The sequence below is a fragment of the Rhodamnia argentea genome, chromosome 1 (genome assembly GCF_020921035.1).
Source record: "Rhodamnia argentea isolate NSW1041297 chromosome 1, ASM2092103v1, whole genome shotgun sequence".
Lineage (NCBI taxonomy): Eukaryota > Viridiplantae > Streptophyta > Magnoliopsida > Myrtales > Myrtaceae > Rhodamnia > Rhodamnia argentea.
In genome coordinates this window covers 23,971,835-24,096,235 of record NC_063150.1, presented here as the reverse complement: position 1 = coordinate 24,096,235, position 124,401 = coordinate 23,971,835, and the positions used below count along the sequence as shown (strand labels likewise).

The 124,401-nt window shown below is 40.6% G+C and overlaps 10 protein-coding genes across 14 annotated transcripts; 8 read left to right on the top strand and 2 right to left on the bottom strand.

The window, feature by feature from the left end:
• Positions 1-16,553: 16,553 nt before the first annotated feature.
• On the top strand, positions 16,554-47,223 carry LOC115729126. 2 transcript variants are annotated; one of them, XM_048273295.1, is made up of 5 exons: positions 16,554-16,578; positions 38,165-38,175; positions 38,279-39,267; positions 43,591-43,898; positions 46,458-47,223. In XM_048273295.1, the coding sequence occupies exons 3-5, from the start codon at positions 38,291-38,293 to the stop codon at positions 46,811-46,813; spliced, it is 1,641 nt and encodes a 546-aa protein (XP_048129252.1). In that variant the 5' UTR covers positions 16,554-16,578; positions 38,165-38,175; positions 38,279-38,290; the 3' UTR covers positions 46,814-47,223. The 2 variants fall into 2 exon arrangements, with proteins under 2 accessions (XP_048129252.1, XP_030515432.2); XM_030659572.2 differs by lacking the exons at positions 16,554-16,578; positions 38,165-38,175 and having other exon boundaries at positions 38,184-39,267.
• On the top strand, positions 21,530-24,823 carry LOC115728408 (probable serine/threonine-protein kinase WNK9). Of its 4 annotated transcripts, none has more exons than XM_048273294.1 (7): positions 21,534-21,889; positions 22,012-22,049; positions 22,158-22,385; positions 22,649-22,758; positions 22,891-23,048; positions 23,129-23,567; positions 23,666-24,823. In XM_048273294.1, exons 1-7 carry the CDS (start codon positions 21,815-21,817, stop codon positions 24,685-24,687), a joined length of 2,070 nt encoding a protein of 689 aa, XP_048129251.1. In that variant the 5' UTR covers positions 21,534-21,814; the 3' UTR covers positions 24,688-24,823. The 4 variants fall into 4 exon arrangements, with proteins under 4 accessions (XP_048129250.1, XP_030514601.2, XP_048129251.1 ...); XM_030658742.2 differs by having other exon boundaries at positions 21,536-21,889; positions 22,538-22,758; XM_048273293.1 differs by having other exon boundaries at positions 21,530-21,889; positions 22,538-23,048.
• On the top strand, positions 28,164-32,750 carry LOC115728410 (imidazoleglycerol-phosphate dehydratase 1, chloroplastic). The gene is made up of 8 exons (XM_030658743.2): positions 28,164-28,470; positions 28,560-28,684; positions 29,051-29,155; positions 29,434-29,526; positions 30,544-30,618; positions 30,771-30,833; positions 31,013-31,122; positions 32,432-32,750. Exons 1-8 carry the CDS (start codon positions 28,227-28,229, stop codon positions 32,457-32,459), a joined length of 843 nt encoding a protein of 280 aa, XP_030514603.2. The 5' UTR covers positions 28,164-28,226; the 3' UTR covers positions 32,460-32,750.
• Positions 47,224-58,865: 11,642 nt separating the features above from the next.
• On the top strand, positions 58,866-62,657 carry LOC115729128 (FRIGIDA-like protein 4a). The gene is made up of 3 exons (XM_030659576.2): positions 58,866-59,896; positions 61,142-61,317; positions 61,878-62,657. The coding sequence occupies exons 1-3, from the start codon at positions 58,996-58,998 to the stop codon at positions 62,361-62,363; spliced, it is 1,563 nt and encodes a 520-aa protein (XP_030515436.1). The 5' UTR covers positions 58,866-58,995; the 3' UTR covers positions 62,364-62,657.
• A 3,147-nt stretch (positions 62,658-65,804) lies between these two features.
• Positions 65,805-67,869, top strand: LOC115733134. The gene is made up of 2 exons (XM_048274600.1): positions 65,805-66,129; positions 66,445-67,869. Exon 2 carries the CDS (start codon positions 66,484-66,486, stop codon positions 67,516-67,518), a length of 1,035 nt encoding a protein of 344 aa, XP_048130557.1. The 5' UTR covers positions 65,805-66,129; positions 66,445-66,483; the 3' UTR covers positions 67,519-67,869.
• Positions 67,870-68,431: 562 nt separating this feature from the next.
• LOC115729137 (ferredoxin C 1, chloroplastic-like) lies at positions 68,432-69,166 on the bottom strand. The gene has a single exon (XM_030659584.2). It carries the CDS (start codon positions 69,144-69,146, stop codon positions 68,694-68,696), a length of 453 nt encoding a protein of 150 aa, XP_030515444.1. The 5' UTR covers positions 69,147-69,166; the 3' UTR covers positions 68,432-68,693.
• A 10,805-nt stretch (positions 69,167-79,971) lies between these two features.
• LOC125314754 (protein ACCELERATED CELL DEATH 6-like) lies at positions 79,972-85,672 on the top strand. The gene is made up of 5 exons (XM_048277742.1): positions 79,972-80,680; positions 80,953-81,524; positions 81,745-82,303; positions 84,753-84,902; positions 85,365-85,672. Exons 1-5 carry the CDS (start codon positions 79,972-79,974, stop codon positions 85,670-85,672), a joined length of 2,298 nt encoding a protein of 765 aa, XP_048133699.1.
• A 9,587-nt stretch (positions 85,673-95,259) lies between these two features.
• LOC115733477 (ferredoxin C 1, chloroplastic-like) lies at positions 95,260-113,796 on the bottom strand. The gene is made up of 2 exons (XM_048282189.1): positions 113,202-113,796; positions 95,260-95,270 (listed from the first exon to the last, which is right to left on the bottom strand). Exon 1 carries the CDS (start codon positions 113,685-113,687, stop codon positions 113,235-113,237), a length of 453 nt encoding a protein of 150 aa, XP_048138146.1. The 5' UTR covers positions 113,688-113,796; the 3' UTR covers positions 95,260-95,270; positions 113,202-113,234.
• On the top strand, positions 108,191-110,991 carry LOC115729136 (protein ACCELERATED CELL DEATH 6-like). The gene is made up of 4 exons (XM_048277740.1): positions 108,191-108,905; positions 109,143-109,681; positions 109,977-110,732; positions 110,917-110,991. The coding sequence occupies exons 1-4, from the start codon at positions 108,200-108,202 to the stop codon at positions 110,989-110,991; spliced, it is 2,076 nt and encodes a 691-aa protein (XP_048133697.1). The 5' UTR covers positions 108,191-108,199.
• Positions 113,797-121,162: 7,366 nt separating the features above from the next.
• LOC115733164 (protein ACCELERATED CELL DEATH 6-like) lies at positions 121,163-123,692 on the top strand. The gene is given in 3 exon segments (XM_048277732.1): positions 121,163-121,911; positions 122,184-122,764; positions 122,985-123,692. Coding segments are annotated over 3 exon segments (2,001 nt in total). The 5' UTR covers positions 121,163-121,199.
• The last annotated feature ends 709 nt before the right edge of the window (positions 123,693-124,401 follow it).

Sequence of the window (124,401 nt, the reverse complement as noted above, 5' to 3'; positions counted from 1 at the left end):
GTTTTGGCTCAGAAATTAAATGAGAAGGGGCTTGACGTTGGTGATCATCGTCGACTAGTCACCGATCTTGGTCTTCCGGAAATGTCTTCAGAAAGAATACCATCATTGAATGAGGGATGGTAGATTTCTACTGAAAATTGCACTTTGCAAACCGATTTCTTAGGGAGTCTTCTTCACAACAAGTGTCAGTCAAGGATTTGCAAGAGACACAATGCAAACATGTACATGGAATTTACAACTTAACAGGCAAAAATGTACATTCAAAATTCAGAAGTACTTTACAAATGAATGTGCATTGGCCTTACTTTTGGTAGGCACTTTGCTTTTCCTATGCTTGAAATTTTCGTATGAGATCGGCCTTTGCTTTTCTTACTCCCGACTCTCATTTTTCTTTTTTTCTTCTTTTTTTTTTTTTTCGAGAAGAGATTTCTTTTCCTTTTTCTTTGAGAGCTCTTCGACACCTCTTTATTTTACTTTTTTTTTTTGTTGTTTTTTTTTTTTCGAGAGCGGGCCATTCTCCTTTAAGCTGAGTTTGCCTCTCCTTTATTTTTTACAATCCCATGATTTTGAACCAGGAATTACAACAAACATAAACATTTACAAAGAAAAATTATGTAAACATAAAAAATCTAGCATACAAGAAATGAGTCCATTCGGGAATTGTCAGTTGACCCGACCATCTCCAATTCTAATCCTTGGGAAAATGCTATCTTCGTCTTTGGAATGAGCAAATGATCACCAACAAGGGTTTAAGAAATGAATTTGCAGGCTCAAGTGGGCTATGCAAAGAATGAAGTGTATAGGATAGAGAAGTGAATGCTCTTCATCATCCTAAGGCACTTGAATTAAAATTCGAGTATAAATGCAAAGAAACACCCGAAGATTAATGTTAGTCCCAAAGCAAGAAAATTTCTAACCATTTACCTCGTGTTGCCGCTGGAATTAACTCGTCTGGACCCCGATGTGGGGTGGTTCTTGACAGGGGTAAAGAAATGAAACCACCGCTCAAAAGGGGTAATCAATGGATCACCCGTAGTGTTTGGGATAGAGAATTGAATGCCTCTGTCATTTCGGCTAACGTACCTTTCGCGAGAAAACTCTTTACCTCGGGGAATGCGGAACTTAGCCACCGTTCAACTCGCCTTGAAAAAATGGGACGTGTTTGGAAAAAGATTGCCTTTCATCATCCTGTCTTGCCCCATTCCATACATTTGGTGTATCTTATGTAGTTCATGTTCCTTATTCGAGTTGATAAATTAAACATGAGGAACAATCATGCACAAACTATGCAATGTATGAGTGTTTTCGAGCATATAAAATGCAGCAACTTTTTATCTTGGTGGATAGAATTTGCAAGCACATAAGAAACTTCTTAGGGGCGTGGATCGTGAGTTGCCCTGCTCATGCAAATGAGTTGCAAAACTTCATTATTTGGTTCGAGACATGAGATTGTCAAAGGCTCCGGGAATTTCTCATTTCATTAATTTCTCGGGGAGAAGGGATACTTCCGTATCCGGAAAGGCAATGACCCCCGTAAAAATCAAAAGGAAAAGCATCAATGTACGTTCTCATGTTCTAAACGAGTTGAAACGATACCGCTTTACCCTTGTACGAATTTCTTGTGAACTTTGAATTGAAAGGATCAACTCATCTGGATTGGATTGTATGTCCGGGATGTTATCTCTCCGGTCTTGTAACCATCCGGGCTGAGTTTCAATCGGCATTGAATCGCGAAGCAAAAAGGTTTTTATTAATCTTTGTACATTGATGCCAAATCCCGGGATCGAACTCGGGACGCCTCGGACCACTGTCATTCCCCCAACCACTAGGTTGTGGTGATGTTGGCGTCCACGGTTGGTTCACTTTTTGCTATATTGTTCTCAAAACAGGTTGGCAATCTCACGTCGAGAATGAAATAAGCTTAAATCGAGTTTGAAATGATTGAGAGCCAATTGGGACGATACGGAGTTACCCATCTTTGAGTCCGCTTGGCCTTTTACTCGTATTCTCCCAAGTAAGGCTATTCGGAATCTCTCTTTACGGGCGTTCGGGGCGTCGTCCACAAATTGATTTTCTACGGGCCTAGCTTAACAAGGAACTCACGCATTTGATAAGGGAGGAGAAAATTCGCCCTTTAACTCTAGGCAAATTCTAGACAGCTAGAAAGTAAAAAAAATATCCCACGCAGGAACTATACATGGAATCAAAGAAGTATTCATGCGAGATTGGTTCCACCTCTCTTCTTGGCCATTCCAATGATCGATTGATTTTGTCTTGGATTATACACCAACGATCGTTGTTCAAGGATCCATAATCACTTGCTTCGGATCACAACTCGGAGGTCCTTCGACTCCGAACCGGGCTGATCAATGTGGTGAGCTCATCATCAAAGTAATCTTCGATTGATACTCGAATTGGGTAGTGTTACTTGCTAACACTAGCGACGGATTTCCCACTTTGTTTTCACCGTGAGCGATCGACCCCTTGAGCTTGAACTTCCGCCGTTGCTCGGAAACTTGTAGGGATGATCAACTGTCCTGCTTGCTAGAACCACCAGCGGAAGGTTGGTATGACATGTATTCTTGATTGGGAAGTGGCCGAGTACCTTTTGCTCGGTAGATTTTCCCGGTATTGATCTTCCAATCAACTTTGGTCCTGTCGCGTTGGTCCCAACCTGCATCGTGCTTCCTCGACTTATCTCTAACCCTTTGAAGGTGATTCGTGACACTTTGCATGGTGAGTCCGTCTATATTCATTATTACGTATGACCATTGGTCGTCTTGAATTGATTCCTAGTCACGAACCGCCTCAATGAATATAGAATGAAGCTTGGCGGACCAAAGGGGCCTTTTCTTTTGGACAAAATCGTCGTCATCAGCTTGGTCGTAATTTTTTTGTTCGAGTAATTGCTTCCTTACAAGCATGCTGCCAAATGTTTTGGAGCATTCGAACGCAGATGGCTTCGTAGGACGTCTCGAGCACCATGCAATGTGGCCCTCGTTATGAACTGGCGATCATTACTTGCTGATACTACGATGACTCGTATGTCTAACTCGGAATCAATGATCTTTAAGAGATCGAAACCGTCCATATCGATCCCTACCATCGGCTGTGACGACGATGTCAAACTCCTCTTTGTCTTGCCTCAGCACTTCTAAGGCATCCGTTGCCTTCGCATAAGCAAAAACCCCGTACATGCAACTTCTCAGCATAGCAACGAGGATTGAGAGGGAAACGGGGTTGCCATCAATGGCCATGACTCGCAGATCCTCGGGATAGGAAGGTTCCCATACTTCCGCTTGGAATGAACGTGTTTTTCTTTTAAAACCTTCCATATGTAGACCGAAATGGGTATCTCGACTAGAGACCGGGCTTTAGATGTTTTTGGACTTGCAAAAACAAATTGCCCGAAAATCACAAAAGCGACGATGGCCTTTCGTGACGAGTTCCGGAGGTCATTAGGTGCATGGAGACTTCAAGTTCTTTATAAACTTTTTTTGATCCGGTTAGTCTCGCATATAGGTTCTCGCTTTCCCTACGAAAAAGGACAGCTTTTTCTCTCCTTTCCGGTCTTGGTGCCTTGGATCCATTTCGTAATAACTCTTGTCTCTCACTCAAATGTCATCTTTTTCTTTTTCGATATGGAGGAGCCCTCAAATTTTTTCGCTTTCTCTCCGAACGAGGCAATTATTTCCCTCCTCAAATCTTTTCGCTCCCTCCTACGGTCGAGGCGATTATTTCCTTCTTCAAATCTTTCCGCTTTCTCCTACCAACGAGGCAGTTATTTCCCTCCTCAAATCTTTTCGCATTTACCTATGTGAAGGCTTTCAATGCTTTTCTTTTCGGCGTTCAGTCAAAATCTGACAAGGAATTCACACATTTAAGCATGATGATATTCGTGGATAGTACTGTTCTTTGCCCTCGAATTAACTCTAGGCGTAAAAAGAAGAATGTCTCACATGGGGACTTTGTAACAAACAGTACATTCATTCGTGCATCCCTACTTCCCTTGAGGATTCGTAAGGGCTGGCTAGTAATGCTCAAAAGAGCGATATTTTGAGAGCCCATAATAAAAAACTCAAGCTTCATGTAGGCTACTGATTCGGAGTTTCATCATCGTTGAATTGGCCGATTGTGATAAGCTCGTCATCAAGTAAACTCCCATCGTAGTGATGCATGTCCCCCCCGTCGAAGGGGTTTGCCTCCGTAAGATCGATTTTACGGGATGAATCCTCAACAAAATCTGATTGTGCCAGAAATTGCTCTGAGGAGTGAGGTGATAAATGAGCATTTTCAATGCTCAAATGTGGCTCAACGAGGAACATTTCACCAAGGGCGATGGGACCGCTACGGTCAAGGCAAGCAGCGGTGTTAAGAGCATCTCTATACCTCTTGTTCTCTGCTCGAAGTTTTTCATTTTCCTCCTTTAGAAACGCGAGTTCATGACTTTTATGTTGATCCTTCAATTGGGTTTTCAATTGGGCCCGCTTGTTTTGAAACCAAAACTTGACCTTCAAGGGTTCCATTCCTAGCTTCCGGCTCAATTCATTTCTTTGTTTCTTGTCAAGGTAAGGGCACTCCTCGAAGGAAGCTTCGAGCTCTCTTATTTGCCTCCAAGCGTGGTCTTGTTTTTCTTTTAAGGGGTTGACTACGGCTGTTGTTCTTTGTTGTTGTTGCTGTAGAGATCTTGAACTTCATCGCCAAGGGGATTGGGTTTTACGGCTTCAGCACTGGATTCGGCCTCGAAATCTTTAATGCCTCTCGCCAGTTCACTCTCGGAGATGTCTAAGTCGGTCGCCTCCAATAAGTGCTGGTAGCCTCTAAACATGTTGGATTGAAATACCTCTTACTGCCTTTTGTTCACTCTACTCTTCGCTGTATGCTTACTCTCTCCAAATTCTTTTGAGTAAACATGCATGTTCCGAGGCCTCCCTTTTAACGTGGATGAAAACCACTAAGCCAATGCTTCTCCCAAGATTTCGTGTTTCCCGCTCTGTCTTCTTCATTTCCTTCTAACATGGTGGGACCCTCAAATCTTTTCTGCAGTATGCTTGTCCCTCTTTTAATATGGCGGAACCTTTAAGTCATTTCGCAACTTTTCGAATTTCGTGAGCCTCGAGATGGTAGATCCGTGATTCACGGACGAAACGTCTGTAGTTTTACCCAGATAATTAACTCGGCCCCCACAATAATTATTGCTATGACTTTTTCTGCCCTTTAAATTAGGATTTAACGCCGAGACGATTATCGCTTCCATATCCTCATCTCCAACCTTCTAAGCACTCTTTCGCATCCACTCTTTTTCAGCAACTTCAGCAACAATGGCCTCCCTCCCTCGACGCATCTTCTCGGCTGAAGTTTTGGCCAAATGGGAGAAACTTTATAATCTCTTAGGCCAGGGCTACTCTTATATAGCCAACCATCCGGAGGTCGAAACCGAAATCCGTCTCATGTTTACGGATATGGACACCGTTTCTATTCAAGGTACCAAGTTAGAAGAGGAATATAGGATCTTCCCTACCCTCTTCACTAACTTCCCGGAGGCTTACAATCATGCTTATCAAGATGTTACTTTAGCCTATCTTGTGAGGGCACGCTATCGGGATCGGTCGGATAACTTGATGTTGGCCGATCTTGTAGCCGACAATTATAAGAAGGCCCTTGACTACGGTAATGATCAAGTCTCACTGCTGATTCGTGAGAGGGGGAACTTGGTGGAACGCTTGGCCATGTCCCGGACCATCTTCGAGCGCGATCCGCTCGATATTGTTTTGAAATTTCAATGCTCATGGCTGGAAGAAAGGCTGGACGATCGACCCTGGATATAGCCCGCGGGAGAATGCTGATCCATGACTTGGAATCTGCTGCCGAGTATCACGAGGACAGGGTGGCCAAGCTTAAAGAGAAATGTGAGCTCCTCCTCTTTAAGCTGGCGGATCTCGATTCTCGAAGCGATCGGTGTAGGCGGAGCATCAACCGTATGGAGAGTCGGTTAAACTCCTTTGTGATGCTCATTAGGGCTCGGTTTGGCTTTACGTTCCCACCCCGATGATCTGTTTGTAAGGCTCTCCGATGGATGAAATAAATGCAAGTTTTTACTCATTTGCATTTCGCTTTCGCATTATTCGATCTTCCATATGCTGACAGTTGAAGGGGCTCTTCATTTTACTCATTTCATCTTGGTCGTCATATCTTTTTTGCAAGATAAGCCTTTTACTTTGTGAATATGTAAATCTCACGCTCTCGATGGTCATTTCAATTGGGCCGGAGAGACTCCCCATTTGAAACAATCTCTCGACGAAAGATTAGTAGCGAGGAAACAAACGAATGCCCAAATGTGAACAACTCGTGAATCTGTATTAATATTATAACTCGATTATGAAAACATCAGAGTGAATCAAGTATAATATTTCTTTACTGAGTCAGAACTAATCGAGTTGGTAAAGACACGACCATCCATCTCGGCTAGAATCAAAGCACCACCAGGGAGCACCTTCTTTACTATATATGGACCACCATAGTTTGGAGCGAACTTCCCTTCCGGGAGTGGGACCATTGGCAACAATTTTCGCAAGACCAGGTCATTGATCCGAAAATATCGAGGCCGAACTTTTTTGTTGAATGAATTAGCAACCCTCTGCTGATAACACCGGCCATGACATATAACCTTAAGTCTCTTTTCATCGATCAGATTCAATTGGCTCGCCCTCTGCTGGATCCATTCGGCTTCCGTCAAGATAGCTTGAGACAAGATACGTAAGGAAGGAATTTCCACTTCAACTGGTAGAACAGCCTCCATTCCATATACAAGAGAATACGGGGTTGCCCCGGTAGATGTCCGGATCGAGGTCCGATACGCCATAAGTGCAAATGGCAACCTCTCATGCCAATCGCGATAATTTTCAGCCGTCTTCGCTAAGATTTTCTTGATGTTCTTATTGGCGGCTTCTCTTGCTCCATTCATCCGAGGACGATATAGGGAAGAGTTCGGATGCTTGATCTTGAACAATTGGTCCATTAGCTTGTTGTTTAAGTTCGAGCCATTGTCGGTGATTATAGCTTCAGGTGAACCGTATCGAGCAATGATATCCCGACGGATAAAATTCACGATATTTCGTGCCGTGACCGCTAAATAGGATGCGGCTTCGATCCATTTGGAGAAATAGTCAATCGCCACCAAGATGAATCGATGGCCATTGGATGCTTTAGGGTTGATAGGGCCGATAACATCAATGCCCCACATAGAAAATGGCCATGGTTCGGATAAGCGATGCAACTCGTTTGGAGGGACATTAATCTTGTCACCATGAATCTGACATTTGTGACAACTTCGGACATGCTGAATCGGGTTGGAAGTCCCATCATACTTCTCGAAGTCGGGCATCTTGAACTTCTCTGGCACTGTGACCTTTGAAAAGATAGATAGGTCAATCAGGGGTATGTTGTGAGTCCCCTCAACCTCTCGGACCCTCTGTTCCATTTGGGCCAACAGCTTGGCCGCATCACCATTCAATCCGGATGTCATAGGGCTGACTTGAGGGATTGGGACTACGGGTGGCGTGCTCGAGTTCATGCTTGTGATGATCACATCTTCCAGTGGCATTATCTGATAGGGAGCAACTTCCGGGGCTTTATCGGAGTTATCCGCAGGAGGAATTCGAGCAGGAATGATTAGCGGCGGGCTGGCGGCGGATGATTGAAGTTTGGCGGTGAAGGCGGCCATCATTTCTTCCATCTTTCGGGACATCATCCCTTCAAAGCGCTCGGTCAAGGAGCCAAGTTTCTCGTCTAGGGCAGCACTGACGGTAGCGTTGATGTCGGCCATCCTCTTTGCGACCGATCGAGTAATATGTGGAGGATCCGTGATAAATTACCTGTACACAGTAACAAACCCAAAATTAGTATAGGGAGCAAGAATAGCGAGCCGGCCCATGGCATCCCTCTAGACTCAAATGAACAAAGTGATTATGATCAAAGGATTGAAACATGTAATTTTCAGTTTGTCCGCTTTTACGAAAAAATTCGTATTAATTCGTACGTTGATCAAAACATGTCCAAATTTTACGAGCTTGTAGTTGAGAAGATGATGAACAACTTTTATGTTGGCCAATCGGACTAGAAATGCGCGGATCAAATCAGTTTAATGTGTCTTTCCAAAAAAATCATGTTCAAAAAACTGTTATAACCGCATGTTGTTGAAAAAACGAAGGGCCATCTTAAATTATGAATTTAATTCTGAAATTTTGCAAGATATTAGTTGAAACATAGGTCTACAACTTTTGTGTTTGGCACTTACTCAAAGCTCGATCGTAGAATTTAGTAAAAATCGCACAACAGGAACAAGCCAAATCAGAATTGAGGACAACCGATGAAATTGTAAAAGCTACGGAAGCAAAGTGCGAAATTGGAAATAAGACAATGAAACTTCTAAACAATCAACCTAAACCATGGACCGGCCCAAAATAAAAATGAGATAACAGGGTACAAGAGACAAGAAATTACCTCTCATACGAAGAAAATGCCAATCACAAAGACATGTGCATGAATCGTGAGTTTAAATCTTATTCTATCTATCCAAAAGGCTTTTGCAAAGTGAAATGATGAACGAAACGACATGTCGCAGCCTCGCGCACAGTCATCATGACTAGTCGCAACCTCGCGTACAATAGTCATGACTAGTCGGGTCCAATCACTTCGGCTTGGTTCGGTCGACAAGGGCAATTCTCATACATCGTAGCCTCACGTGTATGAGAACGATCCTTGAGCCATTTTTTTGGAAAAATTTTCGGGATCCAGATGGGATAACCTTTAGCGAAACCTTACAGCCAAGGTTAAAGAACCATCTAAATACCATCTTAAAACTATTAGTGTGACCTAGGTCCGGTCACGGGTTGTGTGCGATGTAGTGCAAATACGATAAATCATGCACAACAATTAAAGGCAAACACCGCTTCAATGATTCAAAAGTTAAATCACAATTCCAATTCACCAAGCCCGCAAAACAAAGGGTTAGCCGATCACTCCTCCCCTTATAACTCCCAATCTGCAAAAACATTTAACACCTAAGAATGAGAATTCAACCAAAGTTTACCAAATCAAGTGATTCCTTTTTCATGAAATTATCCGGCCTAAGTCCTCTTAAATTCCCAAATGAGTCGCCAAGTCTGTCGCGACCTAAAAAAATAAACAAGTTAATTTTCGGGCTAATGGATTATCAGGTTAATTAATTAACTAACCTAACTCGGACTCTCCCAAGTCCATACCAAATCGCAACTTAAGATTCAAATAATTAACATGCAACGTGTTTTGAATTGGAGTCGCCACTAATCATTTTCGGTAGGTTGATTAGAAACCTAAATAAAATAGCGGGAGAAAACTATCTTATTTCCGCGAACGCAGAGATTTTGAATTCGGGGGATTTGGTTACGTCGATTTCTCTAACGCCCTTTCGGTACCATTTTCATGAAAAATATTTGATTTGGCAATTTTGATGGATTTTGCTTGAAATTCAAAGATGCAATTTTTTTGGTTTTTTCTTCTTTTTTATGGGGATGTAAAACATTGAACTTTGTACGATATACACCATGGGTGATTTAGAAAGAAAGAAAACGCAAACGAATCACGAGTATTTACAAAAATAAATTAACATGTAATAATGCTAAAATTTGGAACACGTGGCATGTCTAAAATAAACAAACGAATGTTCACACCAAACGATTACATTTTTGTAGATCGAGATGGAAAGGATTACCTTCTATTACACAAAATCTTACTCACATACACGTTATAGTTCCCTTCAAGATCTCGGAGTTGGAAGAACGCGATGTCGTCGAAAATGGCAAGCAATGGCGTTGTTGGGTTGCGAGGGGCGAAATATGTGTCGGGACTCGTCGAAGATGATGCTCGACTAAAACACTTTTCTTCACTCTCGAATTTTCTCTTCTGATTTTTCTCAAGAACTCTCTTTTTCCTCTCTAAAAATTCCTCTCAAAAACTCTCTCAAAACTCTCTCAATTCTCTTCCACTCTTCCTAAAAAAAACTCTCTCAATTCTCTTCTACTCTCTCTCTCTCAATTCTCTTCCACTTCCCCCTTCTAAAACTCTTCTCAAGAGCTCTCTCTTTTATAGGCAAAGTTCTTCATCCTTCATTCTTCACCTTCATTTCTTCACCTTCCATCTTCATCTTCTCTTCTTCATCTTCATTTCTTCACCTTCCATTTTCATCTTCCCTTCTTCATCTTCATTTCTTCACCTTCCATTTTCATCTTCCCTTCATTATCTTCCCTTCATCATCTTCCCTTCTTCATCTTCTTTTCATTATCTTCCCTTCATCATCTTCCCTTCTTCATCTTCTTTTGGTATTTGCAATACGGTCCCCGAAGTTCCAAGTATTTGCAATACGGATCCCGAAATTTTAAGTATTTGCAATACAGTCCTTGAAGTTTCAAATCTTCTCGGTGTATTTTTCCATCCCGTGCCTAGTCTAGACGCATGCTAAATTAAGTGTTCCTCCCCCGATTATATGCCAATGCAATGTACGCTAAAAATAAATATGTGAGATGATTTTTTATAATTTTTATGCAAAAAATAGATTAATCAAAATTTAGGCGTCAACAGCTACCACGAACACCGCAAATCTTGCTAAGGCTTCGGGTAATGTGTATGCTAATTCTGCTCTTTCTCACACTCGGTTTATTGTTGATTACGGGGCCACAAATCACATGTGTCATTCTCCCCATGTATTATCTAATATTGCCTCAAGTAGTTTGCATCCTGCTGTTACTATTGCTAATGGTAAGCAAGTTCCTACTATGGGGAGTGGACAGCTCCAATTTTTTTCGAAACGATCTGATGCTTTATTGGTCCCTGCATTAGCATCTAATTTGATGTCTGTCGGTAAGTGTGCTAAACAGTGGAATTGCAATGTTATTTTCACTCCGCAAAAGGTACTCTTTCGGGATCGCACTACCAGGAAGATGATTGGTGAAGGCACACCGAAGAATGGGCTGTACATGTTGGAATCTCACCCTATAGCTTCGGTAGCAAGCAAGGCTATTGCGCACATGTCTCACTTATGGCATTGGCGCATGGGCCATCCCTCCGATCGCGTACTCCATATTCTTGACTTGTCCCTCGCTCATGATTCTAGCACATGTGATCCCTGTCACTTTGCTAAGCAGCATAGACTGCCTTTTTCTCTTAGCACAAATAAATCTACCGAATTGTTTGGTTTAGTACATTCCGATGTTTGGAGTTCTCCTATTATTTCTAAGGAAGGTTTTCACTATTTTGTTACATTTATTGATGACAAATCCCGAGCTACTTGGCTTTACGTTCTCAAGTCGAAGACCGAAGTTCTCCGTGTCTTTCAAGAATTTTGCAACGTGGTAAAAAATCAGTTTAATACTACTGTGAAAGTTCTTCGTACAGACAATGGCACCGAATATACTAATAATCAGTTTCAAAGTTTTTTACATAGCTTGGGCATCCTTCATCGGACATCATGTGTTGGCACTCCTCAACAAAATGGTATTGCCGAAAGAAAAAATCGTCATATTCTTGAAGTAACTCGGGCTTTGTTGTTCTCCGGTCACTTGCCAAAAACCTATTGGGCCGATGTTGTTCTCACGGCTTGCTACTTAATTAACCGTCTCCCTAGTAGGGTTTTGGGCTACACGACCCCAATGGAAGTGTTACATGGCCGAAAATTTGACCTTTCTCATTTGAGGATATTTGGATGCATCTGCTATGTTCATTCTCAAACCGGTGGTAAACTTGATCCTCGTGCCAGGAAATGTGTGTTTGTTGGGTATTCCTCCGTCAAGAAAGGCTACCGGTGTTATGACCCGAGTACCCACCGAGTATATATCTCTCGTGATGTGTTTTTTGATGAAGCTCACATGTTCTTCTCCGATAGGAACCAAACTCATGGGGAGTACACTGATGACTATAGAGAATTCTCTCTTGATTTTGTTCCTATCCCAATACCGCCGGAGGAAATGCCATATGTCGGGAGTCCCGCAGGTTCCGTAAGCTCATGCCCGTAAGTGGTTCATGACCACTCACGTGATTCTGACATCACCGCTAACAATGATGAAGTTGTTCCCGAGGGGAATGAAAATGTAGCAGAAGAGCTGCCAACAGTTGTTTCACTTCGAAGATCATCACGTGTTACTCGACCTTCAATACGTCTTCAGGATTTCTCCACTTATTACACTGTTCAGCATCCTATCCAGGAATTCATTGGGTATGACAAAATTTCTCATAACCACTTCAATTTTTTATCCGCTATTGATGAGCAACAGGAACCTACTAGCTTCTTGGAAGCTAAGGATAAAGGTGTATGGATTAACGCCATGAAAGAGGAACTTCAAGCCTTGGATCGTAATCACACTTGGGAGTTGGTACAATTGCCGAAGGAGAAAAAGACTGTTGGATGTCGATGGATTTATAGAATCAAGTATAATAGTGATGGTTCTATTGAGAGATATAAAGCTCGCCTTGTTGCCAAAGGATACACTCGGACGTATGGAATAGACTACAAAGAGACCTTCGCACCGGTGGTAAAAATGAACACGGTAAGAGTGTTGCTGTTCATAGCTGTTAATTGTGGATGGTCTTTGTTTCAGATGGATGTAAAAAATGCATTCCTTCATGGAGATTTAGAAGAAGAAGTGTATATGGATCTCCCTCCAGGACATCCCTTGGAAAATAAGGATGGAATAGTGTGTAGATTGAAGAAAGCATTATATGGACTTAAGCAATCGCCTAGAGCCCGGTATGGTAAGCTCGGTTCGGCACTCATCGGGTTCGGCTTCAAAAGAAGTGTTGCGGACTCATCGATGTTTACTAAAGCCGACAATCAAGGTATTGTTGTCATTTTGGTTTATGTTGATGATATTGTCATTGCTGGTAGTAACTCATCCGGAATTGAAGCACTCAAACTTCATTTGAGCAAGGAATTTGATATTAAAGATCTTGGCAAATTGAAGTATTTCTTGGGTATTGAAGTGGCAAGTTCTCAAAGAGGAATATTCTTGTCGCAAAGAAAATATGTTCTTGACTTCTTGAAAGAAACCGGCAAGCTTGGAGTCAAACCAGCCAATATCCCTATGGATTATAACAGTAAGTTTGTTGCTAATAATACACCATTAGAGGATATTGGGCAATTTCAGCGACTAGTAGGACAGCTAATTTACTTGACCATTACTAGGCCCGATATTGCTTATTCAGTCAGCTATGTGAGTCAATTTATGCAGAATCCAACACAGGGGCACATGGAATTGATAAACCACCTGCTTCGGTACTTGAAAGCTTCACCAGGAAGAGGAATATTGATGAAGAATAATGGTCACACAGAGATTGTTGGGTATACTGATGCAGACTGGGCTGGAAATCCTATGGATAGGAAGTCTACTACAGGTTTTTGCACATTTGTGGGTGGAAATATTGTTACTTGGAAGAGCAAAAAGCAAAATGTTGTTGCTCGTTCTAGTGCAGAGGCCGAGTACGGGGCCATGGCTACCACCACATCCGAAATTGTGTGGCTACGATTATTGCTTCAGGAATTGGGTCGTGTTACTACGACTAAAGCTACAAAGTTGTTTTGTGACAATCAAGCAGCTACACACATTGCCTCTAATCCTGTTTTCCATGAGAGGACTAAACACATAGAGGTGGATTGCCACTTCGTGAGGGAGAAGGTTCAAGATAAGACAATTGAGACTCCTTATATTCGTAGTGAAGATCAGCTTGCAGATGTTTTCACCAAAGCTCTTCCCAAAAGAGCATTCCAAGATATGGTGAACAAGTTGACCTTTGACAATGTCTTCGCTCCAACTTGAGGGGAAGTGTTGCGGGATTGAATCTTCTATTCTTGGAAAGGATATATTGTCAATTGTTGTATTTTGATCTTACTACCTTTTAGGAGTATTTTTTCTATTTTAGGTTGCCCGTTACCTTTGTTGTAGCAACCTAATTCTGTACATAAAAGAAAGAAAATGGCAAAAGAAAAAACAGAACAAGAAAAAGATTCTCCGAGGACGTAGGCTTATTGCCGAACCTCGTTAATTCTTGTGTATTTTTTGATTGTCTGAAACTCAACAGTTTCTCTTCGGAAGGAGAAGAGATTGAGCTCAATATTTATAATTTAACTTGAGCAGCATCGTAGCAGGGTACTTATTGAAGTTAATGTATGACAAAAATAACGGCGAAAGGTTGCACGACATGTCAGATTTTTGCTTCTCAAACGAAAGATCTACATGTGCGTCTTGGTCTTCTTTGATGAAAACGGGAAGATGATGTTCGAGATAAAATCAAATCCCAGTCTTTCCGGGGTCCCGATGGAGAATCCAAGTTGAGATGAGGTTGGTCTCTTTATTTTTAATTTTTTTTTCCCATGGCACTTGTGTACCAATTTGATAATTTTTGTGACACGAAAATTAATTAAGCTGAATGTGACACGGGCTACCAGCTTGGAATTTTTTTTTATAATTAAGCATTCCTTTTTAATTATTAAGAGGGTGAGAAAGGGACAACCAATGCACATGTTGCAAAAATCTAATTTGGACATTTTAAAAAGTAAAGAGAGCACCTGACATTGAATATTCGATTTGAGCCATAACTATTCTGTACACATAAAAATGTACGAGTCGTAGGCCCACCCATGTGCCAGAAGCTGAGAAGTCACTTTCACATAAGATAGCAAAAGCTGGCCAGATGTTCGATCGCAATATGTTTGAACTCGTGATCTCATAAAAGATGGCGCGGCCCATTTATCATCAATTGTTTGGGAATTTTTTTGACATGAAAATTAGTTTAAGCTAAATGTGACACGGATTACTAGTTTGAAATTTTTGTGATATTAACCATTCCTTTTTAATTAGTAAGATCGAGAGAAAGGGACAGCCAATGCACATGTTGTGAAAATTTGATTTGGATATGTAAAAAGTGGAGAGAACACTTGATATGAAATGTTCGATTTGAGCCACAGTTAGGCTATACACATATAGATGTACGAGTGGTAGGCCCGCCGACGCGCCAAAAGCTGAGAAGTCACTTTCACGTAAGATAGTAAATGCTCAAGTCATAGGTCGGTTAGATGTTGTGAAAATTTGATTTGGATATGTAAAAAGTGGAGAGAACACTTGATATGAAATGTTCGATTTGAGCCACAGCTAGGCTATACACATATAGATGTACGAGTGGTAGGCCCGCCGACGCGCCAAAAGCTGAGAAGTCACTTTCACGTAAGATAGTAAATGCTCAAGTCATAGGTCGGTTAGATTTTCAATCGCAATATGTTTGAACTTGAGATCTCATAAAAGATAGCACGACCTACTTATCATCAATTGTTTCCTAGTCTATGTGCGGAGCACACAGATACCTTTCCTAGCCCATGCTTAATTGGTCCATTCAAGATTTCCAGAGGACTTTCCGTCTTCCTTGTAAATTCCCTGCATAACTATTCTTTGCGTCTTGCCAATACCCTCGTTGATCTTGTCAAATCCTTGACAAAGACAAATGATGTTGCCATGCATCCTTCCAAGCCATTTTGTCCAAATACTAAGAAATTTTGTATCGTTATCATGTCAATATCCTTGGAAGAATCCAATATATGCTACGATATAAAACATATTTCCTAAATAAATAAGTTATAATAATATCACAAAAAGCTTCAAATTGATACAATCGTGATAAATTTACTCAAAAATAAATTTTTGATCACCAAAAATCACAATTGGCACGCATGTGACAAATTTACCATCTTTTAATTTCCATTGAATTTGATTAATACCACGAAAAATTTCAAACCATTCCATACGTGGCAAATGAATGGTGAAAACCCTAAACTGGTACACATTTCAACTATCATGTATCATCTACTCGTTAAATTTTACGGTAAAATTTAACAAGAATTAACAAGATAAATTTATCATAGGTATATCAGTTTAGAGTTCTTCGTGATATTAACCTAATATAATTCTATACATGCATATTTTTATCGAATACTAGTCCGATTCTAAACTGCGAAGTGTTGTTTGTACTTTATTTTTATTTTATTTTTTTGTTAAAATACTTTACTATTTCAAAGTTACTAATTTATGTATAAAACGACGGATGCAGTCTTTTTTGTTTTCTTTGGTCAAATGAGGACTGCGTTCGTTTGTATTGTCGGTTCTCATTCTCAACAATCATTTTTATTGTTTAATTTACCTAAAATAAAATAAAAAAATGAATTATGTCAAATTTGAATGACTCGACATCTCTACCTTTTGAAACAAAAACATTGTTGGTGCTCGAGAGAAATTACATTTGTATTGTCTTCTAAAATGTGCTAGGCTTTCATTCAATATTCCCATCTATGTTTTTATACTTATCTATCTTTTATAAGATTTAGAGAACAAAGTAGTAAAGACTTTCCACTTACATATTATTTGTTTATACTCGTCATCTACCGCCACCTAAACTCATTCGGGGCAGTTTTCACTCTTTGAAATAAGGCAATATAACTCCAAAAAATAATAACAGTATACATGTCTCTAATACATACACACACAAACACACACACACACACACACACACACACACACACACACACATACATACACACACCCACACACCAAAATAGCAATAATGGTAGCGCATTTAATTGATTATAAGTCAATGATTTACTTCTCAGAATCTAAATCTTGGTTTCAACTTTAGCATATCTTAGAGTAGATGTCTTTATGATAAAAATGAGAAATCTAAAATCTCATGATTATTCCATGGGTTAAGTGTAAATTTGCAAGTCGAAATCATTAGTTTTAGGTGCGATAAGGGCAAAATTGAAAATGTAAAATATCTGGAAACATACGGGTTTTTCTTTTTGGTACTTTTATACAAGGCATAAATAGATTACAGACAACGACTGGTTTCTCTTTGGAAGGAGAAGAGATTGAGCTCAATATTTGTAATTTAACTTGAGCAGTATTGTAGCAGGGTACTTATTGAAGTTAATGTGTGACAAAAATAACGGCGAAAGGTTGCACGATGTTAGGATCATTTGATACTCAAGACGACGTGTCAGATTTTTACTTCCCAAACGAAAGATCTCCATGTGCATCTTGGCCTTCTTTGACGAAAACGAGAAGATAATGTCCCGATGGAGAGTCCAAGTTGAGATGAGGTTGGGCTCTTTATTTTTATTTTTTTCCTCGTGCTATTTGTGTACTAGTTTGAGAATTTTTGTGATACGAATATTAATTTAAACTAAATGTGACATGGGCTACTAGTTTGGAATTTTTTTTTATTAAGCATTCCTTTTTAATTATTAAGAGGGTGAGAAAGGGACAACCAATGCACATGTTGCGAAAATCTAATTTGGACATGTTAAAAAGTGGAGAGAACACCTGACATAGAATGTTCGGTTTGAGCCATCACTACGCTGTACACATACATAGATATACAAGTCGTAGGCCCACCCATGTGCCTGAAGTTGGGAAGCCACTTTCATATAAGATAGCAAAAGCTGGCTAGATTTTCGATCGCGATATGTTTGAACTCGTGATCTCATAAAAGATGGTGCGGCCCATTTATCATCAATTGTTTCTTAGTCTATGTGCGGAGCACACAGACAACTTTCCTAGCCCATGCTTAATTGGTCCATTCGAGATTCCCAAAGGAGAAGCTACCTCTACTTCCTTGAGCTCAATACAGCATTTATAATTTAACTTGAGTTCAGTATTGCCTAGCAGGTTACTTAGTGAAGATTATTGCTCGATGTACAAAAATACCCCACGGTCAGAAAGGTTGCACGTATGTTAGGATCATTTGGATTTCACTCAAGATGAACGTTTCAGATTTTTGCTACCCAAACGAATAATATCTTAAGCATCTCCATATGCAAATCTTGGTCTTCTTTGATGAAAACTGAGAAGATGATGTCCCGATGGAAAGTCAATTTGAAAAGATGAGGTTGGGGGCTTTTAGCTTTATCCTTTTAGCTGTATTTAAACTTCATCCTATTTGTATACCGAATTTGAAAATTTTTGTAATTTGAATATTAATTTAAGCTAAATGTGACACGGGCTACTAGTTTGGATTTTTTATATATATATTAAGCATTCCTTTTTCGAATTGATTAAGAGGGTTAGAAAGGGAAAACCGTAATGGACCAATGTTGCGAAATCTAATTTGGACAAGTTAAAAAATGGAGATTTAGCATAAATGACATAGAATGTTTGGTTTGAGGCGTATATCATGATCGCTGTACACATATAGATAGAGTCCTAGTCGTAGGCCCACTCGACGTGCCGGGAGAAGCTGTAGGGAGGTCACTTTCACATAAGAATGGAAACCAATTAACATCAAGCTTTTATCCGATCAAGTTTGGACTTGTGATCTCACAAAAGATGATGCGGAACCCAAATTTTATCATCAATTGTTTCTTAGTCTATGTGCGGAAAGCACACGGACATCTTTCTAGCCCATGCTTAATTGGTCCATTCGAAAGATTCCCAAAATGACAAAATGTACGTTAAATTTTTTTGTCTAAAACAAAGCCTTGAAGACAACAACAGCATGGGCTTTCGGAATATAACATGTTCATTTGGACTCCAAGGGAAAACTAGCAAGTTAATAGCTGGATAACTTTTTTGCTCGATGGGCTCATCCAACCCAATCCGTTCAACAAAGTATCTTCTTTCTAGAGCAATTGACAAGCTGGATTTCTGACCATCGCAATGAACATTTCAGCATTTTCGCAAAAGAATTAATTTAAAGGTGTAAAAATCTACATATACTATAAATGGTTTTTTTCTTCATTAATATCTTGGTACATGTTTTCAATTATTAACTTTTATAGATATTGTTTGGGTGACTTTTAGCTTTAACCTTATGTCTGTATTTAAGAAGTTTTCATCTTTTACTGAAGGCGTCAATTTTCCTTTATATATGCCTGAAAGCACCTTAATTGGATATTAACATTAGGGAATTTGAATTATCAACCACAATTGTTCGACATAGATGTAGAGTTTTACATATAAAATTCGTTATTGACCAATTTAGCCTTTTTAACTAACAAAAATAATGGATTTTTCAGTCATAAATGAGCATAATAGCCCCTATTTTTATTTTAGGAGTCCTTTTCATTGTGGCCTCTTAAAGTTTTAAAAATTCAGTTATGGGACCAGATGCCTCTTCATTGAATATAATCCTGGGAGAAGTTGCTAGAATTTTCATTTTAAGCCATTTTATTGGAGAATCAACAACTCAATTAGAGTCATGACAAGAGACTTTTTATACCTTGCACAAGTTTTAGCCTCAAGTTTTGAAAAATTGCAAAATTGGACTAAAAGGACATAAATCAAACATAATTTCAAATTTTAGTCCAAGGTTCACCAAAAACAATTAAGTTTTTGACTAGGGTCCCCGTATAGAGTAATGCAAATGATTTTAACTACTTGGGAAGTTATTGTAGTACAAGTAACTAATAATTATAAGTTATCTACAGAAAATGACAAATTTGATGTTCGCGTTATCAAATTATTTTGTTTTAAGCTAAAGCAAAGTTGAAGACCCCATACAGTAATGGGCTAATCGATGCATAACATGACTTATACATATATTGGACTTGAGGTGATTAAGTAAATTGAACAAATGATGGATTTAACTTTATTTAGTAAGTTAAAAAGGCTTAAGACATCTTAGTTTTACTACCATATATAGTCCTTTCTAGATCAAATGAAAAAACTAGGAATTTTTCTGAAAATCGCAATAACATTTCAGCACATTCGCTTGTGTGTTAATTTAAAGGTGCTAAAATGGTAAATTTTGCAAAGAAAGTAAATTTCCAAAGGGAATTTGCATAAGAACCAGTGTTCTGGTGTTGAGGTCATGCTCAATTATTACAACATAGGCTTTTATGTATCACCATACAGTAATGGATTTTGAATTCGCGAATAACTTGCTAGCTCCATCTTTAATTATTAATAAGCAGTAATGTTTTCCGACGATTTAGACATTATCCTCTACCATCTAACAATGACTTTCCCACCAGAAGTTACCCTACCTGAGATTCTAGGTATAACAACTTGGCAATCATGTGTTCGGGTCAATCCGCTGTCTCTGTTTTCGTTCGATTTGTTGGCAAACCTTTGTTTTGTTCATAAATGACCTAAATTCAACACTTGGCAAAATCTACAGTAGTTTGCCATAAATGACTTTGTCGTTGGACTGCCTATCGATCAAATTTCTTTGGATTTGTCCATTGGTGAAGGCTTTTCATTGACATGACAACATATGCGCTAATCTAATCATCTCGTCAGTATTGACATTCTACATAATGCATGAGCTTATAGCTCGCTAATTGTCTTGTTTATCGATGACTTTTGCTTTGATCAAACATTTCCTCTTCTCAACCGAGCTTTCTACTTGTCGATATCAACCAATAGTTGGTCAATTTTTTTTTTTGTCATACATACATATATATATATATATATATATATATATATATCAAATTTTCATTTCTCACGCTTTTTGTTATGCTAAAATTCTATTCAAACAAGTGGGGTGTCGCATATTAGGAATACTTTCGTTTTCCATAGTAGAAAAGAACATGGTAACAAGATTAATACATTACATATCTTTTCACCATACTCTATAGATATTTCCATTGAAGTTAACATGGACAAAATGCATACAGAATATATTGTTAATTCATCTATCATTTTTTTCCTTTTTAGTTGGACAATCAAAATATTTAGTTTGACGTAAATCAATTTCCAAGCAAAAATAGTATATTGGAAATAGTTGAACGTGGTATGTCATTAGTTTGACACGAAACCTAGAACCCTAATCTAAAGAGAATCCTTTACCAAGTAATCAAAAAGTTCTTTTAAGTAAATGAAATTCCTTAAACTCTCAATAACGCTGTATGCGTCCATGTCATCATCATGTGGAAATGATGAGCAATCAATCCCACAAACAAGAATATGAAAATCGAATTTTTTACTTCAGATCTCACTGTTGTTTCACATTTTCAGTATCTTTCTTTACTTTTGCCAAGCTCCCTTTTTTTTTTTTTTGGTCTATTGTATTCCCGAGATTCCACCAGACCCACCATATTCAACACATAAAGAAATGAGAACAACATACACATCTCATCCCCAGCAATGCCACTTGCTCAATATTATCCAAGGCAGCAATTGTAAATTTGGTTGGTCCTTTTGCTTGCAAGATGTCGCACGCTCATGAACAGAGAGATAGAGAAAGAGAAGAGAGAGAGGAGGAGGAGGAGGAGGAGCTTCTGTGTCTTTGCATGTTTCGTGATTTTCGAGCTTTTGTTATTTCCTCACAGCTCGTGATGAGATAGAAAGCAAAGCACAGAGCGAACGAGTGACAGAGAAAGCTGTTTTGTCGGGTTGTGTTCCTTTGTGGTGTTGGGACACCGGGCAGTGCAGGCCTTGCGAAATCTTTGCCCGTTTCTTTATTATTTTTTCCGTATTTTTTTGTTTTGATTCTCCTTTTTGCTTGCTTAAAATTTGTGAAATCCTCGGCCTCCTTGTCTCTGGGTAGTTGGCAAATAGCCTTGCCCTCTTTAGATGAACTAACCGAGGCCTCTCTCTCTCTCTCTCTCTCTCCTTCCTTGCATCTCTCTCTCTCTCAAAATTCCCCTTCACAAATTTGTGAAAAATCATTTTTTTTCAGTTTGAGCTTTCTGGGTACTGTTAATATCGTGGGAGACCTACGTTGGTTGTCTCTTTTGGCTCTCACTCACATCGAAGAGGAAGACAGTATCTATCCCAGTGCCAAGAATTCTGAAAAAGAAGGAATGAGCGGTTTTTCAGATGTTGAACCAGACTTCTCTGAGTTCGTGGAGGTCGATCCTACCGGAAGATATGGAAGAGTAATCTTCATGCCCTCATGCCTAAATCTCTTTACATTATGAATCTTTCTCTAATTTTTGTTTAAAAATATGATCTTGTCTAGTACACGTTTAATTCACGGTTGCTTGTCTTTCTGTTGCAGTACAATGAAATTCTTGGCAAAGGAGCTTCCAAGACAGTGTATGAGATTCTCTTCTCTGTTTCAAGTCTTTTTTTTATGCCCTTTGTTTGGGAAATGATTACAAGATTGATCCATTTTCTCCTTTGTGATTTTTGTTGTTGTTATAGTTACAGAGCATTTGATGAGTATGAAGGGATTGAAGTGGCGTGGAATCAAGTGAAGCTCTATGATTTCCTGCGCAGACCTGAAGATCTTGAGAGGCTGTACTGTGAAATCCACCTCCTCAAGACATTGAAGCATGAGAACATAATGAAGTTCTACACTTCTTGGGTTGATACCACCAACAGGAACATCAATTTTGTCACTGAAATGTTCACCTCTGGCACTCTCAGACAGTAAGCATCCCCAAAATCATAGTCCACTTCAATTTTCTTTACTTGTGTCATTCATTGATGCGTTTTTACATGGCCTTTTGAGTTGAATGATTGTTAATTAGCTGATTAGTACTCTTTTTTTTTAACTTCATGTTCTTGTTGTTTCTATGTAGATATAGGTTAAAACATAGGAGGGTCAACATTAGAGCAGTGAAACATTGGTGTAGGCAGATTTTGAAAGGGTTGCTTTACCTCCATAGCCGTGACCCGCCTGTGATCCATAGAGATCTCAAGTGCGACAACATCTTCATCAATGGGAACCAAGGAGAGGTCAAGATTGGTGATCTCGGGCTCGCCGCAATTCTGAGGAAATCCCATGCTGCTCGCTGTGTCGGTAAATTCACGACCTCTAGAAGTTTAACATACAGTCAGTCAGTCTCTTGTTTGATGTTTGAATTTGATAGTTGCAAATTGTTATGCGATGTAATGAGTTCCAAAATTCTTTTCTTTCAATGTTATGGATCAGGAACACCGGAGTTCATGGCTCCAGAGGTTTATGAGGAGGAATATAATGAGTTAGTCGATATTTATTCCTTCGGAATGTGCATATTAGAGATGGTGACTTTCGATTATCCATACAGCGAGTGCACACATCCTGCTCAGATCTACAAGAAAGTTATTTCTGTATGGATTTTGCTCTTTTCTTTCAGAGTACATGAAAGTTAATTTCTGCACTTCTTCTCGTGACCGTATCTTTGTTATAGGGCAAAAAACCAGAGGCTTTGTACAAAGTCAAAGATCCCGAGGTTCGAGAATTTGTGGAGAAATGCTTGGCTACTGTGTCTCTTAGGCTGCCAGCTAAAGAGCTATTACAGGACCCATTTCTTCAAATTGACGGTTATGGTTATGATTTGAGGCCATTGGATTACCTGGGCGACTGCGATGAAGCAGGTCCTCCCGTAAGACAATCGCTTTATAAAAATTGTCAGAGTACCAGTTCACTGATCGATGCATGCTCTAATTATCTTGGTTATGAACACGAACACAAGTTGGAGTACCATGAGCTCGAGTTTGAATCTAGCGAGATCGATCTATTCACCTGTCAAGAGGATGAGTATCCGCCTGACTTCGACATTACCATCAAGGGGAGGAGACGAGAAGATGACGGAATTTTCTTGAGGCTCCGAATTGCAGATAAGGAAGGTCAGCAGTTTCGAATAAATCTTGCTTTCACTCAATTTGTCCTAAGATCAAACCTGATTCCTGAGTCTGAACTTTGAGTGGTAAATTCTTCGATGCAGGACTCATTCGAAACATATACTTTCCATTCGATTTGGAGACTGACACTGCATGGAGTGTGGCGAGCGAAATGGTTGCTGAACTCGACATTACTGACCAAGATGTCAATAGAATAGCCGACATGATCGATGGGGAAATCGCAACATTAGTCCCCGAGTGGAAGAGGGAAATTGTGGTGGAGGAAAGTTCTCAACACCAGATTGCAAGTATGTGTCGAACTTGTGCTTCTAGTGGCTTGCTGTTGGATTATGCGTCTTCAACCCAGAACTTGCAAGTTCTTCAGTGTTCCAAGCATGGAGGTGCTGCTGTGCACGGTCGTTTTGAAGAAATTACCTACCAAGTTGAAGGTTCGAAAGCCGGGCCTGACCCATCGAGCCAGTGCTATGGAGTCCACCACACTGATATCTGGGCTCAGCGCGAAGTTCCGGAATCAAATTCGCAAGAATCGAGGGATATCGATTGCGACGAAGCACATGAGGCTTTTACTGGATTGGAATCTCCAAACGAAGAGAGGATCATCCCTGTGGACAATGAGAGTAAGGTAAATGAAAGGAGCTCGTATTCGGCGAATCCTTTGGGAGCTCTTTCAGATGATTATGAGAATGAGATAAGGCAAGAACTGAGATGGCTCAAGGCCAAGTACCAAATGCAGTTGAGGGGGCTCAGAGACCAACAGTTAGGTGTCAAATCTAAGTGCTCGAGTCCTAGAGCAAATTACAATAGCACAGTCCCAATGAAAGATAGACTCAATGGGGTTCTTACCCCGTTTCCATCACCCGAGTCCGATACCGAAACATACGGACATCTCCTAGAGGAATTTTCATCTAAAAACAGTCTCACTCGCCTTGCTTCAGTTAATTCTGAGAGGAGATGTGCCAATGTAGCAGACAAGTGCCGTGGGGCTGCGAGTGGATCATACAGCCCCGAGCAGATAATCACTGCTAAGAGTTTCTATTCAGGCGCATTGCTTCCGCAACCACTTCACAGGGCGACGTCTCTTCCGGTTGATGCCATCGATTTCTGAGGGGTCTGCAGATCATATCTACAGGTTCAGAGTCGAGGGTGGAACGGACATTAGAGATGTGTATGTTTATTAGGAGCGCAACACGGGTTCTAATTATCTCGATCATCAGATGTATATTACAAGGCTTTTTCTCTCCAAGTGGGATATCTAACTTGGATGAATGCTAAACCCTGAGTTAATCCGCATCACCCACTGATGTTTACCCTGAAAGACATTTTGCAAAATTTTCCCTCCAACCTAATCCACTGAAAGAGTGCTGAAGCAGCATTTTTGCCAAACTGCTGCCTAAACTTTCACATTCTGTGGACTGTATTACTGCTCTCTTGCTTTTCTTTGTCAATCTCTTTTGTCCTCCCCAATGAGAAAGAAGACGACCCACATGAATGCCAACCAGATTGTCACAGAAAAGCAAATGTGGGGTCACAGCTTGGACAGAAACGTCCCATCTCTCCCTGACCTTTCCTTAAAGTCCTCACAGTGAGTTGACACTTTTGTGTCCAGCGTCTCTCCTGCTTTTTCCCTAAGGGCCACAGACTTCTCCTTCAGTTTATCTTCTCTCCTCTTCTCTTCGCTGTGCTTTAGAAGATGAAATCAATGTCTGTGTACACCAGTTAGGCCTGAGATTGGTCCCAGAAAAGCCAGCACCATAAAAAAAATAAGCAACAATTCGGTGTGCTCATTGTGGCGATAACCTAAAAAAACATGCGACTGTCTGCTCTCCCCCAAGCAGCCAAGTTGGTTTAGATACTATAATGGGGTACAGGATATGCATGGTAGTTTGAATAAAGAGAAGGGTCTTTCTTGATTCACACTTTTCACACGTGTGCCGCCTGACCTCAGTCCTAGCTCTTGCTTACTGAGATAATACTGTTGCTTGCCCCAAATGTAAGAACATGAATGCGGAAATTTATCAAAAAAGTCTTAAATTTATTGTAATTGTACCAATTTAGTCTTGAACTTTTTTTTTCTTTTTTGGGCCAATTGAGTTTTAAATCTTTTACATTTATGTCAATTCGGTCTATTTAGGCGACGGGCGATGACTTGGTGCCTCCATTGCTAATACGGGCAAATTTTAATAATATTTTATTATCTTTTTTCTTCTCTCTTTTTTTTTTCTTCTCACTGGGACCGGCGGGGGTCACCGGAGCTTGCAAGGCCATGGCCGCCTTCGCCCTCAACCGGCGAGATTCTTGCGAATAAACCGAATTGATACAAATACAGAAGGTTTAGGATTCAATTAGCGTAAAAAAAATTATGACTGAATTGATATAATTGTAATAAATTTAAAAAAAATTTGATAATTTTCGGATAAAACTGACTAGGCCCGGGAAAATCGTCACGGGGAGTGAGATAGTTCGAGCAAAATTGAAAGTGCTGAAAGGCGCAACTTTCGCTAGCCGCGGCAACTCACGCTCGCCTCGTAGCCGCGCAGAGGACACGGAAAATGGTGGGTCACGGCAATCGGACACTCCCGAACTCCCACGACATGACCAGAGGACCCGCACGTAGACGGTAGGGTGGGCCACACACGCGCCTTTATTGCACGATAATCGATCCGTCTTTTCTTCCTTTTTTTCTCTTTTGGTTCTTTCCATCGCGTGATCTTTGACAAATCCACCACCCGCGTTGAAATTCAACGCTCTGGCAATCAAGAAAAAGCAGGCACGGCTCCGTACGAAGTACAAACACTAGGGCGAGCAGAACAATCATGTCGTCGTGTCATCGGCTCATGGATGACTTTGAACTTTGAGGGAGAAAAGGCACAAACTTAGATCAACGTTCATAAATTTTGATCTAATATTTAATTTGCTCTTTAAACTTTTGAATATTTTCATAAAAGTAAGGAATTACATTGAATATTCACTCATAATTTAAGAATTACATCAAAAAAATTAAAAATTTAAAAATGACGTTTCGCGTTAGTCCAAAGTTCATAAACGACATTATGCATTACATATTGATCCAAAATGGCAAATATTATCTAAATTTCACAAGACATTAGAAAAAAAAAAAGTGTTGATATTCATATGCCGTTAGGCTAAAAATGAATCTCCCACTATGTTTGACTTGATTACTGTCTAATGCCGCCCTAGATTGAAAAGACGACACATAGCCCAATCTTTGCTTTAAGAAAGGCAAAATAATAATAATAATAATTATTATTAAACCACTTTATTAAAGCAATCTCTAAAGTTTTTAGCTAACCCCATGAGAGCCCACACGTGTGGGACGGGGCACGCGATGAATGGGAAAAAGGCCAAAAACGACGGTGGATGTCATTGTATCGCCGACCCCCACGTACGGAAGTCGCACGTTGGCGATATAAGGATACCGCCTTTCAATTAGAGCCAAAGACGAATCTTTCCTGCACACGCCAACAGATCTTTTAGATGAAATGACTTCGTGCAATAAGATCCTATTTTAACTTTTAAAAAAAACCCCCCAAAAAAAAAAAAAACTGAGGCTAATGATTATAAAAGTAATCACAAAGTAGATAGCGCTGGAATCGGACCCTATTCGCTGGAACGAGATTGGCATGGATCGGACCATAACTTTTGATTGGTCTTGTAGTCACTCGAAAAAGTATCGGAATCTCGTAATTAAATTTGTGGTAAAAGTACAAGTGTTTTTTTTTTTCCAGAAACACAAAGAGTGCTTTTAAAGTGTTTTAAAAAATTGTGAAAAGAATTTTATGCTTTCAAACCTTAATTTTTGTTTTTTTTTTAATCTTTGTAATGATTTTGGGATGTTTACTATTATAAAAAGATGTAGGCTATATATATATATATTGTTCTTGCATGATTTACTTTAAAAAGAATGTCATTATCTTTTCGACAATACCCATCCTCAATCTTGAATTTCCCACGTTCCACCCAAAAACATCCAAAACCAAACCGTTCAAAAGTTTAAGCAAGATGGTTAAATGAGTTTGCAAGGAGAAGTGATTTTATTTTTTCCGACGTGGGTTTTGCTTAGATGTATGTGAGTGGAGTTTGCAAAAATAGAGGTACGTAAATAGTCATTTCGCAAAAAAACTTGTACTGCTAATAAAAATGAACGAAGGGAAAATATCTTCATCGTTCACGAAAATATTTGGATATGAGTTGCTATCGATAATGAAACCATTTTTTATTAACTAATTGTGTGAAACGATCATCTTCAAAAGATGATTTTTAAATTATATATTTTTCGCAAAATAAGCGGAGCCGAAGTATAGAACTATGAAACTAGAAGCCAAGGCTGAGTTTTGAGGACGATGATGGGCTTCGCACTTTGGATGACTATTTTCATCTTTGATGGGCCGAGTCGGCCCATACTCTGCCAACACTCGGCCCATACACTTCCTTTCTGCCAAGTGTTTGCGGTGTCAAACTTCCGAGTCAACGCCACGGCCCAAGATCTCTTTCTCCGTTGCAAATGCAAATTGAGGTGGATCTCGTCTTCCACAAAAACGGCGCGTTTAGTTCAGTCCTCTGTCGTTTTACTCTTCTGGCCATCCGACGCCGATTTCTCCAGCTCCCGCAGGCGAACCAGCACAAATGGAGATCTCTCTCCCTTCTCATCTCGCCTGCAATCCCACTTCCTCAGCTCAGCTATCGAAGACCATCGCTAGGGTTTCTCCGGTAAACCTCTCCCGCAGCATCTCTCGGACCCGTCTCTTCTCCACCGGCAGGAGCCGCAGCTCCATGGAGGACTCTCACGCTCGGAGTCCGGTGGCCTCGTGTTCCGCTTCTCTCCAGAACAACGGAGCTCCTGCCCCGGCATCACCTGCGATCACCTCCGGTATGTTACGTGAAGTGTCTCGATCGTCGGGTTCGAGTTTGATTGAGTGCTTTGGTTTGATGGTATGCGTGTCTGGTGTTTGTGCTCAGGTGGTCGGATTGGGGAGGTGAAAAGGGTTACGAAGGAGACGAATGTGTCTGTGAAGGTCAATTTGGACGGGACGGGGGTTGCCGATAGCAGCACTGGCATTCCCTTTCTCGATCACATGTTGGATGTGAGTAGTATATGTCGTAGGCTTTAGCTTTGTTGTGCTTTCGGGATTGATCAGTTCTTGCGTGCTATATGCAAATTTATACTGTTCATGGCAAGATTAGGGAGTAACAGCTTAAATTGTAATAGCTTCTACGGGCGCTTGATTTGTTATCTTATTGATTCATCTCGCGCTTGCTTCAATAATTCGGCTTGGTGAAAGAGAGTTAGTCATGCACTGGCTGGTACTACAGTGCTATCGTCATAGCTGTGGTAGCCTTCCCAGTTGGATTGGTTAAGCTAAGTCTTACAGTTGATTTCGGTCCTGAAATGCCCCATGTCTGTTTGCTAGAACTTATTTACACTGAATATGCATGTCTGTTTGTATCAGCAACTTGCTTCGCATGGGCTGTTCGATGTACATGTAAGGGCAACTGGTGACATTCACATTGATGATCATCACACAAATGAAGATGTTGCTCTTGCCATTGGAACAGTGAGTAATTGCTTCTCTCCAGAGTTTCATCCCATGGTTAGCTCTATTGTTGCTGAAGAAGAATCTTCTAATGGAGGTGGTACTTTATTAATAGAGGATGTGATTGTGAGAGATTTCCCTCTGACTATCCCCTTTTATACAGCAACACTGGTGACTGATCCTTTTTATGGCTATATTGACTTGTAGAAACTGGAACGTCATTTTCAGTGCAAAATCCAACTACTCCCATGTTTCCTCTAATCCTGCTAAAGCTCTTTTTTTTTCCCTCTGGTCTGTAGGCCTTGCTGCAAGCACTCGGTGACAGAAAAGGGATACACCGGTTCGGTGACTTTTCAGCTCCTCTAGATGAAGCACTCGTTCATGTTGCACTGGTATTAGTGCAATCACTTTTGAGTCTTTTAAGCGATTTTTTGGCGACAACTAATCACACCATTCGACTTAGGAAGGAAATTCGCTTATGAAGCTAGTTCACTATCAACTGATTGTTAGACCGTTAAGTTACTTCAGTAGATGCAGCTGAAATATTTCTTTTTAGTAATGAGCATTACTAAGAAAGACATGAGAAACAAGCAGATTCCGAATCAGATGGAGCAAGGATGGGTTCGAAATGTGAAGCTGTACTAATCAGTCCCAAAAACCCGAGGCCTTTTTTTTTTTTCCTTGGAAGAATGATGACCTAGAGAAACTTTATATTCAAGCCACCTACACCGAAATTGCTTCTCAACTAAGTAGTTTGTATAATCATTGGCAAATCACCCCATAAGACCTTTTCACGGGGCCTTGTAGGTGTGCCTTCTTATGTGTTGTGTCAAAGGAAGAGCTCAATCTACAATTGATAGTGTTATTTGTGCTTGGGCTAGATCATCTTGGCTCAATAATTGAAAGAGAAATATCATAAACTCAAAGTTAAGATCAAACTCGATCTTTCAAAGATTGATAAATTAAAAACTATATTGCTATTACATTTGGAGTAGATCATATAACAGAAACACACAGTCTCAACTGTCTGATTTCATTCATGAGGAGCTTGAGTAAATTTCTCTTGCGCTTTATTTAATCAGGTCAAAAACCTCCAAAGATCCTAACCAATGGTGCTACTCAAGATTCAATCCTTTCTTAGGTTTTAGATTCTAGGAGATTATAGATCTAAAATATGGGACTGGGGTTTCAAGTTCAACAACCATGGATTCTCTACACTACACTAATTCATATGCTGACTGCTTTCTCGCTATCTCTAAAACTTTCCTAGATAATATAGCTTGGCTGGCTGTAAGGTCGAGCCTAGAATCTCACATCTCTAGATGTCTATCCATTTTCTCTTTCTCATTTTAGTGACGTACTCATCTTTCATGCTGAATATGTGTCTAATCTATGTCATCTTGGTTCAGGATTTATCTGGCCGGCCGCATCTAAGTTTTGATTTGCAAATACCAACACAGAGGGTTGGAACATATGACACTCAGGTATTCTAGTACTTTATTTGCTGGAATTTTGTATGCGGTATGCATGTATCCCTGATTTTACATTATTTCTGCTTCCTACTCTCTTTGTTATGCATATAGGATGTTTAGTGCTGAATGTCAATCAGTGCTGATCGAATTTTCTTTTGTATTAGCTGGTGGAGCACTTTTTCCAGTCTCTGGTGAATACTTCTGGCATGACACTTCACGTAAGGCAGGTAAATATTATTTTTCCTCATTGTGACCCTTTATTTACTGTCCTAGTGTGTAAAGCAGAGTTGAACCAGCATTTTCTCTAGCTATGTCTACTTCCTCATGATAGTCAAGACGGTTCTACAATTTTTTTTTTTTTTTTTGCTTGCTCATTCTGAAATATTGTTTCAATGTGTGAGGACAGCTAGCTGGAAAAAACTCACACCATATTATAGAGGCAACGTTTAAAGCCTTTGCAAGAGCTCTTCGACAAGCTACAGAATATGACTTACGGCGCCAAGGGACTATTCCAAGGTATCATGGTTTGGTTCCTATATCTTTGTGCCTTTCCACATTCTTTGTGTTATTCGATGCAAGTTTTGTTTGTAGGAATTGTTTTGAAGCTATCGCAGAAAAGGGAGAGCGTTTGAGTGTTTTGTAGAAATTCTCTGTTTTATGAGAATTAGTTTACAACTTCTGCATCCTGTTTGAAAAGTCTTCTTTCCACACTATCTTTGGCGCCACCCACTTAGCCATTTTGATGAGTCAATCAAGTAGACTCCAGCCTTCTGTAGACTCATTTGACCTTTTGCATTGAATGTTAATGATATATTAGCATTTAGCAGAAGAGTTTCTTAGTATAACACTACCTGTGGGTTCTGGAAATGGATATAATGAAAATTTGCTGGAGTTGTGACTACTTTGTGCTAGAAGTTGGCTTCTCCCTATAGAACTTATAATTCTAGTAGCTTTTCCATGAATCTTAGTTGTTCTTTCCAACATTGAATGACTAGCTTGACATTTCTCTATTATATTTAGTCCTGTGAGAAGCTTCTGTTTTCTAGGAAGTTCATTTTTTTTTCAATAATACCGTTTGCTACCTGCTTTTCACTCAAAGTGACTTATAGCTTTGCAAAGTGCGGTCTCTGTTTGTACATTCAACAGAGTTATCATTCATCGCATGAGGCTTAAGTTGCTCTCTGAAACACACAGAATTTTAATGTATGTGAAGAACATCCTTGAAAATTATCCAAACATATAGCATATTGTGTAGGTTTTTTTGGAAGTCTGGAAAATCTTCCTGGGACATATGACACAAATGAAATCAGTAGATTTAGCAAACTGGATGGGTGAAGCATTCCCATCTACCACAGAAACAACCTTACACGACCATTTCTTTCACTTCTGTCCAGCATCATCTTCTTTTGGTCCCTTTTTGCCCCGAAAAAAATCCTTTCTGGAAAGGACCAGAAATTTCCATTAGGTCATAGTGAGAGTTTGATATTAATCCCTAGTCAGCTAGCTAGGTGATGTATGATAGACTTGAAAGCTTGGACCAGTCTCCGTGCACATATCCAATTTTTGCATCCCTTTCAGCCGGGTCCTCATATCCCCAATTTTGAGTTTATACAAGTTAGACACTCAGATGCGTGTCCATATCTGATGCTGGTGTGTAAGTCCAGGCAATATAGGCTAGTTGTGCCGCTCAGGGAGATTTTGTGATCTGCACGATGAGTTGCCTCCGTACATGTTGCATAGAGATGGTTAAATTATGTAATCTGGTGAATTGATAGGTCCCATGACTTGTGTGATGCTCATAGCTACTTTCTATCCAATCTTGCAGCTCAAAAGGGGTGCTATCACGTACTTGATGAAGTCAATACTTTCATTGAACTGAAGCTGGATTCAGGTAGCCCTTAAAGAAGCAAACATTGTTTGATCGATTGGCATTGTCAAGAGTTCTCAATGTACTGCTGAAGCAACAGATACGTGAAGCAAGAACGAGACGTCTGTGGTCGTTATTGTCGGCTTTTGAGTGCCCTCCAGTAAAAAGCCATAGAGAAACGCAGTTGGTCTCTGTCTGTAATGCTAATTGCATGAGTCGTGGAGGATCTGGTGTGCAAAGTGTATGCCATTTATGAGCTAATTATTCACCTAATGTTTTCTTTTTTTGAGAAGAGAAAAATATTTTCCTCATCTTTGCATGCATGAAAAAAAAAACTTTCAAAAGTGAGGAAAATATTTTCCTCATCTTTCCTTCATTCTCTCTTTTTATTTTTTGGTTTCTTTTTATTTTTTATTTCTTTTTATTTTGTTCTTTTTTCATCCTGCTTCCTCCTTTCTCTACCGACCGAGGACCTCGGCGACAACTGGCAGCCCAGCAATCGATCATGACACGGGCCGGTGAACTTGAGACTCGGCCCTTCCTGGCAATCTCGACCTCATCGACAACCGCATTTGCACAAATGCCGCAATCGCCAAAGAAGAAGTTAATTTACCTCTCGTCACATTGTGTGCATTCGAAAGCTGGCAGCAAGACTCGCGAGAATGGGAAGAATTCAGTTGAAAAACCGATGATTGTTCGCAATCGAAGCAAAACATAGACGGAACTTTGTGAAGTGAGGAATCAACATAAGCAGAAATCTCATCACTCCCAGTGGACCAAACAAATGATCATTCAGCGAAAGCCTCGAGACCGAGGATAGCAATTCGACATCCAACGCCAGTTTGTATCTAATCTCGCAAAACAGTCGCAATCGCCAATGACACATCGCGTCAAAGAGAGAGGGGGTACGTTTTCGTGGCAGCGCATGCAGAGGCTCTTGACCAGCAGAGAGAGGCAACAGAGTCCGCGTCGACGTTGTTGGTGGGCGGGCTCGAGCTCGTCGACCACAGGCAAGCCCGAGGTCGTTAGGACAGTTCGAGCCTCGAGCTCGCCAGCCGTCAGCCATTAGAAGAAAAAAAAAAGATTAAAAAAAAAAGATAAAAAATTAAGAAAGTTGATTTTTTTAAAAAAATTGAAAAGGAAAACAAAAAAAATTATTAAAAGAAGTCCACGGAGGAAAATCAAATCCGATTTTCCACATCACGAGACGAAAAATATTTTCCTGTTCATTTTCAAATTTCAGCCATACAACGGGAAACATCATCATTTTCCTAGAAAATGACTTTCCAAAAAATAATTTCCGAAAATCTAGCATTTTTCATGAAACAAACGGAGTCTAAATTTTTCTCTCCTTTTCTTCCCCTTCCCTCTCCCAAACAAAGCTGATTGCATTCGAATATGATCTTTTGGAAGAAGCTTTGCGGGGTTTCTTGAACTAACGAAAAAGAGTCATTCTCTTCTATCCGTTTTGTGCTCCAGAGGAGATTATCTTCTTCCGAGTTCGCAAGCTCGGAGCGTTCTTGCGTGAAAAATAGCGAATAATTAGAATTCCATTTATTTCATAAAAAACTGAATAACATGGAAATATTTTTTTGAAATTAATAACTTAAAATAATTAATCAACGAATGATAATTTTTATTATCGTCAACAATTTACAACTTAGTATTTTCGTGAATAAGAAAAAATATTTCGTTAATTCACTTTTGTAAACAATATAAATGATTAGAAAATATTTTTTAAATCATTAATTTTTTTTTGAAATAAAAGCATTCTAGACATACTTTTGGCTAATTGCGTAGTTTTTACTGCCTCAAATGAGCTAGGACGGCATATAGAATCGTGCAAAGTGGAATCCCAGCTGCGTCGACCTCTATGAGCTGACATTCTTTCCTGGACATCCTAATCTCAATGAGCCAACATGTCCACATAGTTTGACCCAAAAAAAAAAAAAAAATTCCAGCGTAGTTGTCTACATATATATATTTTTTTTAATGACCCAGGGAATCCCCGTTTGCAAAACCTAGAGAGCAAAAGTGCTACAGCACACACGTGCAGGCATGATAATGACGCCCTCGGATTCGAACACTCGACCTTTTGGGAGAGGAAGAGTGTGCGAAACAGCGGCGTCAACCCGTTAGGTGGTTATTAGAAGTTAATTTTTCAATTTTTACTTTTGAGCATAATTTGATTTTTCTATTTTTACAGAAAAGTAATTTTTCTTTTTACTTTTTTAAGTGATTTAAAAAATTTGACCCAAAAAAAAAGCGGCTCCAAAATTATTCTAGAACAAAAAAATACTCTAGAAGTAGAAAAATAAAATTGCGTAACGAAACGGATTTCTACTTAAAAATTACGTCACTAAACAGATTTTTACTTTAGAAGCATTTTGAAGTAGAAATTCTATTTGAGAAGTGTTGTCGTGCGCATCCAAAATATATAATCCAATACAAGCGAATAGTGCAATAAAAGATTGTCAGGAGGGCAACTAGAGCACCTTTCAATTTATGAACTCCATCAGAATGTTTGACGTGTGGGAAATGAAAATTCAACTTCATGACTATCATCATACCAACACATCAGATATTATGGTACGTTCCCTTTCTTTTTTTTTTGGCGGCACATGATAAACGGAATAATTATAATAAAAAAGAAAAATTTTATTATAATTGTGACATTTCAATCCTAATTTTTTTTGGTCAATTTGGTTCTAAACATTTGGTATTTGTGCAAATTCAATCCACTTGATTGGCCCATGCTGGCGTGGCTCTATCGGCGCCGACGTAGACTTTTTTAAACAATATTTTGATAATATTTTGAGTTTTTCTTTTCTTTTCTTTAGTTTTTTTTTCAAACCATTAGGACCGGGATTCCCTCACCAATCCGGGCGAGGGTTAGGCACCCTTGCCCAAGGTCGGCGATGGCCGGTACGACCTTGCTCGCCCGGATCGAGCGAGGGGCCACACGCCCTCGACCAGGCCGGCAAGGGCTATGGGGAAAGAGAAATATAAAAAAAAATAAAAGAAAAAGCATAACAAATTATTTGAAAAAGTCCATGTCAACATTGGTAGTAAGGGTGATCGATTTCAGAATGGGTGGTTCCCATCCTAGAATCGAGGACCGCCCGCTAAGGACCGGTTCCGCAAAATGCGAACCGTGAATCACTTGCTCGTTCTATGGATCTATCCGAGAACCGAACCACAGGTCCGGTCCGGTTCTCAATTGGATCCCGACCCCTGTCCTATCGAGCTCAACGTCAACTTTTTTTTCAAAAAAAGGAAACTAGTTTTGGAGAAATTAGCCCTAGATTGAACCCTCCGTCCTTGATGGGAAGGTTCGACGTAATGCTTCAAATGGAAGAACGGTAAACCGCATCAAGCTTATACTTTGGACACTTGAAGTTTTATACTGGAATAGTAAGTTTTTAGCTAGAATGAAAGGATTGAATGTCATAGCAGTGAGTATGTTCTACTTGATGGTAAGATATAACCTTCCGGTGCAGCACAAACACAAATAGGTTATTGCAACCAACAATGTAAAAGAACAACCGAGAGTGCATTAAATTGAAACAACAGAAATAAACCAACTTCCCAAGCTTTGAATCTAGAACCAAGTCTACAAAATACAAATGATCCACAAGTCATCTCCAACTTGGAACGTCAATTTATCCATAAAAGAAAAGACTGCTCCAAGACTTCAAGTTGTAACCGCCTTTGAGGGAGATGCTTCAATTAAAAGACTATACATCTATATTATATAAAAAGACCGGTCCGGTTTGGCCGATTGGATGATTCCCACCCAAATCGGGAATCGAATAGCTACTCGCCGGTTCTAGAAAATTGAAATCGGGAACCAGACTGTTACCCACCGGTTCCATTCAAAATCGACCGGTTGGGTATGGTCCGGTTTGATTGTGATGGATCATGATTTTTTTGCTCACTACTAATTGGTAGTGTCACATCGGCGCCAGCGATCAAGTAGATTGAATTAACACAAATGCAAAAAGTTTAAGACTGAATTGGTTAAAAAAAAAAGTTTAATGCTGAATTGGCACGATTATAATAGATTTATGATTTTTTTGATAATTTTTTTCAAAATGAATTCTTTCATATATTATCAACCTCTTCTATCATTTCAGTAGAAGGAAAACAAAACATTGGTAATTGAATAACACACCTTGAGGTTAATTAGGGTATGCATGGCAACAATTCTAGTTCTCTAATTATGTTTCCGAAACAAAAAAAGGATGAGAATCGAAGAACAAGAAAAAAAGTTGGTTTTGAGAAAAAGAATCAATTTTGAGAATCACAAAATAAAATAAACTCCCACATTTCTCATTTTTTTCTTTTAGTTTTCTTATCATTTTTCCGTGGACCTAAACAGGATGAGATTTCATTTTCAAAGAAAAATATATAAGATAATTAATAATAAATAGATAAATTTTAAAAAATTGGAAAAAAAATTCTAAAAATTTCAGAAAATTCCTCAAAAATAGAATAAGCTTAGATTATGCTAGTTTGAACTCATTTTCATAAATTTGGGCATAGATTTCCTAGATTTTATTCTTTTTTAGGAAAATCATAAACACTTTTGAAATTAAACCCAAACTATATTTCTCTAAGCCTTGAGGGCTTCATTAGGATTTTATGATGCTATTTATCAATGCCATGATTTCTTAGTTATGCACTTCATTTCATTAGTCGTGATTTGCCTAGGCCTAGATACTTTAGACTTAGTAGTCTAGTTTTAAAAAAATTGGAAAAAGATAAAAATAACATGCGTGAACATTTAGCATTAACTTACCTCATATGTTAAAAAATGAATTAAAATTTGCATGAAACACGTTTTGAAGACACTCATCTTTGATATCGAAAGGGTGTCGGTGAAAACACCGACGTAATCAAGATCCCAAACCTTAGATTTTTCTGGTTGCGTAGAATCGAACGGGTTCTCTCAATCACTCAATAAAGTTTTCGATCTACCTTTTTTCAAAGAGTGGTGGCGATTCCATTTGCATATATACATACACATGCCACTAATCACACTAAGATCGAGTCTAATATTCCATTGTTGCGATTTTGGTATAAGCCTAGGAGGAATCGAGCCGATATGAAATCACACACTAACCCAACATGATTTTTCCTTTTTTAAGTTTAAAATGACTCGTTATGACGCAACAATTAAACGGAATAGCGTGAAAAAATGTTATATGCAATATATTATATGAGAGAATCAATATGAATTAATCTTCAATTAATTCAAAATATGATGAAATTTGACAAAATAACTACGTAATTATTTGACTTAAATGACTAAAATTAAAAAAAGAAATTATTTTTGGGAACAAAAATTTTATGCAGCTAACAAACGTGTTCCTGTTCCAGGAATAGAATTTTGTGTAATTACTAAACACGTTCAGATTTTCTAAAACTCATCTAGAAAACAGAATAAAAAAAATAATTATAATCAAAATCACTCTTTCGGAATAAAATCATTGTCGCCTTTTACTAATAAAAGTATCCGGTCACTTCTTAATCATGCTTTTAGTGTTATTTTTTTTTTTTGTCAAAACTTATTAAACGTGCTTTACGAAGGCAGCAGTCCTTGTACTCAAAATTGCATTATAAAATTAAAATCCTCGTCTTCCCCACTGAAGCCTCGGGCCGAGCTGCTATTCGTTCCCCAACCTTCGTCCTCTCTCTCGTACACTCTCTCGCTCCCTGTCTCTCGGTCAATTCACCGTTACTCCAGACAGCATGTCCTCTCTCTTCTAACACCCCGCCCATAATCTGCACATCTCTCAATCAATTTGAGCTCCGATGGCCGGTGGCCGGAACCACCCGAAATATCACCACAAGCCATCTAACGCCACCGCTTCCACCGCATCGTCATACCGCACCAACACCACCACCACCCCCACCACCAACAAATCTCGGTTCGAATCCTCCTCCGCCCCTCATCGCTCCTCCGACCCCAAACCCAGCCCGAAGACGGCCACCACCAAACCCTCCCCCAAATCCGGCCCCTACCCAAGCCCCGCCCGCCCGCGACCCCCTCCCGTCCCGAACAGCCCCGCCCCTCCCCGTGGCACTCCGTCCCACCCGTTCCCCGACCCCACTGCCCTCGGCCCACCCCCTCCCCCGTCCTACGGCTTCCATATGCTGGATCGCCGCACCATCGTGCTTGCCGATGGCAGCGTCCGGTCCTACTTCGCGCTGCCCCCGGATTACCAGGACTTCGTTCCGCCCCTGCCACCGCGGCCGCTGGACCCTGCGGCTGCCCCCTCAGGGCGGTTCTTCCCTGGAGCGCCAAGGCCGGAGTTGGGCGGGCTTCCGGGCCCTGATGCGTTCCGGGGTGGCAGAGAGGAGTTGTTCGTCCGTGGGAGGCAGCCGCAGGATTACTGGAACTCGCTCGGGCTGGACTTGTTCGGGCCCGGCCCTGGAGAGGGGCCCTCGAAGAGGAAGTTTGGGGGAGAAGGAGAGGATAGAGACCGGGTAGATGATGAGCAAGACAAGGCGAGAAAGAGGCAGCAAGTTTTGCAATATGGGAACCCAGACAGGCATCCGAATCCGGGTCCTGGTGGGTCCTTCGCTGGTCCGAGCGGAGAGGTATTCAGGGGTTCAATGTATGGGCGTGCTATTGAGAGTGCGCGCTTGGAGCATCAAGAAGTCGATCATGCCAAGCTAAAGAAGGCATTTTTGCGTTTCATGAAGATCATTAATGAGAATGGCTTTCATAGAAAGAACTATCTCGAGAATGGGAAGAATGGACCCCTTAAATGTGTTGCTTGTGGCAGGTTTGCTATGCTTGCGCTCTATGGCTTTCTTTATTTTGTTGTGTATTATTTGAAGTTGAATGCCTTAGGGAATCTGTGGTTCTTTTAAGTACTGTTGATTGTTCATTGTTATTCTTCAAGGTGCCATGTTGTGTGGGTTTATAATGCAGTCTACATTCTTGTCAGTTTATGGTTTATCTTAGCAGAGGATCAGAAGAAGCGGACATCTTGACATATTTAAATTTGAGAGCAAAAACCCACTATAGAGGGTTAAACTCTTTTAGCCCTCTCAATGGATTATAGATGTGCCTTAGCATCTCTTTCGTAGAAATAATCGTAGTGCGTGCTTTGCCATTTGACAATGCTGCTTTAAATTGTCCCACATAGGTCTTGCTTTGAATTTTTTGATCAGATCAAATATGTTACTTCAGCAAATAAATGGGGGACTTAGATTGAGAAGTGAAGCTGACCTGAATTGCACGCATTGGGTCATATCACTGGATATATGTGTATATATGAAGTGGTTTATTGAGAAGTTGACCAACCTGACCTGAACGTTGTGTGTTTGGATGGTTGATATCATTAGAGGTCAAGCTGAATGTGTTTGGATGGTTGAAAATACTTTGAGGCTTGAAAATACTTTCAAGAGTATATCAGGCTTGAAAATGCTTTGCGGCTGATACTTGCATGGAAAGGGGAATAAAATTATGTTTTATAAGCATGAGAAGAAGGACCAGGGTGTCATGTAATTGTATTTCTATATCGAAACTCTACCGAGCTTGAGAGTGAGCTGTATCAGCTTGACCTCTAATGATAGTCTCTGACGGCTCGACAGAGTCTGTTTTGCCCATGTTGCTACATATTTATTGGCTAAAGTAAGGACAATTCAGAAACTTGACTGTTCTGTTTGTAATGCAGAAGCTTGATCCAGTCTTTTCTCTGCTGAGATAATACAGAGAAAAGTACTTTTGATTGTGTGGAGTGAGATTAGGGCACAGCCACAGACTAAATAGGTTCAGTAGTTTCCTTCAGAATTACATTAGCTTCTTGAAATCTGACATTTTTCCGGTAATCTTCTTCTGGAGCAACGTTAGTTTGGCCAGGCGGATGCCAATGTAGATACACGTTACTGCTTCATTATTCTTGATTTGCTTTATGGTCTCATTTGGTGGGATAAAATATCTGGAGGGGTCTGAGTGCTACTGATGTTCTCATATTCCCATATTTTCTTTCTTGTTAGTACAAGAATATATGATGGTTTCTATTTTGATATTAGCAGGCGCTTTTAAGTTGTAATATTATAACTTATGGTTGATGAAATTAGGTGTGAATCACCTTTTTATTTGCTAAAGTCACTTTTGCTCTTTGAACGGTAATATGATAGTGTCTTTGATAAATTTACCGCAAACAGAAGAGTACATGTGGCTATTTAGAAATTGTTTCTTTATTAGTTGTTGGTTGTAATAATGCAGAGGGTTGCTGCTCTAGATATAAGAATGAGCTCTGGATATGTGTTTGCCTATTTTAGTATGCGTTGTTTCTGAGTTATTCATCTAGTTGAAAGACCGTTTGGAATTTGTTCTTCTGCCGAGATATGAGTGCTTCTTTTGCAGCAGTGTGAAGATTCATGAATTTTTTTGTGCAAGATGAATGATTCTCTCTTTTGGCCCCGCAGTGGGGTTCAGGGTTGGGCTTTTTGTTGTGTGTGTTGTGTGTGGGTGGGGGGGGTGGGGGGGTGGAAGAGGGGAGAGGAGGAGGAGGGGAAGGATTGGTTTTGTTTTCTCAGTAATCATTCTTATGAGACTCCTCTGTTTGAGTAACATGCTTATCATCCATTAGTCTATTTCTTTCCAGCCTTTCTAGAAATATTGGCTTTCTTTGTCAAGTTTGTAATTGTTGAATGGGTGCTAATTAGGATAAGATGAGGGAGAACCATCTGAGATTGTGGTCACATGAAACAGTTCCATTAAGATGTTCTTGTAATTTGGTGGAGATACACCCTAAACAGGTCAAGTGAAGTGATAGAATATCTAATGATAAACGAAATTGACTTAATGAAGGATATAGGGTATTTCAGTTTCACTATGACTGTGCGTTTCGAATGTAAAACAAGTGACATTAAGTTGTGCAGTCTTTCTACTTATGACCTATTCATTAGCTACAACAGAAACAAAATGTCTTTTATTTTAGCTTTTTACTTGTTTCAAATATGAGGTTGTCCTTGCAACGATTTTTTCGACTTATCTGGTTCGTGGGTCTTTCAAGAGGTGAGTACACCTTTCTGCATGGAATTTGTCAAGTAATAGTGACTATCTAACTTTTTACCCTTGATTGGTTGGCATTATTTTGTGCATGCCATGAGGATTTGACTATGTCGGTAGCTTTGTTCTTGACTGCCTATGTGCCATTACATGATCATTTGTTAGCATGGCGATTCTTGTTAGTTTTAAGTCTGTTATTTATTGCTTTTTAGTTTTGGCATTTTGTCCAAATGGATAGATGTGCAAATGGGCTGCGTTGTCTTCGTAGTCATGAAAAGAGGGTGGTGGGATGTGAAAGACAGAATAACAAGATATAGATCACTAAAACCATTAGCTGCCTTTAGAAGTGCCTCTTTAATTATAGGTTTCGGACTAGGACTAGGACTAGGAACTGCTTTAGTAAATTTCTATACTTTCTGGAGATGGATTGGTAATGGGACCTTGGAGGTCTTGATTTTGGCCTTAGCATTTTCTTCATGTTTGGAGTTGCTAGGAACATTCACAATCAGAGTTCTTTCATGAGGAGAAGTGATTTTATAGGCCGGAAGGGTGGAGGGACGCTAAGAATGATGTTTAGGTCATGGATCTTATCTAGTATTTGTACTATATGGATACAATGGGGGATGTTATGAGAGGATCCATGTAAGCATGTGATTGATTGTTTCCCGCTGACAGATTGGTGTCCAAAACATCTGACACAACTGAAAAGTCAAATTGACGTGATCGAAGCTGATGATTTGCTGTTGACTCTGTTTGAGGACAAACATCTGGTCATTCTAATCCTGCGATTCTGTTTTTAGTTTGTTTCAAGCCACAGTGGCAAAACCAACTGAGTAGGCTTGAAGAGGATTTGTTCTTTATTAATATTATGTGGTTTATAAGCTTACAACAACATCAAGACCTTTTAAGATATGCAAAAAAGTGCATTGTTACTATAAATATTTATGAAAGTACCAAGGGGTTACTTACCTCCCCTACATGGCGGCTTCATGATGAAAGACAACCCTATACAAAATTAAACGCAAAAGATTGCTTCTGCATTTCAAACAAACTAGAAATATGAAACTGTACTGCCCACAATACACAATGTGGAGGGGGTATGACCAAGCACCTCTAAAGATGTCGCAGGCGGATTCAATCTGTCTCTTTAATGAGCCAAAAGACAAGTAGAGAAATTATCGTACTATCTTTCTTCTTCCCAACACACAAGCTAATGGGCCTTCTCCAAGCTTAAAGTTCGTGTTGCATCGCGCCTGAAGTGACCCTCTTTACTTTTAAAACTGCAAATACGTAGTCCAAATTTGTCTAGCTCGATTACAATGTAAAGTGATTCACATTCTCCCCCTCATTCTTACACAAAATTCCATGTGTTTTCATTTCTTTTGATGATTGTCCAATGTTACTATTCAATGTGATACAATTGTAATAAAAACTATATGTGAGTCATTCTTCAACTAATTAATTTGCAAAAAGTAACTCCTCACTTAATTACTTGAAACCTGAAAACCATATTTGGAGTGGGACTGGTTTCAATCCAGTTCTTTTTTAACTTTAATCTCAGGTCAGTTCAGATCTGGTTGCCTACAAGAATTTCAAGTAATTTGAGGGTGGATTTTTGCACATAACCTGACTGGTCTGGCCTCTGTTTGCACTTGCATTGCTGAATTGCATTTGTTAGATGTATTCTAGAGCTAAAAAATGGGCCTTTTGAGAAATTCTTCTCTGAGTCCTTCGTAACTGATGTGCCCTATAGTAGATTATGTTTACCTATCTAAAAGAAGAGCCCTATCATAGCACATAAAATCTTCTTGATTTGATTTTGTGGTAGATAAGTAATGGCCCTTTACTGCTTTTCAACGTTGGTGAGGCAAAAAAGGGAATGGACGAGGCAGTTCTTCTGATTGCCAAATTGTTATAGTACATTAATTTGCGTAATGGCACCGATTACTGGCCTTGATGCGTCAGATTTCCTTTCCATATCGGAATTCATTTTGTAAGTCTTCTGCATTCATAGCTTGTGGGTGCCCAACAATATTAGGATATAGTTGAGAAGTTCTTCATTTCATTTGATATGCAAATACAGGTCGTCTAAAGAGTTTCAAGATGTGCATGGTCTCATCATGCATGCTTACAACTCAGAAAATGCTGACTTGCGTGTGGATCACTTGGGCTTACACAAAGCTCTATGTGCTTTAATGAGTTGGAACTATGCAAAGCCTCCCGATAATTCAAAGGCTTACCAATCCTTACCCGCTGAAGAAGCAGCGGCTAACCTGGAGGATCTGATCATGTGGCCGCCAATGGTTATCATTCATAACACAATTACTGGAAAGAGTAAAGAAGGGCGCATGGAGGGGTTGGGAATCAAAGCCATGGATAATTATGTCAGAGGTATAATCCACCTCCATGCTTTATTGTTCTTCAAGGCTCTTGCAACTGGTGTGATCCATTTATGGTCTACTCTATTCCATCTACCCAACTTTCTTCTGCAGCCTGACCTTTTAAACCCCCTTATGCTATGAGTGTTAGGTCTGATCTGGTATAGTCATTCCCCCACAAGTCTTGACCAAGTTTACTGGTGAGGTCTTGCCTAATAAATGACTACATATTTGAGGTTCAGCCCGTAAAGTGAGATTCTTCTATTTGATCTTTACTGTGCTATATCAGTACTACCTCAGAATCCCCATCTTGAAGCAAAAAAATGGTTGGACTAGTTCTGAAAATTTCCACTTGACAGAGCTGAATAGTTCCAGGAATACCATGCTAGTCACTTAGTAATTGAAATAATTCGCTGTTGAGTTTGTATTTTGTTGAGCTTGTGAAAGTACTACACTATAGCATTTTGTTTTCTTAGAACCAGAATACCACTTGTTCTTCATACGAGGACATGAAGACTGTTTCAGTTAAATCATCAGTTAAATTCAATGCTGTATTCCTGACTCGAGGTTCCTTAATTATTGAACAATTAGAAATTCTGCTTATCATTTGAAATATCAGAGAGACTGCCAATCGTGCTCCTTTTTCTATAAGTTTGAGGCTTACCAAAGTAAGTGATAAGTTTCAAATTTTGGTATGCTTCACACTGATGTTGTTCTACACTCGCAGTGGGTCATCTGAGTAAGTCTTTGTTAATTGGGATTACATCGAGACAGACGATGCATCCTAGATCTAACTACTGAGAATTCTATAGGCATCGGGTGCCTAAATGCTTTTGAATCTTTTAACGTCCAATAGGTTTGGTCTGTGCGTGTCTGAGGGTAGGGTTAGGGTGGGTAATGTACCAGGGACCAAAACATGTTAACCAATTTCAATAGGGTATATTACAATGGAGTTGCATAACGTTTTTATGACAGATAATATGATAGTACTAGCTGTTAGTCGTTAATCTATTTATTTTTTACTAAGTATGGAAAGGGCCTCATATGACGATTGGTTTAGCTGCAGGTTTAAAGCCTTGGGGACTTTTCTCTGATTTTTATTTTTTACTTAATTTATTGATCAGCATCAAAAGTCGGTCAAAATTCAACCTGTAAAAGTTAGAAGGAGGTGCTACAAGTAGATGTTGCTCCTCTAGCTTTTGGGTATGAGTGAAGGTGAATAAATTTCTTATAAAGATATCTTATTTGATGACGCTGCAACTTCTAGTATCTCTTCAGCAAAAGTAAAATGGTAGACATATTATAAGTTTCTTAAGTTGCTCTTCCCAATTGCTAAATCCAATAATAGTCTCAGCTAGATCTGAAATACCAAGCTCTAAGCTTAAGCTTCTTGAGGCATGCTTTCAAACGGCATACCTTGGAGTTCAATCTGTTTGATCTTGTCAAGGATCGGATATTGTTTCATCTGTTCAACAGCCTGATAGATGTACTTGAGGTCATGTAGCACTGAATCTCGGTGTTTCTACTAAGTTTTGATTCAAGGTAATGTTGGTCTAGTAGGTGCCTGTTTCACCTTTACTTTTTTGTTTGTACAAGTTCATAGAATTTCGTTGAATGAGTACCGGTCAATATCTTCGGTGTATTAGTTGAAGGCCTTATGTTCAATGCTTTCCTCTTCTCCCAAGCTGCGGCAGATAGTATGTAGTGACAACAATATAGGAAATACTATACGCCTGTATGATTGAGTCGATATTTAGAGCTGATCAGGGTAGAATAGTAGCATCTTCTTTTCCTTGTGATGCTGTTTAGTTTTTCAGTGGGGAAGATGTTTTTTGTACTTTGCCTTTTTTCTCTTGTATACCACATGTTTAGTGATGGTGTCCAGCTTTACTCGACATATTTGCTTTGCAAATATGAACTGTAAATCCATTTAGAAGTTTCAACTATCTTCTACATTATGTATCATTTCTCCCTGTTATTCGGGCTTGGGACTGTGTGCAGAATACATTAAACTGGCTGCTTTACATGAAAATTACTCTTGCTAGACTAGTTTAGATCACTGAATTGTGTGAAATCAATTAGTCAGATTGGTTCAATGTCCTTTTGAATGGTTGATTCATACATTTTGGTAATCATGGCCACTGGGTCATGATAATTGATTGATCTGGAAATGAAATAAGGCTAGCTGATATTTTCTTCTCGTTTTTTTTTTTTTGTTTTGGCCTGGATGGGGGTTTTTGGTTTGGGGGGGGGGGGGATAGAATGGTAGATTCTGTATTCGATAAGCGGTTGAGCTGCAGTATTGATCAACCTTTGTTAGGGTGAAGATATATGTACACTTGTAGTTTTTTTTTTTTTTTTGTTATTTTGATTGGCATTATCTGGTGAAAATAATTCTAGTGTCTATTCTGCAGTCTAATTTTCTTCAAACAAGAGTAACCAATTGGATTAGATAGTGACCTAATTAGAACCTTTGCGAATGACATCCATATGGGTTTATTGCTGCTCGGTATATGAGATACTGTAGTTCTTTTTGACTTGTTGTGTTCTCTTATTCTTTTGTGGTTTTCAGAGCTTGGATTTGTGGGTGGCAAGTCAAAGTCCTTATATGGCAGAGAGGGTCATCTAGGGATAACCCTGATTAAGTTTTCTGCAGACCAATCAGGCCTTAAACAGGCCTTGCAGCTAGCTGAACACTTTGAGAAGGACAATCATGGACGCAAGAGTTGGGCTCGTTTACAGCCCTTGACATTGGGGAAGGATGATGAAAACAATCCAAACCTTGTCAGGGTGGATGGGAGGACAGGGGAGAAAAGGAGGACTTTCTATGGTTATCTTGGAACAGCCTTGGATATAGATAAGTTGGACTTTGACACACGGAAGAAGGTGGTATTTGAGAGTAGGAGGGAAGGCTTATCATCCAGTTAGAATTTGGCTATCACAACTCAATGTGCTTATGACATAGATCTTCTTAGCTAAAGTATGTTGAGTGTGAATTTCACCTTTAGTGGCTGTGAGAAGGGATGAATACCTATGTGTTAATTGCTGACAATGCTAGATTATCAAGAGGTGAATAGCCTTTGAGTATGGTTTTTTATACTTTGATATAGTAATGATGATTTACAAGCATAATATTTTTCCAGCGTTAAGTTGGATATGCCCAACTAATATATCCTTCAAGGTGTGTTCTTTGGAGTCTATATCAAGTGTGGAAAGCTGCGGGAAGTCCACACTTACATGCGCTGTTTTTCTCATACAGTGAGAGATGTGCGTGATTTCTTCTAGTAAAACAGATCTAAAACGAGATTGATCCTATTGTAGTTTCTTCTTTGTTCTTTTGTGCTCTGTTTTGCATCGTTTTCTTTTGGGCCCCTTTTCTTCTTTGTGGTGTAGGTATGTGTTTGTTGGTTCTGTTGGTCAATTGACTGCGTGGTTTGCAGTCCCTTCTTTATTTTAAGGAGCACCACAAATGCACCTACTAGTTGAAAGATTTGACGTCTGAAGAGTTGCTCCTAAAAGATTGAAGGCTAGGAGTAGAGGGTCCATGGACAGGTTTTATAAGTTGTAACCTGGGTCAGTGTTCTCTATTTAAAGGGCAGCATCTTGTCTTCCAGCCATTAGAATATAAAATAGCCTGAAGATTGTGCTTAATTTTGAGTGCTAGATGCTTTTATTGTCAAGTTCCCATGCCATCTTCTCTGCCTGAAATCCCACTGGTTCCTGTTGTTACTCGTGGTTTTGTTTTGGTGCTGGTTCCATGGATTCCTGTAAGAACCAGGAAGCTAATCATTCGATTCTTGCTCATTGCCGTGCTGGATTTGTGGCTACCTGCAGAAAATCGACTATCATTGCTCTGCCTTGCTCTTCTTTTTCAAGTTTGTTACTTGAGGACATTTTGATTTGTGCTGCCTGCAGAACATAAATAAACACGTCTCTCTCTCTCTCTCTCTCTCTCTCTCTCTCTCTCGGTGGACAATTTTTTGTATAGTTTATCTAGATTCTTGTCGGTAAAATTTGACGATCATAGCAGAGGCTGCAAACGATTGCTCTCGGCAGTATGATTGGAAAATACCACTTCATCAGGTAGAATTAACCTTGTTGTTTCACTGGAGGCAGCATTTACTTGCTACATGTGAAGTGAAAAGGAAGTGAATGGAGGTGGGTTAAGGAGTCAAGTAAGGGCTGAAAGGGGTTGAAAAGTGGAAAAATGTATGGCTAGATACTTCCTCTTCATGTTAGTGCTGTTGCAAGGAAAGCATGCACCTATAGATCGCTTCACGCATTTCTTTTCTGCTGTTTTCTGGATAATTTGCCCCTTTTTAAGTTCTGGGATGCATCTGAGGTTGTGCTTTTGTAGGTTATCTATGTTTTAGACAACCTTAAACCCATGAACTGGGTGCATAAGTGGGTTCAATCCCTAATAAAGGGCAGTTAAATACTGGTCCAGCAGCATAATCAGTGGATTGAGGTTTCTAAGACCTTTCCTGAATTGTGGAGTTTGTGATTCGATCCTTCATAGCTATGCACATACTGAAATATTTCAGGATAGCTCTTGAACAAGGCTATCTCCAGGTTGTCGCAAACTGCCTTTGGTGATGAAACGGTAGAAAGGCAGGGCTTAGAATAGTCAAATGGTGCCTAATTTTGTCGACTGAGTTTGGTAGGCGACTTCATTTTATTTAGCTGTCTGAATTTTATATTACTGGGTGATTATGGTCAGGTGCAAGATTCCCACACGCTTCAGATTCCTAAGGATTAACTATGATTCCATGGTCCTTACAACTATTGACTTAGCATTGCTTGATTAGACCAACTCACTCGGCAACTTTAGTTAATTGCTCGAGTTCTTTACGGGGTTACTCGAATTTTAGAGTTCAGTTTCGTCATCGTAGAAGAGAATTTGCTGAACGTTCTCATGCATGAACATATCCGAATCGGATCTAATGTTGTTTTGAGTAGTTAGGTAAAACATGCTCGTGCACATGCTCAGTAAGTACCTTCTTCTTTCCCCTTCCATCGTCGAGTCGTGATGGGTCAGGTTTTGTAATCTCTCTCTCTCTCTCAAGTGAAAAGGAAAATGTGATTGTTCCATGTGCTAACATTGGTTTAGCCTATTCACTTTGCTTGATCATTGGTTAAACCCTGTTTCGAGCCATCGGTTACAATCATTGCTCACGGCGTACCAGCACCCCCCAACGTGGACCCATCATGATACTTGGTGTCCAAGTGACAAACATGATAAGAGCGATTTCATAAGATAAAAGAACCCAGCAAGGATTGGGACACGTTAGCTACTCTCTAATCTCGAATCTCCCTTAAATTTCTTGTCGCCTTCCTTTGCAAACGAAAGCAGTGACGACGCACAACGCATGCATGCATGGATGGACTCCGGCCCAATCGCCATCATTATCGCGAATGCTCGAAATCTAGTTCACGGTCCGATGAATTGCATCGAATTGAATCAAATCGATGAATCTTTTCGCCATTGGTTTTTTGGTTTTTTTTTTTTTTGGGTGGGGACGATGTGCAATTCGCGTCTCGAGAATGAATTTTGCTTCCCATGCATTATTGAGCTCCTCTCTCTGGTTTCTCCTCCTCGCCCACCAAATTGGACCCACGGTCTCTTCTTGTGTGCCTGACTGCTTCCGGTTTGTCATGTCAACAGCAGATTCATCAATTTATGCATCTATAAAGTTTATTTTATTTCTTTTTATCCTTGGGATGATTTTTAAATTGTTCTATTTTAGATTTGTTTTATTTCTTGCATGATGTCACGTCTGGCTTAGTGGGGAGCTTTGAAAAATCTCCCACTGATGGGTAAGTTTGAAATCCGCGCTTATCCTTCATTCGTCCAACAACCCGAAATTTGGGATCGAGATCGACCATGGTTAGGGAATAATATTAAAAAATGTTTCCAACTAGTCTTAAATAATTTAATTAAGCTAATTTAGTTTTTACCTTTTTCGCATTCATATCAGTACAGTCCATTCATCCAATTAGATACCGACGTGGATGTTGGTGATCCACATGACACGGTTGGCGTTGACGTGTAACTTTTTCTATACCTTTTTAATTAGTCTTTTTTTTTCTTTTCTTGCCTTCTTTTTCTTTCCCTTCTCTTTCTACCGGTGGCTGGTCACTGGCAGTCAGCCACAGGCCATGGCCGACAAGGGTTAGACTCGCTTGGCTTAGAGTGAGCATCGGTGAGGCCCCCTTGCTAGATCTTTTTTTTTTTTTTTTGGGGGGGGGGTCAAACCCCTCGCTAGATCTGGTGAGACTTAAAAAGAAAGGGAAAAAAAAAGAACGTCCACATGAGCCGTCAACGATTTTTGGTCTAAATTGGTCGGAGACTGAATTGCTAACAATATAAAAATGTTTAGAACTAAATTAGTACCAACACAATATGTTTATGACTTTTGTTTTATACTCTTACCATTATTTTGAGCTTATTAGGTCGGCTCATTTTTTTTTTTTGGTGATCGTGGCAGACATAACAAGAAAATAGCTCAGTCGACCTTTCTATTCCAAATATCTGGATCGTACGACCATAACTGGTAAGATTGTCTTCTTGGACAATGCAATCGATACTTAAATAACACGATTTTCACTATTTCAATTCCTTTTTTGAGTACTAATACTCTCCTTTTGCGTTTCACCACCATCACCATCACCATCGTTGTCGGTAAGAATTCCGTGGCTGGTCGGTTTTTACTCAGACTTAATACTCTCTGAGTATCCGATCAGGTTTTGCCACCATTAACATCAATGGTTAAATTCTATTTAGGGTACATTATAATCTCATTGTTAATATTGCTGTATTTCGAGAGAGAATCCGTTCATGTTAGGCACAAATTATGGAAATTATTGTTCCGTAAATTCGTCAAGGAAAAGTTTTTGAAACAAAGAAACGAGTTTTGTTTTTGGGCCAGCACACCCAGAACACAGTTTAGTGATTACTTAGGATATTCTACTGTAAACGAAACAGATACTTTGTTTCTTTTTTCCCTTTTGGGACAGAAACAGATTCTTTGTTCGGGGACAAATAATAGGAGCAAACATGCTTTTGCCAAGTCAACAAAACGCCTACTTTTCTGCAACTTGTTGAAATTGATGTGAAGTTATTTCAAAATTCTGCCAAGAGAGGAAAAAAAAAAATTAATGGCATTATAATTTGTTAGTATGTCCAGTAATTTTTTTAAGTATATATGTCTGTAAAGGAGCATGCAAACTCTGTACACAAACGGTGTGTGATACTTAAATATCTTAATATGCAAGTCGAATTCGAGACGACACGTGTAATTTGGCCGATGAAGCGCGGGGTATAATCAGTTTATAGATAAAAAGAGATCACATTGATATAAAAAAATGACATGTCCGTAGGCGGATCCGTTTCTTGTTCTGTTTTTTTAGAATAAAATCGATTCCTTTCGCCTCCATCTCGACTATCGTCCCGTCCTTAATACCCTTATCAACCGGCGGATAATGCATTGACATACTAAGCATGGATCATGAGAACTGAACATAAATTGACTTTTTCTAAATACTCATTTGCAATTTTATCAAATGCATATTCAGTATATTCCAATTTCTAGTTTAGAATACTCCATTCTCTGTAGCTGCTCATTCCTCTGTCTCTCGAGAAGCAATACGGGATCACTTTTTTTTTTCTGCAATGGCTGAAGCGCGTGCCTGGGAATTTGGCAGGGAATGTGCACAGGCCACATGCATCTGATCCGACTGTCTACTTGTACAAAATAATAACCAAAAAAACAAAATAATTACGGGAATAAAATTTAAAAATAGACAAAAAATTATAAAAAATAAATAAAATAAAAAAAGAGGAGAAGGAGGAGCAGTGTCCGGCAATGGCTTTACTTTATCTGACTCAACCCATGTGGGGGTCAGTGGCCCCTGCCCCCACCACCCCCCACCCACTCTCTCACATTCATTCTTCGATTTCTGGGAAAGTTGCTCTCTCTCTCTCTCACCTTCTTCTTCTTCTTCTTCTTCGTCTACTGTTTCCCTCTACAACCAAACAGGGGGCTCTTCAAAAATCCCAAAAAGCTTTTTGCCCAGTTCTCTTATCCTGCGCACCTTCCCCGATTTCAAAGGTGGAACTACGTATGAACGTGGTATTTCCCAAGGGTTATTTATTGCTTCGAATTGCGTCTCTGAGTTGACATTAAAGCACGTCCAACGAATTGCGTAATGGCGCGCTGCGTTTTAATGATAGGCTTCTAAGGTTTTTTTTTTTTTAAAAATTTTTTTTTCTCAACACTTTATCAAAGCTTAACACATTTTAAACGCAAGAAACACTTTTGCAACCCTCTGTTCCCGGACTACTCTTCAACATTTTAACAACCTAAAATGCGCATCCTTACTATCAAAATTAAGTGATAACGGAAATAAAATATTCTCAAAATATAACTCAAAAAATTGGTGTGGAAATGATATATATATCTATAAAAGAGTCGTATAGAAGATGACATTCCAAATAAAAAGGAGTTACTAGCGGATACGTTAAGCTTATTGATTTGCATCGCCAAATAACACTGTTGTATATAGAGTTGGGTTGAGCAACGGTCTAGGGTCAATCCGGGAGCCGGAACCGAATTGGTCATACCCGGCAAGTTCTAATTTGCTTTCATCGATCCCCTTTTAGGTTTAGGGTGTTGGATTGGACCGATTGGGGTATCGGTGTCGTTCAACGAAGAAGAACAAGCTAAATCAAAGGGTTTCTTTTTCGGATGAAAAAAAGCTACAACAAGCTTTGTCTTCTTCGTCACTAAGGTGAGCCATGCTTGTCGATAATTTGCTGGTAAAACAAACAACGAGGTGCCATGTCCCTCAACGAAAATATTTGAATGTGTGTTCCAATATATAAGTGGAAGGCTTCTAGCCTTACAATTGAAGAGCATGGGCTAAGCTGATTAGACACTACGGTACTCGTATGCTGTTGTCCGAATAATTGAATGATTTGGCGCCGTTATAGGCGCACTTAGCACTTTGTATGCTTGTGAATCAGAATTTTCACTAATTAATAATCATTTTTAAGAAAAAAAGTTTTGAATTTATAGTTTTTAATACATGAAAAGTTGTGCCCTTTTTGAAATGGTATGTTTATTTTCAATATACTCTCAAAAGGATGCAACCTTTCAGAGGGTTTGAGGTTGTATATGTTCAAACATAATTTTTTACTATTACAAATTCCACGTTTTTGGTTCAATAATTTTCATTTTTTTAAAATTTTCTTTTCGTTCTTGAAATATAATTTTTTCTCCAAATTCACTTTTTGCAAGTTGATGGAGAAATACCAGAATTACTATATGGTATTCTCATTTGAAGAATTTGTTGTATCCTGGAGGATTTTCGTCAATAACCATTAGCAATTTTATGGGTAACCAATTCCTTGAAGATAGTGTTTTTCATGCCTCAAAATTCGATTCCATTCTTCCCAATTAATTTTTAAAATTTTTTTTAAGGAATTGTTTTAGTAAAAATGGAGTCAGAGTCAATCAAAGTCATGAGTCAAGACATGGTGAAACTGGATTATTTGATGGCAACAATTTTGCTCATTGGAAAGACAAGATAATGTTACTTCTCATTGTTTTGAAGATTTCTTACATTCCGAATCTCAATCTGATACTTATAGAGGATCCAAAGACTGCTCTGCTACTAAAGGAGGACATCCAAGTGCAGAAGCCATTGAAAGGGTCAACAAGGAGAAAATAAAACATAAAGAGGATGAATTGCTTTGCCCTGATCATTTATACAATTTATTTACTAAGATGCAATAATTTTATTTATTTATATATATTTTTTTATTTTATATAATTAATTCTTTTCCCTCAATAGGTCTTGCTTTTATTTTATTTATTTTTGGGTTCATCGACCGCTAACCCCAACTAATTTGGGATAAAGGTGATGTTAGTGTTGATGTTGATATTGATTTACTAAGATGAAATATCTCAGAGACATAAGGAATGCACTTGAGTTCAAATACAATATAGAGGAGCAAGGTACCAATAAATATTTGATTGCAAAATATTTTAATTTTAAATTTATGGATACAAAATCAATAGGAAAAGAAAATTAAAGTTCAATATCTAGATAGAGGTGGAGAATATTTTTTGATTGAATTTTCATCTTTTTGTGAAGAACATGCTCCACAACAAAATGGTTTGGCTAAAAGAAAGAATAGGTTTTTAGAAGAAATAACTAATTGTATACTTTCAAATTTAAAGCTACCAATTAATATATGGAAAGAGGCATTGCAGACTGCTTGTTATATTCACAATCAAGAGAAATAACATTAGCCTTTTATGAATCGTGGAAAGGTGAAAAACCAAACTTGTCAAATATTAAAGTGTGGGTTGTTTAGCATATGATAGAGTAGCCAATCCTAAGAGAACAAAACTTAGTCCTAGGGTTATCAAAAATTTCTTTTTTAGATATGCTGAAAATAGAAACTTATAGACTATTGATTTAGAGTCCAATGTCATTATAGAATCAAGAGATGTTTGAATTTTCTAGGAATATATTTTACGTGTTAACTATGCAAGGCGGTCAGTTAGAGTGTGTTTAGGGATTCCTATTCCCATAGAAAAGCCCTTATAGAGGTTATACTCAGACTAAATTTGAATTTCTTTATCACTATGATGTGATTTCTATGAGGCATTCCAGTTGTCTCTTCCTAAGGATCAGTGCTAATGCTTTGTTTGGGAAGGAGGGGAGGGGAAGGAAAATTGGGGGTGGTGTGGAAAATGTGGTAAGAGTTCAAAACTTTAGTGAGAGGAGGAGGAAATTTTAGATTTTCTTTCCATTTTCATCCCCTCCTCACCTTCAAAACGAAGCATAAGAGTAATAGACGGGAAGAATAAAGCAGGGCAGGTAAGGTTATCAATTTGGAACGGAAGGTAACATATGCTCAATGATATTTGCTCCTCTCCAGGGGTCTCACGTGTTTATGCTTGGAGTAGCTGTAAATTTAGGGTAGCAGAAGCAACTCCTGGTATAGATTGTCTCAAAACTACATTGACGTGCAGTAGCTTTCCCTGGATTCTAGTCATGCAATCTAGTCCTAAAAGATCTACTTTCCAAATCAAATGCCTGAGACTCTGAGTAGGTTGATATAATGGTATTTCTGGTCTGAGTGATTGGAAGGAGAGACGAATTAAATAAACAACTTTTGCATTTAGCTTAATCTCAAGGCCAGGTTTCAAGCATTAGTAGAATGAATTTGGGTCTGCAGGATTCTGGTTTAAATGACATTTTCACTGAGGTGCCATACTCTATTGGCTTGCCATAGTCTTCGCAACTCAGCCAGGGAAAAGTTGTACCATGTTGATTTGTCTCGTGTGTTCTTCTCACTCATGTATCTTGGCATATAATGATCATACTAGACAATTGCATGCTGTCTTCCCTTGTCTTCCTGCAGTTATGCGTTTTGAATTCGTTCCCATCCATAATCGTGTCATTTGACTGGAAAATTTTTGTTTGATGCATCTTGCAGGACAATACTTTTCTTTCTGTTCAGAGAACATTTTCCTTCTTTGCATCAGCACTTGTAACCTATCTTATTCTTTTGGATACTGCAAAGATGAGTTGCTGGCCTTTCAATGCTTTAGACTGGCTCAGAGCATCATCTTACTTTCCTTGAGGAATTATATGCAAATGCTCTGTGGGATGTTTCTTTATCGGTACTGGTTCTTGAGTTAATGAAAACTGACAAGATGGTATATAGCAAAAATTGTCTTGAGGTCCTCATCGAAGTACTTGAATGTTCCTACGGCTGTGCACAACTTTTGATTGTTGTAGTGTTCTTCTCTCATATGTGCATTGTGCTATACCTAGATATTGCTTTTTCCATGGATAAAGTGAAGCAGGTATACTAGTAATCCTTTAACAAAAAACACCAGTAATGGTAACACATCCAAATACTAGTATATTAATAGTTATAAGGTATAACGGGTAACAACAAGTTATTGAAAGTAGTTGTTTGATATTGACATTAGCCTAGACATGAAAAGTCAATATCGTTTATTACGTTTTTGTAGGCTGAGTTATATTCTTAAAGAAGTATAGAAAAAATTATTAATGTGTTCATTAGTAACAAGAACACATGGTAGATAATTCACCTATATGAGCTTAGAAGTGGTGCCTCTTCTTATGAAAGTTAAAGTCACTTTCTAGAGAGCTAATGAAATATGAACAAGCACAAGTCTGTATTAGTGCTAATTAAATTATAGAACTTTTCGATGGAACAAGAGATTAGTATAATTTGATTCGATTGTTAAAGTAACAAGTTTAAAGCTACATCTTCTTATAACTTTTATAGAATTTTGAGATACTTGCTCTAAATAAAGGTTTAGCTCAAAAGAGACATGGATGTTTATGTATCAAAAGATTGGCTTATATCTTATAAAATTATTTTTGTGACTTTGCCTTACAAACAAAGTGAGGGATTATTGATAGTTTGTGGTGCCTTGTACCTCAAGGAAAAGATATGAGTGTGTAGACTAGTATGCAAGTGGAAGGCTTCTAACCTATTGAACACATGGGATAGTGGACTAGAATCTACAATACTAGTGCGCAGGTGCATGAGTAATTGCACGATTTTGGCATGATTATTAGACACACTTAACATTTTGCACGCTCGTGGACCAGAAGTGACACTAATTAATGGTTAATTTCATTATTAGAAAAATTGAATATATAGTTTTTAAGACATGAAAAGTTGTGCCCTTTTGAAACATAATGTCCATTCATAATGTACTTTAAAAAATTTTGTACATGATCAAACACAATTTTTCACTATTATAAATTCAACGTTTCCGGTCCAATAATTTTCACTTTTGCAAATTTTATTTTCGTTCTTAAAAATCAACATTTATTCTCCAATCGTTTCTTTTTTAGAGTTCTTGAAGAAATACCAGATAAATTTAGTATTATTATTTGAGACTTTGTTGTATTTCATGGGATTTTTGCGGTGACCATTAACAACTTTGCGGGTAGACAATTTCTTAAGAATATTATTTTCATCCTCAAAGTCTAATTCCATTCTTCCAAGCATTTCCATGTAGAAACTTAACCATATTTATTCGAAAAAAAAATTAATCATATTTATCTCCAAATGAGGCAATTTTTTTAATATTCATTGACCATAAGTTTAACCATATTTATAATATTGGTAATATTTATGATCTGTTGCGTTCAAGTACCAACTTGAAGTCGCATTATTCTTTCGACTTGATTATAAATAAATATTTTATTCTGTTTCGTCGAAAATAAATGATTTAAAAAGTATATTTTTCTAAAACCGATCGCTTTTATAGCTAATAAAAATGAATAATGAAATTTTTTTTATCGTTTATGAAAATATTTAGGCATAAATTATTGGCGATAAGGAAAATAGTTTTTATTAGCTAATTATTTCAAGTGATATAAGTGCATATTCGTAAAAAAATATTTTTATAAATTATTTATTTTTCGCAAAACAAACGAAATCGAAATTTGCTCGGTCTTCCTCTCTCATATCATTCGATATCTCTGCTATAAACTCTTTTTTTTTTAATGGTTTTGGTTGGGGTGGGGGGTGGTGGGGGTGGGTTTGGGGGTGATCTTTCTAGGTTCTCTAACCTACTAAAAGGGACCTTACGATACTCGCTGAGTGTCAACCTTTTATCAAAAACGCAATGATGAAAAGTCTTAAGCCTAGGTTTAGACTCAAAATCAAACCATCAATATGCGTCTTGGATGCTTTTCCAAGCGGAAAAATTGCATACATAGACACGTGGTGCAAAGTGGAGTGGTCTAGAAAGGGTGGAGGGGATTACATTTTTCACTGAAGGCTACCGAACATTCCACAATTTCAGTTTAGTCAAAAGGAATTTGGAAAAAATTTCAAATAAGTACTTGAAGCTCGTATAAAGTGAGTTTTATTTCGGATAAGAGTTTGGAGTGCCATCTTTGATTTAAAGAAAGATCCGAGCAAACACGTATTCGTGATTTTTTTTTTCAATTTTTTATTTTTTGGCTTGCCGGGTCGCCTTACCTCGAGTGCTAGAGGTGAGGCGACCTTTACCCGGATAGCGCGAGGCTACCCTTGCCAGATTGGGAGAGAGCTAGGGCTCGCCGCGCCCATGCGAAGGCCGTACTCCCAGCCAATGAGGGCGGCCTCGCCTCGCCTATTGCCGTCGAGGTGAGGGCTTGGCCGAGGGTTGCTACTCTCACCGGTCACAAAAAAAAAAAAAAAAAAAAAAAGAAAGGAAATGAGAAAAAAGAAAAAAATCAAGAAAAAAATGATGAAAATATCTTTGGTTAGATTATTCTTTGAAATAAAGAGAGCATTTTAGGTTCTTATTTAAAATAAGATTCACTTAAAGCCTTTATTTAAAATTTTTTTAATAAATTTTAACTACTATTTTACTTTTACGTGAAAAATATTAAAAAAAAGGAGGAAATGTCAACCGTCAAGCCAAAGGAAAGATATTTTGAAGGGTGTATTTATGTTTAGGTTGACAAAATTGAAAACTTGTTTTTGTTTTTCCATAAACTTAAGCGGTATCGAAATTTGAGGATTTTTTTTTTTTTGGTCAAAAATTTTTAGGAGAGCACGAAAAGATTTTACTTGTTTCTTAAATCAAAGAAAAAGTTATAATGCCGGAGTTGCAAAAATTAGAATTTCGGCAGATTTTTTTTTTTTATCATAATTTCGGCAGAATTGAAAAGTTGGAAATCATCATCATCAATCCTTCCCTTTCTCAAGCCTTAACCTGCGCACCTTCAGGCAACTGTTAACTTTAGCACCCTCTCCATATCTAAGCTGCGCAACCCCGGCGCACTCTAGACCCGCTTCGCCACTGACTTTTTTTCTCGGACAGTGCCTACGCGTGTCGCCGTCGCAATCTTCCACGTATCTCTGTCCTCTTCCTTCCCTCTCTCGGATCTTTTATCTCCCTCTCTTTCTACGTCTCTAGGGTTCCTTCTCTCCCCCCCCCCCCCCTCTCTCTCTCCCCTCCCCTCTCGGGCTTTCTCTCTCCTCCAACAGTTCGTTCCTTGTCGCTTACTCACTCACTGAGTCGCCAACAGCGACGACTCACCGGCTCAGCATGGGGTCGATCCCCGATCCAGGCGGCGAGTCGGCTCAGCCGCCTAGCTTCGAGGACTTCCAGAAGCAGACCTCGCTGATGACCAGCTGCACTCTCCTCTGGAAGGAGCTCTCCGACCACTTCACCTCTCTGGAGCAGAACCTCATGAAGAAATCGGAGGCTCTGAAGCAGAAGCTCCGGGCCCTAGACGACCAGACGAAGAAAACCCTAACCGGCCTCGACGAGCGCGAGACAACGATCGACGGCAGCGTCGAGATCGCTCTGAAGAAGGTCGAGAAGAGCAAGGACGCCGCGCTCGGAGCTCTCGAGCAGAATTGTCACGAGCTCGAGCCGAATTCGCCGGGCCAGGTCGACGATAGTGATGGGTTGCTGATGAAATTGAAGTCTTTCTGCTTGAGGATGGACTCCAAGGAGTTCTGGAGGTTCGTGACTGGGAAGAAGAAGGAGTTGGACGTCATGAGGGAGAAAATGCATCTCGCCTTGGTCAACTGCGTTGATCCGGCGAAGTTCGTGCTCGAGGCGATATCTGAGGTCTTTCCTGTGGATAAGCGAGGAGGAGATAGGGGGAATGACCTGGGTTGGGCTTGCGTTTTGATCCTGGAGTCACTGATTCCGGTCGTGGTTGATCCAGTGATAGGGAGGTCGCGGGTGCTGGTGACGCCGAGCGTGAAGGAGAGGGCGAAGGACATCGCGGAGACGTGGAAGGCGAGCTTGGAGGAGAGAGGCGGCATCGAGAACGTGAAGACGCCCGACGTGCATACTTTCTTGCAGCATTTGGTGACGTTCGGGATTGTGAAGAAGGAGGATGTGGATTTCTATAGGAAGCTCGTGGTTGGGTCCGCCTGGCGCAAGCAGATGCCCAAGCTTGCGGTTTCGCTTGGTCTGGGAGCTAAAATGCCTGGTATGTTACTGACGTATTGTGCTTCTTTGTGTCGTAGTGCGTGGGAATCGTTTGTGTGATACGCAAGTTGGGTTCTTTGCTGCGGTAATTGTGTCATTTTACTTCTTGAGATTGTTCATTTGTGCTCATTATTGTTCGTAGTGAACCTCGGTTGTAATTTGCTGATATCTCTGGGAAATTTCTCCGCAGAACGAAAAGAACCGAAGTGTCTGGGTTGCAATATATGAGGCTAGGATTTTTCGTTCACTTTCAGTGGATATTGCGAGTTCATAGTAGTAGGAAAGGGAAGATGGGTTTGTACTTTCCACAAGGATCTGGGTTTTTCTGGGGAAATGCTGTGGTGATCATGTCTTTTCAATAGATTTTGTGGTGGATTAGGACAGTAATCTAATTTAGTTGACTTAAATAGGTGTTTTTTGATATCCATTACAGGATGACCTTGGGAGGGGATTTTGTTACATTGAGTTTGGAAACTAGAATAGAGAGATAAGATTGAAGTTCTACCAGCCAGTCAAACTAGCTTTTGACGAGATGTGGGAATTCTTCTAAGAAGATCAATGAAGCGTGCATCTTATGTTGATAAAAGACTCTGGCAGTGGATAAAAAATGTTTCCCTTGTGCTGGATTTAGTGTAGACAAAGAAGGCCAATGGTTGTTTTGTAGGTGCCATAATTTACTTGATCTGACAACTTAGTGACCTTCGTTTTGGGAGAAGCCACTGGTACTTGTTTGATCTCTAGTGAGAGTATGCTATTAAATTGACAATGGTGCAATTAAGCATCCAGTTATTCTCTTGTCTTTTAGATTATTTCCACTGGCAATATGTTCCTTTGATTTCTTTTTTATGTGACAAGCTGGCTCTCATAATGATGGGTGATGATGCATTGTCTGAAGATTGCAATGTCTCTCTTTGACCTTGATATGTGAATCCCTCCCTCATCTGTCATTATTATCAGGGATGAAAATATTCATCGTAAGCCTATCCTGATGTGGAATGTGGCACCTCAGCCGTTACCTGTGAGAGTTTTAGTAATCAAGTGATGAGTTTTTTTTTTTTTTTTGGTGATGGATCCTAAGAGTGATTAGAACTTCCTTTTAGCTTTGATGGACTTGGTAAAGTTCTGCAGAGAGGGTAGGATGTGTTGAAGAGTTCTGTAGTATGCTTTGTCCTGAACTTGTCAGTTTTTTCCCTCTCTAAAGCAGGTGAATGCTAAGTGATTTGTTTCTTGGCTGTTTTATCTGCAGATATTATCAAGGAACTGATCAGCAGGGGACAGCAGCTAGATGCTGTGCATTTTACTTATGAAGTTGGTCTTGTAGACATGTTCCCCCCTGTGCCTTTGTTGAAGGCTTTTCTGAAAGATGCACGCAAAGCTGCAGCTACTATGTTGGAGGACCCTAACAATGCTGGCCGAGCTGCGGTATTCTTCATCTTTTGCCTTTTCTCTGCATGTGGGAAGGATTTTAGTACAAAAGGCACTACAAAGTGCATAACTGCTAGGGAAATCATTCTTAGCCTTATGTGGTTGTAATCCTTCGTCTTCAATATAGTCTTGCAAGAGTTTCTGTCGTTTGATGGATGTCCGAGGTATCTCCATCTAATGTATGGATTTTGTTTCTTTCGCTTTCCTGCCTTCAGCTCACATATAGTAACTAGAATGACAAAGTCGGTCGTCATTGAGTTCATATCATGGTAATGTTCATCTGAAACATGTTTTAGCTTAATGCCGTGCAGCGCAGCAACACAAGCTTTATGCATGCGCCTCGACAGGAACAATGTGTCCCCATGCATGCTTCAAGCTCTGTCTTGCTGAAGCTTTTTGTGTTTAATTCTTCTGCCGAGCAATATGTGCAGAATGAGCTCATTTGGAACCACCTCATTGCTGAGTTTTCTGCCTGATGCACAATTACAATCTATGTTAAGATGTACTTTATGTAGATGGAATTAGACAGTCACCTGTGGAATGTTCTTTTATGACAGAACCTGGCTTCACGCAAAGAGCAGTCAGCATTGCGGGCTGTTCTAAAGTGCATTGAGGAGTACAAGCTCGAAGCTCAGTTCCCCCCAGAAAATCTCAAGAAGCGCCTTGAGCAGCTAGAAAAGGTCAAGATCGATAAGAAAAGGCAACCAGCTGCTGTTCCAGCCAACAAAAGAACACGAGCCAACAATGGTGGACCTATGCCTCCCGCAAAAGCTGGTCGTCTGGCCAATGCATACGTCTCCTCTTTCCCTGCAGCTCCTGCATATGTGCGGTCGCCCTCACATGGTCAATACCCAGCTGGAGTCCCGACATACCATTCGCCACAGCCCATGTACGGTGGCTTGAGTCCGCCAGCAAACCCCTATGCTTACTCACCTGAAGCACCTCTTGCCGGATCATATCCCGCTCCTCCCATGAACTATCCTCCCTATGGCGGCTATGGAAATGGCGTGGCACCGGCTTATCAGCAGGCTTACTACCGATAGAGAGAATTGACAAAACCTGAAGATGGTAACCACTGATATGATGACCATAATCTGTTTCAATTCCCACTTGCCTTGTTATTGTAATCACTAACCTTCTCAACGGTAGCAGTATCTGTGTGTTAATTTCCTTTTCTCATGTTCTTGCCAAGTCGGCGGTAAGAATCTGTATTTCTGATGTCGATGGAAACCTGTAGCGCTAGGTGATTGTGGAAAAGTAATTATGATGGCATCGTGACAGACTTTTGGAGAACTCTGTTGATGGTAATAGATAGTAGAAAAAGACTTATTAACATACCCCTGCCACTTGGGTCATCTTCCCCTTCCCTGTTATACATTTTGGGTTTTCCTTTGAGGTTCGATCTTGCTATCTTTAATTTGATTTGTGGAGATAAACCATGGTTGTCTTTACAACAGAGTGTGATTCTTGTTGGCACCTAGGCGGATTATGGTATCTTCAAACTCTTGTGGGTCAGAACTGTGTTGTTTTTCCCCACCAATGGTGAGTTTGGTCGGGAGAGAGAGACTTGAATCATGTGTCGTCTAATCGTGTCCTCTGTCAAACAAGTTCGTCATTATTGGTGTCCGACCTTCTCTGGACCAGATTGGATTTCGATTGAGCCTATCAGGAGCGAGGCATTATTGGTGCCCTCTCATCAAGTGCCCATGCTCCACGAGGGTGCTTTCCGTTACATGTTCGACACTTGGAACAAAACATGTAGCGTGCAAAACTCTGGAAGGGAGCATAATGCGACTTAGAAAAGATGTCGAGACGACGACACGAGCGGCTCAGGATAAGGGAGAAAACCATGACGAGGATGCAGACACCGTGGGGACAGATTTTGTGAGCTGTACGTGTGGTGGATTCTGGAGAAACATCGCTATTGGGCACCGGTGCTGGGCTCCAGTTGGGAACTCATAAGCCGCCGCTCTACCTCGACTCACTGATTATTGGCGTCGATCGAGTTTTGCTATTACGTCGGATCGGCTCAAAGAAAGTCGGGCGTCGAACTTCGGCGACGCTTCACCATAGCAGTTCAAGAATCTAATCAAGAAACAAAGGAAGCGGGAGCAAGAAGGCGTATTTGGTTCAAGGTTTCTTTTGTGAATTTTCTTTTGCCGCGTACTACTTTTTGGCTCGAAAATTTCTAGGAACGATATAGTGAGACAAGTTTGGAGCTGACTAATCCTATTCCAGCTCACATTTGATTAATTTCAAACTCGGGACTAGGGATGAGCATGGCTTCAGGTAGAATCAAGAACCAGAGAATCGAATCACCGGTTGTTGGTTCTAATGAGCCAATGTCTGTTTCCCGGTTTCATTTTTTCAAGAACCGCTGGTTTTGGTTTGCGGTTTTCGGTGGAACCAAATCGGAACCGAAGGTGGAACTGGAACCGGGTTTTCAACGTTTGCTAGTAAAAAAAAAAAAAAACGCGTCAAAGTTGATGGGAACAACCTCGGGATGCTTCTCCGGACCATCACATGGCAAAAGATGGCAAGCTTGAATATTGGATGGTGCTACCTCCACTATTACGATGGTCTTTTTAAGTTGGTGCGCACCCAAAGTCAGATCAATTAGCAAGTCTCACTCATGTTTGTGAAGGACGCGAAACTTTACGCTGGAGAGATCTCACTACAACTACAAGGACAACGATCCTTAAACAGAACATGTCAGGCTTATCAACCAGCAAACGTTAAGCATCAAGTTTGAGGTTTGAATTTAGTGAAGCCAGAGAGGGGCAAATCAAGGCATGCTGCCGTATTTTCTGCGGTGATGGATGGTGTATGAAGAAGCATTTCCCACATTAAAAGGCTAAGACATTTGCTCTTTGGGGTCAAGACTGGAGTAGAAAATGTACACAGCGTAGGATGAGGTTTGTTTTCAACTAACGCGGAGATGGAAAATGAAATCTCTTAAGAACGGGGTCGGCTGCGATAGAATGCTTCGGCGGAATTTTAAGGTCTACTTTTCCTAGCCAGAACAACCTCACGCGAGACTCGAGTAACATTCAAGGTCAAAGTGCTTCGCTTGTGTTAACACCTAAGGTTATCCCTTGGGAGAGGACTACGTGACGAGTAACAGCTTTGATCGCCTACGGGTAAGAGCACTAAAGACAGACTCAGAAGAGCCTCGGAAATGCCACTTATCAGAGAAAATTTTGGCGGCATCTCCCTTGAAAGATGGAAGAGGAAGTGTGCGAAAAAGAGCCATGATCGGGGCGGTTAATGAAAGATTGGCGGTAATCCCCACGAGGCAAAAATGAAAGAGCGCGGAAACTAAGAAACCGCCAAGGGGCCACTCGCGTGGCTTATTGAAAAAGGATGAAACGTGGAGCCAAAGAAAATAACCGCTCGACGGTTACCAGACTTGGCCTATAAATACCTCGCGGCCACAACAAGCAGAAAAAACCCAACAACAAAAACACACAAACACTCGTCTCTATAATTAACTTTAGCCTTTAGCTTAGTTATAGCTCTCAGATTCCCATCGTTGATTCAATTCCGATGAGACTCACATCTAGGGCTAAGTGTCGTTGATTGAATTCCGACGTCTGCTCATTAGGTTCGATACCGTCGATTTAATTCCGGTGTTGTACCCATCGCCCATCCCGTCCAATATCGTTGATTAAATTCCGGTATTGTGTCCTACCTCCACCGTCCAGTGTCGTCGATTAAATTCCGGCATTGTGTCCTACAATTTGGATCGGCCTCATTGATTAAATTCCGGAGTTGAATCTTGGATACTCTTGTATCAAAGTTCGTTTCATTGTCGAAAGAGTGGGTTGTCGAATTGTCAAAAATCCGTGTTACGCTTCTTGCTTCAACATAAATACTCTTCGCATTTGACACTTTCTGTTCAAAACCGACCCAGAACTCCTTATTGGAAAACGAACGGATTAAATCCGATAAAGATTCCCGCGTAGATAATCCTTTTGGGTCTTAACCTTTCTTGGGCTAAGGCCCGAGAATCTGTTTGAGCTTAGTTGAAGGACTTTTAACGTGCAACAGCTTGCTTAAGATTTTTTTTTTTTTTTTATGATGAGAAGAGATGTGACTAAATTATACATGAGCTCTCCATTTAGAAGCGTGAAACCAAGTCTCACTCATGTTTCTCGTCACCATCTTCTTCTATCTTTATGTCAAAGATATTAACGTGAAGAAACTGAACTCTCTTCATTCATGCTTCCTTCCTTATGCGTCCTTACCCTACTCTCCTCTTTATTTTCATATGGGAAGAGTAGCCATTGGGACAATTTCCCAGTGATTTGGCAAGGATTTTGTCTAAGAGTCTTTTTAAATCAACCTTTTTTTTTCAATCAACCTTTTCTGCACTAATAAGTAAATATTCAAATTTTATTTATTTGTCTAAACTCTCGATTATGTCCGGAGACTCCGAAAATGGGACGTGAAACATTAATTTGTCTCTTTCCGAGCGAAAAAACACTTGGGTCTCCACCAAGACTGACAGGGAGTAGAGATCCAGAGAACTACCATAGACACTATACACTAGGTCACGTTAACCCTGTAAAGTACCAATTTTGACCATCTTCACATCTTGTTTGCTTGCGAGGTGCTCACAAGAACGCGATATGGTCTTCGTCTTTTCCTCGACCTCTGTGACAATCAAGTCATTCGGTCGATCCACGAATCGGGAGATAAGGGATCAATTTGTTTCGCACTTGTAAAGCCCAGCAATCACCAGGATCAGCACGTCGAGCTAAGCCCACTACTTCTGCCGCCGTGATGGCGTGAAACGAACGAGTAACGGTAACGTGCATATGAGGTGTTCGATGGATTGCTCCATTGAAGATTTTTCCAGCTCATGCGCCACAACTAAGGGATCAACACTTTTTGCACTTGTCAAGCCCAGCAATCACCAGAATCAGCACGTCGAGCTAAGCCCACTACTTCTGTCGCTGTGCTGACGTGAAACGAACGAGTAAAAAAGTAACCTGCATATGAGGTGTTAGACGAATTGCTCCATTGAAGATTTTTCAGCTCATGCGCCACAATTAATGGGTTCATACGTGGAGCTCCTTGTGATCATCTTACGTTTCTGATTTCAATGATTTGTTGAGGCAGGTCTAACTCTACGACTCCGCGACATCTCCAAGGTACACAATGGCACTTACTTTCTTAAGAAGAGGCGTTGCAGTAACATCGGGGGTCAACTCTCGCTTTCTTCCAAGGTTGGTCAGTATTTGGTCGAGTGCCTCTGAAGTTCCTGATAAGGGAATCGAAAAAGGTTGGTCCGAGTTGGTGGATAATGGGCCGAAAACAACTGCTCTCTGTTCAAACAGAATTCAGCTTTCTCCATTGTTTGCTGATAGCAGCCCTTCATTAGATGGTTGTGCTATTGAACTTGTGGATGACGACCAGTGGCGGGTCTCAGCTGGGTTGGCACAGGCATGGCAGGGATCAAGGAGGTCCTTGGGAACAGAAAATTTCGCCGATACGACATATGAATGTGAGGATCATTCTTCATCTGTCGAAGAAGAGTCCGACTCCAATGAGATTGATAACATGAGGATTAGAGGCAATCTCTTTTACAAAATTGACAAGGCATCGAAGGAGTTCGAAGAATACAATTTGGAATTTCATAGGAAGAAATCCCCGAAGCGGCGAGAAGATCCAAAGGAAAGCAAAAAGAAGGTCGACCGAGGTGTAGTCACCCGAGATGAAAAACTTCCCAAAGCTGCAAAGAAGAAGAATGTGCCTTCTCTGCTGGATGAAGCCGAAGTTGACTGCGCTACCAATGGAAAGAGGCTGAGGACTCCAACATTCAATCAACTCACGGGTCCATACCATGAACCATTTTGCCTGGATATCTACATATCGAAGGCCTCTGTCCGTGCTTGTATCATTCACAGGGCGACAAGCAAAGTCGTTGCTGTGGCACATTCTATCTCAAAAGACATGAAGTTCGATTTGACTTCGACTAGAAACGCAGCGGCTTGTGCTGCTGTTGGCGAAATTCTGGCTCAGCGAGCATTGGCTGATGACATCCATGACATCATTTATATGCCGAGGAAAGGGGAGAAAATGGAGGGAAAGCTTATGATTGTGCTTCAGGCTGTTATTGACAATGGGGTTAAAGTAAAGGTGAAACTTAAGCAACGAAAACTGAAGAAAGCCAACCATCAAGCTACAATTTAGAAGCAGAGTTATCAGCACTATAATCTCGTGTGTTAGAATGGAATTCTGCTGGGCTGATTGGGACTGTTTGTGGGAAGATGCAACTTCTGCTTATATGATCTAGAATATGTTGCGTGACATTGTAAGTTATCGCTGTTCTCCTGGATATGAGTGTTTGCAGAGAGAGCGAAAGTAGTATCTGCCCATTTTTTCCGAGAAGACGGACTACTGATCAAGGATATCCTTTGAAAGCTGTAACAAACCCAAGTTGCACAAACCTCTTGTACAAGTACAAGATTTATTGTCCTTCTGTTGACAGACAAGGATTTCTTTTTTATTGGTTTCTTTTATCAATGAAGGTTTTTGTTCATACGCCAAGAAATTTCTGAGAGAAGTTTTTAGTCGATCATAACCGTCTGCAAATCAGTACATCCATCTCATGACATTATGTTTTTTGCGGGTAAGTGTCAATTATCTCATGATTCCTGCAAACACCAATTTCAAATAAGCAAGAAATTTCCTCCCAACACTTCAACTTTGACTTGCTAAAAAAATTAATGTAACTAAGATAAGTTCATTCCCTCCACCACCAAGGAGGCAAGGCAACCATAATCCCGTTTGCAACCACAGACTGAATTCAAGCTTTTCAATGCACAGGTTAACTTAATCCACCATAAATTACCTTCCCCAGGTTTGTCTAGTGTTACATTTACAATAAGAAGATTCATACTTGCATCTCTGCTTGAAACTCCTAGTCCTCAGATTTCAAATGCTAAGGGAGCCCATTCAATGTCTAATAAATTTCTTACATTCCAGGATTGAACTAAGATGCTCTTCTGTCATCTCCTCAAATCAGCCACGGCCGAATCATGACTGCACTCCTTTTTAGCTATCTTCATCCCTCAACAGTAGAATGACCAACCTACAGGATTGATTTGCGAAATGATGCGACGGACTGTTGAATAGACATTGAATGCCTGCTTTTGAATCAGCACATCAATTCAGTAACGAGATCGCAACATCACTCTTTAGCCACCACTACAGCTATGCAGTCCATGAATGCTGGCCCGCGAACATTCTCAGAACAAGAAGATAGTTTCGTAATAGTTTCGTGATCTCTGGCCATAAAAATTAACCAACACCTAGTCCAGTCAAAAGAGAACGAAACACTTTTGAGGCACAAAAAGAATTCATTTTTAGTCATTAGCAGTTGCGAGCTGCAGAGACAAGAGCTCCTCCTCGGGGATAGTCTTGATCGTGCAATCCGACGTCGGGTACGACACGCATAGGAGGGCGTAGCCACGCTCCACGACGTCGTCGCTGAGCATGCCCTCGCTCTGGTCGACGGACCCACTGACGAGCCGGGCCGGGCAGGTCATGCACACGCCGAGCTTGCAGTCGTGGGGGACGGGCAGGCCCGACTCGATGGCCTTGGACAGGATGGTCTCGTCCGGCTCCACCTCCAGCTCCGTGGCCTGGCCCTCGTGCTCGATCACCACCTTGTGGGCTCTGATGGGGCCGGCGCGGCTGAGGAGAGCCGGGCGGAGGGCGGGCCGGGAAGGGGAGAGGAGGGAGGAGAGGGCGGCGGAGGTGGGCGGCTGGTGTTTGAGGAGAGTGGAGGGAGGAGTGAAGTGGAGGAGAGTGGACATGGCTGAGTGTGGTGAGCAAGAGAGAGCGGAGTGTCCGCTGGGCGCTGGTCCTTGGGAGCGGAAGGCAATGTGTGGCGCTTGTGAGTTGTGAGCTTTGAGGAGATAACAAGTCCGCAGGACAAATCCTGTGGGGATGTTGTAGAAAATCTTTGTTAAACGCAACGGGTCAATCAATAGGCACGTGACCTTACTTTTATTTTACCTTTGTGCGTTATGTAAAAATTCGAGGGAAAATTCCAAATAAAAGCCTCAAGTGCCTTTATTTTTTTCAAATAAGGGTCTCAGTCACGATTTGTTTTAAATAAGGCGCAAGTCTTTCTTTTGTTTCGAAAAGGGGCCTAACTCAAGGGCATTTTCGTCTTTTTAGTTTTTTAGAATTTTTTTTCCTTTTTTTCAGTTTTCCTCTCTTACTTTTCTTTTCTTTTTTTCATCCTTTTGCTGCTAAGCCAAGCTTCGATCTGTTCTTTCCTCCAAAAGCTGTTGCTCCCCTTCCTCTCCCTCCTTTTCCATCTCCTTCACCACCCCGCGCGCCCTCCTCTCTTCTCCAACCGCAAGCTTTATTTTCCTCCCGGCCTCACCCCACGAAGTCCTCGTCGGTCTGCTCTAGCTCACTCACGAGCTTTTTAGGCTTTCTTTCTCGGTTTAACCCCCGAGCCCCCCAAAGACGAGTTCCTCTAGTGCGAAAGCATGTCGGCCGAAGGTCATCGGACAGTATCAATAGAGACGACTGGTCAGGCGTGGGAAGCACGAGCGAGAATGAAGAGTCTCTTGTTTCGGCGTTTTCCTTTTGCGACCCAGACCCCCTCTCTTTTCTGCTTTGCGTTGCTCTCCTTTCTCCGATTTTTCTGTCAAGACCGAGAGAGCTTCTATCGCGAGCCTCCCTCTGCCCAGAGCTCTGCTTTCTGTTCTCGCTCGTTTCTTGGCCCGGTTCTACTCTCTTGGTCTTTCTCTGCTATGTTTTCAGCCGAGATGAGAATGTTTGTGCCAGCAAGCACGAGCTGAGCGGAGAGGTCGAGAGAGATGTTCTGGTTGGCCTTGCGCTCGGTGTGGAAGGTACGATCGACGATCGGGAGTATAGAGAACTCAAGTCGTGGGGAAGGACGCCGTCAGAGACAAACCGGATGAGTTTGGTTGCTGCAACCGAATAGACGACCGCGAGGAGGAGGAAGGAACCGAAGCTTAGACTACTTTTCCGTACATCACTCGCAAAGGATCGAGAGATAATGACTCGATTGTCATAACCAAATCCCCCAAATCCTCAAGAAGTGATCCGCAATGCCCAGAATCACTGTGCTTGACGTCAATAATTTGCGCAGTCTTCTTTAGTTGCGAGCCATGCAATCCAACCCACACGCTCGGCATGAAGCTGGCTTACACCGCAACCCCTCCGCACACCGCAGTTCATCTCCAACTGGTTTACACTCGCCCCATCTGGAACCCCCTTCTAGACGGATTGCGCGTGAATCTTCGAGTGATTGCCCTAATTTATGCTTATGACGATGGCCTCAACGTAGTCCCCCACAGCCACGAAGCAGCCTCCGCTAGCCCCCCTCCTACGTTTGACGGTGGCGACACCGTGTTCGTTGGTCAGGAGAGCTTTCCTCTCGAGGGCAGCCCTTGCCCAAGCCTGAGGCCGGCGATGGGCGGGGGAGGGGAGAGGGTCTTTAGAGATCGCTGCAAACGTGAAGTACTCAAAACTGAAATGACCAAACGGAGGAGGGGGAGCTAGCTAAGGCTGCTTCCGGGTTGGGTGGGACTGCATCGAGGTTGTCGTCAGCTCCAGCGAGGGCGAGTCTGGAGGGTTCGAGGGGTGAGTCCGGGAGGAAAATAAGGCTTGCGGTCGGAGAAAAGAAGAGGGCGCGGGGTGGCGAAGGCGATGGAAGAGGAGGGAGAGGAAGTGGAACAGCGGCTTTTGGAGGAAAGAACAGATCGAAGCTTGGCTTAGCAGCAAAAGGACAAAAAAAGAAAAGAAAAGTAAGAGAGGAAAACTGAAAAAATGGAAAAAAATTCAAAAAAACTAAAAAGACGGAAAACGTCCTTGAGTTAGGCTCTTCTTTGAAATAAGAAGAGCACTTCAAACCCTTATTTGAAACAATGTGTACTTGAGGCCCTTATTTGAGAAAACGAAGGCACTTCAAACCCTTATTTGAAATTTTCCCAAAAAACGAGCTATGCACTTATGATATTAGTATCCTCACCATCTACCGTTAAATCTACCGTTATTACCCAAAGTAAGATTCTCTTGTGCAACAAATTCATATATTGATCGTGTATAGAAGATAAACCCAACTACAAAATTGTAATTAATTTCATAAGTTAACTCTATTCAATTTGACTTCCACATATGTCTTCAATATTCTAGGAGACGTGCCCATTGATTTGGTGTTGGATGTAGGGGTGAGCATGGTTCCTAATCAACCCTTGGTCTGATTCTCAGCTCCAAATTTCTCATCGCTTTGATCCAATTTCTAGTTCAAAATTTATTGGAATTGGTATCACGGGATCCGGTTCTCGGTTCTCGGGTAGTAATATCTCCCCTGTCATCGGGTTACCAACTTCCTTGACCTTCCGACACCGGGCGGGCGTAAGCCCTCATACATGGTCTTACGACTTTGTGGAGACCTCTGTTTTTGGTAAACAATCGCCGGGCCCGGGTCACTGCGACCCCCTTTGTGAGGAGGTACCCCTTCTCTCGAAGTTACGGGGCTATTTTGCCGAGTTCCTTAGAGAGAGTTGTCTTGCGTCAGCAGTAGCATATTGTTCCGTGGAGCTAAGGTCCAAAATAGGGAAGAAAGAGGTATTTCCACGACTTTACCACTCAGTTAATTCTATTCCACTTAATCCCTATTTCATGGCCACATATTTTTCCGGCTAAGTAATGGGAAACCTTTCTACTATTACATGAATCCGATTTTCATTTTATCGGGAAAAAGCCATCTTTTTCTCAACAATGTCTTTGTCATTTGATCCAATAGCCTTCCGTTAGATAGGAACATATTTGATATGGAGTGGATAAAAAAAAAAGTTGATGTAAAGGAAGATTTAGACCCTTTTTCTTTCATTTCATATTGAAAAAGCGACACGTACAATCTTCGGTAGAAGAAAAGGTTCCATCGGAACAATTATTTGAATTAAAGTAGTAGATCTTTTAGCCCCTTATCGGCGTGGGTCCGGCCCGAGGAAACCTTTGCATGCCTCCATTACCTTTTGGAAGGCCTACGCCCCATAGAAACTATCTACTTGAGACTGTCCCTTGGCCCATTCTTTCTCTTCTCTTTTGTATTCTTCTCTTTTTTCTTCCTCTTTTTTTTTTTCTCACTTTCCTTTGTCCTTTCCTCGGTATAATCTGGAATCCTCTTTTCGACTCTCACTCTCCCACTTCAGTCGTTGCTTTTCTTTCTATTAGTTCGAAAGTGGCTGTTTCAAGATAGGCAGTGGCTTAGTTAAGGGAACCAACCGGAGCCATAGTAAAAACGAGTCTTCATAGGGAAATTGTCACCGCTTATGGACCCGAACCTAGGTGATCTATCCATGACTAGGATGAAGCTTGAGTGAAACTAAGTGGAGGTCCGAATCGACCGATGTTGAAGATATAGCTTAATTGGTAGAGCTTCGCTCTTGCAATTGGGTCGATGTACTTTTATCTTCAACGAATAGCCCATCATTTATTGCAGGTCGAAGCATATGGCTGCTCGCATCGGGTGAATTCAATACTAGATGCCTGTTGGCATTCCAGCATTCCTTCTTCTTTCATGGCCTATCCAAAAGAGAATACAGTACTTCTTGAGATATTCCCGGCTATTCATGGAATGTGAGAAGGAGATGAAGAATCATCCGCTTTCAGAAGAAATCAGAATCAAATTGAATTGGACCGGAACCGGAGAATTGAAGAAACGGATCGGGAACCGGAGAACCGTAGCTATGTTTGCTCATACTTGGTGCTGTAGCATAATTTGGGGAAAATTAGTCCTAAAATTATTTCACTTGTACCAATTTAGTCTTATATATTTTATCTTTTTTCTATTTCAATTTTTCTTTTTTCTTTGTGTCGGCGACCCTTGCCGGCTGTGAAGGCCCTAGGTGAGGCCATCGTCGCCTCGCCGATTGCTGGCAAGGGGGCAAAGACCTTTGCTAGCGGTAGGTGGGCTGCAAAGGCCTTGGACGAGGCCTTCGTAGCCGGCAAGAGTCGTCAGTGACCCTAGCCGGCACAAAAAATAAAAATAAAAATAGAGAGAAAATGAAATATCCATATATTTTAAAAGATTGTAAAAATTATCCACGTTAATGCCGATTGTAACATGTAGGATAGAGATTTCCAATCAAAATTGATCGGGCTAACTCAATTGACAAAATACGAAAAGATTTAAGACTCAATTATTTAGTACTGAATTGGTAAAAATATAATAGATTTATGATTTTTTGGACAATTTTTTTCCATAATTTGTGCTATATGAGAAATCCTGTTTTCATTTATTTCCTCCCTGACTTGTGATAAACTATGTCTATAAATATATTTGCAGGTTGTCTTATTTGTTCTTTTCTACCTTTATAACTACCCAGAATATTATCTTTCATCTTGACTGGTGCGAGAGGTTATTCAATGAGCAGTATCGGCACTAGTTTTGTTTTGTCATCTCTTGGCTCCAGCTTGGAGCCAGTCTGTGACGTTCTTTTTTTTTTTATTCCTTTTCTAGCATCTAAGGCCCCTGCACGAGCACCTTAAGGTAGACATGGCCAAAATGAACCGTGGGCCCGGAACCGGCCCATTGACCTGCCCGTTGACCGGGCCCACGATTCCAACCTGGTTTAAAAAAAAAAAAAAGGAGGAGGCCCGCTCAAAAAGAACCGTTGGGCCTAGGAACCGGCGGTTCCAAACCGGAACCGGAATCGGAACCGGCGGTTCCAAACCCGGAACTGGAACCGGCCTTTCAAGGGCTGGTTCCGGTTCCATCTTTTAGGAACCGAAGAACCGTCGGTTCTTGAACTGGAACCGGCCACGTCTACCTTAAGGTTACATTTTGTTTGACTAACATGACCCAAAAAAAAAAAGAAACAAAATGAATTGGGTTGTTTCAGAGTCTATATGGTAGGTTTCAAATTCTACAAATCGATAATTAGTTTCGACGTGATAGGTTCTAGATTTCAAGTGAAACTTGTATCAATCCTAAAACTGCTCGCCCTTAATAAATATGTCGCCGCATTGAAAAAGAAAAAGGACTCAATGGATTTAGGGAACAAGTGGCGCTGTATTAAAAAAAGACCCCATACTAAAAAAGAAATAATAAAATAAAAGCTACAGAAATCTTTCTCGTGCGCTTAGATCAATAGAAGGATTACAAGTTAGCGCCCAATGATGAACGGAAAATTTCAGCAAGACAAATAGAAATTCGTGAGCAGTAAAGATAATTTATGTTATTAAATTTATTATAATTTATCAATTCACTCATAATTTTTTTTTGGCTAATTGACTCATAAAAAGTTTGCAATATTGCCAATTCATTTTGTCAGTCGATACTGATGTAGTGCCACTGGTGGTGGCATGGAAAAATTAATAATATTTTAATATTTTTCAATATTTTTAATAGAATTTTTTTGGGTTAGGGCCGACAATCTCCTACTGGCACTAAATATATATATATATATATATATATATATATATATATAGAAAAATATTATTAAAAAGTTCGAAAGTAATATTGTTAAATATTTGCCACGTTAAAGCCAACCGCCAAATGGAATGAATTGGCACAATTATAAAATATTTACAACTCAATTGAAAAAAACATTTAGAATTGAATTGATACAATTACGATAGGTTTAGGAATTTTTTTTTTTTGTAATTTTCCCTATTAACTATGCATAGCAACGATGGCAAGGACAAACTATGCAAAACAATTTGCGAAATAAAGAAATGGTCAAAGCAGCTATGCAGTATTATATGACTAAGAAGTCAATGTATAATTAAACATTATTCTTGAACATAAAATGTCAACCAGCACTAGTTATGGCGGAAGATAAATTCAAGAAAGTTTGTGGATGCATGAGGATAATGAATTACATCCGATATATTTTTCCATCAATTTGGAGGCTATGTCCACCAAATTGAAAATGGCATCTTATGAATGTCGCTTAATAAATTCCATGTTGAGGATTTGTTTTGTCAAATAAAAAATTGCAGTTTAATTTTTCATTATTTGGTCAAGAACCGTGACTGTTTTGGTCTTCCGGTGGCCCATCTCTTACAATTTGAAATGTATCTTTGACCACATTATGTCATAGGCACCCCTTAATAATCGCATATAGCAATTACATTATTCATGCTTTGATGATTCCCAGATTTCATATGTTGTTCTGAATCGCTAATCCTTTAAATGCAAAGAATCAGTAACCATTTAGATGCATAATGATATTTCCATTAATCTCGAAAACACCATCGAAGTGTTTTTTTTCCCTATTTTGAAATTTAATGGATATTTCTAATGTTTTCGTAGATTTTGTTCAGTAACAATTGCTTTATACCGGTGACTAGCTATACTTGGTTATTTAATTTCATGCATGTATATTTCTTCTTCTTCTAAATTTAAAGAGCCCCACCTTGAGCAATTTGCATTCTGCCGGCAAATGCACCAAGCCACTAAGCATATCCCAATGTCCTGAAGTCACTAGTTAATAAAAAGCAAGACTCTCTTTTAGTTAGTTTTGGGCAACTTATGTCAATAATATAAGTGGGTTGTGTGATCTAGTTCCATCAAGTGCAAGAGTTAGGACCTAAATTGTTTGGCAAAATTTTTTTAGTGACACTTATGTGCAGAATTTGCTATCACAATTCCAACTTGTGGGCGTGCATTTAGAGAAAATATTAGGTACTCCTTGTGTGCCAGAAGAGATTTTCGCAAATCCACTCATTCTTTTTAGGGGTAAGTATACCGCAAGTGATATAACTTTTATACAACGTTTACTTAAATGTCACAATTTTTTTTTCGGTCACCTGAGTGCCATAATTTTAAAAAATTGATAACTTAAGTGTCATTGCTTACGTGGACGCTGTAAAGGTGATCGACATCGGCGAAATTTTTTTTGAATATTTTAATTTACGTGGGGAATTTTTCATAATTTTTATTTATTTATTTTTCAAATTTTCTTTTTTTTTCCCTTGTTTCTTTACTGTTTTTGCGCCTTTGGTCGGCAAGAGTCATCGATGACCCTCGCTAGCCACCATCGGGCGGCCCAAGGGCTAGGGTTGGCGAGGCCGTGACGGCCATTACGGCCGCGGGTGAGGGCGTGAAGGTCCTCGCCAGATTTGGGCAAGGGCCCTCGCCATCCTACAGGCCACATGCGAGGTTGCCCTAGCTTGGACCTGGCGACGGTTGTCGCACCTTCGCTCGCAACCACCGAGGCGTTGACGGCCATCGCGAGGTTAAGCTAGGGCCCTGTCGCCTGTGGTTGGAGGGGCTGTGGGGCCCCTCACCCGGATCCGGAGAGGGCTTTGCTCCCTTGCCCATGGCCGCCGAGGCTCGCAGGCCTAGGGCAACCGGCCCCCGACCGTTGGGCAGCTTGGTGGTCGCCGGCGAGGGTCTCCGATGACCCTTGCCGACCTAGGGGAAAAAGGCCTCAAAAATAAAATAAAAAATGAAAAATATGATAATAAATAAAAAAATAAGAAAAAATTCTAGAAAATATTTAACTTTTTTAAAAAAATCCATGTGTAATGAAAAAAAAAAAAAATAATAATAAAATGTCAACGTAGGACGATTTACTAGAAGTGGCACTCAAGTAAACGATTTTCGCCCGAAATGGTACTTAAGTGGTTGATTTTTGAAAGTTACAGAACTCAAGTGAGCAAAAAAAAGTTATGGTACTCAAGCAAGCACCGTACAAAAGTTATGACACTTGTAGTCTACTTAACCCCTCTTTTTATTTGAGATGTAAATTTCAAGTGGAAACCATTTTGCATAAAGTTACTTGAACCAGACTCACAATACATGAGTGGGTCCCACATCTGGCTTTATAAAACTCACAAACGGGGTTTTCAATTTCCTTTTCTTTTCCCTCTCACTCTAAATAATATATATGCTCCCTTTACTCTCTCTCTCTCTCTCTCTCTCTCATTTTCTTTTCTTCTTCCTTGTCTTCTTTAACATGCTGTGCAAAGGAAGAAAGGGAGAAGAAGAAAAGAATGTGAGAGAAGCAAGAAAGAGTAGAAAGAACATGTGTGTCGTATGGATAGAAAAGACAAAAAGGAAATTCAAAACTTTATTCGTGGTTTTAAACGAAGTTAGAGGTGGGACACGGTGATCTACTGTGCCAGATTTGGTGCAAGAAACTTCGGTTACGTTTGGTAGCCAGAATAAAATTTGAGATAAGATAAAATTTATTGTATCCCATGTTTTGTTCTTCCCCAAAACAGGATATAATTAGATATAAAAGGGATTTAGCCAGAAAAAAATTAATTAATATAAAATTATTTTTCTCAAATAAAAAAATTCTTAAATTAATGAAATTAGAATAATATTTGAATGTAAATAATATTTGAATTCTACTATAACAATGGAAATTCAAAAGAAAAAATAACGGCAAATTAGTAAATTTTTTTCATATCTTATGATAAATATTCAAGTTATTTATAGCATTTACACTTATTATATTTTAGGTAGTGCGGCATTATAAAACTTATAGAAAATGATGGAAGTGGAAAAGACAAATAAAAAAGAGATGAAAAATAATTGCAAAATAAACAAATAAAATGAAGTAGGCAATAGTGTCATGAACAATTCTTACCATTTTCTTCTGGGGAATTTTTAGGTTCATTTGCATTGATATGCCATTCATACCTAATAAAAACACGATAGTATGTAAAATATTTGATTTTATTATTGCAAGTAACTAAACAATAGATAGGATGTAGCAAAATCCCTAATTTCATATCCCATCCTATCCGGTCCTATCCTAACAAAAATTCCAGAAAATTATTTTATTTTATTTTTAATTTGAGATGTAAATGTCAAGTACGAACTACTTTGCATAAAGTTACTTGAATAAAACCTTGCACAATACATGCGTTGGTCCCATATCTGGCTTCATAAAACTCACAAATAGGATTTCAAATTTCCTTTTCTTTTCCTTCTCCCTCTACCTAGTATATCTGCTCCCTTTACTCTCTCTCTCTCTCTCTCTCTCTCTCTCTCTCTCTCTCTTACATGCTGCGTAAAAGGGAGAAAGGGAGAAGATGAAAAGAATGTGAGAAAAGAGAGAAAAAGTAAAAAGAGGAGATAAATACTGTATAGACACAAAAAAAACGGAAAAAGAAATTCTAAACCTTGTTCGTGGTTTTAGACGATGTTAGAGGTGGGACATAGTCATATACTATGGCAGGTTCGGTCCAAGCAACTTTGGTAACATGTGGTAGCTATGATAAAATTTGGGATATGATAAATTAATCCTATCTTATGTTTAGTTCTTGCCCACAACATGATATAGCCCGATAGAAGAGGGATATAACTCAGATAAAATTATTTTATGGGGGAGGTGGGATAAAAGTAGTTAGGTTTCCTAATATCGATGATACAAAAATTATTTTTCTCGGATAACGAACTTCTTAATTTAATAAGATTAAAATAATATTTAAATGTAAAAATTATTTGAATTCTAATATAAAAAATGAAAATTGAAATTTACAAAGGATAACTGCAATTTCTAAATATAATTTTTTTTTTATCTTATGATAAACATTCAATGTATATAGATTTGTGTATATATTTATTTTTTAGTATTTATAATCAATATATATTTTAGGTATTGCGTATTATAAAATTCTTTAGAAAATGATGGAACCGGAGAAAATAGATAAAAAAAGAAAAGAAATAAAACAGTGAGGGAAAAAAAGCAAATAAAATGAAGTAGACAACAATGACGTGGGTAATTCTCACCATATTCGTTTGGGCAATTTTTAGGTTCATTTTCACGAATATGCTGTTCGTACCAAATAATGGACATTATAGTATGTGAAATATCTAGCTTTATTGCCTTACCAAAAAAAAAATATCTGGCTTTATTACTACGATTCACCAACAGTAGTTAGGATGTCTCCAATTTCGTATCCCATCATATCTGGTTCTATCCTAAAAAGAATTTCAGATGATTAATTTATTTCATTTTTTGTTTGAGAGGTAAATGTCAAGTGAGAATCACTTTGCATAAAGTTGCTCGAACTAGACAATGCACAATACACGAGTGGCTCCAACATCTGGCTTCATGAAACTTGCAGACGGGTTACGAATCTGCTTTGTTTTTTTTTTTACTTTTCCCTCTTTCTGTGCATAGTATATATGCTCCCATTTCTCTCTCTCTCTCTCTGTCTCTCTGTCTCTCTCTTCTCTTCTTCCTCATCTTCTTTTACATGCTGCGTAAAGGGAGAAGAAGAGAAAAGGATGTGAGAGGAGATAAAGAGTTAAAAAAAGAGCATATGTATCGCACGGACAAAAAGAACAGAAAACAGAAATTGGAAACCTCGTCCGTGGCTTAGACGAAGTTAGAGGTGGGGAGCAGTCACGTAGTGTGGCAGGTCCGGTTCAAGCAACTTGTGCAGAGCAGTTTAAGACTAAAGAGAGTTGATGTCAGTGTCACGCGCAAAAAGAGAAGAAACGAAAAAGAAATTCAAGGGATTTCTGCACACCGGGGAAAGATGATTGGATTTGCGTAAACCCCATGAGGCACTCAAGGAATATTTTATCGTGTACTTAATCTTGGAGAAGAGACCGCAAAAGAGTTGTATCGGACTATCGTTTTACTTTTGGAGGAGACGAGGTTCAAGTTTCAGAGTTTTAAGATGGATAGCGATAGCGCTAGCATTGACATTGGCGATCGTGAAATCTGGGACCAGAGAAGGGCTAGATTGAAAGCACTAGAGTCGGTAAACGGAACACACCTTCAAGCAGAATTCAAACATCGCGCGTATCTCCTGCTACGCGACGCCGTTGAAGAGGGCAACGTAGACGAGTTCATCAAGGCCCTCGAGAAGTATTCGGCCGAAGAGAGGGTCCCTCTGTGCGACATTATTGACGTACATGGTCCTTCTGGGAACTCGTGGCTCCACGTCGCAGCGGGTACCGAGAAGGCCGACATTCTCCGAGTCCTCCTCGAGGTCTTCCCCAAGAAGCGGCTTGCCTCTGCCAAGGTGAACTATCGAGGGGACACTGCACTCCATGTTGCGGCAAGAGCTGGCAGGATCCACACAGCCGAGCTCCTCCTTGGCTGCGGCAGTATTGTGGACATGGCGAACGACACGGGGAACACGGCATTGCATGAAGCTGTGAAGAACCGTCACTACGATTTGACCTGTCTGCTCCTGCATGGAGGCTCAAGCTTGGTGTATAAGAAGAACAAGGAGAGCAAGTGCCCGCTGTACTTGGCAGTCGAGACGGGGGAATTGAAGATTCTCAGGCGTTTGATGATGGCGGCAAAAGAGTATGAACTCCCTCCGTCCCAGATGGAAGGCATGTCGCCGGTTCACGGAGCCGTGATGCACCGAAGATTAGGTCAGTGATTCTACTTATGGCTTCTTTCACTCGGTTAATTTTCAGTCAGACTATATACATTTAGAAATGAACGTCTCTATGCTTTTGAAGCATCTCCAACGTCTACACTGACATTATCCCCCATAAGTTTGGATTTCAATTATCTGACGTAATGTCCCTTTTTAATCATTTGATCTTTAATATATATATATATAGCTAGAGGGTAAAGTTACCATACACTTGGTAATAAGCATGACATAAATTCATCCATTTCCTGCTCTCTAATGATGTAGATATGCTGGAAGCCATATCAGAGTTGAAGAAAGAGCTCTTTGATTTAAGAGATGCTCGAGGTGGTACTCCCCTCCATCTAGCAGCATATGTGAATTACGTCGAGGGAGTCAAATTCTTGGTCAAAGAGTTCACTTGGAGCACCTACGCCGGTGACGAAGAGGGCCATCTTCCGATCCACGTCGCGTGTAAGATGGGCCATCTTGAAGCAATTAAGGAGCTCCTTCGACATTGGTTGCATCCGGAAGAGTTGCTTACTTTAAAGGAAGGGCAAAACATACTTCATGTTGCGGCAAAGTACGGAAGGCACTTGGTAGTGAACTACATACTCTACAAGCTTGCGAGCTTTTTTTATCATCGTCCAAGCTATGCCAAGTTTGAGAAACTAATAAATGCGAAAGACAAGGAAGGAAATACGCCTCTACACGTGGCCACATTGCACCGGCAAGAAGAGGCTCTGGTCTCTCTCACCTTGGACTACAGGGTCGATCTTGAGCTTGTAAACAACGACAACTTGACGGCTCTCGACATTGTAGATGAGCGAATAACAAAAGCGGATGCTCCACGTCGTGTGGTAATTTTCTCTACAACCAAACAATGGATTAACAGGTTGTCTGCTTTTGTTATCGACTGTTATTTTAGCTACAGTAAAGCTCAGAAAAGATTGCATTTGCAAGTCTGTGTGCATCACTTGAGAATGTTGCATTCTTCTAAATTCTAAATCTCTGATCGTTAGTCCATATTCACGAATAGTAACGCTCCTTTTTCGTTGTTGCCCTATCACCCTTTGTCAGTACGTAACACAGAACATCTTAGAATCTGCTGGAGCACCCAGAAGCAAAGACAAAGCAATTTGCCGGCCAAAAAGCTTAGACACGATGAGAGATATGGAGCCCCACGAAAAGAATATATTTAAGGACATTGCTAATACCCGTATGCTCGTGGCAACCCTCGTTGTCACTGTGACATTCGCCGCCGGCTTTCAAGTTCCCGGAGGATATAATAGCTCTAAACCAGATGTGGGAATAGCTGCGCTATTGGGCAAGCCCATGTACGATGTCTTCGTGATCTGCAACGCCGTCGCCTTGTACAGCTCGATAATTGCAGTTGCGATCCTTCACGGGTCGGAAAACGATGATCGGCAATTTATGGCTAGTGTCCTTCGAATTGCAAGGATACCGGTGGTCATTGCTCTCGCCGCAATGTCCGTGGCATTCGTGGCGGGTGTCTACGTGACCACAAGCAAACGCACTTGGGTCGCCAATGTAGCCTTGATCGTCGGAATCACTCCCCTCTTCGTCCTCCTGGTTATTTACACAGTCTTTCACCGTGGGGTTCTGCACAAGCTCTTCGGTATAGCAAATATGAGAAGTTGGTCCAAATGGGTCGCTAAATGGGTCCAGTGGGCGGAAAAAACAAGACGAAAAGCAGCGGCTGTCAGAGTACGCTCCTGTTTATTGACCTTCATCGTTGGCGGCTCAAGCGTGGACTGAGAGGATTGAAATTCCCTTTTATGGAGCAATATTTGGCATATATGACCCTGTTGATTATTCTCCTGTTAGTATTGGATTGCACATCTTTCGTCAGCGAACATTAATGTCGATTTCTCTAGATTTACACAAATAACTCTTGCGATATCACATGCTAGACTGTCAAATTCCCAATCCGATTTGGCTTGAGTGTTGTGAATAGTATGAGGTGTAATAACAAATTCCAATTCGATTTTAGTTTTACTTCTCCTTTTGTACACAATAATTATTATCTTAAGAAGATGAAAAAACATGCCACCTTCATTTATGTTCCTTCCATTTTAATTAATTGGGCACCTCGTGTTTTTCATAGGCATGAAATCCGACCCTTTAATTTCTTCTATTATGAGTTGGCAAGTGTATATCATAGAAGAAAACTAATTACCAACTGTAACAATTTTCCCTTTAATTTGAAAATTGAGTTGTAATATGCTCTACATTACATAAATACGAAGACTTCGACCAAACATAAAAAATAAAAAAATAAATGCAAAGGCAGTGTTAGCCCTCCAAGATTTACCCAGAAAATAAGACTATTAGAAAATTGCCGCATAAAATGTTTCAAAATAATTACTAGTTACGGTAAATATCGTAAATCTCTCGGACATTACAAAAAATCAGAATATTCTTCAAGGTACTTTGGCATAGGCAGTGAATGAGTGTGTCTACTAAGCAAAACGCTTGTTTCAATGGCAAAAGAAGAAGCATTCAATTCATATTTGAGAACTAAAGAAAACAAAAGAACCAGGATTATGGTTGCACGCTACCTCAAGCTAAGACCGATTTTCTCATGTGATTAGCAAATGATATAGAATGGCTTATAATGATTAAGCGAAAAGTCTTAATGACTAATTAACTATTGCGCTCCATATGTTTAATGAGACACGATGAACCTCATTTGCTAACTCGCAGATGGTTCTACCTAGCTCTTGGATCTGGGTTGATTGCAGATCCTATTTCAGTCAATACTAGATTTTGATGCCATGGATGATGTAAAATTCAGTACTGTCACGCTAATGTAATGATTTTTTTTTATCCTGTTGTGATAATCCATAGTCAATTAGAACGTTTGGTTTTCATTCTAATTAGTAGTCGATCGTAAAATGGTTTTGGAACTGTTAAGATCCTTGAATGTGAAATTACTCTTCTCACAATGATTAATCAGATTTTTTTTTAATCACTGTACAGGAATTTCAAGACTTATCGATCTCGGTCGCTACTCAGTTTGAGAAAAAAAAATAGTCGATATCGACTTTACGAACGCTACATTGCTCCAAAGACATTTTAGGAATCTCGTAGCTATTCCAAACCAATGTCTAAAATTTAAGGAACACTTAATTATTATCAATGTAATTAATAGGAGAATTCAAGATACAACAAATGTGGGATAATACTTTAACATGAACGCTCATCTCACGAGCAAACAGAATTCTAAAGAAAGGAAGCCACAAATTAAATAAAACTTTGAAGGCATGGAAGTAATGCACCAGGCTTTTATACCAAGTAAGAGTTTTCAAGTCAAAATCTTAATAGGCTGGAATCTCTCAAAACTAAAAGAATAGAAGTATTTAAATCTTCTTTTAGAAGTAGTTTTATCCCAATTTGTACCATTCCAAAATGAAGATAATTATACTTCTTAGCATGTTTTTTGACAGATTCTTTATTCAAAAGCGGAATTAAAGAATAGGAAGAAGAAAGAGGAATGTCATGTTCCTCAGTAGCAATAATATATTCAGAAGATTTAAAAATCTTGCGAAATGAAGATTGTTTATAAATCGGGTCGTATCTAACCTTTGGAATTTTCCAATTTTTAATTGATTTATTAAAATCTTCAATAGTAATCTCTTTTCTATGCAAAGGTCTTTCAATCCGAGAAACCTCGATACTTGAACTATTGGAAGAAGAATCGGTTCTTCTTAAAAGATTCATAATGTATAAAATCTTTTTACTTGCACAATTAGTTCCTTGGGTTACCAGTCCTGGCGACCAACGGACTTACACACCTCTCGCCCATGGCTCGATACCATAAGGAGATTAGGATCGAAAAACGTTTGCATAAAAGAAGAACGAACTATTGATCAGGATTACAATAATAAATATTCAAAAGATCTTCAACTGAAATATCCAAATAATAATCAAAATAATCTATGAACTCACAAACAAATTCTATTAAAGTCTGTATACAAAATATAGAAAGGAGACTATATAAATGTATTGAGAGGGTAAAGTTACCAGACATAAATTCATTAATTTCCTGCTCTCTGATGATGTAGATATGTTGAAAGTCATATCAGAGTTGAAGAAAGAGCTCTTTGATTTAAGAGATGCTCGAGGTGGTGCTCCCCTCCACCTAGCAGCATATGTGAATTACGTCGAGGGAGTCAAATTCTTGGTCAAAGAGTTCACCTGGAGCTACGACACGGGTGACAATAAAAGTTTATTTGACCCGTTCAACTCCCCACCCGGCACCCGACCCCCCCCCCGGGGAGTTTTCAGGTGGAATTAAGTTTCTACAGTAAAGCTCAGAAAAGATTGCATTTGCAAGTCTCTGTGCATCACTTGAGAATGTTGCATTCTTCTGAATTCTAAATCTCTGATTGTTAGTCCATATTCACGAATAATAACGGTCCTTTTTCGTTGTTGCCCTATCGCCCTTAATCAGTATGTAACACAGAACATCTTAGAATCTGTTGGAGCACCCAGAAGCAAAGACAAAGCAATTTGCCGGCCACAAGGCTTAGCCCGGCGAGAGATATGGAGCCCCGCGAAAAAGAATATATTTAAGAACATTACTAGTACCCGTATGCTCGTGGCAACCCTCGTTGTCACTGTGACATTCGCCGCTGGCTTTTCAGTTCCTTGAGGATATAATAACTCTAAACTAGATGCGGGAATCGCTAAGCTGTTGGGCAAGGCCATGTTTGATGTCTTCGTGATCTGCAACGCCGTCGCCCTGTATAGCTCGATAATTGCAGTTGCGATCCTTCATGGGCCGGAAAACAATGATTGGCAATTTATGGATCGTGTCCTTGGAATCACTCCCCTCTTCGTCCTCTTGGTTATTTACACTGTCTTTTACCGTGGGGTTCTGCATAAACTCTTTGGTATAGCAACAGTAAGAAGTTGGTCCAAATGGGCCGCTCAATGGGTCAAGTGGGCCGAAAAAGAAGACAAAAAGCAGCGGCTGCCATAGTACGCTTGTGTTCACGTACCTTAATCTTTGGAGTTTGGAGGCTCTGGCTGCATGGAACGTCGTCGGTATTGAAATACCCATTTATGGAGCAATATTTGGCATATATGACCCTGTTGATTATTCTCGTGGTAGTATTGGATCGCACATCTTTCGTCAGTAAACATTAATGTCGATTTCTCTAGATTTACACATATAACTCTTTCGATATCACATGCTAGACTGTAAAATTTCCAATTCGATTTCGCATGGGTGTTGTGAATAGTATGAGGTGTAATAACGAATTGCAGTTTGATTTTAGTTTTACTTCTCCTTTTGTACCAAAGATGAACAAAATATGCCACCTTCATTTATGTTCCTTTCATTTTGATTAATTGGGCACCTTGTGTTTTTCATAGGCATGAAATCCTACCCTTTAATTTCTTCTATTATGAGTTGGCAAGTATGTATCATAAAAGAAAATTAATTACCGTGACATTTTTTCATTTAATTTGAAAATTGAGAGATACTATGCTCTACATTAAATAAATACAAAGACAGTTCTAGACCTCCAAGATTTACCCATAAAGTAAGAAGATTAGAAAATTGCCACCTAAAATGTTTCAAAATAATTGCTAGTTACGGTAAATATCAAAGATCTCTCGGGCATTACAAAAGACTAGAATATTTTTCAAGGTATTTTGGCATAGGCAGTGAAAGAGTGTGTTTGCTAAGCAAAACACTTGATTCAATGGCAAAAGAAGAAGCATTCAATTCAGATTTGAGAACTAGACGACACCTCAAAGAAAAAAATAAAAAAAAATAAAAATAAGAACCAAAATTATGGCAACACGCTACCTCAGGCTAAGACCCATTTTCTCACGTGATTAGAAAGTCCTAATGCTAATTAACTATTACACTCCACATGTTTAATGAGACACGATGAACCTCATCTGCTAACTCGCAGATGGCTCTTCCTAGTTCTTGGATCTGGGTTGATTGCAGATCCTATTTCAGTCAACACAAGATTTTGATGCCATGGATGATGTAAAATTCAGTACTGTCATGCTAATGTAATGATTTTTATCCTGTTATGATAATCCAGATTCTGATTAGTCAATTAGAACTTTCGGTTTTCGTTCCAATTAGTATGTCGATCATCAAATGGTTTTGGAACTGTTAAATGATTTAGAGAGACCCATGAATGCGAAATTAATCTTCTCACAAAGAGTAATTGTCTTTTTTTTTTTTTAATGATCACCGTACAAGAATTTGAGGACTTACCGGTCTCGGTTGCTACTCAGTTTGAGAAGACAAATAGTCGGTATCGACTTTGCGAATGCTACATAGCTCCAAAGACAATTTAGGAATTTCGTAGCTATTCCAAACCAATGTCTAACATTTAGAGAACAAGTGACGCTGCATTAAAAAACGACCCCATACTTAAACATTGATATGTAGGGGATAAGCCATGAATATTGATATGTATATTCCATAAAAAAAACTTTTTTATTTTTAATTAATTCTTTAATAGAAGGATTACAAGCACCCAAAGATCAACGGAAAGTTACAATAAGACAAATAGAAATTCATGAGCAGTAAAGATACAGATGGAGTCGAGAAAACAACAATTTGAGGACGTGAAGAAATCAGTGGGAAAAGGAGAAAATCGTCACAGAGCCTCCATATCTTTTAATACTTGAAACAGACGAAGAAGATGACACCATCAACTATCCACTGTTGGACAATGAATTTCAAAAATAAGAAGAAAAAATCCGATGTTGTTTTCAAAATCAGCCCGAAGGACAATATCGGTATATCATAAAAAATTTAAAATTAAATTGACATAATGAAAGGTTCAGTATTGATTTGACTTTGTACAATAAATTTAGGACTTTTTGGATGATTTCCCACGAAGGGACTAGACAAGTGGTGGCCACTCCCAAGGGCTGTTGTCCACTCCTACAAGTAGGTGAGACGCTTCTTTTATAATTTATTTAGTCATGCATTTATTCTACACCAAAGCTAAAGGATTAGTTTGTGGTGCATTTGAGTTGGGTGCAGGTGATGGTTAGGAGCAGTACCTGTGTCCATCAAAGTAATGAAGAATCCGACTTAAAAGAGTTAAGTCTACCGGAAAAAGACAAATAAGGATTCGTTAGGAAAAACGACAAAGGAGGAGTTGTTAGGAAATATTGAACCGGCAAAATCAACCGGCCGGGGAAAGAGAAAAAAATGAATTGGGTAGGACACTTAAATGCACTTTAAGTCCGAAGCTCGCACGTATAGAAAAGCTAGTATCGATCCTTTGTGATGGCAAGTAATGGCAAATGAGTTGCAAGTCCTAGACAAATCTTATGCACGTGATTTGATTGATTTACCTTTTGATAAGTCTACCGCGGGCTGTAAATTGATATATAAGATTAGAACAAAGGCATATGGTATGATCATTATCATTTTGGCATTTCACCTTCCTCACGGTTCTACACACAGACCCCATCTCTATCTCTCTCTCTCTCTCTCTCTCTCACTAGCTATAACATATTGCTCGGCTCACATTTCTTGGGTATATTATGCTGCTCTTACAAGTGATTGATATGATTATTACTAGTAATGATCATATTGGCATTGTAAAACTCGAGTAATGTCTCCTGGCTTGTGAGGAGAGAGAGAGAGAAAGAGAGATTGTGAAGGGTTATGTGCGTGGAATTGTGAGAAGGAGAAGTTGAGAGATGTAAACTGGTCCCACCATCTAGTGTCGCGCTTGAAAAGCCATATTGGTTTATTTTATTTTATATGATTTTGTTTCGTGGATTTTTACAATGCGATTCTCCATTTGTTCGCATTGGCTCCGAGAGAGAGATAGTGTTTAGCAAAAGCGCCAGAGCTAACGAAAAATTCGATTCCTCATTACATTCATTTGTCATGTTACTTCTTTCACAAAAAAATGCAGTAATCAATTAGGTTGGTGCTATGATTGTAATTAATTATTTTCACAGTAAACAAATTTACCATAAATGTAGCATGACTTGGGTTTTGAAGGAATAATTGCGCTGTGGAGATGCAAGTTATTGCAAAAGGATCAATTTCATTTGATAAGAAAAGCGTGCATCCAGAATATGTTTATCACAACACGTGCGGTTTTCTAGTTCTTTATAGGTTTTTCGATTGTTGGGTCCTTTAAACATTTTTCATTTTATTTAATAACATCTTCTTATTTTGCAATTTTAATTATTAAACTTCATATAAAATTTTGTCTTAGTATCACATTAACATGAAGAACTTAAAATGCGTTAAATGGGTGGGTATAGATTTTCACAGGTGAAGTTAAATATTAATGTGTTCTAGTAATATGGGTAGGGTTCGGATTGTAATATGGGTTGGGGTCGGATTGTTAAAATTATTTTGCACAAAAATTTGATCAATACTGATTAAATGGATTAATTTGGGTTGAACCATTTTTGACCCGACTCGATCCTACCCACCCATTTAACTCATGAGTCATTACCCACTCCTATGCCCAAGTCTCCAACCTTACGTATCCATTCCTCACTTGAAGTAGCAACGTTTGAAAATATTCCCCATTATCTTTAAAAGAAGTTGCTACCATGATAGTCCGACAATATTGTTATTATTTTTTACCTCGTAATTTTTCAATTAATAGATGTTTTATGCAAAACACACAGTGATGGTGTTTGGATCTATTGGCGAAAGTTTTAATCTCAACTTTCAAGCGGTGTGAGACTCTTGAGGATAAAAGTTCCTCAAATTTGTCCCCTCACGACTTTTACTTATTCACAAAATTTCTATTTAGTGTTCGCTATTTTAGATTGTTGCCAATGGTCATGAGATTGATTCAATCTAATATGACATTTTGAGAAAAGCGAGTTGAACTGAAATTGAGAGGTTTAAAGGAAGAGGAAGATCAATTTGTTTTGATGTCATATTCTATCTTTGTATACACACGTCTACCAATTATCATTATTTGAGCTTAATCATGATTGTGAATACAATATATTCAAGTACTCAAGGAGATCAAGAGAGATATAATGTAAATGTGACCGATTGATCTAGGGTACCGCATACTGGATCTACTACGAGTAAATATGCCCATTTTGGACTGCTATATACTCCCGATGAATGTATGACAATGAGCTCTTATAGTATGCTGGTTGCACGGATTATTTATTGATATCAACTTTGCGGAAAAGAGAGAGAGTTATGTTTAACACTTCGTGGGCGAGTATAAGTTGTTGACCCTTCGTGGACAAATGAGAATTATGGATAATCCTTCATGGGCGAATGAGAGATGTTGGAACACGAGGGTGTATGGGAAGGACTGTGGTCCACCCATGTAGACTATCTCAGCCTCTTTACCATAGGATTAACGGCCTTTGGCAGTTATCACATTTTGAATATGATAAAAGAACATGAGACGCTCTATTTTCCCTCTAATAAAAAACTGTTGTTCATTCTCTTCAAGAGAAAAATAAAGAGAACAGTGAGATAGGGAAAATTTCTTTTTTTTTTTTTTTATGGTAGACAAGACATGCTCATCAGGACTTTTGTTGGTCGTACGTAAGACACCTTTTTTCTTTATAAATGTCGTGCATTTATTCTATATTGAAGCAAAAGGATTTGTTTTTGGTGGCGCCAGCACATGCAAGCACGTGATGGTTGTTATTAGCATCCATCAAAGTAATGAAGAAGCAGAATCGAAGACTAGAGTCTACCGGAAAAGACAAATGAGGATTCGGTAGGGAAAAGACAAATGAGGAGTCGTTAGGAAATACTCAACCGTCAAAATCAACTAGCCGGAGGAAGAGAAAACATGAATTGGGTAGGACACTTAAATGCACTTTAATGCATCCCTAGGCCCAATCGTATGAAAAGCACGAAAATCTGAGATCAAATTTTTCCCATGAGTCCACGACCTAATTGCATAATTGTCAAGTTAAAATAGAAGGGTCAAGCCCGAGTTTTGTGACAATGAAAAGAACATGAGGTAACTGCATAGATTCCACAACTTTTTGGTGGAGAGGTCACACTAATTTGGCGATGATACGGCAGCACATTAGTTTTTTTTTTTTAGGATGATATATATTGGGGTTCTAAACTTTTTTCACGTTTTGTCAATTAACTGCATTCTGCTAATTATAGCTGAAAATCGTTGAAATGGACCCCGTCATTCTAAGTGGTACGATCGGACTAACGTGGATAACTTTTAATAATATTATGATATTTTTTTTCATTTTTTATTTTGCTTATCCTTATTTTCTTCCCTTCTTCCTCTAGTTGACTATCATTGGCGAGGGCGAGCCTTGCCCAACCATGACGAGGCAAACCTTGTTCACCGAGGGTGAGGTCGAGCCTCTCTAGTGGCTACGCAAGCGACGGCAAGGTCGAGCCTCACTTAAGGCCGGCGAGGTCATCCTTGCTGGGCCTCGCTCCGGCTGATCGTCGGTCATTGCCGAGGCCCGGTGACTCGTTAGAGGAAGAAGCGAAGGAAATAAAAATAAAAAAAGAACAAATAAAAGGAAAAAAATATTCAAAAAAATATTATTAAGAATGATCAACATCAGAGCTAGCTGCTCCACATAGGATGGTTGGCATACATGTTAGCAATTTTTGACCAAAATTGATCGGATGGACTCAATTGAAAAAAAGTGATAAGGTTAAGCGTTCAATTGGCACAAGTAAGAGGTTCAGAGCTAAATTGGCATAAGTGCAATAGGATTATGATTTTTTGGACAATTTTTTCTAAAAATAAACCAATTAAAAATTGAAATTTTTGTTCTCAAAATTTCATTTTTCCCTGACTTTAATTTTGATTGTTATCAGTATTGAATTTACATTATTTAACATTCGATTGAGCAAATTTTGAGGGACATTTTTAAATAAAATCTAGTTAATGAGTGCCTCGAGATATATATTAAGCAACCACACATATGAAAAGATAATAGATTTCTTTGCACTACTTCTCCCGTATTATATGTAGTTATTGCATAAAAAGTGGAATGTTTTTTTTATCATTTGTTGCGCGTTAAAATCCTTCGACAAGGCTTTGCTGGTTATGGGTTCTAGGCCCGGATTGACTATGGCCCAAAGAAGGTTGCTTGCGCGAGAATCTTTTATCGAACTTAATCCGTTCGTTTTCCAAAAAGGAGTTACGGGTCGGGCTTTGGACGAGAGAGTGTCAAATGCAATAGATTTACACGAGAAGGCGCGTTACAAACGGGCTTTCGACAACTTCGACGGCCCAATGCGCAATAGTGACGATATGTTGACAGACTTCGACGTGACCCTGGAATTGAATCGACAGGATCGGGGAATAACGTAGGACACAATGCTGGAATTCAATCGACAAAGACCTTGGACGGGGAATTATAGGACACAATACCGGAATTGAATCGACGGTATTGGACGGGATGGGTGAAGGGTGCAACACCGGAATTTAATCGATGGTACTGAACCTAACGAGCGTACGCCGGAATCTAATCGACGACACCTAACTCTGGATATGATACTCGCCGGAATTGAATCGACGACGGGAATCTCAAAGCTACGACTAGGCTAGGCTAAAGGCTAAAGGTTAAGAGCTAAGAGCTAGTTTGATAATGCAGGTATTTTGGATTTGTTGTGTGTCTCTGTATCTTTGCTATTGCGAGGTATTTATAGGCAAGCTCTTTAGTAACCGCTGAGCGGTTTCTTCCTTTGGCCCCACGCTTTGCTTTTTTCCATAAGCCACGTGGAATGACGGTTTCCTAGTCTTCGCGCCTTTTCTTTTACCTCGTGGGGATTACCGCCAACCGCTTTGATCGTGGCCTCCCTCCGCGCGCTTTTCTTGTTCTAGAAGGAAGTGGCGCCAGAATTTATCCCGACACGTGGCACCTTTCTGATTGAAACGTTCCTTGCTTCAGTGTTTCTTCCCGTAGCTGATTATCGCTTCCTCACGTGCTTGTCACGAGTCTCTCTTGGATTATTTTGAGTGTCAACATATGCCCCCTTAAAAGATGTAAATCGAAGATTTACCTCTTTTAAAATATCTTCCTCCGGTTTGGTGATCTCCAGCTGTACAAATGATGATTAAGCTCTCCTTTTGATCTCTTTTCCCAAAACGCAACCTTTTCGACTTCGTACCGTCCACTGGCCTTTTTTCACCTTGCTTTTTAAGGATCTTAAAAAAGCTCCCAATTGTCGTCTTTCTTCATCAGCAGTTTTCCCTTAAACCCTAAACCCTTTTCTCTGAGCATTCCAAGCTTTCATGGCGACCGAAACTCCCGAGTTCCTTCCTCACCAACTCATCGCCCGCTTCGATGGGATCATTAATAGTGATGACGCTGATCATTGTTTTCTCAAGTTGTTGAACTCTCGATGAGAGCACGCCGGTCTCATTCTCGGGCCTAGTCTCCATGATCACCACCATATTCCATCATCTCTTCGGTCTTGCTTTCCAATGCGGGCCGATGAGCAGCTTCCCATTCAAGCTTCTTCGCTAAAGGACATTTGGTCCATGCCGGCTCAGCGATTTATGAGTTTTCCGTCATTTGATGACAGGGCTTATACTTGGTTCCAAAGGCTTCAAGAGGATACTCCAACAGTTGGCCTCTGGGAAACAACATAAATCGGACAAGCACTTGAGGTCGCATGTTGTCTCATGATTTGAATAGAGGTCTGCTAGGGTCCGTTACAAGCTTTTGGTCCTACTCCACTAATTGCTTCTTCTTCCCGTGGGGTCCTATGTCAGTAATCCTTCTAGATACTTTCGCCATAGCTGGTCTCTCTCCTTATGGAGCCTCGGTCAAGAATCTAGGAAAAACTAAGGATTGCCCCATTTCTGACGATTCTCTTGCTTATGGGAAGTTCATCGATGCCCATAGTAAAACGTCCGGGGATGTTTCCCTCGAGGAACGAACAACCTTCCTTCTTTTCTGGTCGTCGAAATATCTATTCTTTAGCCCAACACTCAAAGTGTCCAAGGACTATTACGATCTCGCCCTTCTTCTAGCAAAAGGGAATCTAGTTGCCCTTGGCCCTCTTGCTCTTGCATCTCTGTATAGGAGTGTTTCTTATGCCGCTCGGCTAATGTCGAATTCCGAAGAGGATGGTGTATTGTCAGGACCGCTCTGGATTCTTCAATCTTGGATTGCATTTTACTTCCCTTTCATGTTTGAGAGCGTCCCTTCCTTCAATCCCAACATGGTTCCCTTGAAGCTTGGCATACGACTACTCCAAGCTGTCCCCTTGAAGGTCCCCGGTGATGTTCGACCTTTTTGGTTCTTTCTTCGACAACTTCTATCTCTCGAGGCTGATCGAATAGATTTCTTTCCTTACCGTTCAGGTGAATTCGATTTTTGTTTTAACTCTCGAACCTTAAAACGGTTCAACCACCGTGATTTTTGGACCTTTGTCCTCTTCCCTCGGGACCTTCCAATCAGGCTATGTCTCAAGGGAAGGTTCTATCCTGGTTTTGAACCATATTCCCCCAATACTGCGCTAGGCGGTTTGGCCTTCGACAAGCAGTGCCCATGCCCATCCCTTATCTCATGGATTTCCCATCGATGGACAAGAAGATCTATAACATCAAGATTGATGGGCCGTTCACCCGCTGTGCCGAAATTACCACCATGATGCATCGGCGGTTTTCGGGGGATATCCCAACAATACTTCGCTCCAGCCTGGGCGTGACTTCTGAATTTACGACCTGGTGGACGTCCTTTGCCTTCGAAAGCCCTTTCGAAGATGCCATCTCATCCATCCTCCGGAGCAGTTGGATACGGCCCTTCGGTCCTGCTTTGAAGAAAACTCGGGAAAAGGATGCCACCAGAGCCCTTTCGATTGGTGGTCGCAAACGTCCGACGATCGTTTCAGGTGGGTCTTTTTCTTCCCGGTCTTCGCAGTATTACGGGCCCGAGGTGATTTTTGCTTTATTTTCGCCGTTAGGTGATGATTCCGACGACGGAGCTGATGAGGAGACGCTCACTTCTCTTAAACGGCGAAAGATGATAGCGAAGAAGAGCAAATCTCCGGTGGAATCTCCGATAGTCCCTCGGCCCGTCAAGAAGCGTCTCCAACCTGTTTGTCCCAAAGATCCTTTGGTAGATCTTGATCCACCTCTTTGGGGTGTCTAGCAATATTGCCGTTGCTGAGGATCTGTTTGCACCCGCGGCTCCTTCGCCTACAGAGCCTCAAGGGGAACCTATTTTGATGACCCTTGCTATTATCTCGACCCCGATAGTCGAAGTTCCTTTGATAGCTGAAAGTTCCTCAACACCCGAAGATCCTTCATCTGCGGATATTATCCGGGATCTTCCTGCCGCTTCTCTTCTTCCGTCGCCCATCGAAGACGTTCAAGCTCATCCCGCTGGCTCTTCTCGCTCTTCAGATCACCCGAGTATGCCCCAATCAAGCAGCTCACCCGACTCAGAGATTTTCAGCAAACTGGGAATCATGTTATCTTGCTCCCTCGACCTTGTTCATTCAGGGGTAGCCTCTTTTGTTGACAACCCATCGAATATTCGAAACATCCAATCCGTGATGGAGTGGTCGGTCAAAGAGGAAATCAGCGCGAAGCTTCCCGAAGGCTTAGTCCGCCGGCTGAAAGCATTCTTGGAGCACTTTCCTACTCCCTTCATGCATTTTCGACGGTGTCGGGACAAGGTGCTTGCTCTGTCGAACTTTCCCGATCGGCTCTTTTCTCCCGGTTCCGAGACCCAAGAGGCGAGGCAACTTGTAACTTAAGGAGAACAGTCCCTTCAATCCGCTGTTGACGAGCTTGCTGCTTTAGATAAGAAGGAGGCTACCTTGGAGCAACAAAGGCTGGCGATAGAGAGAGAACTAGAGGAGACTCGAAGTCGGCGATCGACAGTACTTTCTCGTCGATCCTCTATAGAAGATCAACCGAAAACGCTCGCGGTTTCGTTAGAAGAGAGGAAACGAGCCGATTGCGCTCGGGTTATGCAAGCGTAAGTAGACCGACGTCATACTAGGAATATGTACATAGATAAAAATAAGAAGTTTGAACGTTTACTCTGTGAACCGCTTGAGGGAATCAAGGCGGCTTTGTATCCCGATTTTCGTCAATAAAATTTCCCCTTCTTTCTCCTTATTTTCCGTATTGCATTCCGCCACGATCCATGTAATTGCCCACGTCCGAGTAACTGCCATCACAATCCCGAGTCGGTTACTTCAAAATCCCTTATAAATAATGATTGCCTCCAAATGAACTCTGCTATCAAGTTCACATGAGTACTCGCGCAGCTTCCTGCTTGTCGCGCTTCGACGCCTTCTCTCACAATGAGGCCAAAAGGGAACTTTCCTTATCCTTCATGGATCACCAACCCAGCAATGGTCACATAATTTTGGGTCCGCATTTCACAAGTTTGCCACCTCCCTCTTCACTGATTAATTGCTTTCCCCGCTTCTTCGAAGAAGTCTTACCCTTCGAGCAATCTATTATCCGTGCCTCTGCTTGGTCGTCGAGTAACTATAGATTTTCTTCATACCCAAGCTTCGACCATCGGTTTTACAACTGGTACAAACGATTAGAAGGAGAAGCGGCTACCACGTGGGCACGAGGCCGGATAGATGTCCTACTGTCCTTTTGCGGTACATTCATTGATTCTTCGGAGTATGGCCTCGTCGGTAGCTTGTGTTGCTTTTGGTCACCGTCATCGAACCATTTCTTTTTGCCTATTGGTCCAGTGACCCCTACCCTTCTTGATATTTGGTTTCGATCGGGTCTTTCTCCATTTATCGATGGTGACCCTCAACATCCGGACGACCAATTTTCCCTTGATATGTCCTGCTGCCTTGACTCGCCATATGGCGAATTCATGGATCGCCATGCTAAACCTTCGGGACCCATTCTTCTCGAGGAACATACAGCCTTCATTTTATGTTGGCTTTGCAAATATGTCTTTTGTCTCCCACATGTCGAATTTCCTCGAATTTCTTGATATGGCCTATGAACTGGCATGTGGTGTTGATGTTGGCCTAGGCCGAATGTTCCCGGCTGCATTATATCGGGGATTGTCGGATGCTCAATCTTCGCTGATGGATAATCATCCTGCCCCCTTTTCGGGTCCTTTATGGATTCTACACCATTGGGTCCGAGTGTACTTTCCTCATATGTTTTTTGATCAAACGCTCACTTCGACGACCGAATCCTCGAAAAGGGGTGATGTACCCATGGCGTTCAATCAGGCCCTTCGCCGTGCCCCCGACAATCTTACCGCTTTCGATAACTTCCCTTGCGAACCGTTGTCTCTCACCGATTTTGATTTCTCCAGCTGCACGTCGATAATGATATCTATAGCTCCTCGAGTGCGGATCCCGATTCTTATCTTTTACGGATGAGCGTGTTAGCCTGGTGACTTAGCTATGAATTTGTCCGGTGGGGGAAAATTCTCATCGGGACTTGAGATTTATAATCCTCATTATGGTGCTCGCCAGTTCGGGCTTACTCAGGGGATTCCAATGCCGGTGGTGTATTCCATGAATTTCCCTTTCTCTGGCCGCAAGAAAGAGGTAACCGACATGATGGACCATATCGAAGTTGTTCATGCCGTTCTCGGGCGCTTTATATTTGTCCGCTTCTCTGACCATCCTTGTAGCACCTCATTTTTCGACAAGTGGTGGCTCTCCTATCGCTCCTCTTTGTTCTCAACCCGGTCAATGGACGTTCTCTCGAAAGTCCGTCGACACTCATTGGGCTTATTGCATCCTCTAAGAAGACCTGCTTCTTTCATTATTCCGAGCATTATACTTGAACAACCAATTGATGAAGGTAAACCCTCTGTTGTTATAAGCAATCTGATAATGAAAGTGAGTACTCCCCGCATTCTTGCTTGATGTAATTATTGATCCGACTTTCTTCCCGGATGATTCACCGGCTTCGATATAGCCGCACGGATGACTTACCCAACAAATCGTGGGTTGTTCATATGAACATGGCGAGTGCCTCGGCTGGCCCATCGAATACTCTTCGTTGCGACTATTCATACCTTCGCGGCAAGTGGTCACACCTGCATGACTTACTAGGAGGAGGATATGCCTACATATGTAACCAAGCGCCTATCGAGGATGAGATCAAAGCTCTCCTTGCTTTTCTGGCCCATTTGCCCTATCCGGTCCAATGTCGTGCCCTTGGATTTGCCATTAATGAACTTTTCCTCACATTTAGCTCGACTTTACGGTCCTTCAGGATAAGGCAGCGTGAACTAGCGATTATCGACAAGTTGGAAACAGATTCCCTTCTTGCTTGACAATGAGCGGCTTATTGACGTAGTGTTCTTGATACCCTGGAAAGTGACGGTTGTACCACCACCGCAAGTACTATCTCGCACAATTGAAGGCAATCAAACAAAGAAGAGGCAATTTGCGAATCATTGCACCTTGATATGATGCAAGCCGGTCATCGAAAAAGAGGCAATTGTTGACGCCAACCCATATGATGAAATGCTACTTCATAGTTTCGTCTTGAGTCTTGAACAAAGACGTATTGTAGTCATCTGTTGCTAGTTCCATATTAATGCCACTTGTCCTTATCATCTTGTTCTATCATTGAACCGCCGGTCTTAGTGTCAATTCTCCAAAGTTCATCATGACGCGATCTTCTCGGGATCACCCTTTTTCCATGCGGCATTTAATGAAAGGCGTCGTTTCCGATTTCTTCTTCCGAATTCGAATCGTCATGACGGTTCGTTATGGTTAATAGCCAGCGGAAAACCCGCCACTTGCGCCATTATGGTTGCTTATGTGTTTCACCAATCGCGATATACCTTCTCGCCTCGATAACCGCCCACTATCCTTTACTGCCTCGATCGTCGGAAGGTCGTGGGCGGATACTCACGATCGTGGGGCGAACCGTTCCTTGGCCTTTATCTATAAATAGGGTTACTTGCCCGGAGTGCGTCTTCATCCAAACCCTTATGTCCTTTGATTCTTAGAGAAAACTTCCTCAAAGCCTTAATGGAGCGTGCTTCTTCTTCTACGGCTTCGTCTCCCCCTACATACTTCGGGCGTGAGTTCTCGGCTATCCGGAGGGAGATTATCTCCCTTCCGAGTTACACCTACACCCATGCTTGGTGGTGAAACCGCGAGCCCTCGATAAACTTCACAACCTGCTCAACCGTTCTGCGCCTCAAAATCTTCCCTCCGACCATCTGTTCCCGTCGGACTACAAAGAGTTTGTCACGCTCTTCGACTACGGGCTGGATAAGTTTTGCCGGAATCTGGCGACCATGTCTCAGCATGATCTCACCGAACATGAAGTTTGGTGTAAGATTGAAGAGATTGAGAACGGAGAAGTAGTGCACAAGGAACTCTGCAACGTCCAAGAAGCTCTCCATGCCTCTCATGCTAGCGTCCTTCAACTTCGGAACATTGTTTCCGACCGCCGCGACTACCGGCCCGGCGACACTGCGAAGGCCTCCGAAGGAAACCGAGCAGCGGGAACATGAACCGGCTGAAGCCTGTGAGACCCGTTCCTTGGCTTCCATTAGGCTCCCTTTGGAGGGTCCGAAGGCCATGTTGGACTCTGCCAATGGTCTTCTGCGGGGGTCGAAAGAGCACCTTCAGCGGGCTGGAGGGCGAGAAGGACAGTGGAGGCGACACATCGGGAAGAGTTGGCTGAAGCTCATCACCGCGGAAGAGAACGCCAAGTTGGAGTGCCGGCTGCGGGGTTTCGTGGTTCGTTTCGGGGAGCACTTCCAGTGAAGGTTTGCTGGGGCGAGCAGAAGAGAGAGAGGAAGGAAGAGAGAAAGAGAGAGAAAGAGAGAAAAAGGGGGAAAGAAAGAGAGTGAGGGATGTATTGAAGTTTTATGAATGAATTGGATTTTCTCACTCCTTGTCTTCTAACGCTTCTCGCATTTCCCACATCGATGGGTAGAACTTTTTTAAATACTTCCCGTTGATTGAGCGTTGTAGTTCTCTTCCATCAATTTCCATTACTCGATATGCATTTCCGGGAGAGCGTCTACTATCAAGTATGGTCCTTCCCACTTCGACGACCATTTGCCGAATTTTTTGCCATGTCGAGGTTCATAGGCAAAATAGTCTTCCACACCAAGTCTCCCACGTCGAAACGCTTGGCTTTCACGTGTTTGTTGTAAGCCTTGGCAACTCTTCGCTTCGAGCCATCAATTTTTCCAAAGTCTTTGTGGCTCGGTTTTCTCCCAATTCATCAATATTGGTGTACATCATTTCATCGTCTTGCTCTTTAGCTATACCATCCTCGGAGTTTTACTCTCAATGATTACACCGTAATCTCCAGGGGTAACACTGGCCTCTTGTCCATACGTTAGCATGTAAGGAGTGACTCAAAGACTTGATCTTTTGGAAGTTCGATAAGCCCATAACACCGTCGACAACAATGAGTCCCATTCCCTTGGGTTGTCCTCCAAATGCTTTTTAATCAATCCGATGATTATTTTGTTGGAGGCTTCGCAGCCATTAGCTTGAGCGTAATAGGGCGTCGAATGAATCATCTTGATACCCCTTGACTTAGCAAAGTCTCGTATTTCTTGGCTCGTGAAAGACCGTCCCTTGGTCGGCAGTGATAGTCTCTGGAATTCCAAATCGATGAATAATTCGCTCTTCGATGAACTCCCTAACCGTTTTTGTGTCACGCTTTTATATGACGCCGCTTCAACCCATTTTGTGAAGTAATCTGTGGCTACTAAAATGAAACCGTGCTTCTTCGACGAGGGAGGATAAATTTTCCCTATTATGTCCATTGCCCAACCTCGAAATGGCCATGGCTTGATAATTGGGTTCATCGGTCTGGCAGGTACTTGCTGGATTGGTCCATGCCTTTAGCACGATTGACACCCCTTCGCGTAATCGATGCAGTCTTGGGTGATTGTTGGCCAAAAATACCCATGTCGTCTTAACAACCACTTTGTTTTCAATCCAGCCTGATGTGCACCACGTATCCCTTCATGGACTTCCGTCATGACTAGCATTGCTTCCTCCCCGCCTAAGCACTTGAGAAGCAGTCCGTCGATTGTCTTTCGATACAACTCGTTGTCGATCAACAAATATTTTAAGGCTTTCCTTTTGAAGTCCCTATTGCCAGAACCCGGGTTCTTCAAGTAGTTTACCAAAGGGGTTCTCCAATCTTGTTGGCCGCTGGTTTCTCCTGAGCTTTCGGATCGCTCAATCATCATTACCCGGGCATCTATTGATGGTAAGGTTCTTACTTGAGTAATGATGTGGTCCGCTAATTCCTTCGATATACGATATCCCGACGCCATCCGAGCCAATTCATTAGCCTCTGAATTTTCACTCCTCTTGACATGGATTAGCTCGTATTTGACGAACTTCGACAACAATTCTTTTGCCAGGTGGTGATGCCTAATAATGTTTTCATTCAAACATTGATACTCACCATTTAGCCGTTTGATCACCAAATGAGAATCGCCCTTCACTTTAATTGACCCGATCCCCATGTCAATTAAAACATTCGAACCCACGATCGGGGCTTCCTATTCGGCTTGATTATTTGAGCATTCAAAGTCAAGCTCGAATATGAGTTTTGTTTTCTCGTCGAAAAGGTGATATGACCATGATTCTCGCGCCTGCTGAACCGGATGCCACCGACCCATCGAAATATAATATCCAAGGTGCAATACCCAGATAATTTTCATCATTCTCGACTTTTAAACCTGAAGGGTATTCGATAATGAAATCGGATATTGCCTGCCCTTTTATCGCTTTGAGCGGCACATAAATCAGATCGATTTCTATTAGAGTAAACGCCCATTTTGCAATCCGGCCCCTAATGATTGGCCTGGACAACATGTACTTAATCACGTCTGCTTTACAAATTACATGTACCGTAGTCGGCAACATATAATGTCGTAATTTTGTACGGGCGTAGTACGATGATAAACATAGTTTTTCGATGGACGTGTATCTTGTCTCAAAGATCGTTGAGCATCCTACTTAGGTAGTATACGGCCCGGCTCTTTCCCTTCGTCGTTTTCTTGAGCCAAGCATACTCCCGATCGTTGTATCGCCGGCCGATAAATACAACTTTAATGGCCGTCCCGCCTTTGGTGGCGTCAACACTTTGTGGCTTGATGAGATACTCTTTTAACCTGTCGAAAGCCACCTGATGTTTCTCTTCCCACATAAACTCTCGCTCATTCTTCAATTTGAGCAACGGGGAGAAAATTTCGATTTTTTCTTAGAGGTTAGCTATAAAACGCCGCAAGAAATTTAATTTCCCGATTAACATTTGCAGCTGTTTTTTATTATCGGGAGATGGCAATTAAAATAGCCTTAGCTTTGTTCATATCTACTTCTATACCTCTCTGATGAACCAAAAAGCCAAGAAAGTTGCCAGCTTTTATCCCGAAAGCGCATTTCAAAGGATTCATTTTTAACTTAAATTTGCGCATTCTCTCAAAAACTTGCTCTAAGTGGTCCAGATGACTTACAGGTGCTGTCTTGACGATGATGTCATCGATGTAGACCTCCATAAACTCCCCAATCATATCGTGGAAGATATAATTCATTGCCCTTTGATACGTAGCACCAGCATTCTTCAAACCGAAAGGCATGACGACCCATTCGAACGTACCAATGGCCCCGGGGCATCTAAATGCTGTCTTGTGAACATCCTCCGCTGCTATGAATATCCGATTGTACCCAGAATGCCCGTCCATGAGCGACATCATTTCATTATTGGATGCCTAATCGATCAACATATCGGCGATGGGCATCCGGTACTCGTCTTTAGGGGTGGCCGCATTAATGTCTCGAAAATCAACGCACACTCGGAGTTTGCCGTTCTTCTTCTTAACAGGCACGATATTTGACAACCATTCGACATACCTTGCTGGTCTTATGAATCCGGCTGAAAGGAGACGCTCGATTTCCTCCTTAACTTTAAGGATCACTTCGGGAGCGAATCTTCTAGCGGCCTGTTGGTGTGGTCGAAATCCTCTTTTAATTGGTAATCGATGCTCAACTATGCTCCTCGAGAGTCCAGGCATCTCATGGTAATTCCAGGCAAATCAATCCTTATATTTTTTCAATAGGTTTACCATTTGAACCTTGTATCTCTGATCGAGTAGTTGGCTTACATAAGTAGGTTGAGGACGGGCCTCATCTCCGAGATTGATCTCTTCCAATGGGTCTTGAGCTTGAATTACCTTGTCGTCTTCCTTAATTGGTGAGTCTTCAAAATCTAAAATGCCGTCTGCAAGCTGTCGGGCTTGATCACTTTGCTCGGCCACGTAGGCCGCATACCTCTCGGCGAGGTTTTGCGCAAATGACCGACTTTCCATCGGAAAACGGGTCGATCGGTTCCACCGGTTCTTTTCTTGGGATCTACTCGGTACTCCCTTTGTCGAAATGGCAGAATGTAATATCTCTTGGGTCCACTTCAGGCGGCTTAGATATGCGAAGGCAATCATCCGAGATCACTTTGTCCCTACCGGATATACGGGTCCAGGTAACATAAGTCCGGGGATTTGCTTTTACATATTCCACTTTGTCCCCATTCCAAAATGCTAGCATCTGGTGAAGTGTCGATGAGACACATTGGTTTCCATGTATCCAATCCCGTCCCAACAGCAAGTTATAAGATCCGTCGGCGTCGACAACGCAGAAAGACGTCCTCGATGTTTTAGATCCGACGGTCGGGTCAGCGACATATACTCCCTTTACTTGAGTAATTTCGCCGGTGAAATCGGATAACTGTATATTCGATGGGATTATTTCGTCATCATTCCTCCCGATTTTCTTAAAGAAGCGGTATGGAATGAGATTTAACGTTGAACCGCCATCCACCAAGACTTTCATTACCGGTCGCCCGTTGATCTTGGCATTTATATTGAGCGACCTCAAGTGATTTGAGAGATCTTCCATGGGTTTCCTGAATTCCATGGTATCTTCATCGCTGAAGCAAAACCGAGCCCCTTCCTTTTCTTGCGTCGTTTCTTTATAGCCGCCGTCACCTGAGGTCGACTCGAGTTGAAACTCGTGTGGTAACTTAACTCGTACCATACAAGAGCTTAGGGGGAAAACCGACTCGCTAGCGGGGTTTTAAATCGAGATTTGGATGCGGATGTTTTCTGTGTCTTTGTACCATTGTCCTCTTTTTCTTGAGCTGGGTGTGTCTCTTCCGGTCGTCGTCGCCAAACCAGATTTCTCGGCCTCCGCAGTTTGGTGTGGTTAGGAGCTGCTGCCATCGAGTCATGACCGGCTGGAATCTCCTGTTGCCGTAGTATGCGGACCCTGTTCTTTCTTTGCACCCTTCTCTTCTGAGTTCGGGTCAAAATTTTCTCCTTTTCTTGATCTTCCGTCACCTCATACCATGACCCTTCTACAGGGTTGCTTGGTATCTTAAGAGTGCGTCGACGATGTGGCTCATGAAGGCCTTGTCGAAAATCTCTGTCGAACTCCTTTCCCCATCCATAGTGGACTCTTTCCTGGGGATGTGGGGTTGATGGACCATAGCTTACGTAATAATCAAACTTGCCACTTGGCTCACCTAAAGTACCAATTGTAGGGTCCCCTTCATCGTATCTCTGCTTAAAAGACTTATAAACTCTCCGATGATTGGAACTTCTTCGAGGTCCGGCACTTTCAATGTGAAAAGGCGTCTTATTGCTATGATCGGTTCGATTGCTCTTTTGGTACCCTTCCTCGGGTGTACTCATGTTTCCCAATTTTCGCCTACAATAAGCGCATAAATTTGTTGACGTATGGCTTTTACTCGATCGCTTTAAAGATACCATTCCAAGAATCACCGGAAAAGGATCCGCGTCTACATCCATCGGGGGTTTCCCTTTGTCTTCAACAAATTTGATCTTTCCTTGTCGAATCGCTTCTTGAATGTTCTTTTTAAGGACTAGACAATCCGATGTGTTATGGCTCCATGAGTGATGCCATTTGCAATACTTCTTCCCCGCTAATTCTTCTTTGGACGGTATCTTACGCCCTTCCGTCGCTGATTTGTCCGTCGCCCAAGATATGTCGAAAATTTCTTCCGCCCGATTCGCATCGAATGAATAATACACTTGCTTCTTTTGCTTTAGCCATTATAGTTAACTTTTCTTTCATCCTTTTGGCTACAAAGTGCTTGGCAAGTGTATGGCTTGTCGATGGTTAATTGGGCGACGGCCACTTCGACGGGCTCCGTTGATTCTTCGTCGAAATCGGGTGGCTCGACAAAACTTACATCTCCTCTTCGGGTGTGCCTTTTGTCTTTTCCTTGAGCGGACTTTCGTGCTTTGTTGCCATCGTGGATAATTCGAATAGATCTCGCACATGGATGACCCACCATCCTATCTCGTATTTCGAATTTCAACCCGTTGAAAGCGAACTCGACGAATGTTTTTTCTGGTAAAGGAACTAAACATTTGTTCCTAGCCCGTTAAACCTTGCAACAAACCGGTCGACCGTCTCGTTTGTCATTTGCTTCATCGTCGACAAATGCTACCGACAAGTTCGACACCGCTCTTTGAAACCGGCCATGAAACAAACGCTCCATCTGTTTCCCATGTCAACACCGAATTGGGTGGTAATGCAAAGATACCATGTAAAGGCTGTTTTCGACAAGGATAATGGAAAGAGCCTTAATTTCCGAGTGATCCGCATGTGTAGCATCCCCACATAGTGCTAGAAAACGGTTGATATGTTCATACGTGACTGATCATCCTCCCCAAGAAAAAGTGTGAACTCGGGTATTTTAAACCCTCTTGGATATGGGATCGTATCCATCCAATCCGGGTATGGTTTTCGGTAAACATTAGCCCGGTATCCTACCATTGGGTCAATGTATACGGGTGCCTGGTCAAACACTGGCTGATGGTACTGCGGTTGATATGGCATTTGATATCCAGGTTGTGGAGGATGATATATGGGTTGCACAACGGGCTGAAACATTGGCTCGGGACCTGGTGGTTGAAGGCCCGATTCATCTCGCGATATCCAGGTCGTATGGCCCGGTGTCCATACTGCCCTTGCCCCTTGGCTTGGGGTAATTGATCTTGCCCCCTAGCCTGCCATTGCCCCCTAAAGGGTATTGCCCCCTGATTTTCGACAATCATGGGTACCGGTTGTTCATTGATAGGGACAGGGTTATGTTGGACAGCTACTTCCCGACGAGCAATATTCTCGTCTTGTCGAACGGGGTGTCCCGGAAGCATAACAAATATCCGCAGTATATCTTGTCGAATAGGATGTCTAGGGAACATACCCGTGTCTGCATTTACCGGGGTCCGGGGTTCGTTGGCCGGTAACGCCTCTCCTCGTTGCAGAATCCGCGGAGGTGCTAAAGGCTGAGTATTCTGCCCCGCAAGGCCTATATTTGGCGGTGTTGTTACTGGTAAACCGCCACTTGCTGCTGGTACGAAACCATTCCCTTCCCGAGCATGAGGTGGGTTAATTATAATCCCATGTTGTCCCGCAGCACATTCGTGATACGTGTTGATGATTAATGGCCCGACAACCTCGGTCATCCGCTGTACCATGTGATCAGCAAACTTGTTCTGGACTTCTTCGATGGTCCGCCTTATCGATGTTAGCATGACAGGCGTCATTTCAGGATTTCTCTTTGGCTCCTCAACGTTCTGTCGAGAGACCTCGACGTCCTCTTGATGGGCCGTGGATGACTCCATTCGTTGTATTTCTTCCTGGGGCTCGTCTCCACCACCGTCTATGTTGTTACGTCCTCGTGTGCGTGGCATAGCACTTCTCTCGAACCGACACCAAAGGTCCCACCGGGCGTGCCAAAAAAGATTGTTGCGCGTTAAAATCCTTCGACAAGGCTTTGCTGGTTATGGGTTCTAGGCCCAGATTGACTATGGCCCAAAGAAAGGTTGCTTATGCGAGAATCTTTATCGAACTTAATCCGTTCGTTTTCCAAAAAGGAGTTACGGGTCGGTTTTGGACGAGAGAGTGTCAAATGCAATAGATTTACACGTATGGGCGCGTTACAAACGGGCTTTCGACAACTTCGACGGCCCAACGCGCAATAGTGACGGTATGTTGACAGACTTCGACGTGACCCCGGAATTGAATCGACAGGATCGGGGAATAACGTAGGACACAATGCTGGAATTCAATCGACAAGACTGGACAGGGAATTATAGGACACAATACCGGAATTGAATCGACGGTATTGGACAGGATGGGTGAAGGGTGCAACACCGGAATTTAATCGACGGTGCTGAACCTAACGAGCAGACGCCGGAATCTAATCGACGACACCTAACTCTGGATATGATACTCGCCGGAATTGAATCGACGACGGGAATCTCAAAGCTACAGCTAGGCTAGGCTAAAGGCTAAAGGTTAAGAGCTAAGAGCTAGTTTGATAATGCAGGTGTTTTGGATTTGTTGTGTGTCTCTGTATCTTTGCTATTGCGAGGTATTTATAGGCAAGCTCTTTAGTAACCGCCGAGCGGTTTCTTCCTTTGGCCCCACGCTTTGCTTTTTTCCATAAGCCACGTGGAATGACGGTTTCCTAGTCTTCGCGCCTTTTCTTTTACCTCGTGGGGATTACCGCCAACCGCTTTGATCGTGGCCTCCCTCCGCGCGCTTTTCTTGTTCTAGAAGGAAGTGGCGCCAGAATTTATCCCGACACGTGGCACCTTTCTGATTGAAACGTTCCTTGCTTCGGTGTTTCTTCCCGTAGCTGATTATCGCTTCCTCACGTGCTTGTCACGAGTCTCTCTTGGATTATTTTGAGTGTCAACATCATTATATCTAACTAGTGTCTCAAAATCACACGTTAACAAAAACTAGACTCCGTTTAAGTTAGTTTGGGGGCTTACGTTAATTGTGAAATTGTATTGTTTGATCTAGTCCAATCACGTGTAAGAGTTATGGCCTAAATTGTCAGGCAATTTTTGTTTAGTGACACTTTTTTTTTTTGGTCAGATGTTCCATATAATTTGCGCATAACTTTTGTGTGTGAACTGAATTTAGGAAAGTTTTTAGTTAGTTTTAGACTATTTGTACGATTTGATAACTAGCTATGTTATAAATCAGCTTGAGCATAATCAAGAATTGTGAGATATATTCAACAAAAACGAAGATTGTGGATCCAATTTATATTTAAGGTCAACATTTAGAGTATCGATATTTTATAAATTTAGGATATGATCAAAGCTTCAGAATCTTGTATAAGTTTAAGAATAACGTTTTCCTTATTGACCTCACAAAAAATCAATCTTGGCTCTGCCAGTGCTGGCCAAGTAGTTTAGTTATGTTCGAATCAGATTTGCCTTTCCAAATCGACTAAAATTTAGATGCGGCATCGACAATTTTGTTACTATAAATGCACCGACAATGTGGTTGACATAAATGCAGTACGATATTTGAGAATGAATTCGGTGGTGGAAGCCTTCACGCGCGAAAGATATTGTCTCTTCGAACTTGGCCACATGATGTGCCCGGACAAAAAACTCCAAGTTGTTGATTGTGCTATAAATCTTGGAGAGCGGAGAAGCAAAGTGACACAGCAAAAGAGTTCAACCAGACTATCGTCTAACTTTGAAGGAGACGATATTCAGGTTTTAGAGTTTAAAGATGGATTCCGATCGAGTGAGCATAACTGTCAAGGACGAAGAAATCTGGGAGCAGAGAATGACCAGATTGAGAGCACTAGAGCCAGTGAACGAACCACAGCAGCCGGCAGAATTCGACAGTCGTGTGTATCTGCAGCTATGCACCACCGCGAAAGAAGGTCACGTGGACAAGTTCATCGAAGCCCTCGAAATGTATTCCGCCGAAGAGAGGGTTTCCTTGTCCGGCCTTGTCAGGATGGTGGGCCCATCCGGGAACTCGCTGTTCCACGTCACAGCGGGCGTGGAGAATGCCGACATCCTCCGACTGCTCCTCGAGTTCTTTGGTAGGGCGTATTTCGTCTTCCTCAAGAACTACCAAGGCGAAAACCTGCTCCACGTCGCGGCAAGAGCTGGCAGGATCCGCACGGTCGAGCTCCTCCTCAATCATGGCATGCCTGAGAGCTATTTTAACAATCTGGGGAACACGGCGTTGCATGAGGCCGTGAAGAACGGCAACTTCGATTTGACCAATCTGCTCCTGAGCCGATGCTCTGGATTGCTGTATGAGAAGAACAAGGAGGGCAAGTGCCCGCTCTACTTGGCCGTCGAGACAGGGGACTTGGAGATTTTCAAGCTTTTGCTGGGAGCAGTGGATCGGAATGAAGACCTTTCGTCGAGGATCAAAGGCATGTCGCCGGTTCATGGAGCCGTGTCGCACCGCAGGATAGGTCAGTGATTGTGATTATGGCTCTCAATTCAGTAAATTCTATTATTTCGTCGTAGCTGCCCTTGTTTACTCCAATGTTACAAACTACTTGGGAACCAAAGATGTCAATTATGAATCCAACGTAATATCGTTTTTGTTTCAATGTAAGAAGAATATAATAGCTACAGGGTAGTGTTACCAGACACTTGGTCATGAGCATGACACGAATATATTCATTGCATGCTCTCTAATGATGTAGATATGCTGAAAGAGATGTCAAATCGAACCAAAGAGCTATTTTGTTTGAGAGATGCCGGAGATGGTACTCCCCTCCATCTAGCAGCACACTTGGATTATGTCGAGGGAGTCAAATTCTTGGTCCACGAGTTTCCTCGGAGCGCCTTTAAGCGTGACAAAGAGGGCTATTTTCCGATCCATGTGGCGTGTAAGATGGGTCGTCTTGAAATTGTCAAGGAGCTGCTTAGACATTGGCCAAATACGGAAGAATTGCTAGACTTTAATGAAGGGCAAAATATACTTCACGTTGCGGCAAAATATGGAAGGGCCTCAGTGGTGAAGTACATACTCAGCAATCCCGAGCTTGAGAAGCTTATAAATGCGAAAGACGAGGAAGGAAATACGCCTCTCCATGTGGCCACATTGCATTGGCAATCAGAGGTTCTGCTCTCTCTCACCCGGGACAAAAGAGTTGATCTTAAGCTTGTAAACAACCGCAACTCGACGGCTCACGACATTGTAGAAGAGCAATTGAAAGAAATCGATGCTCCACTTCGCAAGGTAACGATCTCGAGAGAACGGATTGACAAGTTTTCTATTTTTGTTTGTCACTGTTATTTTACCTACTTCCTTTCTGGGAGAGACGATAGGAGTTAAATTGTATTTTGACCCGTTTTGAACTGCATCCGGAAGTTACCGAGTGGAATCAAGTTTCTACAGTAATCTCAGAAAAGATTGCAATTGCAAGTCTGCGAAACAATTGAGAAAATTCAGTTTTTTCAACTCTAAATCATGGATTGTTAGTCCGTCTTCATGGATAATAACCGTCTTCTTTTTCTCTATTACCCTTAACTAGAGCTTAACGCGAACAATCTTAGCATCTGCTGGAGCACCCCAAAGCAAAGACAAAGCAATTCGCTGGCCAAAAGGCTTAGACCCTGGGAGAGATATGAAGCCTCCGGATTTGGATAGACTGAAGAATGAGGCCAATACCCGTATGGTCGTGGCTACTCTCATTGCCACTATGACGTTTGCCGCTGGCTTTTCTGTTCCTGGAGGATATAATGACTCCGAACCAGATGCAGGAATTGCTATACTGTTGAATAAACCCATGTACGACGTCTTTGTGATCTGCAACACCATCGCCATGTACAGCTCGATAATTGTGGTGGTGATCCTTCTCTGGACGCAGATCATGGATTCTTGGGCGGTGCTTCATGCCCTTAGGAAGACAAGGCTACCGCTCCTCATAGCTCTTGCCACAATGTCAGTGGCCTTTACGGCTGGGGTCTACGTGACCGTAAGCAAACGCACTTGGATCGCCGTTGTCGCCTTGACCATCGGAATCGTTGCTCTCTTTGTTATCTTGAGTCTTTATATTGCCTTGTACATTCCGCTTGGGTACAATTGTCGTCTTGTCCGGATGTTCACCGACTACATTATTGTAGCTGGTATAATAATTTCAACAGGGGTCACCGAAGGTAGGGCCACGCGACCTGCTCATGAAGAAACATCAGAGGATGCGCAGACGCCGCACGAACTCGTGGTGATGGCTGCTCCGCCACCTCCGCCACCAACAAATATAGATGAGCGGCAGTATGAGGAACTCTCGGTATGAGGAACTCTCGGTGATGGCTCCTTCGTCAACAAAATATATAAATATGAACCCGAAGACCCGTCCGAAATCCTCAAAACTTGTCCGGCACCGTGGTGATGAACCCGAGGACCCTTTTGAAATCGGTCCGGTGCAATTAAATGTCGGTGATGAACCTGATGACCCTTCGAAAACTGTCCAGCACCATTTCGCTGAGAGAGGTTCACAACAGGGCATTGCAAAGCCTGAGAATGTAAGCAACAAAGCCAAAGATTGAGCTTCTCTCGGCGGGCCTCAGAATAGAGAGAAAAGAGAGACAGTCCGCTCTTTTGTTTATGGTTGAAAGGTCTTTCCATAAGATAGTTTTTATTTATTTATTTATTTCAAGTTTCCGTAAGATAGTTTGCTACGAGTATTTTGTGTGTGATTGAAAAAATAAATTGTAAAGTGAGGTGTCATCTTTTGCTTTTCACATATGGTGTTTGTAATAATTGTGTGAAATAATACTTTATTTGAGTGTTATATTTGTATTGCATTGTGGCATACTTGTCTTTCGAATTGCCTATAGTATTAGCACCGCCTTTGTTAGAGGAAAGTAACGTTGAAGTAGATATTTTTTTTTTATGGCATATATGTAATTTCTGCTGCAATTTTGTGTTCAAATAAATCTTGAGTTTTTTGACAAAAAAAAAAATCTTGAGTTTGAGCTCAAAAATGAAATTCACTCAAACCGGGAAAATCTAGCCGTAGGGAGAAAGTCCAAATTGGACTTTGTGCCCGCCTTGTTAAAGCCTGATTTGTCTTGTACTTTTGAGTCAAGTGGAGTTGGACTTTGACCGTGAGAAGAGGACTTTAAGAAGCATGGGCCAATTTGATAATTCTCCTATTTCTGCAATTCATGCTCTTTTGTTTTCGAAAACAGAAAAATAACAGAAATTTATTTGATAATATCAGTTAATTTTTCTATTCTCGAGAATAGATTAGTAGTCAGGGAGCAAATTTGGAACAGAAATAAGAAGAAAAAAAATATTTCTCTATTTCTAGAAACAAAATTAGAAAAAATCATTTTTGTTCGAAACCTGTTCTCGAGAACAAATATGTTACCAAAGGGGCCCTTAAAATGGGAAAGTAGTTGCTGATTTTTATCCAAAAGATTGACTTCAAATATCGAGAAAAGCAAGATACGTGTGCTTCCTTCTACGAGTTTGAGTAGATTTTCAATTTTGTTTCCATGTAGAAGTCGGTGCGAAAAATTACTAAAAAAGCCATAAATCTAGAATACATTATTTCATGGTCTTCACTGCTCATTCTACCTTGGAGTTGATAAGCTTATTTTTATGCTGAACGGGTTGGTGACCCTCTAGATGGTCGCTCTACTACGGGCTTTTGTTTCTTTTTGGCCTGACTCACTTATCTCATTGTATAACAAGAAACAGACAACTGTCGCATGACATTGTAAGTTATCACTGTTCTCCTGGATATGAGTGTTTGCAGAGAGAGAGAAAGTAGTATCTGCCCATTTTTTCCGTGAAGACGGACTACTGATCAAGGATATCCTTTGAAAGCTGTAACAAACCCAAGTTGCACAAACCTCTTGTACAAGTACAGGATTTATTGTCCTTCTGTTGACAGACAAGGATTTCATTTTTATTGGTTTCTTTTATCAATGAAGGTTTTTGTTCATACGCCAAGAAATTTCTGAGAGAAGTTTTAGTCGATCATAACTGTCTGCAAATCAGTACATCCATCTCATGACATTAATTATGTTTTTTGCACGTAAGTGTCAATTATCTCATGATTCCTGCAAACACCAATTCCAAATAAGCAAGAAATTTCCTCCCTTTTGGAATGTTTTCATCCCAACACTTCAACTTTGACTTGCTAAAAAAATTAATGTAACTAAGATAAGTTCATTCCCTCCACCACCAAGGAGGCAAGGCAACCATAATCCCGTTTGCAACCACAGACTGAATTCAAGCTTTTCAATGCACAGGTTAACTTAATCCACCATGAATTAGCTTCCCCAGGTTTGTCTAGTGCTACATTTACAATAAGAAGATTCATACTTGCATCTCTGCTTGAAACTCCTAGTCCTCAGATTTCAAATGCTAAGGGACCCATTCAATGTCTAATAAATTTCTTACATTCCAGGATTGAACTAAGATGCTCTTCTGTCATCTCCTCAAATCAGCCACAGTCGCGTCATGACTGCACTCCTTTTTAGCTATATTCATTCCTCAATAGTAGAATGACCAACCTACAGGATTGATTTGCGAAATGATGCGACGGACTGTTGAATACACATTGAATGCCTGCTTTTGAATAAGCATATCAATTCAGTAACGAGATCGCAACATCACTCTTTAGCCACCACTACAGCTATGCAGTCCATGAATGCTGGGCCGCGAATATTCTCAGAGCAAGAAGATAGTTTCGTATTCTCTGGCCATAAAAATTAACCAACTCCTAGTTCAGTCAAAAGAGAACGAAACACTTTTGAGGCACAAAAAGAATTCATTTTTAGTCATTAGCAGTTGCGAGCTGCAGAGACAAGAGCTCTTCCTCGGGGATAGTCTTGATCGTGCAATCCGACGTCGGGTACGACACGCATAGGAGGGCGTAGCCACGCTCCACGACGTCGTCGCTGAGCATGCCCTCGCTCTGGTCGACGGGCCCGCTGACAAGCCGGGCCGGGCAGGTCATGCACACGCCGAGCTTGCAGTCGTGGGGGACGGGCAGGCCGGAGTCGATGGCCTTGGACAGGATGGTCTCGTCGGGTTCCACCTCCAGCTCCGTGGCCTGGCCCTCGTGCTCGATCACCACCTTGTGGGCTCTGATGGGGTCGGCGCCGCTGCGGCGAGCCGGGCGGAGGGCGGGGCGGGGAGGGGAGAGGAGGGAGGAGAGGGCGGCGGAGGTGGGCGGCGGGTGTTTGAGGAGAGAGAACGGAGGAGTGAAGTGGAGGAGAGTGGACATGGCTGAGTGGGGTGAGCAAGAGAGAGCGGAGTGTCCGCGGGTTCTTGGGAGCGGAAGGCAATGTGTGGTGCTTGTGAGCTGTGGGGAGATAACAAGTCCCCAGGACAAATCCTGTGGGGATGCCGTAGAAAATCTATGTTAAACACAACGGGTCAATTAATAGACATGCGGCGCTACGGTTATTTCACCTTTTTACATAATGCGAGAGTCGAATCTGTATCAATAATATTAGCGTCCCATCCTTTACTGTTAAATCTATGGTTATTATCCAAAGTAAGATTATCTTGTGCAATAAATTCATATATTGCTTGTGCATAGAAAGATAAACCCAACTACAAAAATGTAATTAATTGCATGAGTTAACTCTATTCAATTTGACTTCCACAAATGTCTTTAATATTCTAGAGGACGTGCCCATTGATTTGGTGTTGGATGTAGGGATGAGCATGGTTCCCAATTAACCCTTTTCTGATTATCAATTCCAAATTTATCGTTGGTTTGATCCGACTTTTGGTTCAAAGTTTTTTGGAATTGGTACTGTGAGATCTAGTTCTAGGTTCTTAGATAATAATCCAATCAAACAAAATTGGACTAGAACCGGAGAATCGAAGAAATGGATCGAGAACCTGAGAAACATAGCTATGTTTGCTCATACTTGGTGCTGTAGCATAATTTGGGAAAAATTACTCCTAAACTTATTTCACTTTCATCAATTTAGCCTTAAATATTTTATCTTTATTCCATTTTAATTTTTCTTTTTTCATTGTGCTTGGGACCCTTGCTGGTTGCGAAGGCCCTAGATGAGGCCATTGTTGCCTCGCTAATTACTAGCAAGGGCGAAAGGCCTTTGCTAGCGGTTGGCGGGGCTACAAAGGCCTTGGATGAGGCCTTCGTGGCCAGTGAGAGTCGTCGATGACCCTAGCCGGTACAAAAAAAAAAAAAAAGAGAGAAAAAAAATGAAATATCCATTTTTTAAAAGATTGTAAAAATTATCTATGTTAATGTCGGTTCTATTACATAGGATAGGGATTTTTAGTCAAAATTGACTGGACTAACTCAATTGGAAAAATACAAAAAGATTTAAGACTCAATTATTTAGGGCTGAATTGGTAAAAATGCAATAAATTTATGACTTTTTGAACAATTTTTTCCATCATTTGTGCTCTATGAGAAATCCTGTTTTCATTTCTTTCCTTCTTGACTTGTGATAAACTATGTCTATAAATATATTTGCATGTTGTCTTATTTGTTCTTTTCTACCTTTATATCTACCCAGAATATTATCTTCCATCTTGACTGGTGCGAGAGGTCATTCAATGAGCAGTATCGGCACAAGTTTCGTTTTGTCATCTCTTGGCTCTAGCTTGAAGCCAGTCTATGACATTCATTTTTTTCATTCCTTCTCTAGCATCTAAAGCCCCTGCACGAGCACCTTAAGGTTACATTTTGTTTGACTAACATGACCCAAAAAAAAAAAAAAAAAAAGAAACAAAATGATTTGGGTCGTTTTAGAGTCTATATGGTATGTTTCAAATTCTACAAACTGAAAATTAGTTTTGACAGGATAGGTTTTAAGTTTTAGGTGAAATCGGTATTGATTCTGAAACCGCTCACCTTTAATGAATGTATCGCCGCATTGAAAAAGAAAAAGGACTCAATGGATTTGGGGGACAAGTGGCGCTGCATTAAAAAACGACCCCATACTAAAAACAGGAAAAAAATAAAATAAAAGCTGCAGAAATCTTTCTCGTGCGCTTAGATCAATAGAAGGATTACAAGTCAGCGCCCAAAGATGAACGGAAAATTTCAGCAAGACAAATAGAAATTCGTGAGCAGTAAAGATAATTTATGTTATTAAATTTATTATAATTTATCAATTCACTTATAATTTTTTTTGGCTAATTGACTCATAAAATTTTTACAATATTGCCAATTCATTTTGTCAGTCGGTATTGATGTAGTGCCACCGGTGTTAACATAGAAAAATTAATAATATTTTAATATTTTTCAATATTTTTAATAGACTTTTTTTGGGTTAGGGCCAACAATCTCCTACTTGCACTAACAAAAAAAAAAAAAAGAAAAAAATATAAAAAAATATTATTAAAAAGTTCAAAAGTAATATTGTTAAATATTTGCCACGTTAGAGCTAATCGCCAAATGGAATGAATTGGCACAACTACAAAATGTTTAGGACTCAATTGAAAAAAAATTTAGGAATGAATTGACACAATTACGATAGGTTTGGGATTTTTTGTTGTTGTTGTAATTTTCCCTATTAGCTATGCATAGCAACGATGGCAAGAACAAACTATGCATAACAATTCGCGAAATAAAGAAATGATCAAAGCAGCTATGCAGTATTATATGACTAAGAAGTCAATGTATAATTAAACATTATTCTTGAACATAAAATGTAAACCAGCGCTAGTTATGGCGGAAGATAAATTCAAGAAAGTTTGTGGATGCATGAGGATAATGAATTACATCCGATATATTTTTCCATCAATTTGGAGGCTATGTCCACCAAATTGAAAATGGCATCTTATGATTGTCGCTTAATAAAGTCCATGTTGGGGATTTGTTTTGTCAAATAAAAAATTGCAGTTTAATTTTTCATTATTTGGTCAAGAACCGTGACTGTTTTGGTCTTCCGGTGGCCCATCTCTTACAATTTGAAATGTATCTTTGACCACATTATGTCATAGGCACCCCTTAATAATCGCATATAGCAATTACATTATTCATGCTTTGATGATTCCCGGATTTCATATGTTGTTCTGAATCACTAATCATTTAAATGCAAAGAATCAGTAACCATTTAGATGCATAATGATATTTCCATTAATCTCGAAAACACCATCGAAGTGTTTTTTTTTTCCCTATTTTGAAATTTAATGGATATTTCTAATGTTTTCATAGATTTTGTTGAGTAACAATTGTTTTATACCGGTGACTAGCTATACTTGGTTATTTAATTTCATGCATGTATATTTCTTCTTCTAAATTTAAAGAGCCCCACATTAAGCAATTTGCATTCTGCCGGCAAATCCACCGAGCCACTAAGCAAATCCCAATGTCCTGAAGTCACTAGCTAATAAAAAGCAAGACCCTCTTTTAGTTAGTTTTGGGCAACTTATGTCAATAATATAAGTGGGTTGTGTGATCTAGCTCCATCAAGTGCAAGAGTTATGACCTAAATTGTTTTGCAAAATTTTTTTAGTGACACTTATGTGCAGAATTTGGTATCACAATTCCAACTTGTGGGCGTGCATTTAGAGAAAATATTAGGTACTCCTTGTGTGCCACAAGAGATTTTTGCAAATCCACTCATTCTTTTTAGGTGTAAGTACACTACAAGTGACATAACTTTGTACGGTGTTTACTTGAATGTCATAACTTTTTTTCGATCACCTAAGTGCCATAACTTTAAAAAATCGATAACTTAAGTGCCATTGCTTACTTGGACACTGGAAAGCCGACGTGGCACCGGCAAAATATTTTTTTTTAATTTTCGAATGTACATCTGGAATTTTTCCTAATTTTTTACAAATTTTCAAATTTTTTTTCCTTGTTTCTTTACTGTTTTTGTGCCTTTGGCTGGCGAGGGTCACCGGGGACCCTCGATAGCCACCATTGGGCGGCCCGGGGGCTAGGCCCGGCAAGGCCGCGATGGCCATTGCTACCTCGGCGATCGTAAGTGAGGGCACGAAGGCCCTCACCATATTTGGGTGAGGGCCCTTGTCGCCCTGCCGGCCACAAGCGAGGTTGCCCTCGCCTGGACCTAGCGACGGCCGTCGCGGCCCGGCTCGCAGCCACCGAGGCCTCGACGGCCATCGCGAGGTTAGGTGAGGGCCCCTTTGCCCATGGCTGGTGGAGGCCAGTAGGACCCCTTGCCTAGATCTAGTGAGGGCTTTGCTCCCTCGCTCGCGGTCGCCGAGGTTCGCGGGCCCAAGACGAGCCGGCCCCAACCATTGGGCAGCTCGGTGGTTGCCCGCGAGAGTCTCCGATGACCCTCGCCGACCTAGGGGAAAAATGCCTCAGAAATAAAAAAAATTTAAAATATGATAATAAATAAAAAATAAGAAAAATTTCTAGAAAATATTTAAATTTTTTAAAAAATCCATGTGTAATTAAAAAAATAAAAATAAAAAGTCCACGTAGGATGATTTGCCAAAAGTGGCACTCAAGTGAACGATTTTCGCCGAAAGTGGCACTTAAGTGATCGATTTTTGAAAGTTACAACATTCAAGTGAGCAAAAAAAAAAGTTATGACACTCAAGTAAGCACCGTATAAAAGTTATGACACTTGTAGTGTATTTACCCCCCTCTTTTTATTTGAGATGTAAATGTCAAGTGGAAATCATTTTGCATAAAATTACTTGAACCAGACTTTCACAATACATGAGTGGGTCTCACATTTGGCTTTATAAAACTCATAAACAGGGTTTTGAATTTCCTTTTCTTTTCCCTCTCACTCTAAATAATATATATGCTCCCTTTACTCTCTCTCTCTCTCTCTCTCATTTTCTTTTCTTCTTCCTTGTCTTCTTTAACATGCTGTGCAAAGGAAGAAAGGGGGAAGAAGAAAAGAATGTGAGAGAACCAAGAAAAAGTAGAAAGAGCATGAGTGTCGTATGGATACAAAAGACGAAAAAGAAATTCAAAACTTTATTCGTGGTTTTAGACGAAGTTAGAGGTGGGACACCGTGATCTACTGTGCCAGGTTTGGTGCAAGAAACTTTGGTTATGTTTGGTAGCCAGGATGAAATTTGAGATAAGATAAAATTTATTGTATCCTATGTTTTGTTCTTCCCCAAAATAGGATATAGTTAGATATAAAAGGGATTTAGCCTAAAAAAAATTATTCCATTGGGGAGGTAGGATAAAGGTGGATAGATTTTACAATATTAATTAATATAAAAAATATTTTTCCCAAATAAAAAACTTCTTAAATTAATGAAATTAGAATAATATTTGAATGTAAATAATATTTGATAAATATTCAAGTTATATATAACAATGGAAATTCAAAAGAAAAAAATAACGGCAAATTAGTAAATTTTTTTCATATCTTATGATAAATTTTCAAGTTGTATATAACATTTATACTGATTATATTTTAGGTAGTGCGGCATTATAAAACTTATAGAAAATGATGGAAGTGGAAAAGACAAATAAAAAAGAGATGAAAAATAATTGCAAAATAAGCAAATAAAATGAAGTAGGCAATAGTGTCATGAGCAATTCTTACCATTTTCTCCTGGGCAATTTTTAGGTTCATTTGAATTGATATGCCATTCATACCTAATAAAAAACACGATAGTATGTAAAATATTCGATTTTATTATTGCAAGTAGCTAAACAGTAGATAGGATGTAGCAAAATCCCTAATTTCACATCTCATCCTATCCGGTCCTATCCTAATAAGAATTTCAAAAAATTATTTTATTTTATTTTTAATTTGAGATGTAAATGTCAAGTAGAAACTACTTTGCATAAAGTTACTTGATTAAAACCTTGCACAATACATGCGTTGGTCCCATATCTGGTTTCATAAAACTCACAAATAGGGTTTCAAATTTCCTTTTCTTTTCCATCTCCCTCTACCTAGTGTATCTCCTCCCTCCCTCCCTCCCTTTGCATAAAGTTACTTGATTAAAACCTTGCACAATACATGCGTTGGTCCCATATCTGGTTTCATAAAACTCACAAATAGGGTTTCAAATTTCCTTTTCTTTTCCATCTCCCTCTACCTAGTGTATCTCCTCCCTCCCTCCCTCCCTCCCTCTCTCTCTCTCTCTCTCTCTCTCTCTCTCTCTCTCTCTCTCTCTCTCTCTCTCTCTCTCTCTCTCTCTCTCATCTTCTTTTACATGCTGCGTAAAGGGGAGAAAGGGAGAAGATGAAAAGAATGTGAGAAAAGAGAGAAAAAGTAAAAAGAGGAGATAAATAGTGTATAGACACAAAGGAAAAGGAAAAAGAAATTCAAAACCTTGTTCGTGGTTTTAGACGATGTTAGAGGTGGGACATAGTCATATACTGTGGCAGGTTCGGTCCAAGCAACTTTGGTAACATGTGGTAGCTATGATAAAATTTGGGATATGATAAATTAATCCTATCTTATGTTTAGTTCTTGCCCAAAACACGATATAGCCCAATAGAAGAGGGATATAACTTAGATAAAATTATCTTATGGGAGAGGTAGGATAAAAGTGGTTAGGTTTCCTAATATCGATGACACAAAAATTATTTTTCTCAAATGACAAACTTCTTAATTTAATAAGATTAAAATAATATTTAAATGTAAAAATTATTTGAATTCTAATGTAAAAAATGAAAATTGAAATTTACAAAGAATAACTACAATTTCATTTTCATTTTTATATATAATTTTTTTCTATCTTATGATAAACATTCAATGTATATAGATGTGTGTATATATTTATTTTTTAGTATTTATTTAGTTTTTGGTAAGGATTTTTTTTTTTATAATCATTATATATTTCAAGTATTGCGTATTATAAAATTCTTTAGAAAATGATGGAACCGGAGAAAATAAATAAAAAAAGAAAAGAAATAAAACAGTGAGGGAAAAAAAGCAAATAAAATGAAGTAGACAACAATGACGTGAGAATTCTCACCATATTCGTTTGGGCAATTTTAAGGTTCATTTTCACGAATATGCTGTTCATACCTAATAATGGACATTATAGTATGTGAAATATTTGGCTTTATTATTACGATTCACCAATAGTAGTTAGGATGTCTCCAATTTTGCATCCCATCATGTCCGATTCTATCCTAAAAAGAATTCTAGATGGTTAATTTATTTCATTTTTTGTTTGAGATGTAAATGTCAAGTGAGAATCACTTTGCATAAAGTTTCTCGAACTAGACAATGCACAATATACGAGTGGCTCCAACATCTGGCTTCATGAAACTTGCAGACGGGTTACGAATTTGCTTTGTTTTTTTTTTTTTATAACTTTTCCCTCTTTCTGTGCATAGTATATATGCTCCCATTACTCTCTCTCTCTTCTCTTCTCTTCTCTTCTCTTCTCTTCTCTTCTTCCTCATCTTCTTTTACATGCTGCGTAAAGGGAGAAGAAGAGAAAAGAACGTGAGAGAAGAGAGAAAGAGTTAAAAAAAGAGCATATGTATCGCCCGGACAAAAAGAACAGAATACAGAAATTGGAAACCTCGTCCGGGGCTTAGACGAAGTTAGAGGTGGGGAACAGTCGCGTGGTGTGGCAGGTCCGGCTCAAGCAACTTGTGCAGAGCAGTTTAAGACTAAAGAGAGTTGATGTCACGTGCAAAAAGAGAAGAAACGAAAAAGAAATTCAAGGAATTTCTGCACACCGGGCAAAGATGATTGGATTTGCGTAAACCCCACAAGGCACTCAAGGAATATTTTATCGTGTATTTAATCTTGGAGAAGAGACCGCAAAAGAGTTGTATCGGACTATCGTCTAACTTTTGGAGGAGACGAGGTTCAAGTTTCAGAGTTTTAAGATGGATAGCGATAGCGCTAGCATTGACATTGGTGATCATGAAATCTGGGAGCAGAGAAGGGCTAGATTGAAAGCACTAGAGTCGGTAAACGGAACACACCTTCAAGCAGAATTCAAACATCGCGCGTATCTCCTGCTACGCGACGTCGTTGAAGAAGGCAACGTAGACGAGTTCATCAAGGCCCTCGAGAAGTATTCAGCCGAAGAGAGGGTCCCTCTGTCCGACATTATCGACGACGTACATGGTCCTTCTGGGAACTCGTGGCTCCACATCGCAGCGGGTATCGAGAAGGCCGACATTCTCCGAGCCCTCCTCGAGGTCTTCCCCAAGAAGCGGCTTGCCTCTGCCAAGGTGAACTATCGAGGGGACACCGCACTCCATGTCGCGGCAAGAGCTGGCAGGATCCACACAGCCGAGCTCCTCCTCGGCTGCAGCAGTATTGTGGACATGGCGAACGACACGGGGAACACGGCATTGCATGAAGCTGTGAAGAACCGTCACTACGATTTGACCTGTCTGCTCCTGCGTGGAGGCTCAAGCTCGGTGTATAAGAAGAACAAGGAGAGCAAGTGCCCGCTGTACTTGGCAGTCGAGACGGGGGAATTGAAGATTCTCAGGCGTTTGATGATGGCGGCAAAAGAGCATGAACTCCCTCCGTCCCAGATGGAAGGCATGTCGCCGGTTCACGGAGCCGTGATGCACCGAAGATTAGGTCAGTGATTCTACTTATGGCTTCTTTCACTTGGTTAATTTTCAGTCGGACTATATACATTTAGAAATGAATGTCTCTATGCTTTTGAAGCATCTCCAATGTCTACATTGACATTATCCCCCATAAGTTTGGATTTCAATTATCTGACGTAATATCCCTTTTTTATCGTTTGATCTTTAAGATATATATATATAGCTGGAGGGTAAAGTTACCATACACTTGGTAATACGCATGACATAAATTCATCCATTTCCTGCTCTCTAATGATGTAGATATGCTGGGAGTCATATCAGAGTTGAAGAAAGAGCTCTTTGATTTAAGAGATGCTCGAGGTGGTACTCCCCTCCATCTAGCAGCATATGTGAATTACGTCGAGGGAGTCAAATTCTTGGTCAAAGAGTTCACTTGGAGCACCTACGCGGGTGACGAAGAGGGCCATCTTCCGATCCACGTCGCGTGTAAGATGGGCCATCTTGAAGCAATTAAGGAGCTCCTTCAACATTGGCTGCATCCGGAAGAGTTGCTTACTTTAAAGGAAGGGCAAAACATACTTCATGTTGCGGCAAAGTACGGAAGTTCACTTGGTACTTGGTAGTGAACTACATACTCGACAAGCTTGCGGGTTTTTTTTTATCATCGTCCAAGCTATGCCAGGTTTGAGAAACTAATAAATGCGAAAGACAAGGAAGGAAATACGCCTCTACACGTGGCCACATTGCACCGGCAAGAAGACGCTCTGGTCTCTCTCACCTCGGACTACAGGGTCGATCTTGAGCTTGTAAACAACGACAACTTGACGGCTCTCGACATTGTAGATGAGCGAATAACAAAAGCGGACGCTCCACGTCGTGTGGTAATGTTCTCTACAACTAAACAATGGATTAACAAGTTGTCTGCTTTTGTTATTGACTGTTATTTTAGCTACAGTAAAGCTCAGAAAAGATTGCATTTGCAAGTCTGTGTGCATCACTTGAGAATGTTGCTTTCTTCTGAATTCTGAATCTCTGATTGTTTGTCCATATTCACGAATAATAACGCTCCTTTTTCGTTGTTGCCCTATCGCCCTTTATTAGTACGTAACACGGAACATATTAGAATCTGTTGGAGCACCTAGAAGCAAAGACAAAGCAATTTGCCGGCCAAACGGCTTAGACACGATGAGAGGTATGGAGCCCCCCGAAAAGAATATATTTAAGGACATTGCTAATACCCGTATGCTCGTGGCAACCCTCGTTGTTACTGTGACATTCGCCGCCAGCTTTCAAGTTCCTGGAGGATATAATAGCTCTAAACTAGATGCGGGAATAGCTATGCTATTGGGCAAGCCCATGTACGATGTCTTCGTGATCTGCAACGCCGTCGCCTTGTACAGCTCGATAATTGCAGTTGTGATCCTTCACGGGTCGGAAAACAATGATCGGCAATTTATGGCTAGTGTCCTTCGAACTGCAAGGATACCGGTGGTCATTGCTCTCGCTGCAATGTCCGTGGCCTTCATGGCGGGTGTCTACGTGACCACAAGCGAACGCACTTGGGTCGCCAATGTAGCCTTGATCGTCGGAATCACTCCCCTCTTCGTCCTCCTGGTTATTTACAGAGTCTTTTACCCTGGGGTTCTACACAAGCTCTTCGGTATAGCAAAGATTAGAAGTTGGTCCAAATGGGCCTCTAAATGGGTCCAGTGGGCGGAAAAAACAAGACGAAAAGCAGCGGCTGCCAGTGTACCCTGCTGTTCATGGACCTTCATCGTTGGCGGGTCAAGCAGGGGCTGGGAGGATTGAAATACCCTTTTATGGAGCAATATTTGGCATATATGACCCTGTTGATTATTCTCCTGTTAGTATTGGATTGCAGATCTTTCGTCAGCAAACATTAATGTCGATTTCTCTAGATTTACACTAATAACTCTTTCGATATCACATGCTAGACTGTCAAATTCCCAATTCGATTTCGAATGAGTGTTGTGAATAGTATGAGGTGTAATAACAAATTCCAATTCGATTTTAGTTTTACTTCTCCTTTTGTACACAATAATTGTTATCTTAAGAAGATGAAGAAAACATGCCACCTTCATTTATGTTCCTTCCATTTTAATTAATTGGGCACCTTGTGTTTTTCATAGGCATGAAATCCGACCCTTTAATTTCTTCTATTATGAGTTGGCAAGTGTATTTCATAGAAGAAAACTAATTACCAACTGTAACAATTTTCCCTTTAATTTGAAAATTGAGTTATAATATGCTATACATTAAATAAATACAAAAACTTTGACCAAAAATAAAAAATAAAAAAATAAATACAAAGACAGTTTTAGACCTGCAAGATTTACCCAAAAAATAAGAATATTAGAAAATTGCCACGTAAAATGCTTCAAAATAATTACTAGTTACGATAAATATCGTAAATCTCTCGGATATTACAAAAAATCAGAATATTCTTCAAGGTATTTTGGCATAGGCAGTGAATGAGTGTGTCTACTAAGCAAAACAC

What these genes read in the sequence shown, in the direction of transcription:
- LOC115729128 (XM_030659576.2), top strand. Translation starts at nt 58,996, where the DNA reads ATGGGGTCGATCCCCGATCCAGGCGGCGAGTCGGCTCAGCCGCCTAGC. An exon ending in TCTGGGAGCTAAAATGCCTG is followed by an intron (nt 59,897 to 61,141) that starts GTATGTTACTGA and finishes TTTTATCTGCAG; the next exon opens with ATATTATCAAGGAACTGATC. An exon ending in ACAATGCTGGCCGAGCTGCG is followed by an intron (nt 61,318 to 61,877) that starts GTATTCTTCATC and finishes CTTTTATGACAG; the next exon opens with AACCTGGCTTCACGCAAAGA.
- LOC115729136 (XM_048277740.1), top strand. Translation starts at nt 108,200, where the DNA reads ATGGATTCCGATCGAGTGAGCATAACTGTCAAGGACGAAGAAATCTGG. An exon ending in CGTGTCGCACCGCAGGATAG is followed by an intron (nt 108,906 to 109,142) that starts GTCAGTGATTGT and finishes CTAATGATGTAG; the next exon opens with ATATGCTGAAAGAGATGTCA. An exon ending in GGCAGTATGAGGAACTCTCG is followed by an intron (nt 110,733 to 110,916) that starts GTATGAGGAACT and finishes AAAACTGTCCAG; the next exon opens with CACCATTTCGCTGAGAGAGG.
- LOC115729126 (XM_048273295.1), top strand. Translation starts at nt 38,291, where the DNA reads ATGGCCGGTGGCCGGAACCACCCGAAATATCACCACAAGCCATCTAAC. An exon ending in AAATGTGTTGCTTGTGGCAG is followed by an intron (nt 39,268 to 43,590) that starts GTTTGCTATGCT and finishes ATGCAAATACAG; the next exon opens with GTCGTCTAAAGAGTTTCAAG. An exon ending in CATGGATAATTATGTCAGAG is followed by an intron (nt 43,899 to 46,457) that starts GTATAATCCACC and finishes TGTGGTTTTCAG; the next exon opens with AGCTTGGATTTGTGGGTGGC.
- LOC115729137 (XM_030659584.2), bottom strand. Translation starts at nt 69,146, where the DNA reads ATGTCCACTCTCCTCCACTTCACTCCTCCCTCCACTCTCCTCAAACAC.
- LOC125314754 (XM_048277742.1), top strand. Translation starts at nt 79,972, where the DNA reads ATGGATAGCGATAGCGCTAGCATTGACATTGGCGATCGTGAAATCTGG. An exon ending in CGTGATGCACCGAAGATTAG is followed by an intron (nt 80,681 to 80,952) that starts GTCAGTGATTCT and finishes CTAATGATGTAG; the next exon opens with ATATGCTGGAAGCCATATCA. An exon ending in GGTTCTGCACAAGCTCTTCG is followed by an intron (nt 82,304 to 84,752) that starts GTATAGCAAATA and finishes CTGATGATGTAG; the next exon opens with ATATGTTGAAAGTCATATCA.
- LOC115728410 (XM_030658743.2), top strand. Translation starts at nt 28,227, where the DNA reads ATGGAGATCTCTCTCCCTTCTCATCTCGCCTGCAATCCCACTTCCTCA. An exon ending in TTCTCGATCACATGTTGGAT is followed by an intron (nt 28,685 to 29,050) that starts GTGAGTAGTATA and finishes TGTTTGTATCAG; the next exon opens with CAACTTGCTTCGCATGGGCT. An exon ending in TGACACTTCACGTAAGGCAG is followed by an intron (nt 30,834 to 31,012) that starts GTAAATATTATT and finishes GTGTGAGGACAG; the next exon opens with CTAGCTGGAAAAAACTCACA.
- LOC115733134 (XM_048274600.1), top strand. Translation starts at nt 66,484, where the DNA reads ATGGCACTTACTTTCTTAAGAAGAGGCGTTGCAGTAACATCGGGGGTC.
- LOC115728408 (XM_048273293.1), top strand. Translation starts at nt 21,815, where the DNA reads ATGAGCGGTTTTTCAGATGTTGAACCAGACTTCTCTGAGTTCGTGGAG. An exon ending in ACCTCTGGCACTCTCAGACA is followed by an intron (nt 22,386 to 22,537) that starts GTAAGCATCCCC and finishes GTTTCTATGTAG; the next exon opens with ATATAGGTTAAAACATAGGA. An exon ending in CCGAATTGCAGATAAGGAAG is followed by an intron (nt 23,568 to 23,665) that starts GTCAGCAGTTTC and finishes TCTTCGATGCAG; the next exon opens with GACTCATTCGAAACATATAC.
- LOC115733477 (XM_048282189.1), bottom strand. Translation starts at nt 113,687, where the DNA reads ATGTCCACTCTCCTCCACTTCACTCCTCCGTTCTCTCTCCTCAAACAC.